General features: G+C 32.6%; 18 protein-coding genes and 1 non-coding gene across 24 annotated transcripts in view; 5 read left to right on the plus strand and 14 right to left on the minus strand.

The window, feature by feature from the left end:
* LOC112714568 (uncharacterized) overlaps positions 1-1,166 on the minus strand; it is a 1,476-nt gene extending 310 nt beyond the window's left edge. The window contains exons 1-2 of the mRNA XM_025766186.3: positions 962-1,166; positions 1-751 (exon numbers count right to left, since the gene is read on the minus strand). The exon at positions 1-751 is cut by the window's left edge and continues 310 nt beyond it. Of these exons, the coding sequence (XP_025621971.1) occupies positions 1-625 (625 nt within the window). The 5' untranslated portion in view covers positions 626-751; positions 962-1,166. The remainder of the gene's footprint in view (positions 752-961) is intronic.
* Positions 1,167-13,309: 12,143 nt separating this feature from the next.
* On the minus strand, positions 13,310-14,227 carry LOC112714570 (uncharacterized). The gene is made up of 2 exons (XR_011867035.1): positions 14,024-14,227; positions 13,310-13,934 (listed from the first exon to the last, which is right to left on the minus strand). It is a non-coding gene; the product is annotated as an uncharacterized protein (transcript).
* Positions 14,228-14,866: 639 nt separating this feature from the next.
* On the minus strand, positions 14,867-17,227 carry LOC112714569 (small ribosomal subunit protein eS6). Its single transcript, XM_025766187.3, has 6 exons — positions 17,050-17,227; positions 16,903-16,967; positions 16,715-16,772; positions 16,508-16,616; positions 15,481-15,753; positions 14,867-15,281 (listed from the first exon to the last, which is right to left on the minus strand). Exons 1-6 carry the CDS (start codon positions 17,053-17,055, stop codon positions 15,040-15,042), a joined length of 753 nt encoding a protein of 250 aa, XP_025621972.1. The 5' UTR covers positions 17,056-17,227; the 3' UTR covers positions 14,867-15,039.
* Positions 17,228-19,514: 2,287 nt separating this feature from the next.
* On the plus strand, positions 19,515-20,951 carry LOC112714573 (small ribosomal subunit protein uS5c). The gene is made up of 2 exons (XM_025766191.3): positions 19,515-20,349; positions 20,425-20,951. The coding sequence occupies exons 1-2, from the start codon at positions 19,682-19,684 to the stop codon at positions 20,672-20,674; spliced, it is 918 nt and encodes a 305-aa protein (XP_025621976.1). The 5' UTR covers positions 19,515-19,681; the 3' UTR covers positions 20,675-20,951.
* Positions 20,952-21,007: 56 nt separating this feature from the next.
* Positions 21,008-26,195, minus strand: LOC112714571 (transcriptional corepressor LEUNIG_HOMOLOG). 2 transcript variants are annotated; one of them, XM_025766190.3, is made up of 17 exons: positions 25,866-26,195; positions 25,669-25,766; positions 25,102-25,217; positions 24,784-25,013; positions 24,646-24,694; positions 24,489-24,561; positions 24,335-24,384; positions 23,992-24,198; positions 23,615-23,671; positions 23,449-23,502; positions 23,166-23,313; positions 22,805-22,914; positions 22,549-22,698; positions 22,273-22,428; positions 21,820-21,939; positions 21,518-21,715; positions 21,008-21,354 (listed from the first exon to the last, which is right to left on the minus strand). In XM_025766190.3, the coding sequence occupies exons 1-17, from the start codon at positions 25,892-25,894 to the stop codon at positions 21,208-21,210; spliced, it is 1,992 nt and encodes a 663-aa protein (XP_025621975.1). In that variant the 5' UTR covers positions 25,895-26,195; the 3' UTR covers positions 21,008-21,207. The 2 variants fall into 2 exon arrangements, with proteins under 2 accessions (XP_025621975.1, XP_025621974.1); XM_025766189.3 differs by having other exon boundaries at positions 23,449-23,523.
* A 1,786-nt stretch (positions 26,196-27,981) lies between these two features.
* On the minus strand, positions 27,982-30,157 carry LOC112714574 (uncharacterized). Of its 2 annotated transcripts, none has more exons than XM_025766193.3 (3): positions 29,898-30,157; positions 29,659-29,816; positions 27,982-28,688 (listed from the first exon to the last, which is right to left on the minus strand). In XM_025766193.3, exons 1-3 carry the CDS (start codon positions 29,994-29,996, stop codon positions 28,619-28,621), a joined length of 327 nt encoding a protein of 108 aa, XP_025621978.1. In that variant the 5' UTR covers positions 29,997-30,157; the 3' UTR covers positions 27,982-28,618. The 2 variants fall into 2 exon arrangements, with proteins under 2 accessions (XP_025621978.1, XP_025621977.1); XM_025766192.3 differs by having other exon boundaries at positions 27,982-28,413; positions 29,898-30,139.
* A 2,377-nt stretch (positions 30,158-32,534) lies between these two features.
* Positions 32,535-37,484, minus strand: LOC112714575 (nonsense-mediated mRNA decay factor SMG7-like). Of its 2 annotated transcripts, none has more exons than XM_025766194.3 (6): positions 37,038-37,484; positions 36,438-36,549; positions 35,746-36,336; positions 35,534-35,656; positions 35,211-35,419; positions 32,535-34,948 (listed from the first exon to the last, which is right to left on the minus strand). In XM_025766194.3, the coding sequence occupies exons 2-6, from the start codon at positions 36,495-36,497 to the stop codon at positions 32,875-32,877; spliced, it is 3,057 nt and encodes a 1,018-aa protein (XP_025621979.1). In that variant the 5' UTR covers positions 36,498-36,549; positions 37,038-37,484; the 3' UTR covers positions 32,535-32,874. The 2 variants fall into 2 exon arrangements, with proteins under 2 accessions (XP_025621979.1, XP_025621980.1); XM_025766195.3 differs by having other exon boundaries at positions 36,438-36,557; positions 37,038-37,255.
* Positions 37,485-43,252: 5,768 nt separating this feature from the next.
* Positions 43,253-43,585, plus strand: LOC112718439 (protein RALF-like 19). The gene has a single exon (XM_025770196.1). The coding sequence runs from the start codon at positions 43,253-43,255 to the stop codon at positions 43,583-43,585; it is 333 nt and encodes a 110-aa protein (XP_025625981.1).
* A 2,028-nt stretch (positions 43,586-45,613) lies between these two features.
* Positions 45,614-48,390, minus strand: LOC112714576 (VQ motif-containing protein 4). Of its 3 annotated transcripts, none has more exons than XM_029289530.2 (3): positions 47,404-48,390; positions 46,110-46,183; positions 45,614-45,935 (listed from the first exon to the last, which is right to left on the minus strand). In XM_029289530.2, the coding sequence occupies exons 1-2, from the start codon at positions 48,098-48,100 to the stop codon at positions 46,164-46,166; spliced, it is 717 nt and encodes a 238-aa protein (XP_029145363.1). In that variant the 5' UTR covers positions 48,101-48,390; the 3' UTR covers positions 45,614-45,935; positions 46,110-46,163. The 3 variants fall into 3 exon arrangements, with proteins under 3 accessions (XP_029145363.1, XP_072061761.1, XP_025621981.2); XM_072205660.1 differs by having other exon boundaries at positions 46,110-46,969; XM_025766196.3 differs by lacking the exon at positions 46,110-46,183.
* An 8,656-nt stretch (positions 48,391-57,046) lies between these two features.
* On the minus strand, positions 57,047-59,532 carry LOC112714578 (uncharacterized). The gene is made up of 4 exons (XM_025766197.3): positions 58,936-59,532; positions 58,769-58,841; positions 58,390-58,455; positions 57,047-57,868 (listed from the first exon to the last, which is right to left on the minus strand). Exons 1-4 carry the CDS (start codon positions 58,980-58,982, stop codon positions 57,722-57,724), a joined length of 333 nt encoding a protein of 110 aa, XP_025621982.1. The 5' UTR covers positions 58,983-59,532; the 3' UTR covers positions 57,047-57,721.
* A 534-nt stretch (positions 59,533-60,066) lies between these two features.
* Positions 60,067-63,246, minus strand: LOC112714579 (eukaryotic translation initiation factor 3 subunit D). The gene is made up of 2 exons (XM_025766198.3): positions 61,165-63,246; positions 60,067-60,296 (listed from the first exon to the last, which is right to left on the minus strand). Exon 1 carries the CDS (start codon positions 62,869-62,871, stop codon positions 61,168-61,170), a length of 1,704 nt encoding a protein of 567 aa, XP_025621983.1. The 5' UTR covers positions 62,872-63,246; the 3' UTR covers positions 60,067-60,296; positions 61,165-61,167.
* A 1,170-nt stretch (positions 63,247-64,416) lies between these two features.
* Positions 64,417-66,246, minus strand: LOC112714580 (transcription factor bHLH162). The gene is made up of 3 exons (XM_025766199.3): positions 65,779-66,246; positions 65,274-65,591; positions 64,417-64,679 (listed from the first exon to the last, which is right to left on the minus strand). The coding sequence occupies exons 1-3, from the start codon at positions 65,914-65,916 to the stop codon at positions 64,593-64,595; spliced, it is 543 nt and encodes a 180-aa protein (XP_025621984.1). The 5' UTR covers positions 65,917-66,246; the 3' UTR covers positions 64,417-64,592.
* An 8,805-nt stretch (positions 66,247-75,051) lies between these two features.
* Positions 75,052-78,259, minus strand: LOC112714581 (serine/threonine/tyrosine-protein kinase HT1). The gene is made up of 4 exons (XM_025766200.3): positions 77,970-78,259; positions 76,753-77,799; positions 76,074-76,529; positions 75,052-75,598 (listed from the first exon to the last, which is right to left on the minus strand). Exons 2-4 carry the CDS (start codon positions 77,416-77,418, stop codon positions 75,329-75,331), a joined length of 1,392 nt encoding a protein of 463 aa, XP_025621985.1. The 5' UTR covers positions 77,419-77,799; positions 77,970-78,259; the 3' UTR covers positions 75,052-75,328.
* A 1,359-nt stretch (positions 78,260-79,618) lies between these two features.
* On the minus strand, positions 79,619-82,419 carry LOC112714582 (uncharacterized). Its single transcript, XM_025766201.3, has 3 exons — positions 81,830-82,419; positions 81,434-81,665; positions 79,619-80,270 (listed from the first exon to the last, which is right to left on the minus strand). The coding sequence occupies exons 1-3, from the start codon at positions 82,124-82,126 to the stop codon at positions 79,816-79,818; spliced, it is 984 nt and encodes a 327-aa protein (XP_025621986.1). The 5' UTR covers positions 82,127-82,419; the 3' UTR covers positions 79,619-79,815.
* Positions 82,420-99,761: 17,342 nt separating this feature from the next.
* On the plus strand, positions 99,762-102,438 carry LOC112718118 (3-ketoacyl-CoA synthase 15). The gene is made up of 3 exons (XM_025770018.2): positions 99,762-100,124; positions 101,170-101,754; positions 101,843-102,438. The coding sequence occupies exons 1-3, from the start codon at positions 99,762-99,764 to the stop codon at positions 102,389-102,391; spliced, it is 1,497 nt and encodes a 498-aa protein (XP_025625803.1). The 3' UTR covers positions 102,392-102,438.
* Positions 102,439-103,659: 1,221 nt separating this feature from the next.
* On the minus strand, positions 103,660-106,067 carry LOC112714583 (L-type lectin-domain containing receptor kinase VII.1). The gene has a single exon (XM_025766202.2). The coding sequence runs from the start codon at positions 105,916-105,918 to the stop codon at positions 103,846-103,848; it is 2,073 nt and encodes a 690-aa protein (XP_025621987.1). The 5' UTR covers positions 105,919-106,067; the 3' UTR covers positions 103,660-103,845.
* A 17,861-nt stretch (positions 106,068-123,928) lies between these two features.
* On the plus strand, positions 123,929-128,853 carry LOC112714584 (probable hexosyltransferase MUCI70). The gene is made up of 9 exons (XM_025766203.3): positions 123,929-124,769; positions 125,138-125,371; positions 125,503-125,716; positions 125,883-125,992; positions 126,069-126,268; positions 126,679-126,782; positions 127,583-127,773; positions 127,859-128,058; positions 128,199-128,853. Exons 1-9 carry the CDS (start codon positions 124,523-124,525, stop codon positions 128,457-128,459), a joined length of 1,761 nt encoding a protein of 586 aa, XP_025621988.1. The 5' UTR covers positions 123,929-124,522; the 3' UTR covers positions 128,460-128,853.
* Positions 128,854-129,309: 456 nt separating this feature from the next.
* LOC112714586 (uncharacterized) lies at positions 129,310-130,175 on the plus strand. The gene has a single exon (XM_025766204.3). It carries the CDS (start codon positions 129,505-129,507, stop codon positions 129,940-129,942), a length of 438 nt encoding a protein of 145 aa, XP_025621989.1. The 5' UTR covers positions 129,310-129,504; the 3' UTR covers positions 129,943-130,175.
* A 1,159-nt stretch (positions 130,176-131,334) lies between these two features.
* LOC112714587 (lipoxygenase 3, chloroplastic) lies at positions 131,335-137,123 on the minus strand. The gene is made up of 9 exons (XM_025766205.3): positions 136,728-137,123; positions 135,699-135,979; positions 135,358-135,598; positions 134,301-134,630; positions 134,111-134,193; positions 133,179-133,286; positions 132,782-133,086; positions 132,344-132,610; positions 131,335-132,267 (listed from the first exon to the last, which is right to left on the minus strand). Exons 1-9 carry the CDS (start codon positions 137,098-137,100, stop codon positions 131,511-131,513), a joined length of 2,745 nt encoding a protein of 914 aa, XP_025621990.2. The 5' UTR covers positions 137,101-137,123; the 3' UTR covers positions 131,335-131,510.
* Between the last annotated feature and the right edge of the window lie 5,314 nt (positions 137,124-142,437).

The raw sequence follows: 142,437 nt of genomic DNA on the forward strand, positions 1-142,437 counted from the left end.
GCGTCAAAGCAGCAGCAGCATCAGAAGCAGAAGAAGCAAAAGATGAAGCACCACTTGAATTGTTATTGTTGATGTGAGTGGTGGTGGTCATCAAAGTACTCCACATAGATCCATCAGGGTTTATGAGAGGATGGGCCCTATTCTCATTCATCATGAATCTTTGTTGTTCATCTGCGCCGCCCATCATCATTTGATCAAAGAAATGATGGGAACCCACATTGTTAAAACCAGAACCACCAAGAGACGAAGAAGACAGAAACCCACCAACATCACCTTGGAAAAATGGAGTGACAGAAGAAACAGAAGAAGGAGCAGGAACCCCCACAACTGTAGCTTCTGAGGAAGGATTAGCAGCAAGCTTGGCACGCTTGGGCTTGCGAGAACCGCCACCAACGGGAACGTTCCTCAAGGCTCCACCATGTGTCCAGTACCTTTTGCAAGCTTTGCAGAAGTAGCGAGGCTGCGACAAGCTGTAGTTGTTGTAGTAACAGAATTTGGTGTTCATGGAATCACACCTTGGACACTTTACTGCCACTGCTACTTGTGCTGCTTTTGCATCTCCCACTAACTGCTTCTGCTTTTCCTTCTTGTTCGTGTCTTCTCCTCCTTCTCCTTCTTGTTCCATGCTTTGTTCTGCTCTCCGATGATCCTTTAGTGTGTGTGGTTATGTCTTTATATATATGTGAAGGATCGGATGGTTCAGAGTAAAACCGCGGCAATTGTTACCATGTTTGCATGCAATGGTATGACACTTTAATTACCCAGAAATACGCAGAAAGAACCAACAACAAATCTTAGAATAAATCTCCTACTATGTGATACAATTAATTCACTATATTCTGAAATCTCAATAGATTGGATTTTTCCGCTTAAAAGCTCACTCCTAATTAATTTCGTTTTGAATAAACTGAAATGGAACAAGGGAGCAAAGATGGAAATAAAAAACTTGTGTGGGGTTCACCTGAAATTTGGTTGAATGAGGTCAACATGGTCAACATGGGTGTAGAGGAAGGACCACAATACAGGAGGCGGCGGCTGCAGATAGAGGTGGCAGTGCAATGAAAAATGGTGGCTATGTCAGAACCCAATAACCTCCTTATTTCTCTCTCATGCTTCTGCTAAGTTCTTCACACTTTAAATTTATTTATTTATTTATTTAAATTTAATGTGAGATAGATCAAAGTTCTAAGTTGTTATTTCATGGGTGAATTTTATGATATAAAAATAATTTTTTTTCTACACATAAGAAAACTAACGTGGCATAAGTTTAGGAGTGACACCTATTTCTTCTTATTATTCCTTTGTTTAGAGTTGACAAAATAAATGCATAAAAGTTTATATTTTATCTTTTTCAATTAAATATTAATTCTAATCAAACTTTAATTACAGATATATTTTTATTGTATTGGATCAAAAAAATTTGGGCCAAAGAAAAACAATAATTTTTGGATCGTAATAGATTAATATTAAAAAATATATTTTATTGTATTTACTTTATCAATAAAATTAATTAGTTTTTATTAAATATTTAAGTATGCATAAATAATGTTAAATACTACAAATAATAAATATTTAAAAAAATAAACATTTAAATTCAAATTTTAGTCTTTAAATTATTGTGTATAATACTAAATTTTTCTTAAATTTTATATAAGAAATTGTCAAGTGTTATTTTTATTTTGTAAGAGTACTTTCAAAAAAAATTTGTCATTTGATTTATGAATTAATTAAAAAAAAATTTAGTCCATGAATTATTTAATTTTTAGTATTAATTTATAATATTTTGATTTATAAATATTTATAGTAAAAATGATAATTTATTTAGAATTACAAATATAATAACAAAGTTAAATTTAAAAAAATGAGAAAATATTCATATACAAAACTGGAACATAAGTAAATTAATATTCATACATATAAAATAATTTTAAATATTTAACATTTTAAAAAATATTCATACGTACTAAATCATTTTAGTTATGTTTTAGATTCTAATTTTGTTTTTTAAGTTTTTTTTCATCCTTTTAAATTTAACTTTGTAGTTATATTTGTAATTTTAAATAACATACTATAAATCAAAATATTATAAATTAATTTAAAAAATAAATAATTCATAGATTAAAGAATTTTTTTAACTAATTCATAAACACTTTTTAATTTTCATATTGAATTCATAACAGTATTTTTCAATAACGTATGAAATTTTTATATGGAGATCACAAATTTAACTTTTTAATTTGTGAAGTTTAACTTTTGGTTTTTTTTTTTTACACAAAACCGACCCTCTGATTTGTAAACTTACACAAATTTGATCTTTTCATTTGTGAGTTTTAATTTTTTAAAATTTTTAAAATACAAAACCGACCTTCCATTTTTGTGACACAAAATAGATTTTCCGATTTGTGAACTTACACAAATGACAAATTTGACCCTTTCGATCGATGAATTTTTTTTTTAATTTTTAAAATGCAAATAGGACTTTTTGATTTGTGATACATCTATACTAAATTAAAACGTACCACTTCTACATAAATCAAATGATAAAAAAATTTTAAAGTTACTCTCACAAAATAAAAATAACACTTATTATTTTCTTATACAAAATATAAAAAAAATTCAGTGTTATACATAATAATTTAGAGACTAAACTTTGAATTTGTATGTTTATTTTTTAAATATTTATTATTTATAGTATTAACATTATTTATTGCATACTTAGAATATTTAATAAAAATTAATTAATTTTATTGATAAAGTAAACACAATAAAATATGTTCCTTTAATAACAATTTATTATAGTCCAAAAATTATTATTTTTTCTTAGCCCAATACAACAAAAATATATCTATAATTAATGTTTTATTAGAATTAATGTATTTAATTGAAAAAGACAAAATCTGAACTTTTATGTATTTGTCTATTAAATCTAAACAAAGCAATAATAACAAAAGATAGGTATCTCTCTTAAATTCATGCCAAGTTGACTTCCTCATGAGTAGAAAAAATTTTATTTCTACACCATAAAATTCACCTATCTCATGATTAGGTATGTGTAACATATATAATATTAGAATAATAAGTCATATTGTAACATTTCAACTCTACTAAATAGACAATAAAAAATTTAAACAATAAGAACAAGAAGTTAGTTTTTTAGTCTATCGCAGATAAAAAAAATCACCCAAATCAAGTAACAAAAAATCTTTTTATCTTACCTTTTTAAATTTTAACCATCTGCCGCTATTGCCTCTCCTGAAAATTTTATCAGCGCCATTATTTTTCAACCAGCCTCCAGGGGTGTTGCTCTCTCCTCATCGGATATCATTGTCGGTCCCTGACTTATCAGTGCCGTCGTTGCTTTCGTAACCCAACCTTCACATAGACGTTGCTCTCTCCCCATCCGAACATCATCGTCGCCGCCGAGGTCGTGGGCGCCGTCACTGTTTCGCCAACCATCCCCCACCAACAAGAACAACCATCTATTTTGTATGTAAGATGAACATTCACATGCAAATAATCCTTCCGATAAATACTTTGTTGGAAATTTGCGCATCCAACATCACCAGATACCATTGTCGGTCCTGGCTATTTGGCGTCGTCGCTACTTCCGTAACCAGCCCCCGCACAGGCGTCGCTCTTTTCCCAGCCGAACATCATCGTCGCCGCCGAGGTTGTGGGCGTCGTCGTTGCTTCGCCAACCATCCCCACACCAATAAGAACAACCATCCCTTTTGTACGTAAAATGAACATCCGCTTGATAAGGTTGCTATCTGAAAGAGTAGAATTGTCAATGCTTAATGAGAATGGGGGATTAGAAATTCCACCATCCATAGAGGACTCCATCCATGACTATGTGAGGGAAAGGCATGGGTTTCTATTAAGGGCTGCGTTTGCACGGGCTGCAGAAGGACAACGGTGTGCGGTCTGGCTGCGGCTGTATCGGCGTGGGGTTGCGGCTGCATCGGCACGGGATGCGAGGGGACAGTGGTGAACGGTGAGGCTATGACGGTTAAAGGAAGGCTTTAAATAAAAGGAAGGCTCACAATTCACACACGTCTCTCTTGCCAATGTCACGCTCGATTAATAGGCACCAATTCTGTTAGTTGCATTTGTTGTAGCTTGAGTGTGTTATATGGTCATTCTTGTTACGATCCTCATTGTGCTCTGCTTGCGTTGCTCCTTTTGAGTGCAGCATGTTACTACCATTACTATCATTATCCTTACCTTTAAAGGGGACCTTGCCCTCAAGGTCAAAGGAAGGAAATTGCTGCTTCATCTGCTCATATAGTTTCCAAGTGGCTTCTTCTGCTGCCTATGAGTGCCACTGAATTAAAACCTCCTCCTACCATCTGTTGTCTTTTTTGATCATGCGGTGACCTAACACTTACTCAGGCTCCAGTATCATAGGATTGCCATCCATGAGCAAAAAAGTAGCCGCAACAGGATGTCCCACACACTTCTTGAGAATGGAAATGTGAAACACCAAATGAATCTGGGCGTGGCCGGAGATCTAACTTATAAGCCACCTTCCCCACACGTGCTAGCACCGTGAAAGGTCCTAAATACTTCATAGACAATTTCTGATTCGCCTATAAAGCAAAAGATTGCTATCGATAGTGTTGCAATTAAACAAATATAAAATCCCCAATTTGAAACTCTAGATCCCTTCGTTTTAGATCTACTTTGGCTTTTATTCTATTTCGGAACCTTTCCAGATTCAATTGAGCTCTGCCAGAACACTATCTCTTTGTTGCAACTAATCCTGTAGGGTTTGTGGGTCACTAGAATGGGGAGTGTATCGGAGAATAGCAGGGGGATCACCACCAAAAGAAGCCTTATAAGGGTACATACCGATTGAGGAGTGCCAAGACGTATTATAACTGAATGCAACCCAAGGAAGCAGAGAAAGCCAGTGCTGTGGGTTATGTTGGGTAAAGCACTGGAGATACAATTCCAAGCAATGATTAAACACCTCAGATTGGCCATCACTCTCTGGGTGGAAGGCTGTATTACGGGCCAATGCGCTGCCTTGTGTAGCACAAAAATGATCCCAAAATCTACCAATGAAGACTTTATCACGGTCAGGCACAATCCAGCTCGAAGGACCATGTAAACTCACAATTCGATTAATAAAAACATCAACCACTTTTGCAGCAGTGTAATTCGCCGGCAGAGTTACGAAATTTAAGAAATTTTGATAAATGGTCCATCACGACCATTATAATGGAATAACCTTGTACTTTAGGAAGCCTCGTGACAAAATTCATAGTGATATCTTGCCAAAATACGGAGGGAATTGGTAGCAGAACCAGTAACCTCGCTAGAGCCTGCGTCATGTTGACACACTTGGCACCTAGCCACATACTCTTTAACAGCTGCACGCATATACCTCCAAAAAATTGAGTCGAGATTCTCACTAGAGTCTTCTGAAATCCCGCATGACCGCCCAGTTCGAAATCATGGAATTCAACTAAAATGGTTGGGATAAGGGATGAATCTCTTGGCACCACCAGTCTGCCATCCCAATACCACAATCCATCCTGCTGCTGCAATCTGTCAGACTCCAGTTCAGCTGTCGAGAACTCAAAAGTCAGTGTAAATGATCGAAGAGAAGCCTTAAGTTGTAACACAAAAGAGGATTCCATGGTGGACAATATCATAAAGGCGCGAGACAACCCATCTGCCCCTTGATTGTCTTTGCCCTTTTTGTATTCAATGGTAAAGTCATACCCAAGCAATTTTGGAAGCCAAGTTTGCTGCTCCAGGGTTTTGATCACTTGGATGATTCGTTGGAATGACAAAATGATGGCCCAGTAAATAATTCTAGAATTTTAAAACTGCTGTGAGTATCGTCTACATTTCTCTGGCATAAGTGGACTATTTCTGCATAGTTAATGAAAGTTTCTTTGAGAAGTACGCAATCGAATGGTTATATTGACTCAAAATAGCTCAAAAACCATATCCTGACGCATTTGTTTCCAGGACAAATGGTTTAGAGAAATTTGGTAAAGTCAAGACAGGAGCATACATCAAAGCATTCTTCAACTTATTAAAAGCCTCCTCTGCCAAATCAGACCAACGAAAGCTTTCCTTCCACAACAAGTCAGTGAAAAGAGATGTCATCATAACAAAATTCTTGATAAATTTACGATAATAGCTTGCAAGGCCTAGAAAACCCCATTGTTGGCGCACTAATGTAGGAATAGGCCAATTCTTAATGGCCGAGACCTTGCATCATCCACTCAGACCCCTTTGCCGAAGACCATATGACCAATATAATCGATACTCCGCTGGCCGAAGGAGTACTTAGATAACTTTGCAACCAAATAATTATCTCTTAGAACCGATAGGACACTGCATAAGTGTGTTAGATGTGAAGACCAGTCAGGACTAGAAACCAAGATTTTGTCAAAAAATACCAGCACGAATTTGTGCAACATTTCAGCAAACATTGAGTTCATAAGGGATTGAAATGTGGCCGGTGCATTTGTAGCCCAAATGGCATTACTAGGCATTCATATAGACCGTGTTGAGTCTTAAATGCAGCCTTGAAGCAATCCTTAGGGGCGATCCATATTTGATGATATCTTGCTCTTAGATCTAGTTTAGAGAAAAATCGAGTGCCAAACAATTCATCCAATAATTTGTCCACTATTGGCATAGGGAAAGAGTCTTTGATCGTGGCCGCATTCAACGCCCTATAGTCGGTGCAAAAACGCCAACATTCGTCCTTCTTTTTTTACCAAACTCACCAGTTATGAGAAATGACTAGTACTCAAGCGAATGATTCCTTCATTTATCATTTCTGTCACTAGTTTCTCTATTTCTGTCTTCTGGCTATGAGCATACCTATAGGGTCAAACCTTCACAGGTGTAGTACCAGAAATTAGAGGAATATGATGATCATGTGCTCGCTTCGGTGGAAGACCTTTGGAAGGGTGAAAAACCTCAGAAAAACCATGTAGTAATTCTGTGAGATCAGGCACCAACTCAAGAGGGAAGGCCAATGCAGGAGAACCTTCCTCCATCGCAAGTTGTCTAACCTGCAATGTAAACAAAGCAGCTATACCATCTACTACTTGAAGCCGTTTAAACTGATGTAATGAAGTTGGCTCTGGAATTTTTTTTGCTCCCCTTTCAAGATAACCAAGTAATCACCAGCCAAGAACATGATAAACTTCTCCCTATAATTGACCAAGTGAGTATCCAAAGTCTTTAACCAACTATCACCAAGCACCAACTCCTCCGAGGCAATAGGCAAAAGATAGGCCAAAATGCATAGGCAGTGATTTTGGACAACAACCGGAACCTCTTTAATTTCACTCTTATAATGCAGCAAATCACCACTTCCAACCTCTACTGCAAATGGAGGGGCTTGGTGAATCACAAGTTTCAGTGCTTTCACCAAACGAGGATAGATAAAATTGTCCGAACTCCCTCCATCCATCAAAATATGAATATGGTGATTCTTAATAATGCCCGTGAAGCGAATGGAACGCCTCGAGGGGACCCATGACAACGCATTATATGACAAATGTGGTGTCTCAAGGGCTTCTACCCCTGATTCTTGGTCATTATCAGGCACTGGAATAGGCTTACCACCATTATGTGACTCAACTAGAATGTCTTCTAATGTTTGAATTATAAAATATTGCTTGGAGGCACAACAGTGAGAAGATGAAAATTTCTCATCACAAGTGAAACATAACCCATTCACTCGACGAAATTGAATTTCTGTAGGTGAAAGTTTTCGAAACTAAGGATGCTTCGTAGGGGTGGGTAATAATGGGGTGGATGTAGGGACTGGTGTTGCGAAGGTCGCCAATGGTTTAGGGGACTGCGTAGGTATTGGTGGCCGCTGAGCCAACGGAATGAAAGGTGGTTGTAGTGGTCGATTGCGAGGAGGCACCGGAAGAAAATTGTCCTCAAACAATTTCGCTAAAGCGACCGCCTGTAACAACGAAGGTGGGGAGCGAGATTTCACATCTCGGCGGAGTTCCGGGTGCAAACCACCCACAAAACAGTCTAGGAATAAGGCATTAACCATGCCATAAGTTCAAGCGGCCAAATTATTGAAAGCATCAAAGCAATTAGAAACAGAGTTAACCTGTTTGAGCTTTAGCAAATCTTCCCAAGGATTATCTAACTGTGAGGGACCGAATTGTAGCTGAATAGTTGTGGAAAGAAAAAACCAATATGTCACATGACCTGTCTTTTCCAGGAGCTGGAACCATGCTAGTGCCTTACCCTCTAAGTTCACCGTCACCAAGTCAATGTTCTGGTGTTCAGGCATATCGTAAATCTTAAAAAAATGATCTTCCCCATAAATCCATTGCATAACATCATCATCACTGACGAAACTCAAGAAATCAACTTTCGTTTGGCGCGGTGGAGCGAAGCCCGACCCCCAAGAGTCACGTCGATGGGCCGCTGCTTTTGTTAAAAGCATTGGGCCAATTTAACTTGAATGTTAGCTAGCATGCTATTGATAGTAGATAGTTGTTCATGGTGACTTGCTCAGTGAGCCTAGTAATGGCCGATTGTATCATTTGCAGCTACGTGTTGTCCGCCATGGCAGCTCAATGAGAGCACCAAAATGATAAGGTTGCTTACTCAAATTAAGCAAAAATCACTGGTATGTATTGATGAACGGATTTTTGACGGTATAGAATTTCACAATTGAATTCTCGTTGCAAGTATAGTTTCCAAACCAATCAAAAATCCTTTCATACAAAAAGTTGTTTGTCACAAGTAACAAACCCCTAAATTTATAAACCGAAGTATTCAAACCTCGGGTCGTTCTCCTTAGGAATTACAATAAAGTGTCTTGTTATTGGTTGTGAGTTATTTTGGGGTTTTTGAGATCTTAGACAAGAAATATAAATGGCAAAGAAAATAAACGAACAACTAACAAAGCTCTTGGCAAGATATGAGAACTAGAAGTCCTATCCTAGTTATCCTCCTCAATTGTGATGACAAATTGTCCATTGCTCCCATTTAGTTAACCTCTAATCATGGAGGAAAGTCAAGTGGATGAATCAATTTGATTCCTCAAGTCCTAATCAACTCCTAAAGAAAAGACTAGCTTTAGAGACATTCAAATCAATTAGCAACTTCTAATTATCAATCAACAAAGGAGTTAGATAACTCAAGAGTCACTAATCACTCTACCTAGGCCAAGAGGGACAAAACCTACACTAAAATCCAACCAAGTATTTCATCAAACACTTGGAAGGCATAAAAGGAAAGCATTGTAAATCAACAACAAGAATGAAAGCTAACAACAATTATTGAAAAGAATTAACAACAACAATTCAAGGAAACCACAATTATCATGAATTACCTCAAATTGCATTATTGAAAGAAAACAAAGGAACAACAATCTATCAAACAAAGTGAAGAATTACAATTATTAAAGCACATAACTAGAAAGAGGAAGAGGAGAAGATTAAGAATTGATAAAGGAAAAGTGAATTAAAGCATGAATTAAACCTAGATCTAAGAAGAGAGATTAACCTAAACCTAATCCTAATTCTAGAGAGAAGTGAGAGCTTCTCTCTCTAAAACTAACTAATCCTAATCCTAATGATGCTAAAAATGATTCCAAGATTTTTTCCCTTCAATCCTTGATCCTTTTATTCCTTTCTATCAGCAATTGGCGCCAAAATGGGTTCAGAAACCCTTCCAAATCGCTAGGCACGTGTTGCTTTAATGAAGTCATGTGCTGACGGCGACGCATGCGCGCACAGTACGCGTGCGCGCCCCTGGCCGATTCTGCAATGTGCGCGCGAGCGCCTTGTGCGCGTGCACGTGCTTGGCTGATTTCACTTCTTTGACTTTTCATGCTTCTCTCCACTTGTATGCTTCCTTCTTTGCTCCCTTTGATCCATGCCTAGCCTATTTCAATCCTGGAATTACTAGCAAACACATCAAGGCATCTTGTGGAATCAAAGAGGAATTAGAATTCATCAAAATAAGGCTTAAAAAGCATGTTTTTACACTTAAGCACAAATACGGGAGAGATTACAAAACCATGCTAATTCATAGGTTAAATGCGAGAAAAGGTCATCAAAATACTCTAAATTCAATACAAGATAAACCGTCAAATTGGGGTTTATCAACCTCCCCACACTTAAACCTTAGCATGTCCTCATGCTAAAATAAGAAGGAGCTAAGGGGTATGACATTTATTTGAATGCACTAAACTATATGAACCTACCTAAATGCAATTATCTAAAGCAAGTGGGAATGCTTAGTCCAAACATATCAATTTCCAAGAGACATGTATAAGCACAATAGCTAGGACAATAGGAATTAAGTCCAAACCACAATTGTATTGAAACTATCAAAAAAAAAGTTATAAACTTGCATGAATATGGATGATAAGATGAAAACACGTAATTGAGCATCGAACCCTCACCGGAAGTGTTTACACTCTATTCACTTGGTGTTTAAAGGTTGATTCACTCAATTCTCTTCTAATCATGCTTTCCAAAATTTGTGACTCTTCTAACAATCAACACCTATTCAATGCATGCATACATTCATCATGAGGTCTTTCATTTAGGTTGAAATGGGGTTAGGGTCAAGGTAGGATTATTTATGATTAAGTGGACTAAAGTTTAGACCTTTGATTAGCATAGACATTCCCACCTAACCTATATAATGACCTATACAATTAAATTCTAACCTAACTACCCATTTTTCACTTTTTCACATACTCATGGAATTCCTTTTCATTTCACAACACTTATGCATTGATCTTATTGAGCTTCGCTTTGAGGCATTTTGTCCCCTTTTTATTATTTTTCTTCTTTTTTCTTTCTTTTTCTCTTTTTTTCTTTTTCTTTTCCATATTATTTTTCTTTTCTTTTTCTTTTATTTTTCTCATTTTTTTCTTTCTATATACAAGAACCTCAATGCATAAGGTTTTACATTTGATCAATACATGAGTATGTACCCAATTTCCAATATTTTTAATAATAATACAAAACTACCATTTTATTCACCCAATGTCCCAAGGTTCCTACACTTGAATGTTAGACACACTAGTCTAAGCTAATCAAAGATCCAAATAAGGGACAATTATTATTTTTCGCTTTAGGCTTGTAATGTGCTAAAATAAGAACAAGTGGGTTAAGCGTAGGCTCAAATTTGACATATGTGTAAGTATAGAAAATTCACAAATGGAATCAATGTAAGTACAATATTGAGCATAATTATCATAACCGAACTAATGATCGAATTGGTCAGGTTACTGGGTCACTCAGTCATTAGTTCAATCGGTGGGTGACTAGTCGAGCCTGTTGACCTGGTATAATTAAATAATTATATAAAATTTAATTCTTTTTCTATTATAAGTACTTTTATTTTGTTTTTATAAAAATAATTCTCATTTTCAAATTTTAATACTTTATTAATTAGTTTATATTTATTTTATTATTATATTATTATAGGTGAAAATTCACATACAATTGTTTTCATATGAAGTTGATATTTAAGAACTGTTAGATGATTTGACAAATTTGATAAAATATTATCTAACGGTTTTCAACTATCAACTTCATATAAAGACAACTGTATGTGAGTCTTTATCTATTATTATATACTACAGATATTTATTGAAAAAATAATATTAATAAATATCATATAATCATGAAAAGAAAAAATAAACTGTGATTAATAAATTTTTTTTGCTTATCTTTTTAATTTATATATATTTAATAAAATTTATAATTAAATAAAATATAATTAATTTAAAAATGAGTGACTTTAAAATTAAAATAAATTGAATATATGTAAAATAAAAAATTATTATATATATTATAATTTGTATATATATTAGTAAGAAATATTGCAGTATGGTAGTATGATTATTCTTGTTGTATTCTTAGAGGAAGGGGTTCAAACCTCATTTCAGACATTGAGCACGATCATCCTTGTATTTTTGGAGGAAGTGAGACCGAGCAGTTTGGTCCGATCCAAAATTTACGGTTTTAATTTTAGACTAGACCGATATTAGATCCAGTTTATTAGTTTTTTAATTTTTAATCGAACTGGCCGATTTAGTCTTATTTTAATAACTATGATATTGAGGCCGAGAGAATTGGGAAAAAGAGAATCACAAGAAAAAAATTCAGAAAGAAATTTAAAAAAGAAGACTCACAGTTCACACACGTCTCTCTTGCCAATATCACTCTGGTTTATTAGGTATCATTGTTATCACAATCAATAATACTTTTAAAAAATAAAAAATCTAAAAATCAAATTTTTATTCTGTTTTTTCATATATTTTATAAATAATTATCTAAATATTCTTATAAAATTTTAAATAGAATACATAAATAATTTTTTAAATATAAAAATTATTTACTACTTATAAACAGAATAATATTCTTTTTAAACATCTGTATTGTATTTTTAAATCATTTGAAAATATTTTTATCGATAAAAAAATTAAAAATATGTTAAAATAATTTGGGAACGCCAAAATAATTCAGATGCAATTTTAGTGGTAATTTTATTAGATAGATAATAATTTTTATAAATAATATAAATAATTAACTCTAAAATTAACCTAATAAAATAAAAAATATTTTATCCTAAATTACCTCTTAAATTTTAACGTTAGAATATCCACTATACACTTAATAAATTAAACATTCTAAACATTCGGCTATTAACTGTACATAAATAAATCGAATAAAAAAATCATCAAATTAAAAATAATTAACATAATCATCTATATACTAATTAATTAAATTAATTAAACAACAGACATATCCATTGTTTTGTCTCCCTATACTTTTCTTCTCCCTGTACTTTTCTTTCTAGTCGTTTATTCTTCTCTTTCATTTGTGTTTCCTCAATTCAGTAGCATTATTAAAAGCTTTTTTTGTACTGCAACTATTCAAAGCTACTTTTGGGTTTCAGTCCAGCCATCCTACTGGCCCATTTTTTTTTTGGTTTCCCACGGTATCCCCTGACCCGGCAGGTCAAGGACTAATCCGTCGCGGTACTGAGCTCCATTTAAGGGTTTGCCGCTGGCCAATGGGTTGCTGCATGCACAAGGCGGGATTCGAACCCCCGACACTTGCTTAAGCGGACTAGTGAGCTAACCACTAGACCAACCCAACTTGGTTTCCTACTGGCCCATTGTTGGTTTAAATTAGTATATGGACTAGCTCTTCGGTTCTTGTTCAGTTGGTCCAATTTCAATTTACAACTTATGTCTCAAATTAAAGCAATTATTCAATTAAGCTGATGACAACTATACTAAGATAGTGATTTATTGTATATAGTGTCCGTATACATAAGACTATCTAAATTCTTATTCCAAGCGAAAGAGTTAAACAAACTTGATACATATATATCTTGCATGCTGTAAAATACTAATATTAAACTTATTAATTAATCTAAATTAATTGACAATTCTAGGTGTCACTATACCCCTTATTCTTACGATCTTCTTTTCTCTTCAAATCTGCAATATCATCACCCAACACACCACGCGCTTCTTCATCATCATCGTCGTCGTCATCATAATTCTTTCCAACGACAGTATCCTTGATCTTCTTGGTGGTGTCTTTGGTAGCCTCCCAAGCACCTTGCACAGTCTCCTTAGCCTTCTCACCAACATTCCTAAGAGTCTCGCCGCTCCGATCAGCTGCGTTCTTCGTCGTCTCCGCCATTCTTGCAGCTGCATCCTGGGCGTCCTCTGCGCCTTCTTTCGTCTTCTCCTTCGCCTCATGAGCATACTCTTTCGTTCTCTCCTTCATCTCTTGTGCTCCTTCTTTTGCTCTATCCACGCCTTCCTTCATCGTTTCTCTCGCTCTCTCTGCGCTCTCTTCTGCTTCGCGTCTTGCTTTCGTACCATCGTACGACCAATTATCACTTCTTGATCTCTCTCCAGGCCCTTCTGCTGCATTTCTCCACTGAAAATTAATCAAAAAAAAAAAAACGTGAGTGGACCTGAAAAAAGAACTAGTTAAGTTGAATTTGTGATGATGGAGTTTTCAGTTACGTCTGAGTAGTTATTGGAGGCAGAAGCAAAGACGATCCTGGAGGAGGGTCTGTGGGAGAATCTGAGGGAGAGTGATGATGATTTGGTGTAGCAGCGGAAGACGGTGGTTCTTGTTATGAACATTGCTGCCATTGCGTTTCTGGTTATGAATATTGATGCCATGTATGGTTATATTATTTCTCCAACTTTAGTTTGTTATGATATAAAAACAAACATTTTGATGAGTATAAAGCTTGACTAGTTTGCACCGTTTTCAGAAAGGCCGATAGGGTGGCAAAGAAATAGACTGCCACGTGTTCTACGTGTTGACACGTGTGCTTCCGAATTCGCCACGTACCTCATTCGTTGCTGACACTCTTTTGCTACTCAAATCTAGATCAAGTGATTAATTCAATCAAATTTAGTTATACCTTGAAATTGAGTTCCCAAAACATCATAATAAATTTTCTTTTCGATTTGTCTGATTGCATTCATGTTAAACATACTTACATAACCGTGTCATAGTTTAATTGAACAACAGCATGCACAAAATCCATAGGAATCGACTTTGTTTTCGCGAATTGTACAACTTCAAACGGTATTTGCATATCTATCTTTTAAGAAGTTTTGTTCTAACCAAGTTATTTGCCTTGCTTAATGAATCCACATCTAAGTAGGGATGGATTCCGTAGATAAATGAACAGACATGTGTAATTTCACTAATTTGTTCTTAAACAAAATTGTGCACTCAACTCAATTAATGATTCCCACGTGTATTAGTGAGGAAGTCAGGTTAATGCTTATCACAGCATGCACACAAGATCCGCGACAAAGGCAGGCACTAGTAGCCCTTTAATACTAAACTTAGGTAAGAACTTAAAATTCTATTAAGCTTTCAAACACAACATAAATAGTTGAGGTAAAAAAAGGAAACGATACATTTGAACTACAAAATCCAATAACAGAGGTATCATGAAAATAACACTGTAAAAAACTATGACCAAGATCAAGCTTCACCATAGTCGTATAAAAGCGATCTATGCAGAGGAAGCTTGTTTAACAGCAGCACTGGAGAGCTTTGATCTCCTCTTAGCCAAACTCTCACTACGGCGTTCCCTTTGCTCCTTCAACCTTGAGGCAAGGAGTTTCTGGTACTCTGCTGCCTCTGATTTTGCTTTGGCAATTCTCTTCTTCTTATCAGAAATTCTTGCCCTCTTCCTTTGAAGTGTCAGGGGAGTCACCAACCTTTGTATCTTTGGAGCTTTACTCACCTTTTTCCCTGCAGCAAAATCAAAAAAGAAAATATTACCAAGATGAGAAACAATAAATAATAATAAAATTAGAAATTATGCAAATCAAGGATATTCTCCCATCAGGCCCTTGTTTCTTTCACCTCCTTTAATATGAGGAGCAGCCTCTTCGTAGTGGCATGACCAAGCTAACTAGAATATTCACACTACATAAGCAAGAAACCATACCATTTTTGGTTGTGAATGTCCTCCTGTATGTGTTGACATACTTCCTCACATCATCTTCCTTGGAAAGGTTGAACAGCTTGCGGATTTTGGAGGCTCTCTTTGGACCCCTCATCCTTGGCTTTTCAATGTCTGTCAGGCCTGGTAAATCATTGTCACCCTTCTTCACAATTACCAAGTTCAGAACAGAGAGGTCTGGGCTGACAATGCACCCACGAACAGACTTCCTCCTACGCTCGCCATTGCGCCTTCCATATCCACGGAAACAAGGAGTTCCTGCTCAAGCAAGACAATATAACTCGAGAGCAATACATGGCATTGCAATAACCATAAGACAATGGAAATAGGGGTGGCAACGGGGCGATTTTTGCTCTACCCGACCCCGCCCCACCCTAATAACCCGCATAAAATCTGCCCTGCTTCTACATGCGGGTAGTAAAAGGTTGAACCTTAACCCACATCTGCCGGTACCCGCCCCGCCCCGCCCCTACCCACCCCTATAATTATTAAAATCTAATAAATAAAATTAAATTTCAAAAAAATTATATAACCATCATCACATATATAAAATAAATTAAAATAAAATTTTGAATATGATACAATATTATCAATCATTTTACTAATTATTTTACATATATTACACATATTATATATTAAAATGATATATTACATATATACCAAGGCGGGTAGCACCTAAACCCCGTCCCTCCCAAGAACCCGCCCCCCGCCCCCTAAAAACCCGCCCCCAGTGCGAGGCGGGTCATTACCCGCCCCAAGCGGGTAGGGGAGGGGTGGGTACCCGCGGGTTCAGATGGTGTTGCCATCCCTGAATGGAAATTGGAAAACAAATACGAAAGTCCTACTACTTAAATGGATTCATTAAAACATATCGAATGTAGAATTAAAACACAGAACACAAGACTTGAATGAATGCTCTATGCATTGTGCAGCCTATACTAATTTTCATTATAATCTTAATCTCAAAGCAAAATTAAGGAAGACATGTAACAGTGAAGTCGATAACTATTACCTCTATGGAGCAAGAGGCGAACGCGACCAGGTGTCAACACTCCCTGCTTCATTGGAAATCCCTGTTTATCACAACCTCCAGTAATCTTGAAAACATAGCCTTTAAATTCCTGTTGGTAGAACAGCATTGAAGGTGATTAATTCAATGTCAAAATTGCTTAACAAAAATTTCAGCATACGTTGAAGGCTTGCAACTAAAAGAGCATACCTCACCCAAAGCATCACCAAGAACCTCTTGTGAGATTCTCTTGTCCCAAAATGCTCGCCTGTAAATGCAAAGTCCACATTCAAATTACTTAATACACCGTGCATTTTTTTTTTTGGCTTTAATTAAATATTCCTATGAACTAAAGAATGGAAGCGAAAACCGAAGAATAAAAGTAGTGAAGAGATTACAGCTTCTGATCATCATCGATCTCGAGCTTCTTTTGGCATCCAGTGGTGGGATTTGCAATGTTGAACTGAAAAAGAGTTGCAATATTTAGTCACAAAGCAAGAAATTATACAACCACGGAAATAAGAATGAGAAATTCGGAGAAAAACCTTCATATTGGATCTCTGTTACTACTGTGTCTGTGCCTGTGCCTGTGTTTGCACTTCGAAACGGCTGAGCTCAAAACAGAGGAGAAAAATTAGGGTTTTCAAATCCGGCGGAGAGTAATTTTCTATTCATTATAATGGGCCAACCACCCGGCCTAGGCCCGTTTAACGAAATGATCTCAAGTCCAAAGTCCAACAAACCCATTTATTCTTTTCCAAAAATTCAAAAACCATTTTTCATTCTCATAAATAAATAAATAGCACCGTTTTTATTTTTTGACTACGGTGACAATTAAATCTTTTAAGATTTTGATTTTATATTAATTAGTTCTTGAAAAAAAAATATTAATTTGGTTTTTTACTATAACAAACGATTAATACGTTATGTCTTTTAATCAATTTATCACCTAAAATTTAACGTTGGTATTTATATATACCATTAATTACTGTAACGTGTCTATTTATAAATAATTGTCACGTAAATAACAACTTTAAAATAGAATTTTACTTGTTTTGGTAAAATTTGTATAAACAAAAAATAATTGATAAAAGTTATATAAAAATTAAAAGATAATGAATACTTTATTATCTAAAAATACATTATTTTTATGTTCATGTAATAATAATAAAACACACACTACTACAAATAACAAAACACATGAGTAATTTTATTTTATTTTTTTTTAAAGATAGACAATATTCATTTCATTATATAAAATGTATAATAAGAACATTGTTGTGGTTTGGTCCATATTTAGACAACAAATAATAAAAGAGGAATTTTTCAAAATGTCCTTGGATCAAACCATAATAACTTAATGGAGAAAAGAAAAAGTCAATGTAAAATTATATTGCTGAGTTAAAAAAAAATCTAATAAAAGAAATGGAAAGGTATAAATTAGATTACATGTCTAAACTGTCTGTGCGTTTGATATTTAGAATGGAGTTTGTTAGATTGAGCATATATTTGTTTTCTTTCTTTTGAAAACTTTACCGTTTCTTTTTCTCCAAATTGTCCAAGTTAGCATCGTCGCCAATACCAATTCCTTCTTTCGTTGCAATTGTCGTCCTGCAAGCTCGCTCAGATCCGACCACTATCGCTATGGTTCATGATTGTTATTAACTATTGGTGCCGCGTTGAGGTTAGATAATTACCAAGTCTAAATTGCAATTGGGCAGGGCACTAAGCAGTGAAGAGCCGTCTCTCCTTCTCCTCCACACTTAGGGCACACGTCTTGTACATTGTGGAATCTGATGTGAATGCGCTGCCGAACCAGAATTTCGTTGTGAAGTAGCCTCCAGATGAAGATCTTTACCTTCAGGGGCACTGCAGATCCCAAACCGAGTTTCAAATATTCTTTTAGTTTTAGACTTTAGGGAGCTGATCAATTAGAGGATGGAAGAAAAAGAAAGCTATTTGGTACCCCGATGCTACTAAGTAGTGGCCTGATTTCTTATTTGCTCAGATAATCCTATCCTCTCCTTCGTTAATTTCTGTTTGCAAAATGTTTGTTGCAATATCTGAACTAAAGATTGATTAAATTAATTATGTATCTCATGTTCTGTTTTGTTTGAGTAGCTGATTTAGCCATATAATATCTGAAGTTGTATTCTGTTGTTGGTAGACTAAGATAGGCCTAAAATTCCTAATCTAAGAGTTTTCAAAAATTTAATTGAACCTCTGCTCCTTATCTTTCACATTAAACCTTTTTCAATCACTTTCTTTCTCTCCAATAAACTTTTCCAAACCCAAGAGGGGCTTGATCCAGTGTGTGCTTTAAGAAAGGATGAATATTTAAAGTAGCGGTCTTTGTATATCTTGCTAATTAATGATTCTTGTTTAGTTGTTATTCTCCAACTTTGCTTGGCTAACATAACTAAGTTGAATACTTTAAGATCTTTGATGCCTAACCCTCCTTGCTTCTTGTCTCTGTAAATGATATCCTATTTAATCTACCACTGTTTTCGCTTAGTTTCCTCTGGCCCCACTAGAAATTTATAATTTTCTGTTGGATATCAACAATTAGGAAATCTGGTAGCTTGAAGCAACTTAAAGTATAGAGAGGAATAACTGTCGTAACTACTTTGATAAGAATCTTCTTTTTACTAATCGAGAGTAATGACTGTTTTCAGTTTTATACTCTGTGTTTTATTTTGTCTCTAATATAAATAATTTAATTTTAAAGTATTTATTGACAAAAAATATACATATTCATTATTTATTTATTTTTTTAAATTAATTAATCAGAAGTCAAAAACTTTAAAAATTTAATTGTCTTTGCTCTTATTTTTTTGTGAAAAAGTTTATCACACATTTTAGTATAAGATAAATGTTGAAGTAGTGCAATTTTTTTTCTTTTAGCTTGCTTTTGTGTTTGTAATCTGCGACTAATCTTTAATTCAAAATCTATTAACTCAACAAATTTTGTTAAGTATTATGAAGTTTATTTATTGAGAGTAAAAAAAAGTAGATATAGTATGTGAGTAAAAATAAAACTAAGAAAAAAAGAAAAAGAAAAAAAGAGCGAGTGAGGTGAATCCAGCCAAGTAGCGCTGGCTTTTTCTGGATAAGCCCTTTCACAACACTAACATCACTGATCCAACCCAATCTTCTTCTTCTTCTTCTTCTTCTTCAATGGCTTCTCTCACTTCTCCCCTCTCCTCTCTCTCCCTCCACTCTCACACATCTTCTACTGCTGCTTCTTCACGTTTCTCTCTCCTGCCCGCTTCCAAACTCACCTTCAACTTCGCCGCCGCACGCCCCCGCACACTCACCCTCGCCGCCGCAAAATCCAAGCCCTCCGATGACATCGACACCTCGTTCTTCGACAACGTGAACCCAGAAGAGGAGGTCCCCTTCAACCCCCCAGAGGCCCCGGAAGGGTTCGTGGCCCCACCTTCCTTCGACGAAGGGCCAATGGAAACGGAAGACGAAATAGCCGCCGCATACGAAGAATTGTACGGACCGGCGTACAGTGGCGTGAGCGTTCTGGGAAACGACATATACGTGATGGACTCGAAGATGAAGAAGGATACTGGGTTCGGGTCGAAGGCGAAGAAGGAGAAGGTGAAGGATGGGTTCGAGGAGAGGGTGGTTCAGGTAAGGAGGGTGACGAAGGTGGTTAAGGGAGGAAAGCAGCTGAGGTTCAGGGCGGTGGTGGTGGTCGGAGACAAGAAGGGGAATGTAGGTGTGGGTGTTGGAAAGGCCAAAGAGGTCATTGCTGCTGTTCAGAAGTCTGCTGTTAATGCAAGGAGGAACATCATCACTGTTCCTTTGACTAAGTACTTGACTTTTCCACACAGGTAATCAAATCATGCTTCTAACTAAGCTTTTCACTTCTCACATTATATTTATAGAATGTTGTCATTGTTCTTCAGAGCTGATGGAGATTATGGAGCAGCCAAGGTGATGCTGAGGCCTGCATCACCGGGTACCGGAGTGATTGCTGGTGGGGCGGTGAGGATTGTTCTCGAGATGGCCGGAGTTGAGAATGCTCTGGGAAAGCAACTAGGCAGCAACAATGCACTCAACAATGCCAGGGCAACTGTTGCTGCTGTTCAGAAAATGAAGCAGTTCCGTGAGGTTGCCCAAGAGCGTGGCATTCCAATGGAACAACTCTGGCAATGAGGCAATTCATCTTTCTCATATAGATTAGAACTCGTCATCTCTTTCTCAGAATGTCCAAAAGAGTGCTCCATTTTTTTTGTGTAGAAAATTAAAAATTTCTTCAAAGAGCTGCTTCCTCAACTTGTTTTGAAATTTAAGTTATTTTTTAAATCTCGATGTTTGTTTGATTCCTGGTTAGCTTTCAATAAATGTGTCGTCGTTTTAATTTGGAAATTCAAACATATAAACTGAATCGATGCTAAAGGATCAAGGCCCTTCAGGAAAAACGTTTCTGAAATGTGTGCATTTTATTTAGTTATGATTTTAACTTTTTAAGTCTATGATAGATGCAACTGTACAATAATTTGCGCAATCGTTTATTGTATCTTTGCCTATGTAAACTATCTACCAATTCCTGTCATATAATGTCGTATAGTACCCGTTTGCCTGTAAAACAACATAATCTGAAAGAAAAAAGAATTTCCAGAAAAGAAATATTATCAGAAAAAGGTCCTAAAAATTTAAACTACGGCAATGAACTATGCACCAAGTCCTTATTTCCAGAGTTTCACGCAATGATCATGGCTAGCTGAGGCAATCATTTCATCTTGTGGTGAATGTGCTAGTCCAGCAATTAGTCCCTTGTGTGCAGGAACTGTCAATGTTTTACTGCTCTCTGTTGTACACCACAATTCCAGGGACTGCAGTACATGCAAACAGAGATTGTAAGTTAGAAGCTGTCAATTTGAATAACGGCAGAAGCAAAGCCAGATTTTTGGGAGCTAAAGCTTAAATCAATAACTTCATTTTGCATGCCCAGAAGAAGCACTAGCTAAAATATCAATCTCATAATGGAGTTTTTACCTCATAGCCACCAATTACTAAGAGATTATGATATCCTGGATGAAATACACACGATTGGAACTTGTTCCCAGTGGAATTCAATTCACTTATACATTTTCCATCTGCAACAGACCAGACACGTGCGCAATCTTCACTGACGGAGGCAACATAGTTTCCACTCATGTCCCAACAAATGGAAAGAACATCTTTGACATGATCCTAGAAAGAAATGAAATTCAGTCATGTGCAAAATCCAAATTCCTACCAATAAGGTGAAAGCTAGAGTCGTGATAAAATAGGCATCACTCAACGATGAAGGTTACCTTTAGGTGGTACATAAATCTATTGCTCTCAAAATCAACTATCTTGATATTATTTCCGGACACAGCAGCCAGAAACTTCCCAATACGAGGCTGGAACCTGACTTGTTTACTAGCGCCTCCCTGTAGTACAATTATTATTATTTTCCTTATAATTGCTGCTTCTTTTCACAGTAAGTATCAGAAACATAATGTTCATGTCAATTCTGGGCAAAACAATATTACAATATTCTAATGGTGTATTCAGTCCAGTCTGATATTTTTATACCATAAACACATGAACTTAGTGAGTTGGTGCTATGAAAACAATATCATTTACTAACAAATTTATACACTGCGCAATTTGGCATTGCTCAACTTCAAAAACAAAATCCAACTCCATTTAGCACTGATCAGAACAATTGAACCTAATGACAAATACTATCGTCACAAAAGAAAAGGGTCTGGAAACCTAACCTTAGTAGTATGCAAGCAGGTACGCTGATTGATATCCCACAGACGAATTATGTCATTGCTATCACATGAACAAAGAATGGCAGGCTTCCTTGGATGGAAGTCCAATGACATTACTTGGTCGGCATGACCGTCGAGTTGGAACAATGACTTGCCGGGCTACATCATGAAAACGATAACTTAAATAGTCTGAGTGTCTGACATTAAACTATATCAATGTTGGGAAAATAAAATGAAGATATAACTACAAAAAAGAGAAAGTAGTGATTAACAACTCACTCTGGCTGCATCCCAAAGTTTTATAGATCGGTCAAAGGAAGATGTTGCAAATATAGTAGAACTTGGCCTAAACCGAACATCTGTAATGAGATGTGAATGTCCTTCTGTAGTAGTAACACAATTAAGGGTTTCCATGTTCCAAATGAAAACCTGTCATCATCATAAACTACAATAAGTTCTGAATCGAGGAAACACCCAGATGACTCGGAATGCATAAAGTAAATTATTAATATTTGGAAACTGATCACAAATCAACCTTCTTCTCATGTCCAGCACTTGCCAAAACCTTTCCATCGCATGAAAAATGGGTGGATAAAACTTTGTTTTTGCTTGAGTGAAGGCAACTGACTTCTTCAAATGAAAAACCTACCAAATGGTAAAATATCCTTGTGTCAGAAACTAGAATGAGAGTTTAATAATTGCTAGAATTACCTTTTAACCTTATGGAATTCATTATATTTTTAATTCTGTCTAATTTTCATTACCAAGGTTGCTGTTCATTTAGTATCAATCGCTACTAAGATTGTTATGGACATGGACATGGACAAAGGTCAGCACTGAATTATGATCGATGTGTAGATTACATTAAGGCATCATTTTCTTGTGGGATATATTACCTTTATTTTCATTTTTACCACGTGCAGCTGAAATACGAGTCAGATTGCTGAAAGGCACAACTCTATGATCAGCATGTTCATTTTCGAATGACAGGAAAGACTCCACACTTTCATCCATAGGCTTTCCATCTTCTGCATCTACACAATCCTATTTTGTGTTTCACAGATCAATGAAAAAAATTATGGAAACCAGATTGAAAAGTAGCATTAAACAAATTGAATAAATAACATTGCATTGAGTTTAAACATAGCCATTGTAAGAAGGAATAAAAAGACAACCTACCATGGCACTTTCTCCAGTCCTCAAGGGTATCGCTGCCTTTCTCTTTTTGCTCTTCTGATGAGGAACGGGTACAACCTTATTTCAGAAACATAAGCGCCAATTCTTTTTTCTTCTAACAATAATTTAAATTTCAACATTTGGAATTCGAAAATATCAAATGCCATACCTCAACATTCTGAGACTGCATCTGTGGTTGCTTATCCCTAATCATTGGGTCCATTGTCTGTGTCAACATGAAAACAATTTGTTAAGAAGAAATATGCAACAACTGGAGAAACAGAATTTCTTGTCTAACAGAAATCCTTTCATGCAATCATACTTCACTAAGGAATATCTTCTTGTCTTCTTCCTGTGTTTTTGTTTGTCAAATAATCATGTTGACTTCCCCTTGAATTTAACTCCCATTAACCCAAAAAGCTCATGACTAGGCTCCCCTTGCATGATACTTCATTTTTTCACAAGACCTACCTCTACTATCTCAGAATGAAACAAAGAAAATAAATGTCTTAACCACATCAACAGAAGGAGCATGCATTCACCAACCTGCCTATCTTTTATGCTTAATTCAGCCTCGGAAACCTTTGTGTGATGATTGTTGCACTCAACAGAGTTTCCAGGAACTGGGAAACTCTGACTTTTAGGACTACCTGCACGTACATGAGCAGGAATTGCTTCCGGATTTTGCATTGTCTGCGCTTGAAATTGCTGTTGAAAGTTTGGTGCTCGCAAAAATGAGGTTAATACTTGGTTCTGTAAATCCAGGAGATCTTGCTCAGTGTGAGAATATCAATAAGATATCAAATGTGACAATATCAATAGGATAAAAAAGAATTGAGATTGAAATTTTTTGGTTCAAGTGACTCAACAATCATACTCCAACACCTACATTTACTGGCCAGCCGTTAATTGGCATTCGATTGAAAGATTCACCAGTATCTGCAAAGAAAACTAACCATTAAAATCTCCAAACAGACATGAGCCAACAAGCTTAAGGGTAAAAAATTTTGATGTTGAGCTATGAAAATAGGTTAAAGACAAACTTGGTTTATGTTGCAATGTCCTTTGGGCTACATCTAGAGGGTCCCTAGATACGTCCCTTCCGATGCAAATATCCTGAAAATATTAAATTGAGATCCAATCATGCCATGGACCAAGTTTGCAGTTCTAATTAGTATATTTTGGTGAACTGGACTATACCTTAAAAGCTTCCCTGTGAGCATTATTCCCTACATCTTGCAGCGAATTACTGACAAAAATAAAGAAGGAATAACATGATTATGAAAGCAAAAATCACAAGACGACACATTAAAATTTATCAACCACAGCTGTCATTACCTTGAATTGGTCACAGCCAGCTTCAAATTGTTTGCTCTGGCGGCATCTACAGTCAGATATCCAGGATGCTCTTTTGCATTCAGTGTAGATGGTAGTACACATGCAGCTGGTTGTGCCATCATCCTGTTATATCTGGCGTTGACATGACATTGGTCAGGTCTCTGCTCACTCATGGATGATCGAGGGATTGGAGGGACACTAATTCCGGCATTACATGTATTTCCTGGGACCTGAAAACTCAAAAATGTATGACTAGGATGCACCATCTGACAAACAATACTAAGAAATATATTTGGTAAATTGGTATTGAGTGACCACCTTCCTAGAAGATTCTGCCCCAGTCGCCTGATCCTTCGCTAGTCTAGCCCTAGACATATATATCTCATAGAAAACAGACCACCATTCGAGCAAGAACCCATCATGAGAATCAAGTGCTGAACAATTAGTCAATGTGAAGCAAGATTTAGTAGATTGACTAAGCTGAGTGCATCAATGCTAAGTTCATCAATTTTCAATAAGTATATACCGATACCATTAACTAATTGAACCTCTAATTAAAACGGTTACCTACATCATTTTTCATTAGCAATAATGTAGACTCAATCGGAATTAATTTTGTAACCTAACAAGCATTCTTGGTAATGAAAAATGATCTAGGTAACAAAACCCTATTTAGTAGAAAACTTTTTTTAATGCATTGCAACTGCAAGTAATATGAGTTTTTCAACACAAACGGAAAAAAAAAACTCTGTGCAAGGTTTTAATTAAATTACGAAATCCAGTAATTAACGTTCTATTGTGAAGCCACATTCTTTGAAAACCATAGGTTTGTATAATGTGTATGACGGTAGAAAGGAAAACGACGTCGGAGGAACAGATACATACTAACAGCAGTGTCAGTCAGATTGCATTCCTTCCTGAAAATCTCAGCGGTTTTGTGCATTCCTCTTTTCACCATATAATCATGCAAATACAGTTGAAATCTACCCCCACACACAAAAAAAGAGGCTCAGAAAATCAAAATTGAGCATAAAAAAACCGACATATAAAATAAAAATAATCAAGAAAAAAAATAGACGAACATATGCTCAGCGTCCCAATTAAAATCCATGACGGTTTGATGATGATCGTCGATTGCGTAAAGAAATTAAGCTAAGTCAAGAGTAGCGAATTCCTAAATTTCTGGTTAGAGAAAAGAGAAGAGAAGAAAAAGACTATATGTAAAGATTTATATATAGGGTTGATGAGATGAAGAATATTAACGGAAAAAAAAAAGAAAGAAGAAAATTAAAGGGAGGAAAGAGAAGAGAAGAGAATGGAAGAGAAGAATGAAGGAAGAAGCGGCAAGTGACAGTGCCATGCAAAAAAAGAGGGGAACAAGAGAATGCAGGGTTTAGCGTGGGACCAACCCCTTTTGCGGGACCCTCTCTCCTTATATATACAGTGGGACCCACTCTCGTATGGGCCTACACTCAAATCACAAGAATAACACTTCGGGATTTGATCTTCTAGACTTCTAGTAATCCTCATTCGACTTAGTCATCACACTACTTTTATTTTTATATTCTTCTCATCTTATTCAACCAATATCAGTGATAAGCTTTATAATCTTATATTTTTTTAATCTTATTTTTGAAAAATTTAAGATTTAAAATTAAAAAATAATTTTAAAAATTAGTTAATATTGATTAAAAAATTAATTTTTTAATTAAAAAACTCTTTTTAAATTACTTTTTCTTTGGATTGATATTTATTTATGGATCGTTTTATATGCTAATTATTTGTTAAAAAGAGAATGGATTCGGAGATACTTGTAAACGCAGTACTTCGTTGGATTAAAACGAACGAACAAACAAACAAAAAAGTTGTTCCGCAAATAAATCTACGCAATTTAAAAATGTGACATCATGTGGCTGAGGCGGTGTACGAGTGACAAATCTAAACCACACCTCAGGATCGGTTCCCAGAATCCCAGTAATTGCTGAGGTTAGAATGTGTGAGTGGAGATGTCCAAACAAAAAATGTGGCATCATATATATCAATTATTAAAATGGTACTTAAAAATTTATATTACTCACAGAAATTTAAATATATTTATTATAGAAAAGTATAAAAAATTAATAGAATATTTGTACAATGTGTATAATAGAAGTTTAAGGAATATTAGAAATATAATTATTAGTGTTATCTTTTTTTATCAGCTGAAACTTTTAGGATGAGTGGTATCATGATATGATATTAGAGTTCTAGATCCAAAAGGTCAAGAGTTTGATTTTTGGTGAACTCTAAAATCAGTTTAAGTTTTTGGAAAGATATTTATTATCCCTAGTACTCGAATAGTTATTCTAAATAGTATAAGTGATGTTCATTTTATAACTCAATAATTCATTATATACACATTATACAAATAATTTATTAACTCTCTAACATGACTCATTTATTATTTATTATCTTTCCTCTATAGTGCAGCTTGAATCAATTGTTTGTGTTGTTAGATTGTATTTAGTATGCATTTTTTAATTTGGAAAATATATATTATATGTTAAATATATACTAACATCAATTATTAAAATTAATTATTAATATAAAATATATATTAAAATATAAAATATATTAAAAATAAGTTAAAGTATATATATAATTAATAGTTAATTTTTGTGTATACGTAATATTTTTGTATTTACTCTGATTTGAAAGAAAGAAAGAGAAAAGTAACTAAAAAAATTGAGAGAAATCCATACCGAAATTGTTTAGGAAGAGATACACATATTGCATGAAGTGATATGAACATATCATATGACAAGAAGTCAAGAACTAAGAATCATCATAGTTGAAATTGAACCCACTAATGATTGCCACATATGTTTGTCTGCTACTCTGCTTCTATCATTATTAAATTTCGCTTAACAGTCTCCATTTCTTAAAGACATTGAAGTTATTTCTAATGAACTGAAGAAACTAAGAGGCAATTTTCCACGGGTTATATCTTAAATCAACCTCTAAATCCTTAGGTACCAGACTAGTTTCAATCACTAACCAGTTCCTATCTCTTTACAGCATTAACTGATTTAAAAACCCAGGCACGTGTATAACATAGCATCAAAATCTTCTTGAACCAAAAAACCAAAATTCTTCTATGGCGTCAGCATGAACAAAATGTCTATTCATAAAACTGTACATGTAAGTAGCCAGCATCAATAACACACACAAAAATCTTATTATTAATAAATTAATTAATTAATTAATTTACACAACAAGGCTACAACATTATATAGGCTATGAGCTATGAAGTTCTTGTTGCACTTGCCTTGCTGTTCATGTTTTTGTTGCATTAAACCAAAGAATGAGAAACATAAGGATTAGTAAGCCAAGAGTCATTAACACAAGCTACATCTTCAGCCTCTATATTCCGGGCAAAATCTTTTGTAAGATTTAGGATGCTGTCCATTGAATTCATCCAAAACTATTCTATCAAGCATTTCCATGATAAAAGAAGAATCCACAGAACCTTCCCAACTTCTGTAAATTAGTTATTGGTTCTTTCTAGTTGTCTCTGAATGATCATTTTGCACTAACCCCATCTCGCGCATTTGATGTTCAACTGTCACTAGGCCAGTTTGTGCAAGAAACCTACAGCGAAAATGCAGTTCACATGCGAGACACACGATTATCTTACACGCACGCTTCTTTTACGACCTAATGCACTTACACAAGAACATCAGACTCATAGATAGTATGTTAATGCAAGATTTGAAACTTCAAATAAATGGCATGGCAGACTACAATATACTATTTCTATTAATGTGAGCTCCAGGCTCCAGCCATGATGGCATCATCAGTTCGTGATAGTTATGCCTACAATTGTTAGCCAGTATCCAAATTCTGTGGTCTTTGGCATAGTGCGACTGTGCAACACGTAAATGAAGAACAAGATCAGAGCATGCAATTGAACATTAGTATGCAAGTTTGTCATTATTTTTCTGTTAAGATGTTGCGACCATAGACATGAACCAAAATAACATTAATAGTCATGTACATATGCATAACTATGTTAACTTCAGTACAATTTGCTGGAGAAATGTTAGCTACAAGGTAAAGAAATCAATATAGGTCCCCAATTGAGTTTATCAGTTGAGCTTTGTGATTTAAGTTCATGTAAACTCATGTAAGCTCCACGAGTTTAGGTTGCAAATAGGTATTGAAAAACAAAAAATTCAGGTAAATACTTTATATCCAGTCCAAACTGTTAAAAACAAATGGAAATCTTTCTGTGCTATATTAATTCAGCAGCCACCAGACCAGAGTTTTTGGACAAATATATATGACCATGATGTTTGAATTTTGAACTGCATCTAAAATAGGCATAAATGATGGATCTTTTCAAATCCCCGGTGAAACTACCAGAAACAAGATTAACAAATTTGAGGGTTCACCTAAACTGGTGGGAGTTAGGATAAACTCAAATAATAAACCTCAACTCAGTAAAATTGATTTGGGCACATAAACTCGTAAGCTCTCATAGTAAACTCAAGAGTTTGATAACTATGGCCACAAAATTATTCAGGTATGCAAAAGGAGAAGTAAGTAACCTAACATGAGGCATTTAAAAACACATAAGCATAACTTTCAAGGTGATTGCTATGGTGCGTAAAAGTATTTGCCTAACTTACCAAAAAGGATTAAAAATCAATATTTAATTTTAAAAGTATAAAAGTAAATAATTATTAAATATTCAAAAATTGACATAAAAAGTAAGTTAGACATCAAGTTAGAATTCACCAACTTTCAATATGGAATGGATAGCAGATACATCAAAAGCAAAATCTAATAATGAACAAGTTAGGGGGTTTTAAGATGAGGAATTAGAAAGAGTACCAGCTAAGGAGCAAGAAGAGGGTAACACAAATAAGAACAAGGAAAGTAACATGAAGCAGCAAGGGTGAATCACTGGAAGAGAATGCTAATCCCAACATGACAGCAAGACACATACCCATCATCAAAAAAGTCAACTTTAAGGTAATCCAAGTAGGACCCTGAAATGGGAAAAAAGGAAAAATCAAAAACACAGAACAGATTCAAAATGAAGAAAGAGGTGAATCAGAGTGTGTACGGACATTCACACCAGGAGCTAAAGCTCCGAGCAGAACTGCTTGGGTTGATGATACACCTCCGCTAGTTTCAGTGGTTGATTCCATCTTCCAACCAAAGCGCATAAACGCTCCAAAATTTGCATTCACAATTTTATTTTTTGGGGTCTCAAAATGAAGAATGACGAGGAGAAGAAGAAAGAGGGGACTTGGACTTTGGCGCTGTTGAATTGGACCAGCCTTGCCCCGTTAAAAGCCCTCTTTTGGGAAAAAAAAAATTGCACCAAAATCAGTCTTTTATTTTTGTCGCGTATAAATAAATGTGTAGTTAGTTTATTTTTAACGTGTATTTTATATTTTAATGTATATTTTATACTATAAACTAATTTTGATAGCTAATTTTAGTACATATTTAATATGATTAAAAAAAATACCTGAAACTAATTCGTCTAAGACTTTTAATTCACAAAAAATTTTAATAATTAAATTAATTTTTTATTTTTTATTTTATTAGATAAATCAATCTTATCATCAAATTTTATATGGTAAAAATTCAAGTGCAGTGAAGTTGATATTTGAGAATCCTTAAATAATTTGAATTATTTGACTAAATTTTCATCTAACGACTCTTTCAGTCATAGACTCTCTGAGTTTCCACCATTTTATTTATATTCAACACGTTCTCAAATTCGAGCACTGCACGCATCTATTCTTAATATATAAAAGTAGATACATAAGCATGCACCACATTATTTTTGAGACATTTTTTTTCTCCTACTAATGTCATGTCAGCAATATTGCTTACTTGGCACAATTTTAGAATCAACCACTCAATTCTTGCCAAATCAACTATTATTTCTAAATCAGTAAAAAAATAAAATATATAAAAAAAAACTAAAAAATAGAATCTAATAAATTTGTAACCTCCAAATATATTGAATTCATATTCCTATATTTATTATATCTTACCGTTATAGACAATACAATAAATTTATAACCGCAACAATTAATTTATAAATTAAAAGTTTAAAAAATGAAAATTATATTTTATTACTATAATTATATTTATTATAATCATTTTAATTTTTGCCAATGAGTTATACCTCAAATGGCATAGTCTCCCATATTGGTCGCGAGTTCGAGTCTCTGTATCTTTGGTAAAAAAAAGTAATCATTTTAATTTTTAGAAGTAACACTGGTACAAAGAATTATTATTGTAGTTTTTACTTATTATTAAAAACAAATTCTATTTTATTTTACCAATATAAATTTTGAAAAGAATATTTGAAAACTAAAAAAAAACAAATTTATTAAAAGAGTATCAAAACGAAACCAAAAAATATATGATATTAGACATACATTTTCATATTAGATACAAATAAAAAACTAAAAAATAGAATCCAATAAATTTGTAACCTCCAAATACATTGAATTCGTATTCCTATATTTATTATATCTTACCCTTATAAACAATACAATAAATTTATAACCGCAACAATTAATTTATTAATTTTTATAAATAACTTACTAAAGGTAATAAACGTCCATATTACAAATGTCATAATAATATTATTAATCATAATAAATTTTACGTTATAAGTATTTAAATTTCATACCATTTAAACTACATATATAAGTCTCTTATCACTATTCCTTCACATAACATCAAATTTAGCACAAAAAATTTATTTCCGAACTGTAATGAGAATCTGATGATCAGGTATGACAAAAAAATCACAACATGCATCATACATTCATACTTACTTAAATACCATATACCTAATAATAACATAAATTGAATATTGGAATAGGAAAAGATCTTCACAATTTTAGCAACTATAAACAAAATTGATGACAAATTAGGATGGAACTATATTAAATGTAAAAAGGGTTAGAAGAAAGCATATAAAAAAAAGAAACAACTACATTTGTGGCACATGTAATCAAACACTACAATATCCAACAATAAGGTAACTCTATATACTTTTCATAATCTCATCTATCAAATTATTAGTTGCTAGCCCAATACTTATTTTAAGTTCAGAATTCAATTAAAAGTTTTAGATCAAAGTGTTACAACAACTTTTGTACTATTTGATGGCAACGCAAAAAACTTATTGGGCACAACTGCTTCAAATCTAATGACATTTCAGAAAAATAATGACATTAAAACACCATCCCATCAAGAGATTAAAGAGAAAGAAAACCATACAAATTCAAGACACGTCTTATAAAGAAGAACATACATACAAAGATAGAACCAAATAACACAATAGAAAGTGCATCAAACTTAACAATTCATAAAGAACATGTCTTCACAAGAACCTACGACAAAAAGAAGAAAGCACCAACTCTAACAACCAACAAACAAAAAAAGGAGGACGAGCGCCACATAAGATGACTAAGTCCATTAACTAAAACAAATGCAAAAATCAAACCACCAAATAAAAATGTCACTTTGTACAACTCCAACATCCAAATCTTTTGTACTACAAATTATTTAAAATAAAACACCTTTTAAATTTAGCTTCAATTTACACATATTTAATTTATTTCTACAAAACATGACAATTTTTAATATTATTATATACTATCATTAATTTACCGTCCGCGCATCGCGCGGGTCTCATTCTAGTTCACTACAATTCTTAGATGAATAGATGATTGTACATAACCTCACTATATATATTTTCACGAATCATACAACCACTTCTTGAGTGAGGATCTTTTCCACATGATGTAGCTTGAATTCTTACATAACACACTTTACATGCATGTTCTAGAATAGTGTGCAGCTATGAACATATATGATTATGAATCACTCTGGATTTCCAACATCATAAAATGCTTTGAATGCAGGATTTTCATCCACTTTCACCGGGATTCCTCACTGAGGGAAATGACCGAAACATCTATATCTATATACAATCTAATGTGCTCAACTAAAGTGTAAGATACAAGTTATGAAAAACGGTGAAACATATGTTTTTTTTTTTTTTTTTCCTCAGATGAAAGAGTTCTGATTTCCCATGAAAGTAGGTCCTCCGAGGTTAGGATCTCTCTGGAGTCTCAACTCCTTCTCCTTCAGGTACTCTAGCAGAGACTGTGGCTCATTTCTCATGTCTGTCACAGCACCACAACCATAAGGGCTTGGCCTTTGAAAATTGTTGAAGAGACTTGCCTTCTGTTCACTTGCACCATAAGCAGAAGTTAGAAAACCTGGCTGCAAAGGTGGTGGCCCCGGCGGTTCCATGTTTGTGTACTGGTTAGAAGGCAAAGGAATAGGATTACCCCATCTATCAAACTGATTAAACCTGTAATTCTCATGATAGAGCAAGTTTCCATGATTTCCAGGACCAGGAGTATTCATATGAGTAGGCTGCACATAATTGTTGGCCTTCTCAGGCTTGTAACTCTCTCGGTACCAACGAAGCCATTCAGAGGAAGTCATTCTTCCGGGTGGCGTGTATCCATTGGTAAAAGCTGGAAATCTAGGATCATATCCGGGTGGTCCATAAGCAGAACTCCAATCTTGATAGGCACTTGGTGGTGGTGGTGGTGATTGGTTGCTTGGATATACTTGAGAACCAGATTGTAGATTGGTGAACCAAGCAGCATTATCAGGCAACAATGGAGCAGAAGGCATTGGATTTGGAACAGAATATGTGGCAGAAGAGGGATGGAAATTTGAAGATTCATTGGCCAAAATGGTAGTAACAGGGTTCTCTGTTTTGTTATTGATGGAAATACTAGCCAAGGATGAAGTGGCTATTTCATCAATGGGTTGCAGCCTGTGTTGTGCAAGACAATTTGTTCCATTATTTCTGTTGATGCTGAAGCTTCCTCTATCGAGGACCCAAGCGCTGAGCGAAGGAGGGCCGGCCGATATTGGAGCTTCAGAAGAAGTATATGCATTTGATTCCTTTGTTGAAGGTTCTTGCTGCTTGAATGATTTGTCACTCCTGAAGTTTGAAAGGGTAGCATGGAATTCCCATGGATCATTTTGAGCTGGGTTTTGTGCCATAAGCAGAGAAGTAGCACGGCGCAAACAATCATCAGAGGAGGTGTTTTGTTCATCCTTGTCTTTTGGTGATGTCTGCTCATCAGTTGAGATAGAAGGGTATGATGGTGCTGAGTTGTACCTTGTGAGAGGCCTAAAGAGAATAACCTCCTCTTCTTCCACTGCAGAGGATTTTCCATTGCTACCAGAGCTACTTAAACTATCCTTTGCTATCAGTTTGCCTTGTTCGGCCGCGGCGTCTTTGTTGATTTGCTGATTAAGATGTTTATCACTTGTACTATTGCTGCCGGTCTCCACCTTTTCTGTTCCTTTCTTGCTGTGATCTTCATCTGAACTAGCCACATAAAACTTGTTTCCTGATTCATCACATGTTATCCACTTTTGCAAATTATTTGATCTTCTTGCAATCTTCATTCCTGCTACTCTGATGCGCTCAGTGCGCAATTCAATTCCACTTTCAAAATTGTCAATGTGTTCCCAGTTACCACTGAAATCTAATGAGAAATGTGAAGGGGAAACAGGTACAAAGCCCCTTAACTCATAATCCTCCCATAGAGGGGTATTATCAAGAAGCTTCTTGGTTTTCTTTCTATTCACATTTAGTTGATTCAGAAGTTGGACAAACACATGAAAAAAATATGAAATAGCTCTTTTACTTGTCTGATCCGTAGCACATGCTTCAGCCGAATCAAGCGTGCTTGAACACCACTCCACAAAAACAAGAACAGATGGCAATAAGGGGCAGTGATTTAAAGAACTAGCCTTTAAGCATCTTTCAGTAAAACGTCCCATGAAGCTGAATGCAGCAGCTAAAGCCAGCTGCATCAAATGCTTATCATTTTTGTCTTCTGATTCATTCTTTTCAAGCTTATCAAGTAGATTCTTCAGGGAAAAGATGAGCATAGAAACTACTTGCAAGGCACGGAAAGGACCTCTTCTGGCTAAATCCATTTGACGATACGACTCCAACATGTTCTTCAGTTCAATATCTTCTAGCTCCATCAGTTTATCCAACTCAACAACAGTAGATGCTAATGCAATAGGGAACTCCTCCAAACTGATTCAGGAGACAAGAAAAGTTGGATTAGAAGGCATGTAGAAGAATATGGAAATAAGTACAAAGCATTATTGAAGAATTGCTTCTGTCTAACAATTCAGCATGGCATGTCCAATTCTTGCATAATATGTAATTCAATGTCCATTTATTGAAGAATTGCTTCTGTCTAACACATGCACAGACATTAAAACATACATAGCACCTAAACAGAACAAAATGCCTAGAAAATTCTAGAGCAAAATAAACTGATTCCAAGACATACCTTGATGTTATGAAGAGGAAACTTATAGTCCTGACCATAAGAGACCATAACTTTGTATCTGCAAAGTGATTACTTTCACCTTCAAATTTACTGTAATTCGGGCTATCGCCTTTGTATTGTTCTTTCGTCTCTTCACTTATTCTCCCTAATGATCTTAAAAAGTCAAAGCAGACTTCACTTGATGTATATTGCATATGTGATGACCTGTTCTGCAAGATCATAAGTGACACTTGAGAACATGGCAACATAAGAAGCTTAGAAGCATGGAGCATATGGATAGGGAAAAAGAAAATGTATACTCAAGATACTGAATATCATATTACCTTTTCAAATAGCAAGATAAGATTGTTCCAAGCATCAGGAAATGGTTCTTTAACAGCTAAACTTCTTATACTATGATACATGGCAAGAAATTCATCACCAATATATGTTGCCAGTACAGCCAACTGCAAATGAACAAGGTTACTGTCTTAGGAACAAATTTGAGTAAAAAATGTTTTTCTTTGTGCATTAAATTCTTAAAATATATCTTTACCTGATTTTGGGGGTTACCACTATCTGGCCAAATCCTTGTTGCTACCAAATAGTGAGTGGCAGCAACTGACCAGTTATGATTTTGACTATCAGGGTTTTCACATTGTTGTTTATACCTTGAGAGGTCACCCATACAAACCAAGCAACGATGACATAAATATTGACATTTCAGCATGACATCTGGTTCAACAGAAGTAGAGGTCCAACCCTTCTTGTAAAACAAAGCCTCTTCTGGCACTGCATAGTGTTTTCTGAGTTTCACAATCAAAGTTTGGTAAAACTCAATAGCTTCTGACAGAAATGACTTAAATGACTGCAAATGATTCTCTGCAGCAGCATCTTGTGATGTGCCTGATTTCTTTCCGGCAGCATTACCGGAACCTTTCTTTTGTATTTTGCGAAATTCATCAATGTGCTTATAGTGGAGCTTCCACAAAGAGTATTCAAGATCTTGAAGTTCTGACTGTGTGTGATTGTTCAAGAGTATTCTCTCATAACTAGACCGGACCTTGCGGTACAAGTCTTGAGCTTCGGCGTTTAATAGGCCTTTAGAATGAATCAATGTCCATAGCTGCTTTTCAGAATTCCCTATCTGAACATGCCACAAAGTTGAAAGCTAAGTAAATGAAGTAAATAGTTTCCTTAAAAATAAAGCCTAACAACAACAAGGAATGGTAGTTTTAGAAAATCCACCTCAAGGAGAACCTTTTCTTCTTTATGATCTACAGGTTGAAGATGTAAATTAGGTGTCATGCTTGAAACTGAAGACCTTCTTTTAAGGGTAATGCATCAGTTAGGCACAATCCTGATCAACTCCAATGATAACATTTCAATTTTCAATGGCCAAAATGCAAGAGAGAGAAAAAGAAGACAATTAATTAAGCTCATGATACCAGTACCCTAACATTTCAGGGAAAACAGTGTCAACACAAGCAAAATCTGAGATCTAACCAAACAATTGAACAATCAGTTGACCATGGTGGATAAGCAAAAGATGAATTCATTCAAGGCAGGATGCAAGCAAGCACAGAATTTATGTTTGTGAAAAATAAAATAAAACAGAATAAGAAATAGTCTTAGAATAATATCATACCAGGTTTACACTCAAAATAGAATAAGCAAAGTTTGGAAGCTAGTTGCAAGTTTCATTACTAGACTCATATCAGAGCTCAATTTCTTAAATTTCCACCATCACCAACACAAAAAGGAAAGATATTTGATTACCCTTTAAGGTCAAGAGTCAAGACAGAGAAGCATACTCAAAATAATTCAGCAGAGGAAAAAGAAAGTTACCTAATAATGAAGAAGATATGAAGCTTGAGTGCAGAATTCAAAGTGCAGTTAGAGATAGAGATACCAGTGTGTTGAAAGAGAAGAAGAGAAGAAACAAGAAGAATCAGTGTGTGTTTCAGTTGTGAAACAGACAAAGTAAAAGGTGGGATTATGAATTATGATGAGATGACACTCAAAATGAAATTCAAGACAAAACTAGTTACAACTGTTAACCCCCCTTCTTTTTTTCTTTTGGCTTTTCTTATTGAATGTCTTTCTTTCTTTACCTTGTCACCATTTAATATTATTCCATCAAAAACAACTTATTATAAGATAAAAATTCACATGCAGTTGATTTCAGTCGTTGATGAAAATTTAGTCAAATCAATTAAATTATCTAACGACTCTCAATTATCAACTTCACCTTTATTATAATTAATTAATCATAATAAAGAAATAAATAAAAGTGCCTTATCATCGTCCATTTCTCTGCCTAATAAATATATTCAGCAAGATCACTTGTAAATCAAGACAACGACTATCTCCGTGCCACTTCCTTCAACTTATCCTCTCATTTCTTATGTACCATCATCTAGTATTCTCTTAACAAAAACTAAGATATTTTTAGCTTATAAAGTGGTGGTTACTCGTTAGAAATATTATAGTGGGTCAATTAATTATCTAAAATTGATAGTTAGTTCCATAACTATATCTTATAAGTGTTAAATTTAACTAAAACACACCACATCATACATGCATTTACTTCCATATCCTTTTTCTTTCTTCTTCTTTATGGGACCCCAAAGAAGATTCCCTTAGCTTGACCCCAAAAAATACACAGTGAGTATGTAGAATTATTGCACCTATTAATTAATTTTCTAATTATAGCGGCTTTTTTCATATCCTTAAAAATATTTGGTTTAACTTTCGTAATTTATATACGGTAAAAACTTAAGTGCAGTCAATTTCACATGAAATTAATATCCGAAAATTGTTAGATAAAAATTCAGTCAAATAAATCAAATCATGTAACAGACTCTTAAATATCAACTTCACTTAAAATACACTCCAGTTAAGTTTTCACCTTTATATATTTACAGAGATAGATATATCGATCTACAATTTATTACATTAAAGAATAATATAGGCCTTTTGTTATTATAATATATTTTGATAGCATCTAGTTTTTTGCCACATAGACACACACATATATATATGTATATATGACCATACATGTGTGCATGGTGGAGTGGCTGCTGAAAATGAAAGTGTTGGTTGGGATGTCATGTTATGTTCTCATCCAATTTCCAAATAATGCTTCAATTTTGAAAATCTGAAAAATGTCTTTTTCTCGTTAGCTGAGTCATTGCTCACAAATCATTTTCAATTATTTTACTACTATATTATAATATGTTAATTAATGACCACATTTGCATGATTTTTCACGGTATTGAATGTTTATTAGCGCTCATGCGAAAGGAGTATTTGCTAATATATGTTTTTGTGAGATTCTTTTCCTTTACACTAATATCACAAAAGTGCTATTTATTTATTTATTTTCCATCGTTTTTAGAATAAACACTTTTGGTGAAGTTAAAGCTTGCACGCTGTGTATAGGAGCAAGCTTTTTCAAAGTAATACGGAAAGCAAACCATAAATTAAACAACGATTATTATGAGTATTAGTTAGTACTTAGTACATGAATTATGGAAATTAAGGGGGTCCCACAAGACAACCATCATCATCATGGGATAATAATTAGATTATCTCACCAATTTTGTATTATTTAGAGATAAAGATAATATCCCAAATTTGAAGTCACATGAGTTCCGTTAAGATGAATAGAGACATGAGAGATTATAAATTAATTTGAGTCATAATAAGACACCATATAAATCATATCCATTTTCATGCCAAAATTCATTTTTTCATTTTTCATGTAACATGCTAATGTGGGACCCACTTGTCTCATCTCCATCCTACAGTTACTGTTGATTATGGAGCCAATGATTTCTTCTCAAGAAGCACGACAAAACGCAGAAAATTTGCGAATGAAATTGCTTATGACATGGATAAATGTAAGTATAAATGCAATTTCCACATTAAACTTATACAAACAGTTACCTCAACTGAAAGGTTGAGTTTGAAATTTTGTTGCATAAAAAAATTAGATAAAAATAAACTAATTTATTAGGAGTGTGATTATTATTGGTATATATATGTAAAAAATTCCTGGAAAACAAAACTTTTAAATGTGATTGTGATTTAATTTTGCGTGGATATATTGTAATACAAATGTTTAATTATGGATGTGACACCTGGATAAATTTGATGATATCTCATTTGGAGTCTACCCATTTAATAATTGCACTGAAAATGATGGAAATAATAATAATAATAATAATAATAATAATAATAATAATAAGGAAGCACTTAAATTTTAGAAGGTTACCCATAATGAGAAGCATGATGATGTGATCTAAAATAACCTAAGCCATCACTTTGTTGACATTGTATATTTAATATGATTAAACTTGACTATTAGCAGAAATTAAACTCCACAAAGATGAACAAATAACAATAATGATATATGTTTTCCACACGCACTACAACATGCAGTCGCCAAAGTTGACATTTTGTGTCCCAAGTTGATGAAATTGGAGACTCAACTAATTCTTCCTTAGCCGTTTCGGAGCGTTAAATAAGCAAAAATATTTAATTAAAAAAATTAGTTAAAACTTATTTAATATTAATAATATTTTTTTGGAAAATGTTACTATAAAGACGCAGAAAATGTATTTTTTTAAGATATTTTTTAATAATTAAAATTTAACATATATTATGTTATTTTTGTTAAAATTAGGTCAGACAAATTAATTTGACCGAAAAATAGTGAATCAAATTTTGAATTCATTTAAATTAATATTATTTTTTATAAAAAATGACTACAATACTCTTATTATATAAAATTAGTAAAATACTCTTATTATATATATTAATTTTAAAATTCTAAATTCTAGCCATTTTCTTCTCTATTATTATAGGGTTAGAATTTAAATTTTTCAAAATTTATATATATATATATGATAAGAATATTTTAGTTGTGTTTTATAATAGAAATATTGTAGTAATTTTTTATAAAAAATATTAATTTATACCGGTTAAAAAATTTAATTTATTAATTTTTTTTGTTAAACTGATTTATCCAGTTTAATTTTAATAAAAATAATACAATTTAATTGATTATATATATTAAATTTTAATTTTTAAAAAATATCTTAAAAAAAAATATTTTTGACATTTTTATTTAAGTGACTCTCTATTTTTTTTTTTTTTGGTCATCTTAACATTAAATATTTACGAACGGCTTTGGTTTCGTTATTGGTCATCTCAGTGGAAGAAAGAAATGCTAATATGCTAAGCTAAGCTTAGATGCCTATAATGAAATATATACTTTTGACCTTTGCATCCTTCACATTTAGTAAGGTTTAATTTTCCGCTACTGTTGGGGAATCCTAGGTTTCATTATAGCTAACTAATGCAACATAAGAGAACAGGAAAAAGGGGAAACAAATAAAGAGTTGAATAAAAGCATTGTTATTTCAGAATTTCCAAGAGGCAAATTTGCCCAAAAAATATGCTGCAAAGGTTTCCTTAACCCCTTTATAAATACATCAATTCGGGTTATTTCTGAGATTTTAGTTTTATTTACTATTACTATAAGAATATTTATTATTGAATACGATGACTGATCCTTCACTTGCTTATAAATACTTTGACGGATCCAACAATTGATAGAATAGTTTTTTAATAACTTTACTGCCTTTATTATCTTGAAAACTTTGAAATCACGTCATTATATGAGGTGCTAAGACCAAATACCATTTGTTCTATGCGTGAAGATCTAGCCAAGTTATAACTACTTTTTAGAACAGTGTGTTATTTTGTTGGAAGAGTTATATATCGATTTAATTAGAATACTACGAGCAAAAATATTTGTAAAGATAATCCAACGTTCAAGTAAATAAGGATAAGAGATAATTATAATATTGTTTAGAATGACCAACATATCTTGACGTAGTTAAAATTTTGTATTTATAGAGTTATTATGTTATATATAGGCGGTTACTCAATAGACTTAGTATTGCAGAGTTGTTGAAGATATGTTAGCCTAATTTTGTGGTAACTATTCCTGAGTGTATTCGTATAGTTCTATTATAGTCGAGATTCTCTCTAAGTGAAGATAAGTTATCTCTATTATTTCACATGGATTCTGATTTATAGGTATAATTGGGTCGAGCTATAATTAACGGATCAATAGATATAATTGAGCCGAGCTATGACTAACAGATCAATATATAAATTTAGGTCGAACTATAGCTACCGGATCACCATTAATTTGTCTGAACAAATATGTACAAATAACAAGTCTATGCAAAATATGCTTTTTTTTGTGTCGTAAAAAACTCGGGGTGTACATGCCCGACCCGGCTCCGAACACTTTAGGGGTTACTTTGGTGTGATTTCATCGGGTTTAGGATCAGGTAAGGGTCTCAATAATAGACTCGGTCATTATTTCGGGTCGGTTCCGAGCCATAACTCGAGTCACCCGAACTCGATCCGGTGGCCCGGTTATCATAAATAATTAATATTTTGTGTTATTAATGATGGATGATGGTTATTTTTATGTGAAATTTAAGTATTGTAAACTTTAATATTTTGTGTTATTAGTCATTATAAGACTATAAGTTAATGTTTTATGTTTAAAATACATAAGATTTTAGACTAATGGCATAATATTATGTTATTTGTATTGATTTAAAAATTTGGTGTTATTAGACAATATTAGTATTGATTATGGTTATGCTTTAATTTTAGAGGGGATTGGTTCTTGTTATATTTTTCTAAGTGAATTTTATCATATTAAATAATGGTTGGAGTCTTGAAAATTTGGATATTTTCATGTGCTAGCTTACAAGAAAGTATCAAGGTAATATAACGTTAACGACCCGATTTTTACCCGATTTTTATCTGTGGCTCAAAAATATATAGATTTCATTGGGTTTAGGGCCGGGTTCGAGTCTAACAAATAAACCCGACATATATTTCGAGTCGGGTATGAGTCACATCAAATTCGATTTCACCCGACCCATGAACACCTCTATAAAATATTATGGCCGTTTGACCACAGATATATATTTTATTATATTTTTTAATTAAATAACATAAAATGGATAAAGTACATAGATAAATAAATTAAAAATCAGTATTATATAGATATCTTAAATTAAATTGTGTTACATATGTATCTCGTTTATAACTCTATATAAATTAAATCAGTTAAATTTGATTTACACTAAAAATCTGTATTTATTCGATTTATTATTTGTGCAGATTTAATTTATATGTATTTTAATTCGATTTATATATATAGAATTGCAAACAAAATAAGTATGTAATACAATTCAGTTTAAGACATGTAGGTAATATTAATTCCCAGTCTATATATATATCTCCATGTAATTTATCACATAAATCTGTCTTTCGTGGGTAATTTTTCCAGCACACGTGTAAGATTTTAATTTGGACAAGGACACAAGGCCATGAGAATATATAGCAGCCATGCTGGAAAATCAATAGGCCCATGGATGAAAGCCCAATTGATCACAGGCCACATGGACTCCTTAAGGAGTAAGAACATTGAAAAAATATTAAAAGTTAGTGAGAACCTATATTGGTGCAATCTAATTAGAATCAGAAGTATAACTTAACGAGTAATTACAAATTAGAAACAAAAATTGATATATTAAGAGTTTAGCACAAATATAGCAACCCGGGAGCTTTGGAGGCAATACTAAATTTAGTAACTGTTGCAAAATCCGTTAAGATTGTTAGAAGAAACAAAGCAACCTTCAATTTTGACCAAATTCATGCATGCCACTCATTTTATCTCAAAAACCTTTACACAAAAATGATTACATCAGCTAATTTAGCAAATACACCACACTAATTCTATTTCTAAACTCTCCTTTCTTTTCTATCCAAAACATAAACCAATTCTCATCCCTATTTTTTCACCTATATCCACCCTTTCTCCAACCCAACCAAGTTGGGCAAGAATAATAATAATAATTAAAAAAAAAAGAAGCATTTTAAAAGGCTTTTTTTCCTAATTTTTTTCCTTGTTGCATTCCAACCCAGAACCAAACCAAAATCCTTGCCCCATTTGAATCAAAATGGAGTCAAAGGCATTGCTTGTTATCTTCGTCCTGGCCACCTTAGCTTTCGCCATGGTGGCCGAGGCAACGAAAATCCACGAATTCTCAAGGCTTACTTCCCCTGGTGACTATGATCTGCTCGTCGATGACAACGAGTTCTTGATGAACTCGGAGTCAACTCGTCGGACACTGGCACAGGCACGGTACATAAGTTATGCTGCTCTTAGGGCTAACCAAATCCCATGCGGTCAACGTGGACGTTCTTACTATGATTGCAATAAAAGACAAAGGGCCAACCCCTACCGTCGCGGTTGCAGTCGCATCACAAAATGCCAAAGAACCATGGATTGATTCAATTCAAGACTCTACAAATTTGGGATGATCCTTTGCATAACATTATAATATTAATTACTAGATTTTCTCCCATGCATTCAGACACAATTTACATATATATGGTGTTAATGTAACATGTATGTGCCTCTTTCTCTTCTTTTTTTATTGTATTTTGTTATTATCGTTATTATCAAATGCAAAGGAAATATATATATATATAAATAAAATATTTATTAAGTGATTTTAAGTGTTACATGAACCTTCACGTGCAACTAACTATTCTTTCTTTAATTTCTTCCCCAATATGTATAGACATACATTTTTCCTCGTTCTTTTTCTATTAAGCGAACCATGTTTGTGTGTCTTTCATGCATTAAAGTAGAAAGTTTGGTAATACCAAACAGGAATATTTAGAATGTTATTGGTGTGCATAATCAGGTTTATGCTAGTGTTAATCATATCCAAAGCATGGGTGACAATTTTGCTCCTCGTGCGGTGTTGAAAGTTCCTCTATTAGTCTATTACATTAATATATGTTTTTTTTTTTAAATTTGTTTAATAGACCATCCAACTGGTTAACCTTCAACTAATAATGCTACTTTTAATTGCGTTATTCAACGTCATGTTAGCCATAATACCAAGTTTAATTTATTGATAGCGGAGGAGCCTAGAGATTGATATAAACCAAATTACAAAACCACACGTACGCTTGATTTTGTGATTTTGGTTGAATCAAGATGATTTACTAAATATATTTTGAGACACTCTACTATACAGATTGAGTGATATAGAGAGAAAAAATAAATTCTTTTTATAGTTATTTTTTATTATTTTATTGTTATTCAAAGTATAGGTCTTACTTTTTTCAATCTTTCTTTCATCCCATAAAAAAAAGATCTATAAACTTACATCTTTACCATATAATTCACCATATGTTTTTCACCCCTAATATGAATTTAGTATATATCGTAAGACGCAAGTCTATACCATCCATGGACCTAGTCACTTCCGTTATTTATTATTTATTTATTCTTCTGCTCAAGTAAATTTAAGTCTCTAAAAACACATAATAAGCTTATTAATAATATGAATTTAGTATATATCGTAAGACGCAAGTCTATACCATCCATGGACCTAGTCACTTCCGTTATTTATTATTTATTTATTCTTCTGCTCAAGTAAATTTAAGTCTCTAAAAACACATAATAAGCTTATTAATAATAAAAAATATTAAATATTTTTATTTACTAAACATAAAATTTTTAATAAAAATTTTCTCAATTTATAAATTGTTCTTTTTTTTTTTACTATATTTTTTAAGGACTAATTCGCTATATATCTTTTAAGGACTAATTCGCTACGATAATTTTTCTGCTCAAGTAACTTTAAGTACTGATTATTAAAAGAGTTTAGCTAACATGAACTCTCAAAATATATAATAAGCTTATTATTAATAAAAAATATTAAATATTTTTACTTAATAAATGTAAAATTTTTAATAATTTCTTTTAATTTATATATTTAACATGTGTTCTTTTTTTTATGGTATCTTTTAAGAATTAATTTGACCTCTCAACACTTATTTTAAATAAATTGATAAACTAACTACTAGACCAACTTAGCTTGGTTGACTCATTCTTTTTTTTGTTCTAAATAATCAATAACTAAAATTTATTGGAACCCAACTAATCTAAGCTTAAGCCCCAGAAATTATGTGCTCTACGTACAATTTTAACGTTTTGTGGAGTATTACTAAAAAAGGTAAAAGTATCTCCTAACCCCCTTTTTCCACTTGAAATGATTAATTGACTTGATTGATACATAGAAATGAGAAAGTGAATTAATCTAAATTATGTGAGTAAAATAAATAAATATAAGGCTAAGTTTGTGGAAGCGGTGTGGGTTCTACCAAGTTGAAGGTAGCGAAGACATGGTCAAAGATGTCATGGTTGAAGTTTCCTCATCACAAAGACTTGAATGGATAGGACATCAAATCAAAAGATGCCACATGTGAAATGTTTTATAATTTTCAGAAAACATGAAAGCGAAGGAAAATAATAGAAGGTGACATTGATAAATGAAAATGGGTCAGCAAAGGCAACAGGGGATTTTCATAGCAGTGCACATGTCAAGTTTCAAATTACCAATAAATGCACCACCAACCATGAGTTGCAAAGTCCACAAAAATAATGTAACACCACACAAACAAACAAAGGAACAAACAATCATCCAACACACAAAACAAAACCCATTCCTTCCTTTGCTTTCTTCCCTCCCCATCTTTTCTTTACCTTTCATCATCACAAGTCCCACTTCCCCCTCTTCCCTTCATTTTCTCATGTCCCCATTCACTACAGTTTTGGTCTCCCTTCAGTCAAAAAGAAAAAATAAAATATCCTATCAAATACTCTTTTAAAATACATGAAAAAAAAATATTAAAGGCTTAAAAAATTTTTACTTGTTTATTTAAAAAAAAAACTCTTTTTTGAATGTACTAGTTAGCAAATCCCTTTTATAATTGAATTGAAGAAAGAAGGACTACCTTTGCATGATTGCTTTTTACGGCTGTTCAAAGCTTTATATTCAAGACCCTGACTCAAAAGAAACCAAGGGTCCCTACCATAAGGAGGAAAAGAACAAAACAAAACAGAAATAAGAAAAGAAAAAGAAAAAAATACTTATACTTTAATGGATATGGATTGTGATTTTCTTGTTCACACCATGAATGGCTCAAGCTTAGTCTGACTTCTCCTTATCACATTACTGCACAATTTTTTTTCAAAGTACATGTGCAGAGCAGATGAACTATCACATTACATAATCTAAAGTTTTCATTAACAAGAATTGGCCTACCACCTAACAAGTTAAGAATCAAACTTAATAGTTAACAGCAATTACTCAACAAGGGTGGACTTTCTTTTTATCCCACCATAAATCCATTTTGCAGACATGCTTAGATCAATGCATGTGGTTGTTTGGGACAAAAAGCACAAAGTAGTTTTTTTTTTTTTTAATAAAAATGGATGGTTAATGCTTAGAATTAATACACGAGGTGATAAACACATGGATCATCAATGGCATCCTTCCCTGACACAGAAAGCCAACAAAAAGGGTCAAGATTCCTTGCCCATTCTTCTACTCTTTGTTTGACAGCTAGCCCCAAAGCTGCTTTTGCAATTTGATCCTCAAACCCCAACACTCTTTCCTTCTTTTATTTATTTTATTTTATTTTGAGGGGGTTCCTTTCACATGCCAGGTTTCTTCTCAGTTCCTAACACCTTATTACTGTAATGTAATATTATAGTGCCACACCAACCAATCAACCATGAATGCCCTCAACCCCAAGCAACTCAATTGGGATCACATAATTCAATTTCGGCATTCAATGCTGCCTTTCTGACACTGCATCATTTTGACGATAAAATCATCTGAATAATTTTTTTAAAAAAAATCATCCAAATACCCCCACATAATTGACCAAATCTAAGCCGTCAAAAGTAGTAAAATTCAGATTCACATTCTCAAATTACTTGAAGCTTTTCTAATCTATAAGCTCAAACTACTAGAGAAAAACAGAGAACCGAAGTAGTAATAAAATTAAATTCCAAAAAAAAAAGAGGAAACACGACGATTCTACATACAATTGAAGCAAGATTCTTCCATTCTCTCTCCATAAACCCGTTACAAATTCATCGCTATTTCTCCCCCTCATCATGATCATGAATGCCAATATTACATATAAGAATCTTCCACAAAATCCAAATTGAAATTAAATTAACAAAAGAAGAAGAATATAACTCAAGATGCAGCAGCAGAAGCAGAAGCAGAAGAAGAACCTGAAGGAGAAGCTCTAGGAGAAGTTGTTGGGAAGAGAGGGAGCAAGCGAGGTTCAGAATCCCGAGGAGTGGAAGCAGGTGAAGGGTGCAGGAAGAACCCTTTCTCCTTTATGGCTTTGTCTTCAGCCTCCGAATCCAAACCGGGGGAGCTGCTGAACCCGGTTTGTTGTTGAGAGGGGGCGGATCGGTCGAACGGGTCGGGTATAAGTGGGGTCACGGGGCTGAGGACAAGAGCGGGAAAATCAAGGATGCTAGGGGAAAGGATTTCGGGTTTTCGGGGCGAGAAACCCGACCCGATTTGTGAGAAAACGGGCATCAAAGGGTTGATGTTGAGGTTCTTTAGGGAGTTCCTTCGCTCGTAGAGCTTGAAGCCTGACTGCTGCTGTTGCTTCTTGTTAGCGTTGGGCTTTATGGGCGGGATGCTGTGGTTGTGGTGGTGTGGGCTTGCGGGCTTCGAAGCCTGCTTGGCTGTCTCTGATGAGCCCGTCAGCATTTGGACCACCTGCTTGAAGGAAGACGTGTCTGCCTGAACGAATGTTGTCGGGTACGGGTTTGCGGGTTCGGATCTCGTGATGGGCTTTTGAGCCTGAGGTGACAGTAGTAGCCCATTGCTGCTGCAGCTGCTGCTGCTTGCGGCGGTTGTAAATGGTGCTTTGTGGTTGTTGTCTTGGTACCTTGGGGACATGGTGGACTCCATTGGTGACTCTCTCTCTCTCTCTCTATTTCTCTCTTTCTCTCACACACACTGATTTCTAGAGAGAGAAAATAATAACAACGGAAGAGAGAGAGAGAGGAGGAAGTGGAGGGGACTTTAGTAAGAGTAGAGAGAGATGGAGGTGAGACTTTGGTTACTTTGGTTTTGTATTTGCTGAGGGACATTAAAGTCTTTTCTCACTCTTCTTCATTCTGCATATGCCATATTCTAATCCATCCCTACGCGCACTCTAAGCTGTGTATCCCACTCAACTATATAGTTACATACATAATTACATATTACTCCCTCCTCCTCTAAAATATTCATGTCCTTTACATTTTAGTATATTAATAATTTGACGTATTTTAGTAAAACATTATTAGATTTTTAGTTTAATGATACAATTGACATACCAAATTCTTTCGTAAAAAAAAAAAAAAAAAAGGCGTTTACTTATACAATTCTAGCAAAGGCAATAATTTTTCAGTGTTGGATTAAACTAATAAGAATCTAACGTTAGTCTCCTTTAGCTTCAGGCTTCAGCAAGTTAACCTACGCGCATGTTGGCAGGTGATTCCAATATAACAATTGAGGTATCCGGTCCTTGTCCATTTTCACGAAGGACAAAGCGATCCCTGTCCAAAAAAAGGGACACTTCGACTCTCGATCTTTTTATTTTGGGACAATACGGTCCTTCTGTTAAAAAATTCATTAAATAATAATAAAAATTAGTTTTGTGGAGGGTTTTATTTGTATTTTGTGGGGGTTTTAAACCCCCACAAAAATCTTTTCAACAATATAACCAATTACTATCACTACTACCATTATCTTTTTCATCCTCATTATTATCACTCTTACTTCTATTATTTTTATTGTGTAACCATATTTTATCATCATCATTATCTCTTCTACCGTCATCATCACCAATACCAATATTATCAACATTAAAGTTTTCTTCTTTTATTTCTTATTCCATGTTATTTTTTTTCTTTAAAAGGTATTATACTATAATTACTTTTATTTTGTGGCATCATTTTTATCAATGGTTTTTCTTTATTTAACCACCATTGATGAAGGAATTTTTTAAAAACAAAATTATTAATAGTTTGTGGAGGTTTAAAACTCCCACAAAATTAATTTTTATTATTATTTAATAAATTTTTTAACAGATGGACCGTATTGTTCCATAATAAAAAGGTTGAGGGTCGAAGTGTCCCTTTTTTTTGGACAGGGATCGCTTTGTCCTTCGTGAAAATGGACGAGGACCGAATTGAGTGTTTACTCCTAATTTATGCATGGCAATATTAGTTTAAATTATATATTAGATTTTGTCAAAATGACAATTAATTATGAATATAAAGTATATATATATATTTATATATATACGCATATGTAATGGAAATACTGAAATAGACACACTTAGGGAAATATATTTATATTAAAATCCAACTCTGGATTTGGATTTGTTTGATTTCCTTTTTTTTTTTGTAATGTCTATTTGGGGGATTTAATAAGGTATGAAGTTTAATGTCTATTTTTTTTAGACTTTATATTCCGATGTATATTAAAAAAATTTGAGGGATTTAATAAGATATGAGGTTTTCATGATACATTATTATTTGATTTATTAGTTAATATAATAATAATGTTAAAAAAATAATAATTTAAAGTTATTTTATTTAATTTAATATTTATAATTTTATGTATATAATATTTAAAATTATATATTTATTTTAAAAATAATTAATAAATATAATATAAGATAAAATTAGACTGATTTAGATTGATTTTTTATTATTTATCAAATATTTTTGTTAATATAATTAAGCCTTATTAAGATTCTAGCTTTGACTGCAATTTTTTATTAATAATTTTTCCATAAATATAAAATTATTTCTAAAACAAATTTTTGCCAATGATATTTTCATGACAGCTATATATACTACCGTTAAGATGGAAAATGAATATTTGTAAAATAAAAATATGCATTTTTTTATGCAAATATGGAATAAGATAAAATTTAAAACTTATTATCAACTTTTTTTGGATTTTTTATTTATATAAATAAAATAAATGTAATAATTATCGAAGTAAATAATTTAAAAAATATTTAGTGATTTAAATTTTTCGATCTTATCTCGTTTACAGTGTAAATGATATGACATTTTATATATCTCGTTTACATTATAAACGATATATGACACATCAGCTGCAAGTAAATGATATATATATATATATATATATATATATATATATATATATATATATATATATATATATATATATATATATATATATCAAGGATATAATATAAAACGGCGCATGCACTAACAAATGCGTAATATATTTTATTTCATGACTTATCTCTTCGAATCATAACCGGTCAATCGAAACCTCCAATGCAGGATTTTGGCTTCATGTTGATTCCTATTCTACTGCTGCAATCCAACCAACTTGACACATCCCAATAAAGTATATACAGTATCATAAGTAACATTCTAAATGAGTTGAGAACAACATTCAAAGTAAATACATAAATATACATTTTTTACCTCGCAGCCAGTGGATACTGGTAGATTCCTCTATCTAGTGGACACTATTGAGAAAATTTCTGATAGATCCAGCTCATCAAAAGTGGAGTGCAACCGGCGATGTCCCTGATGCCCCACTGTGCCGCCGAACAAAGTGACTGGTACGTCCAGGCCAGCACAGCCGAGCCCCAGGAAAGCGTCCTACACTCTCCAAAGTCCCGGAGAAACAGTAGCCAACGTATGTGCACCATGTTGTTGGACTTGTCAGTCATCAGATACCTTCCGATAAGTAACATAATATAGCACCTGGAGTACTGTCAGAGGGTCTCCAGATTGTCTGTCGGGGGCATCTGGCGGACACGATCCCACAGCCACACAAGCTTGAGCGTGAAGGACTCCTTCTTCTGCGCAGCCTGCTGTGCCGCCATCGAATGCCTGGCACCAAGCAGCTACTCCACTATATCCCACGTCTCCATACCGTACCACCTACCGAAGTCACGGAAACACCCCCAACGGGGTTACCGTGTGCGCGTAGACCTAGGTGGTACGCCACGTCTTGCAGGGTGATAGTGACCTCACCCCAAGGGAGATGAAACGTGTGCGTCTCCGGACGTCATCGCTCCACACGTGCCGAAATAAGGAAATTGTTAAAAGTGAAGTCCCTAAGGGGCACCATGTCACCGAATCCAGCCTCAACCAGATACGGGACGATAGCATCGAGCGGAGGAAGGGTATGACTCACTCGTCGAGACAGTAAAAGGCGAGAAGAATAAAAAAAATGATTCAACCTTATAAAGAGATTATTATAAATTTTTGTTTTACTTAATTCTTACTCTTTTTTTTGGTTTAGTAATTAGATCAGTTTAACATGATACACAACACATTAGACGTTAAGCAAATATTTCTATCTAACCTATGGCTACTTCTAGTTAAGAACATACTTCCATGTTTCTAGCCTACACATTCATCTAAATTACATATGTTATTAAGCAAATCCTAATTATGACGTTATAACTACTAACAACCTAGCACAAGAAAAATAGAATTTCAAACCAATAACTAAGTCATAACAACTTTGCACAAGCAAATAGAGTTCTAAATTCCACCTAGATATATACCTATCTATAAACCATTTAACTACGTTCTTGTCACTTCAGGATTTCTCTAACAATGGTCATATACTTAGATTACACAAACAGAACACTACTAACCTCGAAGTCGGCCGCCCCGACGTAATGCGACGTCTCGTTCAGCCGGTTAATTTTTCCGTCATTCTCCGCCTGCCGCGTCATTACTGTATTAGTCTAAAATAGGGTCGGAAAGGGTTAAAGAGGAGAGAAAGAGGTTGACTAAATCAAAATGGGGTCCGGAAGACCACTGTAAACGATTTCTACTTATAGGTGCGAACAGAACTTATCTCGTTTACAGTATAAACGAGATATACACGTGACATCTGACGTGTCTTATCTCGTTTACACTGCAAACAATATACATGAATTCACTGAACTGCATTGTCATATTATTAAAAATGTTTGAATTCACTGAACTGCAACACATAAGGACACAAACATCTTTTGTTTTTTTTTTTTTTTTTTTTTTGGTACATGTATCTTTGCTTTTCAACCGCGTTAGATTATCTTTGACCGTCAAAACTGAGATCAATTACGACATTTACTAATAATGCTTCTTACCGTTAGATTATATCATTGACCATCAAATTAAAACCATTTATTTCTTCCTTCAACGAAATATTTAATTAAAATTTTGACTAAATTAATTATCAGAATAAAAAATGAATCAATATAGATTGAGTTTTACTCGTTGATATCAATATAAAAAGAATAAAGAACTTCAGTTTTTTATTTATTTATTACTCAAAATTTTTTTAAATATTTTTCTACCAAACATTTTTGGGTATTGATTTAGATTACCTTTACTAAAAAATTTTAATAAATATATTTTAGATACATTGAAATTTTAATTATTTAAATTTTCTACAAAAATTATATCAAGTGCCTTAATTAAAGTCCTTAAAATATTAATAGTATATTAATTATTAAAAATTATAATTCATCTTTTTACTTATTTTTTTAATATTTAAAAATATAAAAAATCAAATATATTATTTTTAAAAATATAAAAATTTAAAAATTTAAAAAATAATTAGAAATGTTAAGATTTTTAATATAAAAAATATTATATATATTAAAATTAATTATTAAAAATAATTACTATACATATATAATTTAAATTATTTTAAATATATATTTTATATTTTAATATATTTTTTATACTGATAATTATTTTTAGTATTCTTCTAACTAGGATTATTTTAATATTTTCCATACTTTTTATGTAGAATAATAACCTTTAGAAAGTAGCAGAGGCATATAAATGATTGAAGATGAAAGAGCACGCGCCTAAAGCGCGGTGTGAAGAGAAAGAAGAGAAGGGTGAGAAGTCTGAAATGGTAAGGTTCAATTGGTGAAATTTGGAATTTTAGAGAAACACGTGAGTGGGGATATGGTAATGGCAATAGAAAGATGTGGGGTTTGATGCAGTCATACACAGAAAGCGTCAAAATGTGTTTAATATTTGCCATTGACTCTCTCACACCCTCACTAACCTCTACTAACCTTATCTCTACCTACACTCATTTTTCTTTCTAATTCAATTCTTTTCTAAATATTCTCTTAAGTATTAGTAAATAAATTTAGACATATGAATTACTTTTAAGATTTTGAAACATTGGATGGTTTGAGTTACATAGGAAAAAAAGGACTTGTAAAGTAATTCTTTAAAAATTTAGAATCCGTTTGAAAACTAGCAGAAGCTACTTTATCTGATTTTTGAATTATGAAAAGTTATTGTATACATGTTTGGTACTATTTAAAAATAAAATTTTTAATTTTTTGAAAAGTTAATTCAAAACTTTTGAAAAAATAGAAATATATGACTTTTCCTCTTTGAGAAGTTATTCTATTATTTCCGTAAAAAAAAATCACCTCAAAACAAAAAAATACTTTTATTCTTGACTTTGTAAAAAAATATTGAAAATTTTGGCTCCCATTACCATTGACTCTCCATCATCATTTTCACTCATCTGCCATCATTTTCACGTAATGATTTATCTATTGAAAATATTGACCCTCCACCACCATTTTAAAACAATGTTCGATCTGAATCACCTATTGCATATATTTCTTTTTGTTTTTTTTATCGTTTTACCACTCTATTTTTATTATTAAATTTGTATTTAACATTGTGTGTGGTATAAAATCTCAGTTTTAATTTTATTTTTTTTCATGTGATTTTATTTTTATATAGCTGCTATTATTATTGTGCTATTATAAAGAATTAATTGCCCAAACAATGGTAATTTTAGTGATTAAGTTATAGAAAATCAACATTCAATATTGAAAAGTATTTGTTATTATCGTTGTTTTAATATTCATTTTTTATGAAAAAATGTGTTTTTTGAGTTATTTATCCAAACGCTATAACTTTAAAATAAGTACTTTTATAACTAAAAATCAAAACACAAAATAACTTATTTATAAGCTGCTATTAATAAAAATCCTTATCCTTTAAGCTTTTTTTCTGAAAGAGCTTATTTAAATCGTTTATCCAAATTGGGCCTTAATTTTATTTTGTATTTTGTATAGCACTTACTTGATTATTTGTAAGTCTTTAGAAAAAAAATATAGACGTTAACTTTTAAATAATTAATATTAATTAATTTTTTATTATAAAATTATTTTGTTAACTTTTATTTTTGAAAATTTTAAAATTTAAGATTAAAAAAATAAGTTGAGATTGCCTAAAGACTTTTTGGTTGAACTTAGAAATAGTTCATACTATAATATCCAAACTCTTACTTTTTTTTAACCTTTAAGAAAAAAAATGAGTATTTAACTATTTATAAACATCTTACTTTTATATATAGAAATAGCTAACAGCCTAACACACACATATTTGATTAATGCTAACAACTCCTGTGTTACATTTTTGGTGTATCCTATTCCTATGAACAAACCTCATTAATAATTTTTAGAACAAACCACTACATTACTCTTATAGCTACTTCCAATCTATGTCCCACAGGGTCATGCAAAAAAAATTTACGTATAGGTGGTGTTTCTATCTACTATAAATTTATTTGGTACATGCCAGTTACAGATTCTTAGGGATTTAATCTTACTAAATATTGTAAACCCTGTGATATCTAGTTTTGTTTGGTAGACATCAAAGTAGTGGTTAATTGGTATAAAAATTTATTATGTTTCTAAATTAAGATTCATAAAGAATATGCATGTTGTACAAATGTTTTAGACTTTTAGTTTATCCTTCCATGTTAAGACTCTTCTAGTGGAGGTAGTTATAATTTGTCTTTACATGTTAAAACGTTAATAACTCCTAATTACAATCTCATACAGGATTACATGTATTAATGGGTCAAATTGCATGAGTAGCACAAGACAATGTTATTTAAAAACAATAATAAGATACGAGTCCTTAAAAAAATGTTATTTTTGATGAATTTGGAGTTGTTCAATTAGGTAGTGTTTATTTTTAGAGACTAGAATTGAGATTAAAGAACTAAAATTGAGTATTACACTTGGTACTCCAAAAATAAAATTAAAATGTTAATCTCTTTAATACTTCTAAAAAGTGAAGATAAAGAGACTGTAATTTCTGAAAATTAATAATTTAATATCTTAAATCAAACATGATAATTATATATAACTCTCAATTCAGTATATTTTACATAAAACATAATTCAGACTGTTAATTTCAGTATCTTTTTCACATGCAATTTTAATTTTTAAGGAAGGAATGAATAGTTTTTTTAATTTTTTTCCGTGCAATAATGTATATCAATGATTAAAAAAATGATTTGACTATAGGAAAGGATTACGTGTAACTGAAGTTGAAAAAAATGATTAATAATAAGGACATTAGAGAAAAGAGAGAACAATCTTATGAAACACATACTCTTGCTTTTTCACAAGTCAGAGCCTATTGATGCCCACTTTGAAGTTTATACTTAAGGAAGTAATTCCCAATTCCAGGATCCTAAGCTACCAAACAAGAGTAGGAGAAAAAGCAAAAGTGATTGCAGAATCCAATTCCATTCCCATTTTAATTTATACAAGCCAGGGGATAAAACAATACCGAAAATGCTGTAAAAATAGTAGGATATTGGAAAAAGAAGGGACCACAATAAAATCTATAAGTGCAACAAGCATACCAGAGTATATTAATTGAAGTGCTGTAATCTTTTCTTCTTCTTTTTTTTTTAATAAAAAAAGAGTCCATTTATGTATAGGATAGTGCCAGATGCATGCAACCACTCAACACGTTTGAAACAATTTTGATTCCAAATTTCCATTGAATTGACAAGCTTGCACCATGAAAACGAAAAGCTCTTTCATTTCTGCACAAGGTCGGTTCATATTACTACTACTGTTATAAACTGCTATTTCCACTTTAAGCAATATGAAGTCATGTATAAAATCTAGCTGTACTTGATTTTTTAAAATCATCTTTGACTTTGTGGTGTATTATAAGTGACGCATCTTTTAAAAATATGATTTTTAGAAAATTTGAGATATTTTTCATTTGGTGAGTTAATTTTTGGGAATAAATTAAAAATTAATTTAATTGTTAATATGACATTAAAATCTATATGATTTACCACTCACATATGTGAAAAATGTGTATTATAAATTTTATAGTAGTTGGCCGAATATTGTTAGCAATAAATTTCATAGCTTAAGTCCTTTGGGCTCATCATCCAGCATGGTGATTTGCTACCTTTCTTACATTATTTATTGTTTTGGGGGACAGGGGAAGAAATATTTGAATGCTTTGTACTGATATAGAATTTCACACATTATTATTTGCCTACGCTATATCTCGTATATATTGATTATTACATGCTCTAACTCAACTCCAAGCCTTTACTTTGCATCTTGGGATGATAAGTCTTGCATCTCTAGAGGCATTGAAATTCTATTAGTAAAGAGTGTGGAAATTTGATTTGATCAACATAACACAGACTGGTATTGACAGAATTCTATTTGCCTGTGCCACGTGCTTAATCTCCTTTACAACCTATGATGTAAAATGATGTAATATCTTTTATAGTTTTATTAACATATAAGGACATCTTTACCCTCACACAAATTGAAACAAATAATCTATTTAATTAACAAACTCGAAACTGAGTGCAATTTCAACATCATCAAGCTAAGAGTAGTATCATAGTTTCATCGATCTATAGCTAAAAAGGCAAAGATCATTTTGTCCTGCACATTGTAGTGAAAATTTTTTCATAACTTTTGCACTGCCAAGAAAATGCATTCATTTACAAAGAGTAAGCTGTGAAAAAAAACACAAAACAAAACAAAGGATATAGAGTAAAGAAAGATCTATTTCATTTCCCCTACAACTAATTTGTTCCAAATTTATGAGTGAATGAATCTAAACTATGTCCTCACTGTTTGTCATGAGCTTCTATAAGATCTCCTGTACAAAGGATAGAAGAATTGAGCTAAAGATGAATTAGAACTAGAAGTAGAAAGAAAGAAGGCTGATGCAACTGACCAACCTGACCCGAAACCAAGCTAACAACTAGTAGGAGGATGAGAAAAGCCCCATTTTGGGTGAGGGACTACTATATGAGAAAATAGAGTGAGAGTAGAGTAGAGAACAGTCAGAACACTGAGTGAGGGGACCGTACAGTTAGTTAGAGTACTGGAAAATATATTACAAGGGGAGTGAGAGAATGGGGTCAGAAGAATTAGTTGATGCTCAAAGAGTCACATTCCGAGACTCGAAAGGGAAATAGGGTGCTGTTATTGCATTTTGTTGCTGCATTTTTCTTCAATACAATCCATATTCATCTTCCACTTATGTTCACTTAATTGTTGCTTGTAATTCAAGTGTGAAGCTAACGAAGTTACTAGTGCAGGAGATTTTAGTATGAGATTCTCCAGACCAGTGAAATATATATTGAAGTAAGAGAATGAATAAATCCAATTCTCTCCACAATTCTACCAGCTTCTCTCACTCATTCTGTTATTTTCTGTTATCTCCTCCTATAAGTGTATCGAAAAGGAGTGACTTCCCTTTGTTGCCCTCGAGTTTCTATACTGCTGGGGTGTGTAACAGCTTCGTTATTGTTAGTTTCAGTTAAAGCTCCAACATTATCAGCAGCATTGGAATTGGCATCACTCTACACACAAGAATACATAAATAAATAAAACATATTTGAAGCTAAATATATAATACATATGGAATGCACCTCCAATGAAACAGGAGGGGAAATTCTAGATTACAACTACTATAATCTGTATGTTAATTCATGTTCATTCATTTTATGGGACACAAATAAAACAGAAAAATGTATCTTTTAGTGAGATTATCCATTGAAAAATGTACAATTACTAATTAAATCTTTTGGACAAACTCAGTAATCGGAAAAAAAAAAAAGAATAAAGCTGTGTCCATCCAAACAAAACAACTATGCAGGATTTATTTCTTGATATTAAAAGATTTAGATAGATATGACACCAATCATCCTACCAGAATTAGAGCATTACAGAAATACAAGTGTTTTATGTACTTATAGATAATCTATTAAAATGGTTTTTTTGGAAGCGGTGAGAATCAAAGTTAGGTCCTTATGGGATTCAAATGATCAAACCCTAAACCTAAACTGTAAAAGAGATGAGATGAGATGAGTGATCAAGATACCTTTTTAGTTAGACCATGAGCTGACATAACTTCATAGAGCTTGTGCATAAGCATTTCTTCTTCGACCTATTAATTAGAACTCCATAACTTAGTGATGAATTAATGTCGATGAATTAATATAAACATGTCACACAAAAAGTAAATCATTATTCGGAAATTCATTGATACATGCCACCAGAAATCAGTATCACAGTCCCAATATAAACCAGAAAGTATTTTCTCTCTTACAAACATCACATTTGTTATTGAAAAATGCATCAAACTAGGACTATCTAAATGAAGAATGTAATTTCTATTTCAAAGAGAATAGCTAAAATAGTAAAAAAGCACAAATTAAATTAGAGACAGGAAAATTCAGGGGTAGTGCCAAGCAAAGAACCTGAAGTTTTTGCGATTCATGGAGCATTGATCTGTAGGCTTCCATAAGGATCTCATTCTGCTTATCCATATGCCTATTTCAACATAAAAATCAGAATCAAACTAGGTTTCCAAAAAAAAAAAAATTGAAGAAAAAAAGAAGCACGGCGCAGGTTGAAGGGAAAGTACTTCAATAACTCTGAGGAGTAAGTTGGATCAAATCTTCCAGGTTCCATAGTCAAAGAAAGAAATTGGGATTTCGAACTGGAATAATTTCTGGGGAAGAAGAAGCAATCAAATGGGAATGGCTAAATTCCAATTTCAATTCGAGCAAGAGAAGGAAACTTGGGTGTTTCTCTTTTTTGGTCATGGACCCGGCCCAATACCTGGCCCAGACCCAATACATAAGCTCCAAGTCCCCAACCCGACCCGGGGAAAAAACTGCGTTTCCCTCATCAATGGATGCGGTAGCCATCTTCCTCTTATCACCCGATCGTGTTCATCCTCGCCGTGACAGCTCCCGCCCCTTCCAGCTTCTCATCACGCAGCGAAGCCCTCTCCTCTCATTCCCCGGTTTCGTTTTCAACCCAAACTTGCGAGTCCGGTTGACACCAACACCTGGGACATCATCTTTTGGGTTGCCATCCATATACTGTGTGGCTTTGGCCCAAAAATTTAAATATATCCCCAAAAAGAGTGAAATTCCACAGAATGGCCCAATAAAGAAATATAGCTGATTCCTAATTGAACTTGAGATTTTATTTAACAATGAGTTAACCCCTGTTCAGTATTCACAATTCTTAATTGCCAAATTTTATACGTGATACACTAATTGATCGAAGACTCTACGTGGTTCTAATTGGCATTTGTTAGATAATTATTGATTAATAACAAATACAATAGTGGTTTGGATCATCAATCATCGATGATTGAGTGGTTCAAATTGCATTTTGACATATAAATTACAATTTGAGTTGCCTAATTGTCTTTGCCGGCACTTTAGATCATCAATCACCAATGATTATGTGGTCGAAGTCGAACCCCAAATTTTTAATAATGAAATCACCGTTTAATTTGTTTCGTGTGGCATTTTGTTCTATTACCACCTAAATTTGATGCATTTCACAAATCCTAGAAAGTGTATTTCTGGGATTAACATGTAAATTCAAGTCATTTCACCAAAGTTGTGAAAATAATTGGAGACCACCGAATAATTCCAAAATGAGTTGTTATTGTTTACCTGAACATCTAAGTTTTTGTTTAGTAAAGAAAGGAGGGGGTGAATAACAAAGCCGAAGTAATACACAAGGTACAACCATATAAATGTCAAAACATAACATAAATATAAATAAACATCTCATGCTCTATGAATTTTGGTTCCATAGACCGTATCCGTAACAGCAAAAACCTGCCACCCAATTGGGCACTGGTAAAGGACATAGAGGGAAAAATAAACTCTAAACCGGCACTTGGAAAGGTGAAAAAGAAAATAGAAAACAATTGAAAGCGCAGAACCACTCCAGTGCTCCTAGTTGAAGAGCCGTTAACCTCTGAAAAGTGAAAACACAATCAAATATTACAATTAGCAAAAATTAGGTTCTGATCGTGACTTGTGTACATCAAACGGCATTAATGTTCGCATAGGTCACTTATAAATACTCATTGTATGTCCAAACACAAGATAGAACAAAAAAGTGACCAATGCCCAAACAATGAATATACTACAAGAGTTAAATTCATAATACAAAGTTTAATTTCAAGGCATTATCAGCATAAAAATCTAGTTGTTGTCCTCAATCAAGTGCTTTCACGTAAATGAAGATGATATTTGACATACCAGGATTAAATAACCTCATATAAAACTTAAACCCATGTAAATCAGAAATCATTCGTCCCAAGCGCAACACAGGTTTTACAAATAAACGGTGTCCACTTGAATATTTTATTTATTGGGTACAGCCCTTCTCCATACCATGTGTTAACGCATGATGCTTAGGTACCAGGCTGCCCTTTTTATGGGAAAAGGTTGGTAAACAAAGCAAAGGCATTGAAGTGGTGCACCACAGGCGTTGAAAAGCTTAATTTTATCTTAGTTACACAAGTATTGATAGAGAAGCCTGAAAGAATAGGATATGCATATATAGAGAAGCCTAAAAGACATCTACCACGGATTATAAGAATGTTCACATAAATTCTACTACCATAAAGTCATAATCTCACATACTTAAAATAGGCATCACCAGCTTTTTCCAAATTATCAATCTATTTGTTCATTCACTCAAACTAAGCAACTATAAGGGGCCAATCCTCGCAATAGAGTCACAAAGCATTGAAAAACGCAAACAGTTTCCCAAATGAAAAAAAACATGAACAGAGCACGAAACAAATCAGAGCATGAACCTGAGTTCATTCAATTACCTTCTAAGCTTGATCATCTATCTCCTTAGCCTCAGCCTCGTTTGCAGTAACATTTGTATCTACACCATCAGCACCCTCTGCTGGAGGTTGAACTTGTTCCTCCTCAGGAAGTGGCTCCTCCACATAGTCGTTTTCAAATGCATCAGGCGGGACCTCATAGATCCTAACCTGCGGCTTAGACGGGTCCTTCACAAGAACATACTTACCCTCATTGAGCTTCATGCACAAGTCCACAATAGACTTAACAATTCCCCACATATTAGACGTGTTCAAATTGATTTGCGCCGCAAAGTCCCTAGGCTTGTACCCAACCACAGCCAAAATCACATGATTGAAATGGTCACGGGGATGGATTCTAGACACATATCCCAGCTTCATCATATCGGCGCCGGCCAACAGCGCCTGCGCAGTCCATTTAGCCAACTTATTAGCATTGTTCTTGAGCTCAGTGGCCAACACAGCTCCCCTTTGAGTCTCCAACTTCTGCCTCCAATCGACACCGGAATACTTGGGATCAAACTCATTCAAAGCATTCAAAGTAAGGAAAGACTTGTTCTTATTCAGCTCAAGAACACTATGCACCTCACATCTCGCCACGAGATACATATCATTATCGAGCTTCCACCTCCTATACCTATAGGCCACAGAAGCAACTTCCTCGCCCTCGTTAGCAAAAGGATTAGGTTCATCAAAACTCACCTTGTTTCCGTCCCTAACAAGAACCTGTTGAGAGAAATTCTGGTTAATATAAGCAGCTTCAACACTCAACGAATGTGCAGAGTTGATATCATCCTTAGCCTCGGGAAGAGGCTCTTGGGAAGTTTCATGAACAGAGAGCAAATCAAGCTGGGAGCCATCACGTTTATCGAAGAACAACTTGTTCCCAACGCGCTGCACAACGATGTCCCATGAATAAACCGACCTAGGGGCGCACATGAGTGTGGAGAGGATAGTGTCGGTTGCAAAAACCGTCGCCTTGTCCTCGTTGGCGAGCCTGCGAATAACGGGATCATCAGTGGTGGTGACTTTGAAGAAGTTGCGATTCTTGAATCGCTCCAGGCGGCGCTCGTTCTTCGGTGTGATGCGGTCATAGGTGCGGTCGTAGTACTCAAGAGCACCGCATAGGAGGAGATCTTCGGGGTCAGGGACGGAGAACGAGAGCTTTGAGAAGGTGGAGAAGGGGATCTGGTCATGCATGTTCCATTCCGGTTGGATATCGACGGACGATTTGAACACGGCGGCTTCGCGGCGGTTGGCGTTGGCGTTTGAGCGGTTGAGGTGGTAGAGGCGATCGCGGCGGGCACGTTCCTTCTCGGCCTCGCGCTTTCGGGCCTCGACTTCCTCGTCCCGGCGCTGGGGGAGCTGGCGCTGCTGCTGGAAGCGCCACTTTGGGCCGAATTTGGGCCTTGGAGGGGGCTTACCGTCAACGAGGCGGAAGGAGGAGTCGTCATCAGCGGAGGCAGGGAAGGAATCGTCGTTGGAGAAGTCGAATACGGAATCGGCCGGGTTCTTAGGGCGGGAGGGGTTGTTGAAGTTGCGGGTCCAGTCGGCAATCCGGCCAAGCTTGTCAGAGCGAGAGAAGGGAGCGAATGGTACGTTCAGTGGCAGGTTGCTGTTGGTAGTGGCGGCGGCTGCAGCGGCGGATTCCGGAGGGCCCCAGCCGTCCGGGTTGAATGGGACGGGGCCGACTTCGAAAGCTCCAACCATTGGTGGAATCAAGGATTCAATCTCCGGAGAAGAGTGGTTCTTCAGTGTGTTGCTATGGCAGCAGAATCTGACTACCAAAACCCTAGATTAGGATTCAGGGTTGCCAATTTTGTTATAATCTCTTGGGCCTGGGCTCTCTCTGCTTCTAATGGACCCAAACAGTTACAGAATATTATAAGAAACTCCGACCCAAACATCAACAATTAATTTGAGATGAATTTTTTTGGGGGGTACTGATTTCAGATAATGAGATAATACTATCATGATATATTATACTAAAATAATTTATTAGATTTGTTCTAATTTAATTTTGGCGGATCATATCATATTTAATGTGGTTTAATTTTGATTTGAATAATATTATGTGTTTTCTTATTTTTTTAATAATTAACCTATTTCACTCGGTTACTTCTCACATTTACCTATAAATAAATAAAATAAATACTATCTTTTTTATTTTTTTAGATATTTCTAATCTTTATATTTCGTTTCTTATCTTAATTTAAACTGAAGATAAAAAAATACTCATAAATTTTATTTTGCAATGATTACTTATCTCGTGTATAAATGAGATATGTTAAAAAATATCTTTTAAATAATCTTTTATTTAAAATTTAAATTTTAAAATTGATACAGTTAATAATAAATATTTGATTTTTGCATAGATATTTTTTTAAATAAATTTATTTGTTGTATGCTATTTTTTATTTTTGGGTTCACCAAAGATAAATTTTAAACTTTTCAGATATAGGGGTCTCATATCAGTATGTTATAAAACTACTCATTCCAAAAACTTAAACTGATAAACGGAGAAGACAATATTAATAATTATATCTCTAACACAACAATTACTAATAAATTAAATTATTTTCATTTTATTAAATATATATAAAAAAATATGGAATTCGTTAAAATAACAAATATATCAAATATTACATGATCAATAATTCTGTAGTTGATAAAAAATATCAACTAATTAAGTATATTCTCTCTTTTTATAAAAATGATTGATTACATAGTATTAGATAATAAATTATTGGTAATTTTTTTTATAACAAACCATATCGTAACTATTATTTGGGTTCTTTTGTATGTCCACTACTTGGTATGGAGGTTATCTTGCATGCATTCGGACAAATGCAGTGATCATCAGTCAATATAATACATATCATTTGGCTGATACTTATTAATTACCAAAAGTATATCTTAGAATATCATCATTTAATTATACCAAGGAGCATAGAAATATTTGTCCAAATTTTATATATATTATTCTAAAAGCATTTTCAAGAAATAATCACAAGTTTAGTTTTTGAAGTAATAATATAGCAGCAAAAAGTCAAATATAACAACCTCTACAGTACATATTCCAGCTTCCAATACAATCAAAGAACACCATTATAATTGGCTGGGAAATAACCATAACTAATTTAGGGAACAGAAGAAAAACATTGAAAAACACAGCAATTCATGAATCTTGTCCATAATTGAATCACGAACGAAGCAAGAAAGCATGCCCTAATAACTATATATTAAGACTATTAGTATATAAAACACCAAGCTTTATATATTTATGTAGGCAATTAATTGACCAATCTCATCACATACATATGTGTGGCTTAAATTAATAACGGGTCATCTTTTCGTTTTATCCAACAAACAAACATTACCAAAATCAGAACATTCAAAACTCGCTAACTAGCTAGATTGCCATGAAATTACTAAAAAGGACAATAGGTAGAATCATTCACAAACTTCTTCAGTCTCTCTGATATCCTTGCAGCAGCTCCATTGCCATACTCCCCTACCTGCGCATCACCAATAGAGACTAATCTTTTAGAAATGAATCCCGTATGGAGTATTTGTACAATGTGTATAATGAACTATTTATTTGGCTTAATATGAGTTAAAAAATGAACATTCAGAATAAAATATTATTAATTTATCAAACACGATACACCAATACTATTCAGGTACCAAGGATAATAAACATCTGATATCCTACTGAATCGAACGTGCAATTTAAAATACTTGAAACTAATCATACAAATACATCTTTACTATTCTAAAATAAGTATATGTGAACAGCTTTAAATAAACATCCGATACTTTAATATTAATTTGAAATTAACCCCATTATATATATTGTACAACACAGCACATGTATTAGCTCCATATACTTCCTCTTTAGAAATTATTCTGAGTCTCGTATTTTTTTAACTATACTACTTATAAAAAAATTCACCAAATCAATTACAAATATAAAACATTATGTTAAAATATAAAATACAAACTAAAAATTTACAAAAAAAAATACAGATATAAATTTAAAAATTGATTTTTTTAAGTATACATAGTATTTAAAAAATACTATAGAACCATCAGAATTTATTGTTTTTTACCTGGCAGTGCATTGTATGGAAAACAGCATGTTGAACAACCTTGTAACTGGCGCTAACAACATCTGCACCTTCTTCATGAAGAACACGAATGGCCTCAATGAACATGAAATAATGAGAATCCAAGGCAGTTATGAGAACAACCATTAAGGTGAATCCCATTTGTTGGATCTCAATTTGTGGAGATCTATTATTTGGTATTTGATGAATTGTTCCTAATAATGTGTTCTTCTTTTCCTTCATTTTCTCCAGCTTCACCTGTAACTTCTTTATGTAGTTTGTGGCTTCCTCTAGCTGATCCGGCAGTGAAGAAATTCCCTCCTGCCAAAAATATTTATTATATATATTAATATATATATAGTTAACTCAAAATAAATGATGAAAGGCCAATAAGTAATAACTCAAATGGTATAGGCTCTCCATACTCAATTAAGAGATTGCGGGTTCGAGTCTCCTATCTTTCGTAAAAAAATAAATAAATAAATAAATGATGAAAGCATATACATACCCTTGAGGTTTGAGGAGGGAGAAGAGAATTGAGGTTGGAATAGAGTGCCTTCATTTGGCTTCTTCTTTCTCTCTCAATGAACTTTCTCTCAGTTCTGGTGGAGCAAGTAGAACCACCAGGGTGGTGCTTCTTCTCCATCAATCAATCAATGTTTTGTAGGCACCTCTAACTCTCTAAGTCCCTCACTGCTTCATAATCATTTCAACTTCAAATTGAAATTCAAAAGGGAAATGCTAGCTACCTTACTTATATAATCACTTTACAAGATTAACATACAGTAAAAATGTCTTATGATGAGTTTAATTAATCTTTTGTGACGTAATGTCGTATGGCGTAAATTATTTTGTAGTTTAACTAGTGAGTCCGTATTTTTTACTCAAATTACTCTATTTTTAATTTTTTATTCGTTCTAAATTTTAAATTATAATTCTTAAAATTAAATTTTATAATAATAAATAAATGTTGACTTCTTAGACGTTAGTTTCTTGTTTCTTGTATAAAGAGAAAAGCTTAACCACTTAATTTATATTAGCCAACTTTTGTAGTCAGTAGTATAATATTCTTAATCTAATAGTCTAATACTTTATTTTTAATTAATATTTTTAAATATTATTGTCTAACTGTTAACTAAAACAAAATAAATTGTATTATTTCTGTAATCTTACTCATTAATGCACATATAATTTGAGATAATTTTAACTATATATTAATCTATCAATAATAATAATTTTTTATTTTTTACAGTATTTTTAATTCGACAAATTAAAAATAAATTAATCATAATTTTAAACTCTATTTAAAAATTTGTTCATCAATAAATTATTACAAGTATAAAACGAAAATCGAATTTCCAGCACTTAAATAAATTAGTAAATTAATCACATACAATTACTACAAGAAAAAAGAGCTATTTTAAGTTTTTAATACTATAATTAAATGTCAAAATTAATATATATTTTTGACAAATATCATAAATGTCAAATTTTCTATGTTTTTTGATGAATAATTTGACAGTAGAAAATTACTTCTCAATTTTGACACTCATTTGTTTTCAATTTACTCCACTATTTCTCTTCTTCTTTGGGCTCTGTCAATTTTGACATCACACTGCTCTCAGTTTGGGATCATACTACTCATTCTTTATCTTCAAAATCTTAATTTATTCTTCAGTTTCAAGATCTCATCTTATTATTTGTTAAAAATTTCTGTTGAGAATATTTTATGGTCAATAAGTATCACAATAAATAGTATTTTTGACAGTTAATAAGTATCACAGAAAATATATTCTCAAATTTTTTTAACAAATTATTTTTGACAGTTAATATTTATTAAAATAAGATTTAAACTTTTTTCATAATTACTTATATGTTAAAAATACTATTTTTGACAAAATTTTTATTAACATATTTTCATAGTTAAAATAATGTCAAAATTTTTTTTTGACAAATTTTAATTCTTTTTTTACATATATAACCCTAAAAAATAATCCATATTGTTGTAGTAATACCAACTAGATAATGAATCAATTTAGCTTGATTCGATTGTCAGTTCACTTATCAGCTTAAAAAAGTGTTGAGATTCAAATTTTGTTTTGTACATAAAATAATTTATAACTAATAACAAATTTTTAAATAAAATTCAAATCCATAATAAATTTATTTTTGACTAATAAAAATTTTTTAAATAAAACTCAAATCTGTGATGAATTAATTTTTATCAGTCAAATCAGTAATCAGAATAGCATGAAAACACAGAAAAAACTACCAAGTTTATTCTGAAAATAGTAAGAGCGTTGTCAATTACTGAAAATAAATGGGATCGGAATCGGTGGTTTGTGTTTCTTCTTTTACAAAAGCAGTATAGTGCAGCGTTTTGCTGCTAACCAAAGTTAATTCGGTGATTGAGATTCAAACCCCACATGGGGCTCCACCTTCCATCTTCTGTGGTCCTAACTCCTAACTAGCAGGTTTATACACGGCAATATCATCATCATATCTACAATATATGTTCAAAACTGTACCTCAATATTTTCAAACGTGTCTACTTATTTAGTGGGTCCAAATGTTACAAAGGGTTTATAACATAATAAAATGTTAGTAGATTTTTTTTTACCAATTATTTATTCAAAAAATAAAACAATTTTTTATAATTTATAAATCTTTATCCGATTTTGTAAAATTTTTACAATATTCTTATTATTCTTTTCTCCAAATCTAACCCTAATTTCAAAATTTACTCACACTCTCAACTCTCACCTCACACGTTACACACATACACACACAGGAGAAGCATAGAGAGTGAGGATCGAAAAGAAGAAGAGAAGGGAGGAAGGGACGGTGCCGGCGGGATTGGGAGCCGTCGTCGTCGTGGATCAAGAAGAGAGAGGCAGAAGGAGCTCGAAAAAGAAAATGGGAGGAGAAAGGAAGAAGCATGAGGTGGTGCTGTCCCGCCGTCGCCCTTGGAGACCGTCCCTGCCGCAGCCGGAGCTTTCACTGCCGTCGAGGACTCCATCGCCGCTACAAAAAGCCACCGCATGTGAAAGAGAAAGACACGACACAGAACAGAGGGAGGGAATCACATCTCGTCGAAGCCACGCCTTGTTGCTGCCACTGGAAGAGGAGCTTCGTCGTCGCCGTCATCGCTGCGGTTATAGGGCTTCGAAGAGAGAGAGAGAGGAGCTCGCTGAGGAGAGAGAAAGGCAATGGTCAGAGAGAGGAGAGTCTCGCAAGGAGGGGGAGTTGGTACGCCTCCATTGTTGCTACAGGCTGTGCCAACGCGCCTCTGGTCACCGGGAACAGTGCTGATGTCGTCGGAAGCCGCTGTTGGAAACTCTGCAAGTTTGCCTTAGCTCAGCTTTGCTTATGCCTGTTCTGTCTTTGCCGGTGGGGGGTCACCGGAGCTGTTGATGCTCCATCATCTTATTTCTTTTGGTAAGACTAATGTTCTAAAAATCAAATCGGACCGGCCGGTTCAACTGGATTAACCGAAAATCGGTCCCTTAGTCAGTTTGGTTGAAGTGAAAAATCGTCTGGTAAAAAATTGGTGAAAAAATCGGTCAAACCGGCGATTAACCAGTGAATCGCTCGAACTGGACGGGTTTTTACCGGTTTTTAGTTAAAAAAATAAACATATATATATATAACCCCCTCCCTTCTCTCTCGCACACACGCACAACCCATTAACTCAGTCACCACCCAGCCCCTCTTTCTCTGTCTCTGATCTCCACACGAAACCATAGCCGCTCTCTTTCTCCCAGACCGCCAGCAGCAGCAGCCAGCGACCAGCACTGCCGTCACCGAGAACTATTCTCCTCAGCCAGCGTCAAGCCACGTCGTCGTGATTCTCTTCTCCTGGATCGCTTCACTTCGCGTTTTTCTAAAAATATTTTTCAGGAATAAATATTTGATTATGTGAGTCTTTCTATTCAAGAGTAATAATCTGCAATGGGTATCTATTCGTCGTTGAGTTCTTAGACGTCATCTGCTCTATATGTCACAAGCAGGATTCACCTATGTTTATTTTATTTTTTGTTTGTTAAAAATATGTAATTATTCATTTTAGACATTGTAAACTTGTTTAAAATATTTGTAATTTTTTATTCAACTTATATTTGAGTTGGTTAGACTTGCTTGGGGATTATTTTTCTGAACATCGATCATGATTCATTTTAGGTCGTGACAGATCTTTAATTATATAAGTAATTAGTTTAAATAGTTTCTATTTTCTACTATATTAATAGGTCATTATTTACATAAATTGTTTAGACTAATTATTTAAATAATTAAAGATCAATTAAATAATTACTTAAATGATTGAAAATCGATTAGGAATTTTCAAATTATAAAAAATCATTTTATCTTTTGATTATATATGATGAGAGACCAAAAAAATATTTACTGGAATGTTTATTATTTTAAAAAGGATTCAAAGGAATTAACATTAAACATAACATTATAAGTTTTTTTTGGTGACTATAACATTATAAATTTATAACACGTAACGGTGGTTTACTAATAATATAGTTATTTTCATCTGAACAAAAAGAAATAATAATGGTAATCAATTATTTTAAATTCAAAATAGAAAGTTAAACTTTAAAAATATGTGTTTAAAACATGCGCACAAACAAATAAAATTAAGATATAATTATAATTAATAAATAATAATAGATGATAACTTTTTACTTGTCACATAAATTTTCTTGATCTTATTTAGAAAATGTATCACAAAAAATTCACATTTTGATATTATCAATTAAAAATTGAAATTACCATTTCACATCATTTTTTAGAATTATTTACTATATATTAATTCACTTATAACAACCTATCAATATGAAATTATCGTATAAGTAGTATATCTCTTATTATAATCTAATAAAATAATGATAGAATAATGAGAGGGGCCTAAATAAAGTGATACATCCCTTTTTCTTTTTCTTTATCAAATTCAAACACAAAAACCTATTGTCTAGTGAAAACAAATTTAATTTCCTAATTATTTTTGTCATTTAATTTGAGAGTCAATGACATTATATAATGTATGGAACGTAATAACATTTTAATTTTATAAGATTTATTTTACGGTATTTATCATGATAACTCAATGATTAATTCATCATGAACCTGAGATTCATTTAAAAAATTTGTATTAATAAATTGTTGTATGTATAAGACAGAATTTAAATTTTTAACATTTACTTAAACAGAATAATGAGTTAATTACTAAATTAATCCAACTTAATTTTAATTTTATAAAATTTATGTATAAATAAATCCAAATTTATGTTTGAGATTGTCTATATATATAAACTGAAACATCTAAATTTTAAATAAAAGATATATGCAGTGATCTATTAATTAGCATCTCAACGATAAATCGTTAAATAAAATTCAGATTTAGAATGGATTAATTTCTGTCCAAATATAGATGCTATACAAAAAAAAATTACAAAAAAACATATTAAAAACTTAAATCATTCTAATAATTTTCTAAGAATAATTATTAGCCCAATAAAAAGTTTCTAACATATCTCGCACAATATAACTGTTAAAAAGTTTCTTCCATCATCACTATTTCCTCTAAAATTAAAATTTTTTATGAAATTTGTTAGGTGTTAATTAAGGTGAAAATAGGTCAGGTCAGATCAGACTTTATTTTTAATAGGCCTGACCTGTTATGTAATTGATTGGCATGGGTTTGGCCTGCAACCTACTCTAGGTTTTTTTTAAAATACTAAATATGACATGTTACTTCTTCTGACCTGAAGCCTATTAAAAGGCCTGTTAATTTTTTTTCACAAAAATAAAAATATTATTTAAATTTTTTTTAATAAACATATTTATATGTAAAATGTCATATTTAATATTTATAAGAATTTTTAAATTTTAAAGTATTTAAAATATATAAAACTATTTATAATTAAATATAATAAATTTAAAATATCTCATAATTTTGTTAATAATAAAAAATTATTTATATATATAATTATGTATTAAAAGGTCCAGACAGCTCAATAAAATTAATTAATGAACTTAGACCTAATCTATTAACATAATAAAACTTTTATAAAAACATGAATCTCTCCCAATTTTATAACGGACCATACTAGATCAAATACAAGTAGCCTTTTTCTATCTCTAGTGTGAATAGATAAAAAAATCTCCTTAGACTTAGACACAAAAAAAAAAAAAAATCTCCTCAAAGAAAAAGGGACAAACTAAACGTGATGTCATGTAGCTGACTTCAGCATTATAGGTCATCCCGTAGTTAGTGATTTAGTCTCACTTCCCCAATCAAACTACCAATATGACATGGGAAACCTAAAACAATAAGAATAGTTTGAGAAACCCTAACTATATTTTATTTTTAGTTTTTACAATTTTGCAAAGGGTGTATGTTACGGTATTTATATATATTTATCTAATTTATTAAAAAAAATAAAAGTTAATATTTAAATTAAAAAATATAAAAATAAATCATTTTTTAATATTTAAAATTCACTATAAAAAGTAAGTTGGCAATTTCGACACAAAAGTTAAATATATAAGAAATTCGCCTTTGCAAAAACAGTGAAGAAAAAAAAATATATAACAATACAGTAGTACCTTTACACATTAAATACATAATGATTGAACTCTTTTTTTTGTACTTATCTCAAGAATCACTGTCCGAGTAGTTTATTGGTTGGCATATTATTATTAAGAAAAAATAAAAAATAAAAGAAAAGAAACTCGTTGTCAATACATTAGCCACACAAGTGTTACAAGTAAAAGCACATAATGTTATAAAATATCATGGTTCACCAACATTCCCGTCAAAATAGTTCAATCCACAAGCAAACCAACTAAAAGGTGCTTTAACGTAATTATTGACTTGCTCCTTTAATTTGATAAATGATATCTTTCTCATAATCATTATTTTTGTTCATGAACTTACACTCAAATTGCTTATAATTCATAACTGATATTTCTACACAAAATATGTTTATTTAAGCTACTAAATAGTAGTTGTAATTAAAGAAAAAGAATTTATTCAATTATAACTTTTTAAATACTTATACACAAATACAATTTTTCATATTATTATAGAAACAGCTAGATGTTTAGAGAAGAACGTAAATCACTACTGGCAGTCGCAATTTACGTAGATTAGTGACACTAATAAAAATCGCTATAGACAGTAGCGGATGCCAATAACGATTTATGTTCTCCCCTAAATTATTACTGCTGATTTCTATAATATGAAAAATTGCATTTGCGTGTAGATATTTAAAAAATTGTAATTGAATAAATTCTTTCTTCAAATAATTTATTTAAGTAAATTGCCCATAAATTTTTAAACGAAATTTAAATTTGCGACAAATTAATTTTTTAACTTTTGACACAAAAATACTTCACGGAATCTAAAAAATGGTATTCATGTCGGATGAAGATTCCTTTTCTCTCGTGGCTGAAAAGTATAACCATTGTTAAAGGAAGAAGAAAGAGAAAAGGAGAATCCGAGAACCCAGTTGTAAGTAGTAACCTCATTCTTCCCCTGCCTTAGTGCCTTTAATCAAAGCTGCAGGAAATGGGGTAGTGCCATTGGTTTCATGGGCATATGTAAGATTTGATTTGATATCATTTTTATCACTTGTCTTTTTCTTTCTTCATAAATATGTATTGATATGCTATACATACCAGATTAAAGAGTTGCACTACTCACATACACATCACTATATATGAATGAATCTTATCTAAAATCTCGTCGATGGGCATAAAGCCAAAACTTCATCCACCCCTTTATCAGAGGGACCCCACTAGTTCACTCTTTTCATGATAATATCTATCTTCCCAAATCTGGAAATCCCACATCAAAAACAAAATTTTTGTATAAATTTTGTGAATCCATCTTCTTCTACCAGCTAAGATCATTCATAGCCAGCTATAAAGGAGAGTGGGAGACAAGGTCTCACAAAAGCATATTCATCATGTGTTATACACGTCGTGTAGGGTTATTTAGGCCATTTTTCTTCTTCTAGGTAGTTACATACTTAACTTATCATCACAGAAAAATAGATTTTCTCAATTGTTAAAAAAATTGAAAGTGTAAAGTATAATCTTTAACATTTTATTATTTACTCTCATATTTATTTTTGGTCATACTTTATCCCCCAATTATTAAAAAAAAAATTTAAAAAGATCCATTCCCCATCACAGCTATTTACTGTCACAAATAAAAAATAAAAACTATTGGACATATTTCCTCCCTAACAAATTGTTTATCAATGACTGCTCATATTAAATTATCTTTCGTGTGAAGATAATAATTAAAAATCACTAAATTGTTATCTTTATACGAAGACAATTTCATAAGAATAATTACCTTATTTGTCACTTGAAATAAGTCTGCTACGTTTGTAATTCAACATATTTAAATGTAAATTATGTCCAAATGTATTGATTTATGAAGGGAGTCAATTTTCATAACAACATAATATAGTGGTTCTTGTGAAGTTTATACCATAGTGACTACAATAGTGGGTGGTGGCTTATTTTGTTGTTAAATTCAGTGATTAATATCTTAAGTTCAAATTTTACAAGTCAAACAAAACTCAACAGTTATTGATTAATCAAACTTAAAATTGACTATACAGCAACAGGCATAATAGCATATGGGAAGAACAACGACGACTACGTGACACTTTCCAGTTTACAAAATTGTTTTGATTAAAACAAAGTTCGCAGTCTTCAATTCACTCATCCAGCTACAACTACAAGGCTTCCTAATTTGGCAACTTGGGTTAAACCAATGTGGTCTAGGTCCACCGTCCATCGACACTTTGACCACGGCACTAGAGGCAAGGCTAGCACCAAAGGAGGGACCAACTAGCAAGGTTAAGATGGTGAAGATGGTGAAACTGGCGAAAGCGTGGCTCCCGGAGCTGGGGAGTCGTAATGGGTGGGGATGGGAGGAAAGGGGGTCTCCTAGTAAACAAAGTGTAACCTTGAAATCGATATATAGATACTATATGCCTTATGCCTGTGTCTAGAGCTGGAAGTGAGCCGAGCTGAGTTGAGCTGGACCAAGTTTAAGCTCGGCTCACAAAAACTGAGTTTAGCTCACGGTTCAACTCGTTAACAATTGAGCCTGTTTCTTAAGCTCAAGCTCGACTCACTGAAAGCTCATGAGCTAGCTCAAACAACAGGAACATAATCTATAATTCTATATCAATAAATTATACCTTATATATTTTAAAAAATATTTAAAAAGATCAATTTTATATATTATTTATCTATCAATAAATTATAAATTTTTTATTTGTCTTATATCAAAATTATATATAAAAAATAAATATAAATTTTTAAATAATTAAAATCATTAATAAATATATATAATTATATATTACCATTTCATATGTATATATATAATATTAAAAATATAGATTAAATGCTTATAAGATGTGTATTAAAAATTATATATATATATATAATCGAGTTAGCTCACGAGCTAATGAGTTGAGTTTATCTAAACTCAAACTCGGCTCATTTAATTTATGAACTCAATTCCAGGCTCAAACTTGGCTCACCAGCTCACAAATTTAGCTTATCGAGCTATTAACGAATCGAACTCGAACTAGCTCATGAGTTGACTTGACTCATTTCTAGCCCTACGGCTGTGTCATATTGACCAAGTCCATCACAATCTTCTCGAGATTGTAATGCATCATGCAAAGGGACCAAAAGACAGTTTTTTCCAGAAATCTATTAAAGAACTAATAAATCAAATCCATTTACCCTCATATAATTTATATTTATACGAATTATAAGTGCATATGCAGCTGACACAAGTTGATAAAAAATTAGTGTGGATGCAATGCACGGCACACACAACCAAAAGAAGAAGAAGAAGAAGAAAAAGAAGCTTTCAACTATGTGTTTGGCCTAAAAATCAATTCCCTGTCACATGAATGTCACAACTAAAACCAGAGAACGTCAAAAACAAACCTTCCAGTTTTTAATACAATGGACCTGGTGGAGTACTACCAAATCCAGGGCACTGCAATGATTCATGTGAATTTGGGTTTAGGCACATGGCCATTTGGATACACAGGACTAAGCTTTTGAATCCAATGCCGAAGACCTTTCTTATGATCATGGGAAAGAGGGTTTTGTACCAGAGTCAGGGTCCCGTCTTGGGCAAGCGAGGATTCGAATTGCTCTAATACCTTAACAATCTGCCAGAAATCCGGCCTCTTATCGGGTTGCGAGGACCAACATTGCTCAATTAAAGCTCGCATAGCAGGTTGGCAGTCAGAAGGAATAACTGGTCTTGAGTTCTGAAAAAATAAATAAATAATAACACGTCACAGAATTACTAGAGACAAGAACTAATAAGCTGCTAAAAAGAAACAAAACTGTTTACCAGAAAACCACAATTACCCCCACATTGGTTGATCCTATGAACTAAATATGCTCCATTTGACTAACCTATCATCTTAAATGGGATATCATTCAAGAAGACATCAGAACTTGTAACCATTTAAGATATATATATATATATATATATATATATATATCAATGTTTTAGCCTTATAAATCAACCTGCATAAATTCAATTTAATTTTCTCTTGGAACTGTTCGCCACACATGCCAAGATACATTGATGGTAGCCGCTTTTAGATTTTTCTAAAAATTTGAAAACTAATGTATCTGAACACAGTATTAAAGAACACGATATCACATCACGAAAACCTTGCCTACATGATATTCTTATGAATCAAAGCCTGTACAATTTAATTACAGAGGACATACCTTATTTACTACAGCAAAAGCAGCCTGGATTGGAGTCATTTCCTCATATGGTATTGTTCCAGTCAACATTTCCCATAACATAAGCCCAAAACTGTAGACATCAACCTTTCTCCCATAGGATTTACGTTTGATCATCTCAGGCGCCATCCATCGGTAGGTTCCCGGGTCATCAGCCAATAAATCACAGACTACCTCCTCACAAGCAATTCCAAAATCCGCAATTTTGAGGTGGGAGTCTTCATCAATGAGAACATTCTCTGGTTTAAGGTCTCGATGAATGACACCTTGAGAGTGTATATATTCCATCCCGCGAGCAATATCTAGAGCAAAAGTTATTAGCTTTTCTAGAGACATAGGTTTGTGCTGCAACTTATGCAAGTATGCCCTCAAAGAACCTTCTGATAGATACTCTGTGATGATACAGTAAACCGGTGGCTTTCTGCATGCTGCTACTAACTGGAATCAGATTAAAATATTTGAGAAAAAATATATAAATATTAACCGCATCATTATTACACTAAATTATGTCAACATGATATTAACTGGCAAATCAGACCAAAAAAATAGCTATACCAATCTTATTCAACTAAGGCATGAGAGACAGTGTTTGTAATAGGCATATACTCTTCACAATAGCATACATAGCCATATACGAAAAAAAGGGAAAATATCATTTTACCTTTATAACATTCGGATGGTGAAGATGAGATAAAAGGGTGGCTTCTCTAGCGAACTGATTCTCTAACCGAGAAGCCAAGGTTCCATTTTCATCATCATCAGGTACTCTAATAATTTTAACTGCAACAGACTCTTCCTTATATACACCATGATAAAGCCGACTATGAGCGCCATGAGCAAACTTAAGGCCAAGAAACAACTTAGAGAGGTCAACATTCCATCGTTCGTCTGTTTCGGTAACCTTTCCTCCTCCACTGTTGTCTAAACACTTGGTCCAGGCTAAATCCTTTTGGTGGTTTGAGTTATTATCTGGTTTCATTTGCCCATTTGGACTATTGGAACGCGATTTCAACCTCAAAACCTTACTTTCCCCAAGCTCCTTGCTCCGCAACTTATCCATGTTTCCCTCATTGCTGGGCTTCCCCCTAGGACCTGGTGTTGAGAACCTCTTTTGATCATGCCGTGCTTCCCTAAAGGTATCAGAAAGCGAAGTTTTGGGCAAGGGTGAAGAAGATCTCTGCGGGTAAGAAGGTCTTGATTTCAGACCTGAATTGTGCTCTGTCTCAATGCTGAGAGGAATAGAAGCAAGTGTCGAAGGATTCAAGCGGTGGCACACAGTATGAGAGAATTTTGTCCTCCTTAACCAAGAATTGTGATCTTCACCCATTTTATTCCCAACTTTCCCCCCTTCAAAACCTAATTAAAGGTCTCGTAACAAAATTTCAAACTTCTCTAGGACCCAGCTTGAAAATTGCATTAAAAAACTAGCTCAAAAACCTATATTTCTTTCTTCAGACCCTTCAACAACAACTAGTGCAAGAATCTAAGCAAAAACATCTGATTCTTATCTAGAAAATGACCAACTGATTCAAAACCCCGAAAAAAAAAAAACGGAAGGATTGGTTCAAATTAAGAGCTGCAGAGTTACACAAAGGTAATTAAGAGGAACACTAATGAGCAATGAATCAAACAGTTGGTGACCTTACAGAAACTCTACAGCCAAACACCCCTTATAGGATCAAAGTCAGATCCCACCTTCCGTAAAAGCCTGGCATAAAGAAGAAACAAAACAAAACAAAACAAAACAAGTATATTATCTAACAGAAAAGGAAAAGAACAAACAATGCATAATAAACAAAGTGAACAGAAAAAAGATGACGACTTTATTTCATAATTGTTGCATGAAAGAAATGAGGAAGAGGTGCATTTAGGTGTTACCTCAAAGGGGATTATAAGGCTTTTAGGAAGATGGAAAGATCAAATCGCCATGGAAGAAAGGGTGTTCCTGGGTGGCTTAATACACATGACGAGGAAGTAGTAATTATAATGCGATGTTGTTGTTGTTAGGAATGAGAATAAGGGTGCAGCAGCGAATCCCATGTTTTGGTGAACGAAAGAGAATCCTTGTTTTGCTCCTCCTCTTTCCTTCTATCAGACCGTAGATTACGATTGAAATTGAATTGAATTGAATTGAATGGGATGAGAGATGGCAATGCATGATGCATGATGATGATGTGTCAGTGTGTGGAATATCACTCATCATGGACGTGCTGGTGGAATGTGGGGTCCACCCTTGTGGATCCCACGTGTCAAAATCACAGAGAATGTAGTACGGTTGGACTTTCTCATAGTGCGATATATATATATGCTTTTTTAGGTGAACACGCATTATTATGGAATATAATAACATTCTAAATTTCTAATCACGAGACCCGAATCTATATTCTAGGGTTTACGCCTCTCGATGGATCTAATAAATTAATCCAGTCCAATACGAAAACAAACTTTAGCACTCTGTACGGCTTGCACGGATTCAACTCTAGTCTCGTTAATTTTGTTTTCCTTGTTCCGCGAACTAGTTATCGGCAATTGGGATTATTTACTAGCCTAGGTTTTTAATTTTTAATTCCTTAATTGGATCTGGGATTAATCAAATTTGTAAGATTTGGGCCTATCTCTGATAAAAACTATCCCCTTCTTTTCTTCAAGCCTCAATATTTGGACTGGTTATTGGGCCGTTCATTAGAAATTGGAGTTTAAAATAGTTATGGGTATTATTCAACTATGGGCTGAAATAGAAAGGCCGAGAGATCAATCATCAAAGATGGTCCTTAAATGAAACTACAAATTCATGGTTTTAAGGTAAACCGAAAAATTATTTTTTATGGTTTTAAGAACAAAAGAAGGTGATAATCACCCAAAAAACAAAAAAAAAGAACAAAAGAAGGAGTACCAAGAATCAAAGCATTTAGATGAAAAGCAGTGCTAAATTATATAAACTAATAATATTAAAGAAATTTACAAATTTAAGAATGTGTAATGATGCATATATATAGCATTCATATTTTCATTAAGCACTATTGCAGGCAAAAAACCATCAAGCTAACCCTTCAAGTTTACCCATTAAAAAAGATAGGGATTGTCAGTTAGGTAAGGCTAACTTTTCCACCTTAATTCATACCAATAGTAAAAAAATCTCGTGATCCACAAATTCAACCTAACAAAATACATAAATTCAGTTACAATTTTAGTTTTTATTATTTTATCTTAGCTTATCTTTAATTATTCTTATCTTATCTTTATTCGCAGCAAAGAAAATTGAAAGCGGAAACTAGGAAGAATGGCAACGCCGTTTAAAAAAATTTTCTGTTTAACTTGGATGTTTTTTTCATTTAATTTGGTCTTCACGTTGATAAAACCGTTACAAGTTTAAAATTTTATTTTTAACAATTTAATTTTTTTTAAAAACGATTACAAATTTAAAATTCTATTTTTAAAAATAAAAAATTTTATTTTTTAATAATTTTAAAAATTTGTTCAAATTGGCTAATACCGAATTGGTTTGGTTAACTAAGGGGATTGGCTAGTTAATTAAGTGACAATAACATTTCAGCGCAACCGTAATTAGAACTGCGCATATATATTATTTTTTACATAAAACATGCATGTGCATGGGACATTTCACATTTGTGAAGCACTCGGAAAGGGTTAACAAATAAGAAAAAGAAAAAAGTGGGGTAAAAATGCAAACTCTTCATCTCCCCCTTAATAATAAGATACAACGTTACAAAACCTCAACCGCTGTACAATGCATAGTGGATAGCTTGTCCAACAAATCAACCGTTAACATGGAAGCTCTTGGCTTTGGCTTTGGAATAATCCTGTGAGATTGAGAATATCCCATTGATGATGATGATAATAAAGGGGTTGTTGAAGTGTTCCTTTCACATGGACCTAACCACTTAGCTTGCATGTACCTATGCTTTCTCCATGGCCCCATGTGCATTTTCTTTTCTTTCATGCACCTTTTTGCAGCCATGCATAAGATCTTGATCAAGTTCGTTAGTCTCTCCACCTTCCCCACAAACACTTCCGGGAGCCGCCGCACCAGGCGGTTATAGTCCTCGCTTCCCCTCGCCATCTCGAACTCCGCCCGGAAGTTTAATTCTATCATCACTCTTATTACCTCCCCTTTCTTTGAGCTTGTAGTGTCTATCACATCCAAAAACTTATGTTCACCTGCACACACAGTTATTTTAATATTAAAATTTAGATAAACAATTTAAAAGTGTAATATATTTTTATTTGATTAGTAATTATTCATATCGTTTAAAATTGTCATTATTTATCTAGCACTCCCGTAGTTTAATTAAAAGTGATCAATATTTTTTATGAAGGGGTTAGTGACAACAACCAATATCTAATTCAAATGACAAGACGTTCTTATCCAGATCAATTTTCTAAGTAACTTTTTTATCCCTAACTCACTTTTCAATTGTGCACCTACCATTCAATATTCTTATGATTTATACTTTAATACTCCCACTAGCTAGGTGTAATCTTATGAAAATAACCCTACAGCTAAAGTGTAGAGTTAATTAATAATATAGTGAGGATTTTGAAAAGGGTAATTTAACACTTTTCATGTGAAAACAAAATACATGGAATAAAATAATTTAATAATTTAACATAATACTTATCAATATTTTAATTATTATTTTCATATCAGTACCTTAATATATAATTTATCGGTTTCTTTAATAATATCCGTCTTCGATAAAAATAAAAATATTTAAAAAAAAAACTGATTTATATAGTTGTGTTATCGCTGTATTTTTAGTTTTAAAATACTTGGCAAAGAAACAAAGTAATATCAATTATCTGTATTTGTGACTGTAAGGTTTGCATATGTCTTTGTATCAATGATGTATTTGATGCATTATTCTTGAAATTAATCTATTCAACTAGTTAATACATGCATCACAAAACGAAAATAATCAAAGGAAAAAAAAAAACAAGACAAAAAGAAGAATATTTGCCTATTTGGTTTCAATCTAATCTTAGACCCACCCTAAAGATTTTTTTCTATTAAGAGAGGCGAACAAGTCAAAGAAAATATAATAAGAAAACAACTCCACTAAAAAACTAATAAGAGGTGTAATCAATTAAAACCAACTAGTAATTAATTTAATTTTTTAAATATTTAAAAAATATATAAAAAAATTAACAAAAATATCTAATCCTAATTCCTAATAATAACAAACATCCAAATTTATTGTTGGACTATTTTAGAAATTAAATTAAAATGAAGTTAACTTATCTTGACTTATGACCTACTTGGTTTCCATTCTTTTTCATAAGGAAAAAAGAATGAGCAAGTTGGAAGACAAAATTGTACAAACCTGAAGGAATGTCTGGTGAGCTTCTCCATTTGGTTTTACAGATGGCACTATCAAAACCTGCTTTCTGAAGCCGCCTTGAAACTTCCCTCATCAAGCAGCTCCGGCACGAGGTGGCCGCCGCCATCTCTCTCCCGCAGCAGCAGACGCTCTCTTCGCTTTGTATTTCTTGAAGCGCTTCTTTGGTTGCATGCCTAATCCTTGACTCCAAAGAACTTGTTCTGCATACATTTGCCTACAACAAAAAATTCTACCTCACTTAATCGCCGTCGTAAATCACTCATTTCAAAAACTTAAAGCTGATAGAAAAAAAAAACATGAATAATTATATTTATAACGGTTACAACAGATAATGAGAACCACACTTTTTCAGATAGACTAATTTAATTGGTTAATTACCTGCAAAATCTGCTGTTGGTTGTCCCAAAAAGTTCTGTTATCCTCAAGGTTACAAGTATCATCATCATTATCTTGATCATCATCATGATGTTGATCCAACTCGATTTCATTAGAGTCATCACTACTGCAAGCACTATAGATGTTTGCATCATCAAGAAACTCGAATTCAACGTCACCAACAACACAACTTGTCTCATGTTGAGGTTGTTCAACCACGTAGCTGAACTCGAGGGTTTTTACCCTGCGACGACTCGACAGGAACCTCGTTACTCTACCACCCATGGTTGTTCCACCCATGCTGAGTCACTCACTAACTCACCCCCTATTTTTTCTCTCTTTAAGCTTGGTTTGGATGATGTTGTAATTTCCAAATGCATTTTATACCGAAATTGTGGCTCGATTGGGCCCACCACAGGCCCAACTATTGGGCACTAATCGCCGCGCACATGTGGGTAAATTCTGGATGCCTACGTGGCGTTATTTAAGTGGTTGGTTCAGATCTGACCAGTCGTGTGACTCGAGTGGAAGTTGGGCCAGACAGCGAGGATCCACGTAGGTGAGGTCCAATAATTTCTCTTCAACCCAACCATATGGATATACTCGAATATTCATCGGGTATTTTATAGGAAAACAATTATAATCGTATTATATAGTATGTAGTAACCAAAAATGAAAAACGAAATAATTATCAAGCGAGATTTGAAGAAGAAAAATATCTATTATATATATTCGTATAATCAATCTCAAGTATTAGATTCTGTATTCGTATAAGCATGATTCTAATACGCGAATATATTTTTTTAATAAACACGTCTGAATTTAGGGTATTAAAATTATGTATTCTACCATCAAACCCCAACCATCCGAATATGCTCAAATATCTTAATTTCTTGACAAATTAAAGTTAATTATCAAACAATATATACAGGAATCGAATAAGTGTTCAAAATATATTTCTAGTCAGAAATCAGTTTTGCATTATATTTGGAATTGTCCAAAAGTTTATTTTTTCTGACATAGGTTGGATATTTTTTGTCATCCATTAAATTTGAAAAACTGGTTCTTGTATCATAGCATAGAGCATCCGTTCAAGTTCTTTTTGGGACTTTGGTGGATATGACAAACAAAGAATAATGACATCTTTAATCTTCATGAAACTTGGCCTCCAAAAAAAATAATTTGTCTGGCATTAACTTTAGAAAAGGAGTTTAGGAATATTTTTGAATTATAACGTATGTCCTTTCCCTCTACTCTAAATGGTTTTTGGAATTCTCCATCAATTGGTACTTTTAAGATTAATTGTGATGCTAGTTATTTTGGTTCAGGTGATAGTGTTGGTTTTATTTGTGTTATTAGAGATTGTAATGAGAGTTGGCAAATGAAGTGTTTGAGAATGATTGAGAGTAATAGTATTCTTTAAGGAGAATTATTTGCTATTTGGAGAGGATATCTCTTAGATTGGAATGTAGGTCAACGAGATGTTATTTGTTAGACGGATTGTGTGAAAGCATTTAATCTTGTTACTCAAAATGGTTTTAGATTTATTGATCCATTGGTACTCAAAATAAGAGATATTATGAATTGAAATTAACGTGTTGACTTTCGTTTGATTATGAGAGATGCAAACACAGTGTCAGATATCATGACAAAGATGACGATAAAATTACAATTTTTACATATGGAGATTTTTTCACATTAAAAAGAGTTTAAGAATAATCTTAACAGAACTGTCCTTAATTTAAATAATTCCTTATTTTATTTTTTTTTATTTAATTTATTTCGATCATATAAAAAATAATATATACAGAAATAATGTTAAGAAGAAATGTTGATGTCCTGAAGCAAATACATAATAACCCGGGGTGAGAAATTTAAATAATAATTAATTAATTATATGAAGTTTTGTTGATTGGAAATTAGAATGAGTGAGTCGAAGCAATGATGAGATGCAACGTTGCAAGATCAAGGGCGTTGAATAATGAAGCTTATCCGATAGGGAGGTAGGTGGGGCCAGCGTGTCCGCTACCAAAATTAGATTTTGGAAGAAAGTGAATTGAAATGAATTACGCGGCTTATTGTGGGTGGTTTTGTTTCCAATGATTCCCCCACCCATTGGAATTCATCTTCATTATTATGAACTTCATGGCCCAAATTTAGGGGCTTCTTTGTAATTTACCCCCTTCAATAATTTTGGTGTTCCCCGGCCGCGTCATAAAAGAGCATAATTGGATGAATATGCCTTCTAAAAAATAATCATTTTAAATTTCTTTTTTTATTCTAAGCATGTTGTTGGCTGATGTTTTTACGTGACGGGTAAAAAACTAAAAATATTTATAATTCTATTAACCAAGGTGGCAAGGTCCCACTATCTCCCACACCAACAAATAATAACGAATGTCTATAATTACAAACTGAATATGAATAGAAACAATGAGAAAATATGTGCATTCATTAGCACATGTTCATGCAGCTCATCAACATTAATAAGTTTGGAAACCATAAAGGAATGGGATTTAGCTTAAAAACTTGTACCCCACTAAGGAAAAAAAAAGACATTTTCCCACAAAAGAAAAATACCCAAAAAGGGAAATGAGACCAAATGGGGCTACCAAATTAATGAGAAAAAAAAAAAGAGAAGAAGGAGTATAACAAGCAGAAAGAATATTTTTTTGATACACAGTATAATTTTAAATAATTACTTTCATTATATTATTAAATTTGAACTTGTTGCTCTGTCTTTCTCATTTTACTTCTTGTTATTATACTTTATTTTTACAGTCAATTTTTTTAATTCATCACTAATTATAAATTTCACATTTTTCAAAAATATAGTATCTAAATGAAATCAGTATCCTTTATTTAATTTATTTTACCTTTTTGTCCTTTTTGTATTTGATATAAATTTAAAATGATTTTATTAATTAGAACTAAATCTAGAGGTGCATGCATTTATCTTTTGGGAAGAAGGAAATGGGCACAAATGGGAGTGTCATCTTCATTGAATGGTGCTGAAAGTGAACAGCTGAAGGCTGACGCGGCAAGTTTTGATGAAGAGAACGTGCCTGATAGGGTCGGGGCCTGGACATGAAGAGTGGTGGTTGTGGAGAGACATCACACTTAGGTGTAATTCATATCATGATTTATGACATGATCCATGTCATTTGAAAATGGTGGAAACTCAGGTGTGCAGTTAACTTCACGTGAAGTTGATATGTAAATATCATTAGATGTTTAATTAATTTGACTAAATTTTTATCTAACGTCTCAGCTATCAACTTCACGGAAGTCGACTGTACTAAGTTTCCACCTTTGAAAATATATTTTAATTTTAATACAAAATTATTTTACACGTGTATTCATAAAATTACAAAAGAATAAGAAAAAAAATGAAAAATGCATTTTGTATTTTTTGATTGATTATTGATTGATTAAATTAAATTATATTGTAAATTATGAAAATAAAACTAAATATATACAGAGTATTGGTCTATGAAAAATAAAAACAAATAAAGATAAGATAAAATAAGAAGATAATATAAAGATAAGATAAAATAAGATAATAAAATTGAATTTATGTATTTTGTTGGGATGAATTTGTGGACAACAAAACTTTTTAATATATTCAATTATATAATGTGATATTAATAAAAATAATTATATTTTATATTAATTGCATAAATAATTATTTAAAAAAGTATTTATAATTATACAATTATATAAAATATTTTACATTTTTAATACATTAACTTTTTTTACATATTAACAATTAAAAGAAAAAAAAGGGAAGAAAAAAGGGGCCGGAAAAAGTTAAGAGTAAACTTAAGTGAAAGAAAGTTAGCTTTTAATTATTTTATAATAAAAAAAGATCTCATTATTTTATTTAAACCTAAGCAAAGTAAGAGAGGCTTTATATAAGATTACATCTCCATCTAAAATTTTCCCCACAAATTGTTAGCTAAAAAAAGAATAGCAGTGTAGGCGAGCTAGCTTAATCCATTCTTTTAGTGTTTTATTGGAATTGGGAGTATGATTAGGTTTGAAGAATTGAAGTCTAAATTAAATTAAAAAATGGTGCGTGTGTATACTTTAGCAAAATATTATTGGCCACACATTGCTATCTTTTTTGAGTTTCCACTTAGGCTTCTAACTAGCCTTTAATTTAAGACATGTTAAATTGAATTTAGTTCTCCAAATAAAAAATTAATAAAGTGATAAAACTTTTATCATATATAAATTTTATTGTTTTAATTTAAAAATAATTAATATCTTGCTTTATTATTTTATTTTTTTATTTTAAAGATCTTGATCTTATTTAATTAGCACAATGTATATGAACTTGAAATGTCTTTTAAAAGTTGGTGATGATGTTAAAATAGGCACTTCACTTATTTCAGAAATTAAGGCATGAGTCCATTATTGATTTGGAAATTTTATTTTCAATTCAATCGTTACAAAATTTATTTCAAAATGTCATGCATATAAGTAATTTATTTTTATAGTATATCCGATAATTTAATTTTGGTAACCATCTCAATATTATGTTCATTGAAAATAAACTTTCACAAAAGAATGGACACACTTATTACATTTTAAAATATGTTAGATGCTTTTTTGTCATTAAGAATTTTTATATTTATTGTTATCAGTGTGTGAATTTTTTAGACATTAAATTAGTAGTTAATATATTAAATATACCCAGAGTTTTTGTTTTATTTTTTACGGTAATCTCTAACTCAATAGATCAATAATTAATGTAATATAAATTTAAATTTTATTTAAAATTTTGTCATTAATCAATAAATTATTATATAAATAAAGTAAAATTCAAAATTTCAATATTTATTTAAAAGAATTAGTAAAATTTGCGTAGAATTTTTAATTCAAAATTTCAACATTTATTTAAAAGAATTAGTGAGATTTACGTAGAATTTCTAATAGAACTATCCATCTATCTTTTGGTATATTATACAGAATTACGCAAGTCAATTGGTTAAGTGAGTTCCTAAATTGCATAACGATTTTAAAATAATAATTACAAGATTTGAGTTTCTAATTCATTGTAAAGTTGGACCCATCCAGATATTCCATTATTTATAATTTATGCATAAAAAACACATTTTAATCCAAAGAGAAAAGAATTTAATTTCCTGTTGTGAACAATGGCTAGTTTTGGGGCCGCATACATTCATGATTTTCCATCAATCAATAATCATCCATTGATGTTTTTTTTCTCTCTCCTCCTTCCGATTGCATGTGTTAAAATAAAGAGAGTAAAGTCCACATAAATTAACTAAAGAACAAAAAGAAGAAAAAACGTATAAAAATTGATTGACGAAGACTTACCAATTGTTTGCAACTGTAGCAGCACTATGAGATTGGACACGTTGGTCACCCTATTTGTTTTCTCTAATCCAAATCACCAAATGCGACAACAATAATAATAACAACGACCAAAAACGAGGGGAATATATATATACGGGGACCAGAGTTAGAAGTTGTTATTAATCATGTCCTATTTTTTTATAATAAATTTTAAATATTTCATAATTATTTTTAGATAAGAAAAGTATATAGAACCAAAAAATTATTAGTCAAAAAATAAATAAAATCATATTAATTTATATTTTATTTTTAATTAATTTATTTTTTTAATTTACAATATTTGTTATTAATTACTATTTAATTAAAATTAACTTTTGAGTAATATTTTTTTAAAATTGTTCCTAGGATCACAGCGCAGAATTAAATCCGTTTTTTCACATCTCACACTCCAAGTCTTTTGAATGTTACGCTAATATAAAAAAATATTCTAATATTTAGTATAAACATCATCTACATATAAGTTTTGAATTTATCTAAAAATATTTAGCTGGTTTTTAATTGATATCTTCTTAATTCTCTAGCATTGTTGAGAGAGATAAGTTAAACAAAAAATTTTAGACACTATATATAGTAATTATTACCAAATTGTATATCCATCAGTATATGGTATTTCGCATCGCCATGAATAGGTCTTGGAAAGTTGAGATAAACTTATAATGTCAAAATATATAAAATTATACATGTAAATAAAAAATATATATTATAACTAATTTTTGCTAAAGTACTTATTTTAATAGTAATTAGTCTGTGATGCGGACGTGCGTGACAATGTAACTTGGAAGTCAAATGTAATAGTGTGAGTATTATTGGAATAAATTAAAGGTGAATGAATAGTGAAAAAGTGGAGTAGAGGTGCATGATTATCCCATGTATTATTGCAATTAAGATCAACATCAACATTATCAACACCTCCATGGATTTTTACTGTGTTTTCATGGTGTTATTATTGTGACAGGAAATGACAGAGATATTTTTCTTGTGTTGTTGTATTTGTACTTCATTTTTTTGTTTGCTGTGTTTGACTGTTACTATATGCTTCACTCTAGTGTGTCAAACTCTGTTTTAAAATTTTTTTATATGAACCAATGAAACAATAAATTAAAATTATTGTTACCAGATCTAGCAAGTGAATTAGGTCTATGTCCTTAATTAGGTAATGCAATTAAGGCTATACGCACGGTTGCTTCATGAATCAAATTAAAGAGACTATTTTGGGAAGTTTGGTAAAATATATATAGCCTCCTAATTTACGATATACCTAGCCTTACTTTTTTTGCAAAATCTTTCCAATGTTAATGAGATAATAATAAAAAAAGGGCACAAATCCTAATCATTCATCATTAACATATTGTATATATGTTGAGGAAAATTAGGTAATATAATTAAAAACTTTTCCCTTTTAACATATATATATATTTTTTTTGGTGACTATATATATATGTATCGCTGTCAATTCCTTATCACTTATATCAGCATTCATCAACTAACATGGGATTATAATTGTAACGGTATCATTTTTTTCAAAAGTTTAAGTTAATAAAAAAAATAATATAAATATAATATTTTTAATATTTTTTTTCAAATAATTTTTTTTGAGTTTGTTTAATTTTTATATAGACATTTTTTATTTATCTTATATTATTTTTTTTTAGCTTTTGAGATTTACAAAAATCAAATTTTAAATCAACGAAGAATTCAAAAAATTTTGACAATAAAAATAAAATATATATAACATCATAATAATTTAGATTTAACTAATATGTGTCTTAAAGACACATGACAAACTTAATATTAGTGAAAGGTTTTAAATTTTTTTATTTAATAACTGGAAAATAAATATATTAAAAACTTAAGTTTTTTGTATTTACAATAAAAATATTCTCAATTTGTATTCTTAATATGTATCTTTAGGACACAAGATAAATAAAATCTAATAATTTTTATAATAAAAATATTATATTGCATAAAAATCAGTTATAAAATTATTCATTACTATTATGTATTTGTGTCTAAATATATTTATTGTTTAATTTATTTTCAATATGTATTATATACGAATAGTTATTTTTTATGTACATATAGCATAATTATTGTTATAATTATATTTTGTTATTGTAAAATATGATTAGTCTTCAAAATATATAATTTACAAATTAAAACACCAAAATAATAATTTATAATTTACAATTCTATTTTTTAGGTTCATATTTTAAAAAAAAGTTGAGTAATTTTTTTTAATAATACAATTAAAATGTCTCTTATATATATATAATATGACTAAACAGTTATTTAAAAATTTATTTCTCATACAATTATAAGCCAACTCTCAATGACATTCATAGTTAAAAAAATTCTTTTAATTAATATAGTTGTTACATGAAAAACTAAAACTAATTTTAAAAAAAGATAAATACTATATTTTGAGTTCATTTTTAAGAAAGAATACTAATCTTATTTAAATTGAGAATTGATCATTCTAATAAATATTTAATATAAAATTTTTAAATTAATTATTTAATATCAAAAGTTAAATAAAAAAAATCATTGTAAAATTAAATTTAATAATTTAATAAAATTAAATAAATATTATTATCATATATTACTCAAAAAAATTTTAAATTATAATAAGAATATGATCTATCTCTACTCTAAATCATTTGAATATAAAATTCTGATAATATGTCATAAAATAATTTTATAATAGTGAACAGCTGTAAACTTTGTATGGCTATATGTATACATGGAAGATCCAAATCCAAAGATTTATACATCAATTTTGTATACTATATAGACGTGGAACATGTGTTTCTGCATGTGCCTATATCTATCTTATCCCATCATATATATATCAAGCTCAATTGAATATGTATATATGTGACGAATACATGTTTTATATACAGTTAACTTTGGTACTCTTTAAAAATTAGAGAGTAAATTATTTATTTTTAATTAAGTAATTTATCCTCTTTATATTAACAAAATTTTCAGTGAGGTACATAACGGACCAAAATCAAAATGATTCATAAAGGCATATATAAACCTTTAAAAAGATATTTATCGACCACTAATTAATTAATCAAATAATTTCTGATAGCTAGTATAATTAATGGAGGATTTATATCCATATACTTTGTAAGATATATTCTAATTATTTCACATTAGTGTGTCAGATCAATCTTTTTTTTACACATTATAAATGAGATATATATACCACATACATTGAAGCTGTTCAATTATTTTCAGCATCGTCGATGATTTAAATTTTGACCCATATAACAACAATATGGCAACGTGTTAATAAGATCTTTACTAATTAAGGTGGATTTTTTTTCTACAATAATATGATAATTAGTTTTCATTGAAAAGATGTTTGTATTGATCATTATCATTTAATTAATAGGTTATTAATATACAATAGAGGCATATATATAAGAAAATTAATTCAATCCAAGAAATTAGTTTACGCGAAGCATCCCTTTGAGATAAATTAACGTGAAAATTATATCATCACAAGCAATAAAAATATACTTGATTATCCATTAATTTATTAGATTAATATGGTGTTATCCATGGCAATGAGTAATTGAGTAGTGGTTTGTTCAACGTTAACATCAATCACCATAATGCCACCCTACATGCATCATTGAGTATGGAATAAAATTTATTATGATTAATAATATTATAGAAAAATCTAGAGGTTCAGCAATAATTTTATTAAAATTTAGTCAGTATTTAATCAGTAAAAATAAAGTGAATAATTTTATACTTTTAGATGAAGTCTCATACCATTAAAATTATTAATGATGACTAATTGATGATTACAAATTACAAAATTTGTTGGCCATTAGCACTCCTCTAATATTATTATGACATTTGTAATATGGATGTTTATTATATTTAATGAGTTATTTATAGAAATTAATAAATTAATTATTGGAGTTATAAATTTATTATATTGTTTATAATGGTAAGATATAATAAATACTCGATATAGATTCAATATCTTTGTAAGTTACAAATTTAGTTAGATACTATTAATTTCTAATTATTATCATTGTTAATTTTGCATCCTAGTTTTTTAAAATTTTGCCAAGTAAACGATATTACTGATATAACATTAGTAGGAGAAGAAAAATATCTTAAAAATAATATGGATAAACTTCTGCATCTACTTTTATATATTAAGAATGAATTTATATATTAAGAATAGATTGTTAACCACAAAACTCAAAAGGATGAGTCGCCCTCCTAATCGTTGCATTCATTTAAACAAAAAAAGTTTATAATTAGGAGATGATACTCCTAGATCTTCATTTTCTCAAACCTCAGTAGTTAAATAAATTAAACTCTCCCAATTTCAGAAACTAATACAAGATTATTATTATTATTATTAGAGAAATATTAGAGAATTAGTAAAATTTATTATTTTTGAACAATAATTAGTTAATAATATTAAAAATATAAACTAAAAGTATATTATTGAATTATTAGATTAAAAGAATTAGACTAATAATTAAAAATACGGGTTAAAAACAATTAACTCTCCTAATCATATAGAGATATTTTAAAAATTTTCTTATTATTATTATTATTATTATTATAAAAAAATATTATAAAATTAATAAAATTTATTATTCTTGGTCAACAGTTAATTAATAATTTAAAAAATATAAATTAAAAATATATTATTAGACCTAAAATAAAAAAGTTGGAGCGATGGCTAAAAATACGGGTTAAAAATAATCAACCCTATTGTTTATAGAGTTTATCTTATTATTATTATTATTATTACATCACTAACAATTTTTCTGCATTAAAATTAAAAAGATATGTTAAAGTTATTAATTAAAAATGTATATAAAAAATTAAAAAATAATTATTTTTAAATATATTTATTAAAAAATAGAAAACGTTTTCTAATAATAATAATTAACGGCACAAACTGCCAAATAATAATTCAATCAATAATTAACGTGCAATAATTCCAAGTGATAACAATAATAATATTATATGTGAGGAGCTCAAGAAAAAACTTAAGAGTACTAGATATGTTGTTTCATGTGATAATAATATGAAGATTCAAATAGCTTTCCTAATAATCAGTCACCTGTTTATAACATTAGCTAGCATGTAATCTTGGAAATGAAAAAGTACGAGGAATCAATGAAATATTTATATAATGTGTACGATAGAAATTTATAGAGTATTAAAAATATAATTATTAATGTTATATTTTTTCATCAGCTGAAACTTTTAAAATGAGTGGTATCATGACATAGTATTAAAGTACTTGATCATTAGAGCTTAGCTTGCATAAATGGCACACATCCCTATCAATACTTGATCATATATATATGCAAAAGAATTTAGAAGTGCACTCTTCATCCTTCCCTCTTTATTCTAACATTCTTTCTTTATGGCGTAAAAGTTACATATTATCTCAGATTTTTTCGGCATGTACCAATCTCTATAAAAGAAGGAAAAATATATGGAACCAATTAATAATCAGCTAAAAATAGAACAATATAATTAATTATAATTAGTTTTATTAATTTATAATTTAATTTATTTGTTAAATTATTGTTAACCACGTTAGTGTTAGAAGATAATCACAGAACAGATGCTTTGATCATTCATTAGTTGATTCTATATAATTAATTATGTTTTATTAATGCGTAACACATGAAACATAGAAATCATATCTAAAACCATCCAATTTACAAGAAAAAGAAACATCTGTGTGCCTATTAGTAACAACATCCAGTTACCAGTTGGCTGATTCTTAGCTTATATAGAGTTGGTTCCCTAACATTGTTGATAAAAGAAAGGTTCGTATCACACATGTATAGCTAATTCGTTAAGAGTTACTTAATTCGGTGCACACGATTTCATTTTGGAGAGAAATGAAAACAAAACCGGGTTTAATCGGTTCGAATTTATGAATTTTTGTTGAGCGGATCTGATTAAACTTGGATTAGATGGATTCGGATAATTATGTATTCGATTGAAAATAAAATTCAAATAAACTTAAAAGAAAAAATTTAAAAAATTAATCTAAATACTATAAATATAGAATATTAATATTAAAAAAAATAATATATAATGAATTCCAACTTAAACAACTATTATAAATTAAAAGACTTTAAGATTATGAAATAAATTTATATATATATATATATATATTATTAAATTTTATTTATTTATATATTTAATATTAAACTAATCAAATACTCGAGTGGTTTGTGATCTCAAAATTAATATCTAAACTAATTAAAGTTGGGTTTGATAAAGTCTAACCCGATTGTACCTGATTATCTATTAAGTCCAAAACTAATATAATTAATTAGATCGAATTGATTTTAGACGATAAGGGTGGCGAATGGGATGAAATTCGTCGGTCTGACCTGCGTATCCTACCAAAAAAAGCGGGACGGATAAGAAATTTAAAACCGACAAACTTAAAAGCCCATCTAACCTACACCGCCTAATATGTGGACTTTAGCAGGAACGGGGCGGGCTTTTCCAGCAAGTCAGACGTTTTTTTTTAGAGCCGTTTTTTAATAAATTTTTATGATGTTTTTAATATACAAAATGACGAAGATGATAATTAAAGATGTACTAAGTTATATTTTGAATTATGTTTTATGTTTGATTGATTATAAATTTAAAGATGTTTAATTAGATATTTTGGACAATATTTATTTTATTTTAGATAATATTGATTATATTATTTTGTTCCAAAAAATATAGTTTATGATTATATTTATTATGTATTTATAATTATAAAGACTTTAATGTTTGTAAATTTAAAAATTATAATTTTTTATGTTTTTTGAAATTATAAATTTATTTAAATAATTATAAAATTATATATATTATTTAATATTTAATAATTTATAAAAAAAATTAACGGACCACATACCATTAAATAGGATAGGAGAAAAATTTAAGACCATATCACTAGATAAAATAGAATAACTCAACTCACTAAAATGACAGATTTTTGGCAGAACGAGATAGACTTATTATTTTATCGCTCTTAATAATTCAACTGGCTATACCTATAGACAGTTAGACACTCCTAATTATATCTATTACCCTCTAAGGCTCTAAACAGATAGGCCTTTTTTTTTCGGTTTTTTACTTTTTTGTTTTTTTGTTTTATGTTTTTTTTTTTTAAACTTGTTTCATTGCATTTGTTTCCACTTAACATAGTTAGGCCTTGCTTATACATCGACAAAATGCTCAAGGATTATTGCTTCAACATTTACCTAACAGTTTTTTGTTTTTTTCCTTAAGGACGGGGATTCTTAGCTTGTCGCTATCTGTTTGTGAAAATCATCCAATCAAAGGAATCCACATAAATAAAACGAAAAAAGAAAGCCGAAACTGAAATAATTGATATTATTTATTTATTTAAAGAAAATATTGACGAGCTACACAACAAGCTAGTAAAGTCTAGTTTTTATTTCGACTCGATGGGCTGACATAAAATCGTAATTCGTAGAATTGTAAAACAAAATGTAAATATAATTCGTAAATTATACAAATATATATATAAAAAATTATACCATAAAATTAATTTAAGATTAATTCAATATAGTATATATATGAACATATCATAATATGTTTATCAGGATATGAATATGGCCAATTTATCATAAAGCATTGTATGCAGAAACAGAATTAATCATCGAAAACAAAGTTTGAGTATATATGTCATGTACATCGTGTATAACATCAAATGCATTATTAAATCATCTGTCAATATATATGGACATGAATACAAGAATATAATTTCAATATATCAACCAAAAGAGAATTTAATATAATATATTTTTAGAACATTAGAGTAGTAATGCAGAAGAACAATCATGAGGTATGACCTCCTGAGTAACTAAGAACACCACATATAAAAATAGAGCATAAAAGTGAAAAACAACACAACAACAGAATTAGCAAAGCGGTGATTCGACGAGGCTTAGTGGGGACTAGAAAGACAGAAGCATTCATTGGAACAACATTGACGGTGACAAGCAGCAAGCTTTGGCAAAAGCATAAGAGAAGGAAGAGATTGAGTCATCGAGAGATTGAACGAAAACAAAAAAAAAACCTCCCACGATTAAAATTTCAGGAGTCTAAAAGGGACAGAAATAGCACCTAGGGTTTTATCATTCTTCACCACTAATTGAGCTAAAAAACAATGCTTCTCCTCAGTCTGCTTCCTTAGATGCTATACGACAAGAAATCTACGATTCTAGCAAGTCGGCGTTTTTGCTCGGCGATTCTACATAAACGACTACTTTCCAGAACGAAGACTAGAATCGAGACGAGAGAAAGAGATAAACTCGCAAAATCGTGCGATTCAGCGAGTTAAATCACGATTTTGTCTACCTTACTACACAAAACTCTTCCTAGACATGCTCCCTTCAAGAACATATTTTCTCAAAATCAAAATATTTTGAGAAAAATTCTAAACAGTTATGCTAATTACTTTAAAAAACAACAAAATTTTTAATTATATATATATATATATATATATATATATATATTATCTTCATAAAATTGATTAATTTTTATGTTTAATATTTTTATGGTGAATTAATAGAACATACTTATATAACATATTAAATTATTAATTTATTCATTAAGTATGTAGTAATTATAATTGATAGATTTTTTGTTAAAAATCTTATTGTCTTTAAAATAATTATCGGAAATCGTTTAATTTTTTTATATAATTGACTAAATTTATTGTGTAAAAATAGAAAAATATTAATGATTTTTTAATTTATTCTTATTTATAAAAATTAAACGGAAGGTATATATTTTTTAATTTTTTATTATTATTTAAAAAAATTATTAAAATATTATATTATTAGAATTATGTTAAGTTTTATGTGCAATCAATTTAAATTAACTATCATAATTCATATTTTATTATTAATAAAAGAAGTGTATATTTTGTTTTATAATAGATAATAAAAAAGTTATCACAATATTTTATCTAAAATAGATAAAATAAAGGTTTAATTACTCTACTGGTTCTATAATTTTGCAAAATTTTTAATTAGGTCCTTATAATTTTTTTAATTGAGTCCTTGCACCAAATTCTTTTTTTTAATTGGTCCCTACACTTTTTTTCCCTTTTATTTGGGTCTCTATACTATTTTTTTTAGTTAGGTCCCTATAAAATTAAGCCAATTAGGCAATTACTACTAAGAGGGATCTAATTTAGAAAAAAAATTAGTGTAAGAACCCAATTAAAAGAAAAAAAAATATAAGGATCTAATTGAAAATTTCGTGAAACTATAGGGATCATGATAGTAATTAAATCTAAAACAAATACAAATGTTTATATCAACTAACCATGTAGATATAACATCAAAAATTCAAATTTTAACATTTTGGAATAACTAATAATAAATAGATAAGACTGATAATAACAATTAGCGATGTCATTCTTATTAATATGTATCTCTTTTATTTAATTTCTATAAGTAAAATCAATTTAAAAATTACTAATATTTCTCAATTCTTACACAATAAATTTAGCTAATGTATATGAAAAGGTAACAAAAATAGAAAAAAAAATCATAAACTGTATTTGACAATTATTCCGAAAGATGACGAAGCCCCTAATGAAAAATCTGTCAATCCTAGTTGTCATTTAATGGACATATCCGCTGATTAATGTGTCATGTAAGTAAGCATGTTTTGTTAACTTAAGAGAGATAATTAATGAAAGAGCTAACAAATCTCACAAAGTTACAGATTAAAAACTAAAAAAAATTTTTCGCAGACAGTTTTTGATTATTAAAAAATATTTTTAAGTTCCTGTCGTTCTTAAAAGTTGGATGGATCAGTTCCTCTGTCCAAATGCCTCCGTTAGATCTAACGGAAAAGGCGGATGTGGCTCCCGTAATGCTTGTCACTCGTACGCGTTGCCTGGCAAACTTCCCTCTCATACGTACGCGCGCCACGCGTCGCCATGAATTATCCACTTTGCATACTTTTTTCCATTTCTTTCAAGTCATTCTTTTTTTCAAAACTTTAAATCACTCAAACAAATATATCAAGGCATTGAATAGGAGAAAAGTAAATTAAATTTAGCAATTTAGGATGCTTAGCGTTTGAAGCATCAAACATAAGTTTAATTTTTTTGAAAGTTTCACTTTTTTAGTTTGGCTATTTTTTATTCTTCTGAATGTAAACGTGATTCTGCTCTTCAACCCAAATTTAGCCAAAGGTAAAAATGATAGCTTTTACATTTAAATTTTCACGTTAGATTGAAATTTATTTTCTATTTCCCAATTTTGTCCTTCATTGTTTATATGATTAATTTTGTTACTTTTTTATAATATTTTTTCTTTAGTACTCTCTCATGGATATTATTATTCTTTACAGAATTCTTATTTTTTTTGTTTATATATATTTTTTACCTATTATTTTTTTTATAGAATAATAATAGTAAAATTATAGCATACTAAAAAAGAATACTAAAGAATACTAAAAATATCTATATAAAAATATCATAAAAAATTTAGATTTATTTCCATCACTATCAAAATAACTATTTAATTTTTATTATTTTTAGTATTTTCTTTTATAATTATAATTCTCGTATACTATATTTTAGTGTAATTTTTTTATAATATAAATTATGATCTCATTAAAAAAGATAAATTAAATAAAAAAATTAATCATAAGTAATAATATAATCATAAACATTGGATTCTAAAATTATATTAAGAATAAGATTATTGAGAGTATTGAAATAAGAATACGATGTAAAAGAATACTAAATTAACATTTTGATGTCAAAACTCGCAATGTAAGGTTATGATGATGCAAAAAATAATAAAGAAAAAAAAGTCGACAAAAAATGTTACTGACAGTAACTTTTAACTTTGAGAGCGGTTTCATCATTGTAACTTTCCTTAATCATGTAGAGGCTGTATCATTCTTACTTTTCTCCTATTTGATATCTTGATATGTTTGTCTGAGTGATTTAAAGTTTTGAAGGTAAAAATGACTTGAAAGAAATGAAAAAAAATATGCAAAGTAGAGAATTCATAAAAAAAAGGATTTACTGAATTCATGGCGACGGGTATGGGTGATAAGCATTACGGGAGCCACGTCAAATTTTTTGGATGGGCCTGACGGAGGCATTTGAATGGAAGGACTGATCCGTCTAACTTTAAAAGACGTCACTAACTTAAAAGTATTTTTCAATGGTCAGAAACAAAAATGTCCGCAGAAAAAAATGTCAAAGACCTATTTGTCCTTTACTAAAAGAAGAAATTGTTGAAACCTCGTGGTCCTTAGGAAAAATTGTCATGGTTTTTTTTTTTTGGTCATGAAAAATTGTCATGGTTGGAATAAGTATTCACTCAAATATTTTTCTTTTGGTCCAAATTAATAGAAAGTTGCAATGGGCTACTGCATGCTTCACTCACAAGTCCAAAGGGCAGTCCTAGATTTTATTGGGCTAATTTTTCTTAACATATTTTGCTTCCAAAAAGCTTCAAAAAAATATCCTAAAACCTTCACGAAAATACAAAAGAAGGATTGATACCACCTAGTGGGAAGAAAAAAACCCAAGCGTTCAGAAGGAACAGTTAGTTGATAAAAAATAAAAGTGTTTTAAAAATATATATAATAATGGATTTAGTAGTTAACTTTTGTATATACTAAATACTTTTCAATGATTAATAAGAGAGAATGACATGAAAGACGATAGCTAAACATCAAATAAAAAAATACATAATAAAAATAGATAATAGGCCAGATAATAATAAATCATAGATTATAATTTTGGTTAAATCTTATTTGATTATTTATTTAAGTTACTCAAATTTCTTTTTCTAAAAATACTAGTTTAACATATCATATTTAGACATATACATACAAAATTTAGTGAGATTCATAAATAATTGAGGAGTGTTAGGAGTCAGTAACTTTTGTGATTTATAACCATTAAGTAGTTATTAATGATGTTTTTAATGGTGTGAAATTTCTTCCAAATAGTGTGGAGTTACTCACTTTTCTTTTGCTGGCCATACTGGCCAGAATTTAATAAAGTTGTTGGCCCTATACTTTTTCTTATTGAAATTAGTACAAGCATGCATGCATAGTGTAGTACAGAGCAATAATGATTTGTGTTATAATAAACTTATAATACCATATTTTAATTGAATAATAATGGAATTATAATTGTTAAACATAGTATGTTAATTAATAATTAGTCTTACCATAATTGCATACAAATTCAATGGTGCTGCAAATCTGCTTGTCTTACGCATTCATGCACAATTGATGTATGTCCCTATTCTATTTGCATGCTCCGTAAAATCCTTATCATAACTTATTATACCATCTACCATCTATAAATATGTATATCAAATCAACCTTTTTTTCCGTCCAATATTTTTCACATGTTGCTTATGTATTTCTTACTTATTAATTATTCTTCACTCTCAAGTCTCAACAATACTCATTATCATCAACTTGTTGCATTAAAACTATAATAACTTGTTTTCAAGTCCCTATGTCAAAAGAAAATGAGGAGTTTTCGACAGAGATTGTGCAGAATGGTGGATCTCTGTCATTCTCAGTGAGAGTGAGGCCTAGAATGCCAGATTTTCTAAGTTCAGTGAACCTAAAATATGTGAAATTGGGTTATGGATACCTCATTACTCATCGTCTCTACTTGTTAATGATGGTGGCACCACCACTCCTTGCTGCTTTCGTTGCTCATCTTGGAAACTTCTTCACTTGGCAACATCTCTCTCATCAGGCTCTATTCATCTCACCACTCTTCTTCTTCCTCCTCTATCTATATATTGACTTCACTCCTCGCTCTACCTATTTGCTTGATTTCGCATGTTTTCGCCCTCCAAATCAATACAAGGTACTCAATGTCAACTCCCCTTTAGATTTTCAATAAATTTTTTTTGAAAAAGTATAGGTAGACAATAAAAATATTAAACAATGTAAACAATAAATTTATCAGATGTTCATTTACGAATGGTTATTTTAATATTAAAATTTAGATGATTAATTTAGAGATATAGTGTGTTTTTATTTAATTGATGATTGTTTATGTTATTCAAAATAGTAGTTGTTTAGTTAACACTTCTCAACTTTTTTTTATATAATGTGACTAGAAATCTATGAAACACTGACAGGTGACACAGACACATATATGACACCATACAAGATAGACAAATATATTAATTTTATTTTTTTTAAGACATAGAAACACAATATATATATTAATATAAAATAAATTTTTAATATTTTATAGATATTGAAATACAAACTAATATTAAAATAAATAAGAGTATATTTGTTTTTTTATAAAAAAATATTTATTTATTTTAAATGTTATAAAAATTAATTTTTGTAATAATTTTTTTAACAATTCTTTAGAATAATTTTTTATTATTAAATATTTTTTTTATTTTTTTGAATTGTATAAAGTATTTTAAATAATTTTTTGTTTTAATAAATAATAATATATATTATTATTTCAAAACTCGTTTTAAGAATATAAATTAATAATAAAATTGGGGTGAAAATTCAGCTGCAATCGACTTCACGTAAAGTTGATATGATTTGACTAAATTTTCATCTAACAACTCTTAAATATCAATTTCACATAAAGTCGACTTCGTCTGAGTTTTCACCTAAAATTGGACATGCGTGATATAAGATGGTATTTGAGTGTCTTCGAATTTTTTTAATTTTTGATTAAAATACGGTTGAATATAAAAAATATACATGTACAACCAATGTCGAATAAATATCATGTTTAAAATATATCGTATTTCAAACATACGAACAAGACAATTCAACAAAGTGTCCGTGATTTTGATAGCTTGTAACAAGTAACAAACTTGAAGCTAGTAACATATCATTATTGATAGTTTGTTTGGTTTTGACATTGTTTGCAGGTGTCAAAGGCAGAGTTCATTGAATTAGCTAGAAAATCTGGGAATTTCAATGATACTACCATTGAGTTTAAAGAACGAGTTCTTAAGAAATCCGGCATAGGCGACGAGACCTACATGCCAAAGGGAGTTTTCCGGCCCGGTTATAGAACCTCGTTGAAGGATGGGCGAGAAGAGGCATCCATGGTGATGTTTGGAGCAGTTAAGGAAGTTCTTTGTGCCACAAAAGTAAGACCAAATGATATCAAAATCCTTGTAGTAAACTGTGGAATACTAAATACCACCCCATCTCTCTCATCAATGATCATAAACCATTTCAAGCTTAGACATGATATACACAGCTTTAACCTCGGCGGCATGGGCTGCGCCGCCGGTGTCACAGCCATTGATCTAGCTAGAGACCTTCTTGATGCATATCCAAGCAGTTATGCCCTTGTAGTTAGCACTGAAGTTGTGAGCTCTTCATGGTACACTGGCAATGACATTGACATGCTTATTCCCAATTGCTTCTTTAGAATGGGGGCTGCAGCCGTTATGCTATCCAATTTTCGTCTTCATAGATGGCGCGCCAAGTATGAACTCAAACAGGTAAATATTTTACACAGTCGTGCAATCAGATTTCGCTGTATTACTTTTAGAATATCTTAAATAATGATATTATGGAGATTGTATGTAGTTGGTGAGAACTCACAAGGGAATGGACAATAGAAGCCACAAAAGTATACACCAAAGGGAAGATAGTGAAGGAAGGAAGGGCATTTCGGTAAGCAAAGATGTAACTGAAATTGGAGGGCATGCATTGAAGGCTAACATAACCACATTAGGCCCTCTGGTGTTACCGGTTTCAGAGCAGCTTCATTTCTTCACTAACTTGCTCTTCAAGAAAAGGAAAACAAAGCCGTACATACCGGATTACAAGCTCGCATTCGAGCACATGTGCATCCAGGCCACAAGCAAGAAAGTTCTGGACGAGATTCAGAAGAATTTGGAGCTGACTGAGGAGTACATGGAAGCGTCGAGGAAGACGTTGGAGCGATTTGGAAACACTTCTAGCAGCAGCATTTGGTATGAACTGGCATACCTTGAGTTTAATTCAAGGGTGAAAAGGGGTGATCGTGTTTGCCAGATTGCATTTGGATCTGGATTCAAGTGTAATAGTGTTGTTTGGAAGGCTCTAAGGAATGTTAAAACACCAAAATGTTCTCCTTGGTTTAAGGATGAATGACTGAGGAATCATCCCACAAATACATGCAAAGATTTAATAGAGATTTGATTTGGAGTTTTAGTTTGTTGGTAAAATAAGATCATCCAAATGATTTTAATATGTTATCAAGTTATCTTCTAACAATTTTCTAGGTTAAACATGCTATCACTGTAAGAATTATGAGATAGAAAATATTTGATACCAATTTTCAGACTAAACTTTAGACTGCACCTAGTTTTATGTATCAATACATCAAGTTTAATCCATCATTAGATTGCCAATTGCATCATACATTAAGAGGAACATGATATTTTAGGGACATATTCCCCACCATTTTATGTGTCAGAATATATTAGGATTAATTAGGATTTATTAGAATTATTTAGTTTTATTTGAATATTTATTATAGAATATTACGTTTTTATTATTACAATTCTCTTAATATCTATAAATACTTTTTTATATTATATCATCTTAGATAACTTGAATATACTCAATAACACACAAATCTTTTTTCTATTGTTCTCTCTTACCGTTATAATATGGTATCAAAGTCATGGTATCCTCCTTGAAGAGGATAGTTTTTTTAAAAAAAAAAAAGTTTGTGTGTCTATTCAAGTTGTGTAGAATAATACAATATAAAAATATATTTATAGGTGCTAAGAGAATCATAATAATAAAAACGTAATATTATATAATAAATATTTAGATATATTAAATAATTCTATCGAATGTTAATTCATCTTAATATATTCTCGACATTATGAATGAATAGTACATGGTTTTGACCACCCTAGGATACCCAAAACCTGAGGCAGAGGAAGGATGAAAAGAAAAATGAAAAGGCATAAAGCACATGGTTACCAAACACAAGATCTTAGATTAGATCTAACACACAAGAATAACTAACAATTAATAATTGTAATAGTGGGTAGTGTTAATCACTTAATCCTATATTGCTCCAATATAAATAAATAATCAATGTAAACAAAAGTTTTATTTAGAATGAAATCAGAAACAGTTTTCTGGTACAGGAGCATTCACCATTGGGGGTGGTAGAATTTGGTCATCCAACACAAAACTTAAAAGTATGCTGCACTAATGCTCTATGGATGGAAAGACAGAAATTATAGGTGCAGACTAAGCAAAAATTTTCACCTAACAGCAATCTTAAGACAGCATAAAAATAAATAAATAAAACATTGTGCTTATTTTGCTTCTTTACGTTAACCAAAGAAAGGCTAAACATTCCTCATCATCATGTAATATGAAAAAAATTGACAGCCGGATTTCTAAAGTGTCCTCAATAATATAATCAAGGAGTTTAAAAAGAATTACTAGATCACAATCATATGTTCATCAATTCATTTATGCTCTGATACATTATTTACATCAATCATATAATGTGATAAAATGGATCAAAAAATTCATCACCTAAACACATCATCTCCATAATTGCATTGATGGGAAAAGATTCATCTACCCTCAACTACAGATTTAGACCAAGTAAGAGACATTGAAGAAGTATTAGACTGGCGAATATCTTGAAATGTTGGGTGTGTTGAATAGCTAAAATAATTAGAATACTCAGCAAAAATATCCCCAGATTTCAACTTTAGAAGCAAACAAGTATCCACATTCTCATTCTCTGATTCTTCTCCTCCCTCATTGTTGTTCCCTTCTAAAATACTCACAACTTGTCTCATGTTTGGTCTTGATTTTGGTTCAGGGTATGCACACAACAATCCCAACTGAAGAACCTTCTCAACTTGTTGCAGATTGAAGTCTCCTTTAGCTCTTAACCTCTCATCAAGTGCATTCATTAGTTCCCCTTTAACCATTAGTCCCCACACAAACTCCACAAGAGGTGCCTTACCTTCTTCCATAGGCCTCCTTCCACACATGATCTCTAAAATCAAGATTCCAAACATGTACACATCCGTTCGAGTCGAGGCTTGTCCGGTTTTGATCACTTCTGGAGCCATGTAACCAACTGTTCCAACCAACTTTGTTGTGCTAGCAACTTGGCCATGGCTATGCATTCTTGCTAATCCAAAGTCTCCAAGCTTTCCATTCATATCCTTATCAAGTAACACATTGCTGGCTTTGATGTCCCTATGCAGAACTTGTTCTTCCCAACCTTCATGCAAATACAACACAGCAAAGGCCACATCTTTGATGATTCTTATTCTCTCTTCACAGTTTAGCATCATGCTCTCATCACAAAACACTCTCTTATCCAAACTCCCATTATCCATGTATTCATAAACTAACAAGAAATTTCCCATGTCTTTCTTGCACCATCCTCTCAGAGCAACCAAGTTTCTCTGCTTCAATCTGCCAAGGCTTGAAATTTCTGCTAGGAACTCTCTCACGCCGTCGTTCTCTTGTGATATTCGCTTCACGGCCACCTCTGCGCCGCCTCTTAGAACACCCTTGTAGACCTTACCATTGCCACCAACTCCAATCACATTTTCCTCACAGAATCCCTTTGTTGCTGACTCAATTTCTTCATATGTCATTCTGTGTGGCCAATACTCTAACTCCCAATCTTCCATTTCCATTCTCTTCCTTTCAAGCCTTCTCTTTCTCCGAATCAAAAACATTGCAAGCAAAACAAAGACACAAACAACAGAGAAGATACCTACTGTGAACCCTGCAACAAACCCCTTTGACTTGAAAATTGAATCCTTTGGAAGAACAAAAGAGGGCAAACCAGTAGTAATTAGTTCTTCACTTAATGAAAAATTAGTGTTGCTAAAACTCCAAGCAAGAATCTTGTGACTCTCAACTAATTGCCCTGTGGAACTGGTAAATCCAACAAACATCTCATCTACAAAAACTTGAGACAAGTTAAGAGAAACATTGAACAAAGGTTTCATAGGCCTTTTCATACCAACCTTTGCCATGGTAACATTGAGCAAAGAATCCTCATATTCAATCCAAACTTGGTAGTTCTCACCATTGTTGAGCTTCAATTCCTTGAAAGAATCATGATCTTCATCTGGCCAATACCCTGCATCATGAGATGCAACAGAGGTGAGAGAGTTTATGTCAACTCCAACATGGTTGGCGCTTATGTCATCAAACTCCTGGTTCTTGAACACATCAAACTCAACACCAAACACATGGTTGCTTGAATTTCCATTGTTGGTGAAGTTGAAGAGCCCTAGATTCTGAGAAGCAGTGCTTGTACCATGGAATATGCCAGTGACTGGTGTGAAGATGAAGACAAATCCATGGCCAGGAAGAGTGTCCTTAAAAGGTGCCATGGAGAATATAAAGGAAGTGGAAAAAGGGTAGACATAGGAAGAAGAATTTGACTTCTTGGTTTGGATCTTCTTATGGTAAAGTGCACGACCAACTGAGAAAGTTTGGTGATGTGTGAGGGTTAGGATTCTTGAGTCAATGGTTGCATTCCCATACAGCAACACATCAGAGGAGTTGAAGCCATTGAAGACAAAATCAGTGGCAGATATTGAGCTCAAAAGAACAATAACTGATACAAGAAATGGTGGAAGAAGCTGTGAGTTCATGTGCTTCATCATCTTGGTTCAGAACAAGAGAAGAAAATTGAAGAAAATCATGTGTGAGAATAGAAAGGAGCCTTTTGGATTTGAAGTTTCCTCAGTCAAATAATGAAATAGTGTTGGGTTGTAAGTTGTAACCATGGATTAATTAATGGATTTTTTTTTAATATAAATTATGAAAAATATTTATTTTTTAAAAATTTATTTTTGAATTTTATTTATTAAAATATATATTTATTTTTTTATTTGGACAAATTCGTCACACTTTATAGCGAATTCTATAAAAGTTAGTAACTAAATATAAAAAATGTACATTTCGATAAAATAAAACTGGAAACTAAATTTAGTAAAATAAATATTTTTTATAATTTATTAAGGAAAAAAAATTCATTAATTAACCTTTGTATAATGACGTTTTGTGAGTTGACAATTGACAAAGGAGAATTAAATGCTAAACAAGATTTGTGTGAATGAGTATCCCATACTAGAACCAAATTTTAGTTCACCAGTGGAATTTAACCTCGTTGACTTTTACAATAATAATAATTTTTATTATAATTTATTTTCTTTTAATATATTTTTCATTCATATCAAATAACACGCATGTTATAGTCACCAAAAAAAAAAAAATAACACGCATGTTATAATGTTTCTTTTTCGTTTGATTTTCATTAAACTATTAATAAACCGTTGATTTCTTAAAATTAAAAAAGATTCAACGATAGATAATATAAACTAAAATTAAATAATGTTCCCAATGGCGGTAACGCTATTTTAATAAACATAACCGTGAGGTGACAGCTAAGAATTTATGAGTGGGGTACATCGGGGCAGGTAGCTTAGCTAAGTTTACGTCAATGGCTTAACTCACTCGTCTTTATTTTTTATTTTTTTATTTATTTACTCTTTAATAGTTTTTTTTCGTTATTTTTGCGTGAAGTTATCGTAATTTTTGTATTTTTTTTATTCTCTCGTGGTAGTTTCATCTACATTTTTTTTCATATTAGTTTTATCTGTATTTTTTATGTTAGTTTCGTCTGCATTTTTTTCAGATAGCGGCAGTTCTATAAGTGGCAGTTTTATTCTGCACTTTCTTCAGACAAGCGGCAGTTCCGTTTGCGCTTACTTCATACAAGCAGCAATTCTGTCTGCGCTTCAGATAAGCTGCAGTTCCATTTGCGCTTTCTTTCCTCAGTTCCGTCTGCACCCGTTTTATCAATTTATGCAAAAAAAAATTCTCCTTATTTCATTGCACTTGAGTTTGAGGAGAATGTTAGAATATAATTAGGATAAATTAATATTATTTAGTATATTTGAATATTTATTATAAGAGATTACGTATTTATTATTACGATTCTATTAGTACCTATAAATACCTTTTTATGTTGTATCTTTTTAGACAACTTGATTACATTCAATAACACACAAATCATTTTTCTAATTTAATCTCTTGTTTCTAACCATTATAATGGTTAAATAGTTAAATTTACAAATAATTAATAATTCAATATAATTTAATCTTAATGAGATAACTAATATCAAGTTTACATAAATGTTTTTTTTATCAAAGATAAAAAATTTAAACTCTTAACTTCTTAATTGAGTATAAAAAAATTATATCATTTAAACTATAATCTATTAACAGTTATGATAAACGTTTACTCATGAAAATAAAGAAGAATTTTATTGACTTTAAAAAATGACTACTTCTAGTATTCTACATTCACCGATACACTTTTTAAAATAAATTTTAACAATTAACAAAAATATTAACACCAGGTATTAACTATTTTTCACCTATAAAAATAGTAAGAGAGTATTGACTTCTTATTAACAAATTTAAAAATAAATCGTATACCAAATAAAAGATTTTGTTAACAAAATGCTTGTTAAAAATACAAGAATATTAATTATTTATAAATAAAAAATTATATTATTGTATTCTTAACAAATGCACCTAGCTAAAACATAAATAAAATCTAAAATCTTTAAATTAAATAATTTTTTCTTTGCTATACCCTATTGAAGAATGGGCCTAGAATTATAATGGGAACTGCACAAGGTTGAAGGTTTTGACTAGAAGAAAACGGAGACAAAGAAAACACGGCATCCATAGTCCATATTCAATGCAAACTTTCACTCTCCAAACTCCATGACTCCTCCTTGTACGGAAGGATTACGACACGTTTTGTGGATTTTTTAAATTTTTGTGCATTAACAATATAAAATAATTTTATAGGTATATTTAATTATATAATGTAAAAATAATTATTTTTTATATTAATTATATAAATAATTATTTAAAAAATAAATGTGATTATCCAATACTCTACTATTAAATGTAAAGAAAAAATTAGAATAACTATTAAAAATATTACTAAAAATAATTTAAAAAAATTAATTATTGTCTCAAATATTGTATATACATAAAAAACACAAATAATTTAAAACAAAAGGAATAATAAATAAACCGCCACATTGTTTTCCCAATTTACTATAAATGTCTGACTTTTTTCTATATGTCTGCGCCGTAATAGAAATTTTTTGTCGATGGTTGATTTCTTTTGCCAGATCATGATTCATGAATGAATTGTCAATAATAAAATATAGTTGATGCTTTTCCCACCTCAGTTTATGAATATGATTTACAAGTTGCAATTAGAGCTGTCAAATTAAATCCTAATCTTATAAGGGATGGTCTTAAGTCTTAATTTTTTCAGCCCAATGTTCGAAATATATAAAAAAAAATCTGATAAGTCCTAATTTTAATCAGATTCTAAAAATAATTATAGTTCAATTAAATATATTAAATCATTTAATTCTTTTATTAAATATCGAAATTACATATGAATATGAAGTATCTTAATATAAAAGATGACATTTTATTTTATTTATTTATTTTTTATTTCAGACTTAAAAGACAGCATTTAATCAGAACTGATTGTCAAGGCTTTGTTGATGTTCATATCTTCAAAAAGTTTTGACAAATAATCTTCAAAAGAAAGAAATAATATTTTGGCTCTTCAAAAGTAAATTTAATTTAATGAAATATAACAAATATAACTAAAAATCCTTTTGGACTTGAAAAAAAAAAATCCTTTTGGAGAAAATCCTTTCCTTTTTTTGGTCAGCGGAAAAAAATCCTTTTTTTTTTGTTTTTCACGGTATCCCCCAGCTCGGCAGGCCAAGGAACTAATCCGCCACGGTACTGAGCTCCATTTAAGGGTTTTGCCGCTGGCCAATAGGTTGGAAAAAAAAAATCCTTTTATGTTGTTCTTTTTTCTCTTCTCTTGTTGGGCCTAAACTTTTTCTTTTGTTATTTTAATTTTTATCTTGGGTCTACCAAAAAGCCCAAAACATAGCTAGAGCCCAAAAATTTTACCCACTGGGCAAATGGCTAATAAATTTCAAGCCCTATTGACCAAAAATAACAAAATCCCCACCGTCCCGCCCAAAAACAAAAATGAAGCAATGAACAAGCACGTGAGGAGTGTTATATTAGGGAGACATTAATGATTAATCATTGATATAAGTTCCTTAATTAAGTTTGGTCTATAATAAACTTAACTTAGTGGCTCCTATTAATTAGGCACACTTTAAAATTGCTGCATCAATAAATCATTGAGTTGGGTATGGTGATACATTATACTGATACCGGAACATGATGAGCTGTATGATGCAAATGCGTTCAGAAATGAAGTTGCTTAATTGCTTCAAAAGATATAGTCGGTGGTGTCATAAAGATTAAAGAGAGAAATTAATCTCATAATATCATATACATTGGTACTACTCCATAAATAGAAATAGAAGGATAACACTTTTCTGGGGAGGAAGGTTTTCTCATACATATATTTCTTTTTACTTCTAAGTTCTGATACCAAATAGTCACCAAAAAAAAAAAAAAAATTCTGATACCAAATTAAATAATGGATTACTTCTAATTTTTATATTAAATTAAATAACTCTATATTCAGGCAAATTAAAATACATAAAATAATTAATTTGCAGCTAATCCATCCGATAAAAAAAACAAAAAAAAATGATTTGTCTTCAAATAAATATATTAATTTGCAGAGTTTGTTTAAATGATTAATTATTTATAATCAGATGGAATAATGGAATTTTTGGACACTAAAGTATATTTTGCTTCTCAATGATCCATGATTCGGTTCCTTATGAATCATGGCAAATAAAAATTTGAACTAATGACTAAGAATTAAATTTTTTATTAGTTAAATAATAATTATATTTATATTTAAATATTTTTAAAATATTCTTTTTTGAAAGTTTATTTTTGTCCTTTTTGTTTCTTTTTTGTGTATGAAAAAAATGTGTACTGATTTTTCTTATCATTGTTAACTTGGAAATAATTGAATTTCATCATCTAGTCAAAGTTGCATGAGCCTGAATTAAAATAAGAATAACCATCCATGCATGCATGCATTAAATAAACAAATAAATTAAGAGAGTATAAAACCTTTAATTTCCCTTCCCTAAATATTTGGTTAGCAATACCCTTAAAATAATTTTGTAATCAAGTCCAAGTTTAAAACTGTAGATTAGTTATCCCCATGATGTTTTTTAGATAGTTTATTTTCTATGCTGAATTCATCTAAATTATTTTATATATAATTCTTTTTATAGTTCTGTTACAATTTGTTTTACACTTGTTTAAAACTAAAATATATCATTCTTTTATGCTGAATTCATCTAAATTTTTATATAAAAACCTATTAACCATAAAATTTTATCTTATTGATTAATTTCATACGTTAGATATTATTTCGAGATGTTACCTAAAACAAAATATAAAAAATGGACCTTTAAATTAGATTCAGACCACTTGAAAATTGCTCATTCATTTATATTTTTTTCAGTGATACAGTTTTTTACACAAAATTTCAATCTCTAAGTCAATAAAATTTTTTGTAGAATATAATTAAAAATGGATTGCATAATACCTAAAGTGTAGAGGTATTTATAGTAGAGACAAGTAAGTTAATTTTGGAGATAACCTCTATATATAGTAGGCAATTTTTTTTACTCATTAATTAAAGAGGAATGTTAGGGGTAGTAACTTTTTTTATTTGTAGTTATCAAGTAATCATTAATGATATTTTTAATGGTGTGAGATTTTATCCAATAGTGTGAGATTACATGCAACCAGAATTTAATAAAGTTGCTGGACCTTAGACTTTTTCTTAATTAAATTTAGATTATAACATAAATAAAAAGACTTTGTTAGGTAAACAATAACTTTTATGAACAATGAGCTTTAAAATTGGCCCAACAAAATAAAAATACACTACACCTCCAAATTACCCACCTAAATCTTAATATTAGAATAATCATCTACACATCTAATAAATTGAACATTAAATATATCCATTGTTCACATTATTTAATATTTTCATTATCTACCTATACTTTTTCTAAATAAAATAGCAAATAAACAATCATATTCACGGGTATTAACTTTTTTCTTTTCCCATTTTCATAAATTTAAAATGTAGAGAGATGAATAATACGAGATCTTAGAGAAATTGACCTATTATTCAAAACGAAATTAAAGATGGTTTGGTGTCATAATAATTATGAGAATGGCATGGTTTTCAACTTATTCACATGCCACACATTCAGACGAGTTATGGAAGGTAACTTCCTTAGAGATGCATGGTTCAGGAACATATGTAATTAATGATCATAAATATATGACAAATTCATATCACAATCCAGGGTTTAATTGCGGGGGGTCTCTTCCTACAATTGACATCCTATTCTTCAATTTATTGTTGGTAGTGAAATTAAAAGTTTTAAAGTTGGACACTCATTATTATGAAAGTCCTATGCTCTGAAAAGGTTATAAATTTAAAATATTTGATAATAAAAAAAATTAATAAAAAATAGTTAATTTTTTTATTTAAATAATAATAAAAGTTAAATAAAACAAATTTTAACTTTTTTTTCCTCCTTAGTATTATCCGTTGAAAAATTATTCTTCACTCAAATTTAATTTAACGAGAAATTAAATAATTTTAAGGGTGAACACAGGTCGATTTGGTTCAAATTTATGGTAAAATTAAAATCGAACCGATCAAGATATAATTGGTTCAGTTTGATTCGGATTTATATTTTTTGTACATGTATGCAAACTGATACGTCATCCTTATCCTCGGTCGCCTGAAAAGCTCGCCACGTGAGCAAATAAGCTCGGCCCCGCATTAGCTGCCCGATAATCTCGACACGAAAGCAGGCAGGAACGGCCTCACCCATTTGAAAATAAGAGACGTGCTCAACAAACCTAATCACCAAAAACAAAATATCAAACCTAACCTACAAGCTAGGACCTATCCACAGTAAACGGTCAAACAACTCATATAAAGCCGAGATAATATCTTCGGCTAAGACTCAGGTTCTATTCTCAGTTTTCATATTCATTTAACTACTCTCACTCACTATCACTAACTTGAGCATCGGAGTATCTTTTGCAGGTATTCCTGCCGCGGTGTTTGGTCCTGGCCGACGAACAGCTCTTCCACTTTGCTGTCAGCTTGCTCGGAAGTGCTCAAGCTCGGCCACCCCAGTAATCGGACAAATCACTTGGCGCCCACCGTGGGGCAGAATACATCTAACCCCACTTTTTCCTTCGTTCAGTCTTCTACTCTATTTTGCAGGATTCCTAATCCTCGAACATGGCTGACAAGGAAAGTCCGCAACTCACACAGGATGAGCTCCTGGCCCGAATCGCCGAGCTTCAGGCGGAAGTACGAAGGATAGCCGAGCTATCAACACAGAATAATGGAAAAAGCTCCAAAGGCTCGGCCCAAGGCACCACAGATCCCTTAAACATCATCCCACCGAAGGAGAAGCTTACCCTCGACAACCCCTTCTCCGAGGAGATCACAAATTACCAGATGCCAAAGAACTTTACGTTACCCACCGCACTTGAACCGTATAAGGGGTTCGGAGATCCCCGAGCCCACGTGAAGAAGTTCCAATCAATGATGTTCTTCAACGGTCCTAATAATGAACCCGTTCTCTGCCGAGCATTCCCCACTTATCTCGATGGTGCTGCATTACTCTGGTTTTCTAAACGTTCTGCAGGTTCAATTTCCTCCTTTGAAGATCTAGACAGGTCATTTATTGATTACTTTGCCGCATCAAGGATATATGTGCACGAATCAGATTATCTCGGCACCATCAAACAAGGTCAGCACGAGAGCTTGAAGGACTACATGACCAGGTTCGCGGACGCCACTATGGAGATCTAAGATCTGGACCCTGCCGTCCACCTGCATGCCCTCAAGGCTAGCCTTAGGCCCGGCAAATTCCGGGAGACCATTGCTATAACAAAACCAAATACGCTAGAAGAGTTATGGGAAAGGGCAGCAGGTCAAATGGAGATCGAAGAACTCTGCGAGGCCCAAAAATCTGACAAACAACCACATCGGAGAGATGAAGAAAGAGCTTTCAGATCACCAGGCAACAGAGATACTAAGAAGCCTTCCAAACTCACACCGAAATACAACACATATACCAGATTCAATACCAAGAGAGAAAACATCATCAGAGAAATTCTCAACGCCAAAATCATAAAGCCACCAGCTCGAGCAGGGAACTACTAGGATCAAAGGTTCGTAGATAGGACAAAGCATTGTGCCTTCCACCAGAAGTTCGGCCACACCACGGACGATTGCATTGTCGCAAAGGACCTCCTAGAAAGGCTGGGGCGCCAAGGTATTTTGGACAAATATGTCGAAAGCCGGAAGGTCAGAAGAGGAAACTCAAACAGGGAGGAGAACAAACAAGCAGTGGCGGACAATAACAAAAAAGAGCGGACAACTCCTGATCCACCAAGAGGAATCATTAGCCACATATCGGGAGGATTCGCAGGCAGAGGTGAAACAAGCTCGGCTAGAAAACGAAGTTATAGGGCGATGCTGGCAATCGAGGGAACTCTGCAGCCAAAGAAGGAGGAGGACCCAGATGTCACAATATCCTTCAGTCAATCAGACTTCAGATCGGCAAGCCTTAACCTTGACGACCCAGTGGTGATTTCCATCCAGGTTGGAGAACTGTTGGTAAGAAAAACACTACTGGACCCAGGTAGTAGTATTGATGTTTTATTTTATTCAACATTTAAAAAGATGAAGCTATCAGAAAAACTAATACAACCCTCATCGGGAGAGCTAATCGGGTTCTCCGGAGAAAGGGTCCCCATCATGGGGCACATATGGCTGACGACCACAATGGGAGAGATCCCTATGTCGAAATCCATCGATATTCAATACCTAATAGTAGACTGTTATAGCCCTTATAATATTATAATTGGGAGACCCGCCTTGAATATATTCAAAGCAGTAGTGTCCACATTACACCTGTGCGTTAAGTTTCCAGTGCAGGAAAACAGAATAGCAACATTATACGCTGATCACCAAGAAGCTCGGCAGTGCTACAATGCTAGCCTAAAGCAAACCCAAACAAAACAAGAAGCTCGGCCCCAGGTTCAAGCAATCCACAATTCTGCCGACACAGCGACACTAGCTAACTTCGACCCGAGAGAAGACATCGGCGAAAGACCTCGGCCAATGGACAACCTTCAACAAATAACACTAATGGCAGATGACAAACATTACACATACATTGGAGAAGCATTAGAAGGGGAAGGCCGAGCAAGACTCATGCACATACTGTGCTAGAACGCCGACCTATTCGCATGGACACTAGATGACATGCCCGAAATAAGTCCGGAGGTCATCTACCACAAGCTAGCAATCGACAAAACAGTCTGACCAGTGGCACAGGAAAAAAGGAACCTCGGAGAGGAGAAAAAACAAGCAGCACTCGAAGAAACCAAGAAGCTCCTCAACGCAGGTTTCATCAGAGAAATTCGCTTCACCACATGGTTGTCCAACGTGGTAATAGTAAGAAAGAACTCAGGTAAATGGCGCATGTGCGTCGACTTTACAAACTTAAACAAAGCTTGCCTTAAAGATGCATATCCATTACCTTGCATTAATAAATTAGTTGATAACGCTTCTGGTTTCAAAGCCTTGAGTTTTATGGATGCATACTCTGGTTATAACCAGATTCTGATGCACCTAGAGGACCAAAGCAAAACAGCTTTTATAACAGAACATGGAAATTTTTGTTACAAGGTAATGCCTTTTGGCTTAAAGAATGCATGTGCGACATATCAAAGGCTAATAGACAAAGTATTCCAACAGCAGATAGGCCGCAATATGGAGGTTTATGTAGACGATATGGTAGCAAAAACACCTATGCAAGGGTCACACTGTGATGACTTGGTAGAAATTTTTAAACAAATCCGAGCATATAACATGAGACTCAATCCGAACAAATGCGCTTTTGGAGTCCAAGGAGGGAAGTTCCTTGGGTTCATGCTAATATCGCGAGGTATCAAAGCCAACCCAGAGAAATGCAATGCAGTGCTGAACATGACAAGCCCAAAGACAGTAAACGAAGTCCAACAACTAGCAGGGAGCATAGCCACCCTGTCACGTTTTCTACCCGCCGTGGCAAACCGATCTTATCATTTTTTCCAGACATTCTCCAAAGGCAAAAAATTCACATGGACAGACGAATGTGAAAGCTTATTTATAGAACTCAAATAGCTATTAACATCACCACGAATCCTCCAGAGACCTGAGGCAGGTAAACCGTTGTGTTTATATTTATTAGTATCTAACCATGCTATAAGTTCAGTATTAGTAACAGAAACAGGAAGGAAGCAAAACCCAGTATACTTCATCAGTAGGGTACTGCAACCAACAGAAACAAGGTACCCGAAGATAGAATAGCTGGCACTAGCATTAATCACCACAGCAAGAAGACTGCAGCATTACTTCCAGAGCCACACAATAATAGTACGAACAGACCAACCATTGAGGCAGATATTAACCAGACCCGAGCTTGCCGGACGATTAATAAAGTGGTCAATCGAACTGTCTAAGTTCGACATTCAATACGAATCGAGAAAGGCTCTGAAGTCAAAAATACTCGCCGACTTCGTGTTGGAGATGACTAATGAGACCCAACACACAACAGCCAGTTGGAGCATGCATGTGGACGGAGCATCAAACAAAGAAGGAAGCGGAGCCGGGGTATTGCTAAAAGAAGGGGAGAAAGTGATAGCCGAGCAATCACTTCAATTCCGCTTCAATGCAAGCAATAACCAAGTGGAATATGAAGCCCTGCTAGCAGAACTAAAGCTCGCCCAACAACTCAGGATACCTCGGATAACAGTCTACTGCGACTCATCACTTGTAGTACATCAAATCAAAGGCGAATACCAGGTAAAAGACCCTTTGTTAGAGAAATATTGGCTCATAACGAAGGATCTAATCTCAAAGTTCAGTAAATTTGATATTATCCATGTAAACCGAGAACGAAATACCAGAGCCGATGTGTTATCCAAGTTAGCCACAACAAGGCAGGCGAAGAACACACCGGCCCTGTGCCAACTAAAACTTGACAAGCCGAGCTTTGAGCAGGACACAATATTAAGCATCATGTAGGTACCAGATTGGAGAACACCTTTCCTCAACTACATCAACACAGGAGCTATATCAGATGATGAGCCGAACCTGCCGCTTTTTCGAAGAAGAGCAAGCTTCTACACCATAGTCAGAAACACACTGTACAGGTGAGGACACTCCCAACCACTCCTCAAATGCATCAGCAATGAGGAAGCCAAAGATGTCATGGCAGAAACACATGAGGGGTGTGCGGTAACCACATCGGCGGCCGAGCATTGGCGGCAAAGATACTGCGAACAGGATATTATTGGCCGACGATAAAAAAAGGACTGCATCTCGAAAGTCAAGGCATGTGATAACTGTCAAAAACACGCCACCCTCTTAGATACCCCGGCTGAGGAGCTCCACACCATAGAGGTAAGCTGGCCTTTCGATAGGTGGGGATTAGATATCCTCAGACCTTTTCCGAAAGCGCCAGGTCAGGTAAAGTTCCTCTTAGTATCAATAGACTATTTCTCTAAGTGGATAGAAGCACAACCACTGGCACATATAACGGCAGCAAAAGTGCAATCTTTTTTATGGAAAAACATTATATGCAGATACGGTATCCCAAGAGAGACAATCTCGGATAACGGGAGACAATTTATAGATCATAAGCTCGCTGCCTTTCTAACAAATTTTAACATCAAACATCACTTCAGCTCAGTAGAGCACCCGCAAACTAACGGACAAGTTGAATCTGCTAACAGAATTATCTTGCAGGGATTAAAGAAAAAGCTCGGCGAGGCTAAAGGAGAGTGGGCCGACCTGATTCCAGAAATCCTATGGAGTTACAATACCAGCATTCAATCTGCCATAGAAGAAACTCATTTCAAGCTGGTATATGGCGCAGAAGCACTTATCCCAGTAAAGGTCAGCATCCCAACATTAAGGACTGAGCTTTATGATCAATCGAATAATTTGCAAGCTCGGGCAGCCGAGTTGGATCTTATGGAAGAAGAAAGAAACATTTCAGCCATAAGGCAGCAAGCCAGAAAATAATACATAGAGCGAAGACATAACAAAAGAGTAGTTCATAGGTCTTTCAACAACGGAGACCTCGTACTCAAACAAACAGAAAAAGCCCGAAAACCTCCGGCACATGGCAAGTTAGCAGCAAATTGGGAGGGACCTTTCTGAGTTCTTCAAAATCACGGAAAGGGGGCTTACAAGCTAGAAACCCTTAAAGGAGATCAACTTCCGGGAACATGGAATGTCTCCTCACTAAGGGAATACCAATCATGACACATGCTTCAAATACGCGAATGATGGTCCTCTTTTTCCCCTTCGAAGGTTTTTTTCCAAAAGTACATGGGTTTTACTCGGAGAGGGTTTTAACGAGGCCGGACGCCACAAATCATCATACCAGCGTACCTTACATTACAAATCAAAACATTTTTTATCTTGACAATCAGTAAACGTTCAAAATAATCTGAGCTTCATACTCGGAAGTCAAAATGCGCATACCGAGAATATTACTCGGAAAAAATACAAACAAATAAAACAAACATCAAGTTATCCAAGCGAATCCTAAGGGATCACTCCACCATAACCCTTATATTAGAGCAACTGCTCTCCTTATTAACAATCTGACCAAATGAGAAATGGCTGCGGCCATCGTCAATACATACACACAATTGTTATCACAACACAACATATCATTCTCATAACTTTGCGAAAATATCATATTTTATAAAACTAAAACAGTCATTGTCAAGCCGAGCTACATACTTGGAAACCAAAATATCACCACCGAGGATAATACTCGGAATTGTTCAACAAAGCCAAAACAGTCACAAGTCTAAAACCCAATACACCATGTACAAAGCATACAAAATAAAAAGGAGTAAACTACCAAGTCCTAATCTGCCTTATCACCCATATTGGATCCCTCGCTCTCACTCCCAGCAATGGCCTCGTCGTCCACAAGCTCACCATTCACAACCACCTTCATAACGTCAAGTTTTGTGGGATCACCTTCCGGGTATAACACCTTAACCTGGGAGACAGCGCGGTCAAAACCTTGAGCAAAAGCCTCATAAATCCCGCTTTCCAATTCTTTGATCCGAGCAGAGAGCTGATCATTCTCGGACCCGATAACCTTCAATTTCTCAGATGACGTCTTCTGCAGTTCTCTCTCATCAGCCAACTCCAGCTCTTTCTTCTCCATGGAAGCAGAGAGCTCAGCAATTTTTTTATCCTTCTCTTGGATGATTCCAGACAGCTCCTCTACACGAGAAGCCTCCTTCTCCTCCCGATCCAAGGTAAGCTCCTGTGCCCGACCAATGGCAACGATCTGAGCACCAATCACCTACGAAAAAGAAAATAAGAAAATAAGTGACATCAACAAAAACCTACAGACACCACAACAAAACCTATACCTGAAGAAATCGACTAACACCAACTCGGCCAACTTCGTCAATCATCTTCATATCATCCGAAAAACAGCAAAGCTCGTCAGCCATGGTACCAAAAGGATACAACTTCGCCCACAAAGATCTAGCATGCATATTCTGATCATACCCATAGAGCCTCTTCTGTGATTCATATGCAGACTCAACCATCTGCAGAATCATAAATGACTCCCCCTTACCCTCTAAGACCTTGGCAAGGATACCTTGACCTTGCCCTCTCTTCCTCTTATGCTTCTGCCCAAGGCCATACTGAACCAGAGTAGCAGGACCTTTCCCGACATTAGACAAAACCTCCTTCTCACCCTTCTTTCGTTGATTAAAGTAAGATTTCAAGCCTGCAGTAGTAATCGCAGGAGCTTTCTCGGCTGAAAATTACAAACAACCAAATCAAAATTAACATATCAAAGCACAAACAGGGAACAAGCATAGCAACACAGATTACCTATGTGATCATATACAGCCTGCCTATCAGTATCCCATTTCAACATCTCGGCAACTGATAATAAACCTTTAGGACCCAAGGACTTAAACAAAAAATACATCACAACATCAGCCTATCATCTACATCCAGTGCTTGATACGGCTCGGCACACCAAAACAAAGGAAATCTCTCGACTAAGTGCTCGTTCAAATAAAAAGGGAAATCTTCGGGTCTACTCCTAACCCTTACAAACAAGGATATAAAGTCCTTAAACGAAGATTTATACAGACCAAACACAGCACAACGGGGATAGCTACTAAGGTTTACCCACAAGCCCCTATTCACCCCTTTCGCTTGAAATAAAGAGAAAAATAGCCTCAAAGACGGCGGACGCTCCAACAGTTCCATCAAAACTTCAAATGCCCGGACAAAATCCCAAGAGTTAGGGTGAAGCTAGGTTGGGGCACAATTCACCCAATACAACACCCCACACTCGAATTCGGTAAAGGAAAGCCTCACACCCAACTCAGTAAACAAACAACTATACATGAAAAAAAAAGACCAATCGTCAAGACGGTGGCACACCCGATCACCCCTTTCACAAGGTAATAACTCTATTCTAATACCACTACCCTCCCTGACCTGGGAATTCGAACCCAGCAACCTCACTGATTGCTCATCATCAAACTGGGAGACATACTCTTTCACCCTAGGATCCACCCAGTCATACAGGTCACCCACATTACAGTTCTCCATCACAAGGAACGAAACAAAAAGGCAGAAAAGCAAAAAAGAAAATAGAGGAGGAGTTAACACTGACCTTTCTTACTCATTCTCAGTCAAGAAGAAAACACAAACTTTTTTCCTTTTTCGAAACAGAGAAACATGAGGGAAAGAAGCAATGAAAACCACAAATAACTCCCTACCAAGCACAAACGATTACAACACTAGAGCATTTAAACCAAAATTGTTAAAAACGAGAAGCATTAAACCCACTACAAAAACCAATGGACAAGGGTGCCTAGAAAAATGGAGCAGTTTCACATCAATCATGTCACAGTGGTGCGTAATACGAGGGAACCAAAAACGTTTTGTATTCTGGGACAGAACCAAGCCGAGCTTGGGGGCTGCAAGGAGCATACGCGACAACAACTCAGCGACCGAGGATTGCGGTACTCCTGGTCCAAAAGCTCGCCTTAGTCCTGTCCAAACCAAGGCAAACTTGGGGGCTATGATACGTCACCCTTATCCTCGGTTGTCCGAAAAGCTCGACACGTAAGCAAATAAGCTCGGCCCCGCATCAGCTGCTCGATAAACTCGGCACGAAAGTAGGCAGAAACGGCCTCACCCATTTGAAAATAAGAGACGTGCTCAGCAAACTTAATAACCAAAAACAGAATATCAAACCTAACCTACAAGCTATGACCTATCCACAGTAAACGGTCAAACAACTCCTATAAAGTCGAGATAATATCTTCGGCTAAGACTCAGGTTCTATTCTCAATTTTCATATTCATTTAACTACTCTCACTCACTATCACTAACTTGAGCGTCGGAGTATCTTTTACAGGTATTCCCGTTGCGGTGTTTGGTCCTGGCCGACGAACAGCTCTTCCACTCTACTGTCAGCTTGCTCGGAAGTGCTCAAACTCGGCCACCCCAGTAATCTGACGAATCACAAACCAAACCAAACTGATTAAAAATAAATTGATTCAATTCGGGTAATTGAGTATCCGATGACTTTGAAATTTATAAAAAAAATCAAATTTTTATCTTAAAAATTCAACAAGTACAATAAACATGTAACATCAATAGAAATAATCCAAACATGGTAAACACCAAATACATTAAAAACTAAATTCATTAAAATCCAAATATATTAATAGTGAATAATCATTGTCTAATAGAAAAGTCATATATATATATTTTATTTTTTTTATTTAATTAATATATGATCGGGTTCGTGGGTTGGTTCGGATTCCGCACCTCCAGAACTGATATCCGATCCAATCACTAACAAAAATTATCGGTTTGATTTGGGTTGAATCCGATTACCTGTTAGTTCGAGAACCAATTTAATTGGTTCAGTTCAGGTTCGGATGGGTAACTGGGTACCGGGAGTGGATCCTCTTCAGTGAAGAAAAAATTGGATGGTATCAATTGTGATCTCTCATCCTTCATTGTTCTCTCTCTCATATTTATTTTTTGTCCCACTTATAAAGTTAATGGTGAAAAATCACACTTCATTTTTTTAAGTGTTAACAAAACTGGAGATGATACATTTCTCCGAATACCCGCTATCCGTGCTCTCCCCTAAATAATTCATTTTCTCAATAGTTTTTGTAAACATTACATAATTTTTGAGTGGGTGTAGTGTGTCTTAAATTAAGCATTTCAGCTTATAAAATATTTTTAAAAAATAATTGCAACAATATAATCGGGGATCAAATTAATTATACTCGCATTTGTCATATATTATTTTTTTTTGTCTACATACATAAAATAAGAGAAGAAATTGAGGTGTGATATTGTAATTTGTGTCAGAATTTTGTTGTATTTTTCTCATGATGTATATTGTATAGCCTGTTAATTTTTGATGTTTTGAAGGAAAAGGAAAGGTATCGAAGCAATTCTTAAAAAGGAAAAAGAATATTATTATCCCGGTTCCTATAAATAAATAGGTATACTCAAATTGGAAAAGGGATAACTGGCTTAAAAAGATCGAACTATTTTCTTTTTATTTTGTTTATATTTTTGGCATATATGTTGAAAACAAAGTTTATAAATTACAGCCGATCTAAATAATTTTACATGCTAAAGATCTTAAAAACCAAACCAAATATAATTTTCCATTTCTCTCCATTAAAAGCAAAATGTGAAACATTCCTATCTCATTCTTGGTGCTTTAGTAACACAATCCAAAAGAGCAATCATGAAATAATTAGGGGTAACAATAGAATAGGTTAGTTTGAATTTTTGTTCTATCCTACTTCATCTTGTCTAATAATAATTTGTATAGAATTTATTTTGTTTTTATTCATAAATAATAAAAAATTAAACTTTAATCTACTTTTGTGGATATTTGCTCTATCTCTATAATTATTAAAATTTAAGTTTTATATAACTATCATTATATACATAACATAAATTAAAATAAATTTTAATAATAATATAATATTATTAATTATTTTACTAATTATTTTATATATATACCAAGATGTGTAAGGTGAATATTATCTAAATTCAATCTCGTTTTGTTCGCCCAAAATTTTATCTCGCTAAAAATCTATCTTAATGCAGATAATTATCTGTACCGAACAATTAGAGACAGAATAAATACCTACAAATTTAGATAGTATTATAATTTCTAAAAATAATTCAATCTGTCTCTAAATATAAAAACTTTTAAAATTTGATAGGAAAAAAGAATGAGTTAATAATTCAAGTCAAGTGGCACATTTTTGTTATTCTTCTTCTTAAGACTTGGTTTTAGGTTAAACTATTTTAAAAGTTGCTTTACATAGCCTTCAACTTGGTCTCTCAAGTCTCAACAATAACATTCCTCTTAATTAAGTGTTGTGTAATGCCATGTTTAAAAGTAGAAAACAATAATCAACGTTAAGACAAAACGTTATGCGGCAAATCGTTAAGTCCATTATAACAAACTCTAATTTTTTTTTTTTTAATTTTGGTATTCACAAACTGTGATTTGTTTAGTAAGTAAAATCATCAGTCATCACCCAGGTCTAGGTTTTAAAATCCAGTTAGGTTTAGTTAAAATATGTACTAAAAAATATATAAGAATTTATTTATTGAAAATAATTATTTTTTACATTTTTAATCCACTTTTTAAATGATTAGATGTATAAAAACACAAAAAAATTACTTTTAGTTTTTTAATAAACTTTCTAAAGATACATATTAACTAATTCCTAAAATATTTACCAAATTACTAATTACTCTTCAATTCTATGCTATTAAAAATTATTTGTAATTACTAATGACTAATAATTCAAGAATATATATTAGGCCAATTTTATGGTATTTATGAATTTTTGCCTAAATTTAGTCTAATTTATTTTTTGTAGTGAGTTTTAATTTTTTAAAAATTATTTATTCTCAAATCTTTTAAATTAAATAATAATTTTAACCTTTTTTAGTAAATAGGCACCTTATAAGCACCATAACCTTTACCTATATATTATTACTTTTAAATCGATGATAATATTTTCAATACAAAATACATGTATACCAAAATCTAATCAGAGAATGGTAATATTTGTTTTTTAATTGCCAACGAGCTATACCTCAAATGACATAGTTTTTTCATACTCACTTAGAGATTACGGATTCGAGTCTCATTCTTAATTTAAAAAAAATATATTTATTTTTCAATATTTATTATTTGTTCTTTCTAAAATATGTATCTTTTATTTTTAAATTTAAAATTTAATTTAAAAAAATAGTTGTTTTGGGAATGAGGGATCAAGCATTTAGTAGTAGCATAGTAAATATAGTAAATCATTGTTCCAAGAATCCAAGGTGATTTGTGGTTAATTAAAGAGAGTTAGTTCCACAATTTTATAATAATAAATACTGAAAGAGAAACAATGACTTTGAGTATGAATATGACATGGCATATCAGTGTCTGAACCTGCAAACTTTGGGCATATGCGCACATTAACCTATCAAAACTTTTCTATTTTCTTTTTTTTTTATCCAACAAAATAAAATAAAACAAAACAATTCTCACCCCCTAAATTCCCTCCTATAAATATCCCGTGAAAATTTCTTCTCTCAGATCATCACTTTTCTGATTTCTTTTTTCCTTTTTTTCTTTTAAAAAAATATATAATAATAATACTAGTACTTGAACTCGAAGAAGATCCTTTGGTTTCTTCAAAGTCTCTCAGATTTCCAAAAGAATTTTCTCGTTAAAATCCCTGCAGAGTCAATCAGATTTTTTAAAAGGAAAACCCTAGATTCATTCGCTGATTGAAAATAAAAGGAAAAAACCGGGGAATTTTGTTTCACTGGGAGCTAGTTTCGGTGGCACGTAATTGTGAACTCAAAAACTCAGCTCGATTGAATTTTTTCTCTGATTCAAAATTGACGAAAACTAATTTTCTTAGCTGAGTTGAAAAAGTGAGTGCGGCATTGGTAATAAACTGCATTGAGTGCTGCTCCGAGAAGTTGGGGCAAGTTGATGAAGTGTTGTTGTTGATGTTGAAGAGGTGAAGGATGAGAAAATGAGTAACGGTTCATTGGAGTTTCGTTCTGCGAGTTATGGTTCTTTGGAGAAGCAGCTGCAACTGCAACAGAACGGAGTTGTTGTTTCAGCTATTCAATCAGCGCGTAAGCCTTCCAAGATGCTCAAAGAAAAAGAGAGACTCTTCCTTTGGATCTGCAAGCTCGCCGGCAGGAGGAAGGTCGGAATGCTCATCCTCTCTCTCATCTCCGCCGCCGTTTTCGTCTGGGTTCTCTACGTTGGAAAAGGTGACCTTCCTTAATTCCCTCACCTCTTTTGGTATTGTTTCGAATTTCAATTCTGCATATTCTTCAGTGGATTGTAATGACGTTAGAGGAACATACATAGTTTAATTAGCTTGTTTGATTTTTATTTTCATAAGTTGATTGTTTTTAGGATTCATCTCATCTGATTAACCATTGATCAAGGTGGTAGGTATCTTGGTCTCATAGCACAGGTTCTAGAATCTGATTAACCATTATTGTTAGGGATGCATTCCAATTGCTGTATTCAAGGAAGAAAACTTGTTTTTTCATTTACATGCGGATAATGATTTTTTTTTATTTTTAGCTTTTGAACGAGGCATTATCTTTGTGGTATGGCTTGCTTCTTTCAGGTGATTCGCCAGAAGGGAATGGGGCAAGTGACATCAGTGTTAAGGGAAGTATTTCTATAAGTGATTCACCATCTACGATCTCTACGGCGAATATCATGGGCTTCGCCACGAATTTGGTGTTACCCCCTCCTCCCCCTAGCCATTTTCTGGGTTACACTCTTCCTCCTGGCCATCCATGTAATAGTTTCACTCTTCCTCCACCACCAGCAGATCCAAAGCGTAGTGGGCCGCGGCGTAAGTCCTACTTGAACTATTTGGTTCCTTCATCTCTTATGTTAGGTTACTATATACTTAGTAATTTGCAATGGAGTCAATTGCCCGTGAAGATATCAATTGATTGCTCAAAATATCTGTTTATGTTTCAGCATGCCCTGTATGTTACCTTCCCGTTGAAGAAGCCATTGCACTTATGCCGAAGTTTCCCTCACCTTCTCCAATAATTCAGAATCTAACATATATCTGGGAGGAAAATCTAAGCAGAGATGGGGAGTTTGGTGGTTCAGACTTTGGTGGATACCCCACTTTGAAACAGAGAAGTGATTCTTTTGATATACGAGAGTCAATGAGTGTGCACTGTGGGTAAGTTTTCATTTTTGTTGGATATTTACCTTTTGTTAGCTATTAAGCACTGAAGAGTTTTTTTGTGGGCATAAAGTTTTCTCTGCCGGTTATAAAGGATATACGTCCAACCCTTTTACTCACATCTGTCGATTCTTGCATCTTCAATGATGTTGTGATCATTCAGATTTGTAAAAGGACCTAAACCTGGCCGCAACACAGGATTTGACATGGATGAAGACGACCTCTATCATATGGAGCAGTGCCGTGGTGTAGTTGTTGCATCAGCCATATTTGGTGTGTATCATGTTGTTCTAACTTTACTTGGTTGTTTAGGCTGATGTTTTGCTGATCCATTGAATATGTTTTTCAGGAAATTTTGATGCGATAAATGAGCCATCAAACGTTAGTAACTATTCAAAGAAGACAGTATGCTTCCTTATGTTTATAGATGAAGAAACAGAAAAAGCTTGGAGGGCATCTGGCCTCCTGGGGATCAACAAAAGGATTGGATTATGGAGAATTATTGTTGCTCGTAATATTCCTTACACAGATGCAAGACGCACAGGAAAGGTCAGTATTATAAGTTCACAAGCACCAGTGCGACTGTAATATAGAAACTTACACAGGGGTTACTAATCATATTTGTTGCTTAAGCTTTAAATCATTATGCTTTTCTTTACGATATGGTCATTGGTATAGAAAGCTAAAATTGTTGGCTGTCGTTATATAATAGATGTTGATGGACTTAAATGCAATATTGACCATCCCTTAACACACATAAATGGAGGAGAAACACAAAGCTATTGGCTTGATCTCCTTGTCTGAGCATTATGATGTTTTTTTTTTCATTCAGAATATATTTATAGGCTTTTGATATGAATTAAGATTAAGATGACCAAAAATCAAATCCAGACCCTTATATTTTATTGTGCATAAGTAGTATTCTTATTTACTTGTAACTTTAACTACCATTCCCACAGATTCCAAAGCTTCTGATTCATAGGATGACTCCAAATGCCCGGTACTCTATATGGCTTGATGGGAAGCTTGAGCTTGTTGTTGATCCATATCAAATACTTGAAAGGTATACTTCAGGATCTCTTTTTTATTTCAGAGTGAATGTTGTTACCACAATGTCAGATCACTATAACTTTATGTCCCTTGGTTTTACCAAGAATGTTTTATTTGTGTACTTCTCATTCAATGTCATTGTTGCAGTTGTTGCTCCTAATATCTCTTCTGGGTTCTTTTTGTCATGGCATTGAAATTTTTGAAAGTATAATATTTATTTCTTTACCACAATGAATGACTAGCCTCTTAAATCATTCTAGATCACAAAAATGGCTACGCATTTATTATGGATAAGTTGTTGATTATGGATATAAGTTTTAAGGATGAAAACGAATGACTGGTCTTGACATACACTTTCTGGCCTTAAGATGGTTGCCAGAACTGATTGAAGTCCCTCCTATTGTATCTTTCTGAGTTAGTTATCCATAGGCATGGTTTGCATCAGGCATAGGCATTGTTTAATCCATGAGCTGTTCCCAACTAGTGGAGAAAGACTTGGTTGTTGTTCCTGTATTTTATAAGTGGGTTACAAACTGAAATATTGTGCTTTTGGGAGCTTGGCAACGGAAAACGTGGATAAATGTGAAACTTAAATGAATGCCACTGTGGTTCTGGTTTCTGTTTATGCTGGAGATCGAGAGAATTCACCTTCCAAGGCCTTCTAGTTCATTTGCATTCAGGACTATACATTTTAGTTGGGAGTGTATTTTTATGTGTAGTGTATACTCACGGCGAACTAGCTTTATTATTGTTTGTCTTGCTACAGTACATGCTTCAGCACCTAAGTTAGTCTTATCTCTCATCCTTTTACAGGTTTTTGTGGAGGAGGAATGCAACTTTTGCAATATCTAGACATTATAAACGCTTTGATGTATTTGTTGAGGCAGAGGCAAACAAAGCTGCTGGAAAGTATGATAATGCCTCTATTGACTTTCAGATAGACTTTTACAAGAAAGAGGGACTGACTCCATACACAGAAGCAAAACTTCCTCGTATAATAAGCGGTAGGCTAAACTAGCTCTTCCATTGTGGGATTGAGGATTCAGATTGGACTTACATCTTCTCCAAACCTTGATGGTTGAATTGCAGATGTTCCTGAAGGATGTGTAATTGTACGAGAGCTCGTTCCTATTAGCAACCTCTTTACCTGTCTTTGGCACAATGAAGTTGACCGATTTACTTCAAGGGACCAGATTAGTTTTGCAATTGTCAGAGACAAACTCCTGTCCAGGGTTGATTTTCATTTTGCCATGTTCCTGGATTGTGAAAGGCGCAACTTTGTAGTTCAGGCAATTATTTTACCTTGTTTTCATAACGCTAAGGCCTCTGTTATAAGTTATAACTATTATTGTTATTCAATGTTCCCTTGCAACATTATTTAACACTCAACCTTACTGTGATTCAAATTATCTTCCTTTTGTGATTACAGAAATACCACATGGATCTACTACTAGAGCGCCAGTCTCCACCAGACTCTGCTGCAGTGAGTCCTCCCCCACCACTTACACCATCTCTGCCACCTCCATTGCCGGTTCTTGAAACTCATCCTCGAAGGGTTGTGATTCCAACAGTTAGGGGAGGTCCTTGGCGAGGACCCTGGAAAGGCCCTTGGCGAGGCCCTGTAAGGCGTGTAAGAAGGCGCCGTCCCAGAGTTGTGTATGGAAATAGATACATTGCAGGAACTCAATAGCCATTGTTTTTTGGGTGATTGGTTATACCATTTTTTTTTCCTTTTTCTTTTTGGCATACACACCTACAAAGATCAAAATCATTCGTTGGCAGAGCTGGAAGGGAAAAACATGCAAGATGAGCGTTCTTACTTTCACTTTGTGCAACTGTTCCATTGTTATTGATAATTTTTGTTGTATATAGAGTAAAAAGAAAAAAGTTGAATAATTATCTTATCAGGTGGGTTACCACTTACCACCTACCCCCCAAATCCCTCAAATGTGGTAACCCATTTTGTTGTTCCATTACCCATAGGAGAAAGTGTACTTGCACTCTCAAATACCCCATTACAGATAAATTCATCGTCTTTCTTTCTATTAAATAAAAGGTTACGAAAATTTACCAAGGATCCTATACATTCCGTTGTACGGTTCTGTTTCCGTTGTTTTATCTTATTACTAACATGAGTTTATGTATGTTCTTAAAGTTTTTATTAATAATAATTAATAATTAATTTTTAAAAAAAAATCATTTGGCGAATTTGTAAAAATTAAATTACCATCGTTGCATTTATAACTTGAGGATAGACTTCTGTAAATGGAAAAATTTGCCCAATGTAGATTATCCCGAAATTAATGGCATTTAAACCGCCGCAGTGTAGAGAATTTGCCGTAATATTTGAAAACAAAAGGGCACAAACTCCAATTTCCACCGAGTCAGTAGATCAGATCAGAATCTCCTCTGTCGGCACTACAAGAACTCTGCCACGTGGCACCCTGTAGGACAATCTAGTCATCAGTGTTACGTTAGGTAGGCCCCACCAGATCCTTATCCTAGAATCTCTCGCTTACGTCACACTACCCTTCGAATCTTTTGCGTTAAACTCATCAATTTAAATAAAATAAAATAAAATAAACAAACTTTTATAAACATCATTCGACCTGCAATCATCTTCTTCCCCAAAACGTGAGCTGAGAGGGTTAGGGTTTTGCAGAACCAGCCATGTCAAAATCCAAATCAACCACCACCTGATAAACCGCAATCGCCGCTGCTCCACCTTCGAACCGATGGGATCGTCGTCGGCGTTCTTCGTGATCTGCATCCTTCATTCGCTGATCGCCATAACCTGCGGTGCACTGATGATGTTCTACATGAAGGAAGTATACACCTTCGGGCACGGCGTGCAGACCGCGACGAAGCTCCTCGGCTCTACGCCGCACGATCAGCTCCTCATCAAGACCTCCGATTCTTTCTCTGGATTGCTTCTCGTTGCCATAGGGTTCCTCCTCTTCATGGTTTCCTTCGTCAAAGACCGTGACTTTCAGTCTTTCTTCGCCAAAGGTTGCATGATCCTGCACGTGTTCATGGCCATATGGAGGATCTACTTCGAGCGCAAGGTGGAGGATCTCGCCTGGGATTGGCTCCGGCAAACCGTCGGTGACATTGTCTTGGCCCTTTCTTGGGTTTTCTTCCTCGTTTACTCTTGGAGGGAGAAGTATGATTGATTAATTTGATTTAACATCCACCTTTTTTGGTTTTTCCTCCCCTTCGATTTGAATGAATTACTCTGTAAAAAATCGGATCTTACATTTTTTTCCCCTTGTGTTTCTTCTTTCGATCGAATTGAGTAATTTAGACATAGATTATAAGTTGTGAATTGCATTCCTGTGTGTTTTGTTACGGTGGGGAAAAAAAAGGAAAAATTCAAATCAGAAATGATACCTGATGTTATTTCTCAGTCTTCTGCAGTGCAGCTCATTGAAACTTTCATCAATTTTCCTTTTTCTCGTTTTTATTCTGATTGCTGTTGATTTGTGCTGGTTTTGTTTCTTAATTGTAGAAGTTTACCTGATTCTTTAATCAAATTGATGGTCGTACTTGTTGCTATGTTTTGAAGATTTGTTTAATGGAAAAAATTATTGGTGAGAAACTGTCTGAATTTTACAGATGTTCTCATGCCTTTACTTCGAAAGAGCAATTTGATGGGTTGTCCTGATCAAGCCATTTGTGTATTATTAAGTTCTGTTTAAATCATACAAACTGTGAAATCGGATCCTTAAAGGTCCCCAGATGGATAAAATCTTTAGCTTGTATTTACTTACAATGGATATCGTCTTTGTTTCTTACTTATCCTCACATTTTTCGTCATCCGCATTGCATTCAAGACATTTTTTAAGTTAGGATTAGCTAGTGATCTCCAATGTGATGTTGATGTATAAGAGTCCTTGATGAAAAAGAAAAACAAAGTCACGTTACCTCTTGTGTGTTAATATGTAAACTATCCGTGTGACATATTTGGGATTGTTTTTCTGGTTCTGTTGAGTGTAGATGTTTATTTATCTAAGGTGGTGCAAAGAAGGTATAAATTTGCTGTGACCATTTCCCAGCGAGACCGGAGTTGATCTGAAACTGAGTAATTATCGTAGGGCAGTTACTGTTGAATAGTGCACAAATGTGGAGTAACTGTGTGTAAGTGTATATCTAAGGTGATGTGTTATATTTCCATACTTCTAGTGCTTCTGATGCTCCTTGTTCTGGTCATCATAAGATTATACTGTTCTCCCTTTGAGCTATTGTTTGTTCTAAAGCAGAGGGTTTCATTCATGTAGCTGATATTCACTTCCGCAGACATTCGTCAGTTTCTAGTACCAGTTAGAAGCAATTGAGTACATTAGCATTGGATCTTCTTGGACGGCTCTGACTAGGTATGATTACATATTGTTGTAGATGGCATTTCTTCATTCTGGAAATGAAGATATGTTGGCAGATAGCTATTGAAGATACAAAAGCTAACTTTGCTCCGTTGAAAGGCTTTACATTCTATATTCTGTGAAAAGCATGGTTCCCTTAAGATCTATGTTTAACACAATGCCATATACTAACATCATTAGGCACCCTTTTAAGAGTTACAGTGGAAAAATAAATAAATTGCTCGAGTGGTTTTCAGCTTTGTTCATCGAAATTCCTCTGCTACATAATTACATAATTTTTGTATCTTGGCACTATTTCTATCCAATATACACTACCTAGTTTCATAACAATGGGTAAATCCTACGCCACAATTGTGCGATATCTATGTACTTATGCTATTAGGGACCCCTCTACAAGTTACTCCAGGACCAGAGCTAGCTATAAGCAATTCATATGGTGGAATCCCAGCACCACATCTGTTTCTAAGATTGTGGTCTTTATTCCTCTTCTCAATCTCCTTCTCTATTCTCTTTAGCTCTATGGAGAAATCATAGAATGCCTCTATGATTTTAGGGTCACCAATCCAATCTGACAAGTCCCGTCTCTGCCCTATGTATTCTTCATCCTCCGGATGCTGAGAGAGTATGTTAAGCACTGCAAGAAACTTGGTGGTTTGAAACATATCTGGCAGGGAAGAACACAAGAAACCTTCGGGATCCTCCAAGAACTCCTTGTACTCTGGATCTCCTTCCTTGGGTAGCAGCTTCTTCACCAGCGGCGGGCGCATCGGGACGTACCCGCCAAGAGGGTACTGCCCAAAATTCACTGCTGAATGCTGAACTGAAGCAATCCAAATGAGTGTGGTGAGGACTGAGATAAGATCTCTGGGAGTGGCAAGTGTTGGCCACCAAGTAGCATGTGCATGATCACCATGGCCTACGTTGATGGCCTCATTGTACCACCCCTGGAGTTCATTGTCCGACCGTACCATTAGGCCATTATGGTAGTAGTAGTTCACATAAGTTCTAACCATCCTCTCCAAAGCAAACCAAATAAGAAGCCCATCATTTGCATAAGGGTAATCTTCAATTGTAAGTTTTATCCCATGAGGTTGTGTTCTGTCTGGTTCTGCTAGTCCCCTGCATAATGTTCAGGACAATGATCATGAGATTATGTTTAAAGGTTCCTAAATAAGAATCGTTAATGTACACGTACCTTCTAATAAGGTCAGCTGGGAGGGCTTCCATGTCAAAACGCCACCAATCTTTGTAGGCGGCCGATACGATCTCAGTGCTGTATCTGCCGGAAGAGAAGTCAGATTCAATGATGCCTCCACCATTGATAAGAGCCTCGCGAGCCAATGCATTTATCTGCAGTGTGCATTTCATATGAGGCTTTAGGAGCTTGAAGATAGGGTGCGTGACACTCATCTGGCGATGTGCTGCTATGATGAATGGCTCCATGCACGCGTGGGTCCTCAACCTGTTAAACAAAACAGAAAAAAGAATTGCCTATTCTCATAAGAAATTCATTAATAATTTTTCTTTTGACTTCAACATAGGTTTCTTTCAATATTACATGACCACATGATGATTGATGAATATTACAAGATGGAGAGTATAAAAAAGGAAAGGATTTAATTGAGTTGCATACCAGTGATGAACAAGTTGGTGAACTCCAGCATCATTGGAGCAAACATGTGCTTTGGCAAGTTGCCACAACCAATAAGAAGTGGCATCCAATGGAGGTGTTAGAACCTGTTTGGATTGTTGTTGTTGGTGCTCCCCCTCAGGAAGACTCAACTCTATGGCAATAGGTTTCAAAGTTCCCATTCTAGTCAAGTACAATATGGTACGAGTTGCATAAGCTTTTCGGTCCTCTTGTGCATTGATCCCTTTTAGAAATGGCATATAAGCATCATGGTAATCCAAAATGAATAGCTTCTTTTCCTCTATAGCCTATTCAAAAAAGAAATAATTTTGTGTTATATAAATTGTAGAAGGATTCATAGAAGGCCATGTATATGTGTATTTAAACTATGTATGTATACCTGTTGTACGGACATGCCGTCCAAGTGGCTAATTATGTGCTCTTCTTTTAGAGCGGACTCTTGTGGACCATACATGGAGGGGTCCAAATCACTCACCGGTGGAAAAGTCTACAAAATTTTAGAACAACCGTGTCAAATAATCAGAATAAAAGTTTTAGAACGAACGTGACAAAACATAATTATTAATTAACTACTTGACATGTTCTAATAATTGGCTGAGAAAGGTTGCTTGTTGTAGTTAGAATATATAATGTGAAAAAAATATCAGTTAAATAACTAACTATAAGATGCCTAACTAACTAACTAATAACCACCATATATCTGGATCTCCTACTTGCCAGCTGTAACTTTCTATAGTTTTTTTTATTATCATTTTTATAAGTAACACAATTTTATTTAGGGTTGACAATGGGTAGGGTAGGGTTTAGACTCTACCCTAACTCTACCCGCAGGTTGAAAATTTTATTAAAATTTTATCCTATTTTACCCACGGGTTGATAATCTTTCAACTCTAACCTTATCCGCATCTTAAAATTCTAAACCCTACCCTATTCTATCCTACCCGCAAAAATATCAAATTTTTTTAAAGTAAATATAAAATTCAATCATTCCGAATTTCATACATATTAATAAAATAAAAAAAATACTAATGCTCTAAACTACTAAATTAACTAACTAGTTTAGTAGTTGCTCATTTATTAAAAGTTATTACTTGAGAGAGGTCGTGGATTCAACTTTTACCTCTTTTATTATATACCTAATTTTTATAAAATATGTGTTATATATGAGGTGCGGTTAAGATATACCCTAAACCCGTATCTTACCCTACCCGCAGGCATACACCCTACCCTAAACCCGTACCCTACTCTACCTGCAAGCATACCCGGACCAGTTGGACCGGGTCTCAAAATTGATTCAAATATTAAATATACCTGAAGCCTTTTTATGCTTAAAGGGTTGACGCCAGCCAAGGCCTGACGCCCAAGTTCTTCATCTCTTATGCAGCAACCATTCCCTATAAAATTTTAAACAAATTTTCTTCATTATGATATTCAATTTGAAACTACTTAATTGTCATTTAACACGTTGAGTCATTGAAGTTATTATTATTAGCTGACATACCACTTATAATGTATGGAGTGCTAAATTTGAAGTACTCTTCGAAGGAATCTTGGAATAACTTGTTAACATCAATAGAAAGTGTTCCATTCTCCTCATTAGTATGATTCATTGCATCCACTTGATGCTTTCTTTTGTATATGTTCTTAATCTCTGATAGCTCCTTAAAGACCCCACACTTAGTTATATGAGTTCTTATGAAGGGAATCAAATTTCTTGTTATACCTTTCACTCTCTCCACATCAAGTGCCTCCTTTCTAACTCCTTCAAACACTTCATCTCTTGGCACGTATGTTTCCATGAATGCATTCACACACGACTCATATTTCTCGTCTGTCACATGCATATATATGGCTATAAATTATGTAAAATGTGTTTAATCATATTAATTAATAGTAGGAGGATACTCCTATAAATACGTGTAAAATATCTTTTTGTAAAGACACTTATGTGTCACATTATTATTGGACGTATTAATAAACCAGTTATTTTGAATTTCTTAACAAACTAGAATAAAATCTATTTTTTTTATAACAATAACAATAAATCCAATTGTTATCTGATCCAATCAAACTGACCAATTTACATAACCTATTGAATTATGGGTTTTTTTGTTTTTTTTAAACAAAAGTCAAGGATATATTGTCTTTTTATCAAAAAATTTAAACATAATTTGTTTAGATTGTATAAATCGATTTGATCAAATCGAGTCTAATAATTATGGTGCGAATAATTAGATTTATTATTATTGCTATGATAAACCGATTTTATTCTGGTTTATTAAAAAATAAATTATTAACCGATTTAATAAAGATATCTAATAATATTATAAAATATATAAATTTTCTTAAAAAAAGATATTTATAATATCGTTATCGAAGTAGTCTCCTTAATAATAATGCACATATTAAATATTTTAACAGCATAGATTACTTATACAAAAATTTTCGCGTGAAAATGATAACTAAAATATTGATATATATTATACTTTAGTAATTTAGTCAAACATACTAAATACATCGTGTGGTTAAAGAGCAATTAAGATGAATATGAAACTCACCGGTTATGACAGGTGGACGGCCAGTTCGACATCGCCTAGGATTAGGGTAGTGTTCGGTTCCCAAAATTGGCCTAACATGTTGAATGCCCTTGTCTGGATTTCCCAAGTCATTGTAGACATCATAGTCATAAACCCTATCACTCATCACCTTCCTCATTCCATTTCCATCTCCCCTCTTTTGTCTCAGCTCTTCTTTTCGCAGTTCCTTCACACCCTCTGCTGTGTCACATGGTAAGCATGCCTAATAATAATAAACAATGCACCATTTTAATTTTTAAATTTATTTGTAGTGGAATATAATAATCAAATTAAAATATAATAATATATAATCAAATGGCTACCTTGTTGGTGAAAAAAATTCTCTTGTCTGGGTTAACCTTTTCAGGTTGAACCCAAGAACTGCAAGAAAATTCCACAAAGCCTCCTTCAATGGAGATGGTTTCCAAGAAGATCTCTTTGTTATATTTGTTTGTGATTGTAATGGCTCCCGGAAATCCAAAATTAGAGTCAATCTCAAAGTCAACTTTGTGAGTGGACCTCTCACTATCCCCACCTCCATTAAATAATAATTCTCTTGTCCAATCCAGTACGGCTCTCTTGCTCAGCTTTCCCTCCATTGTTGCTTCAATCAATTAGGGCAAATCACACAACTCAGGTCAACACAAATAATGATCATTCATATTGGTTTAGCTTCATGTTTTTATGAGAAAATGTTGGCTAATTTTTTTAATTATGAAAGCAGAAGTGGTGATATACTTTAATATTGTAATTTTTTGTATTTTTTAAAATTGTAGAAATTACATAAATAAGAGAATTTGATTTCTGTACATCAAATTTTTTGATTTGTGTTAATTTATGTACTTCAAATTTTTTAATTTTTTTAACACAAATCAGACGGTTCGATTTGTGTACTTCTATAAACCGGACGGTTTGATTTGTATACTTCTAGAAATCGGACGGTCCGATTTCTGTACCTCTAATAAATCGGACGGTCCGATTTCTACTTCTCTAATTAAACGATTTCACGTTTGAGTATAATACCCTAACAATCCACATTTTAAAAAAATACCATTACCATGTTTTTTGTATTTTTTAGATTTTTTTTCAACTCAACTAATACTGTAGTTGGTTAATATCCTAGTTGATTATCTAAAAATATTTGATAATTAAAAAAAATTAGTTAAACATAGTCATAATTTGTTTAACAAAATTATTTTTTAAATTTTAAAAAAATGTAAGTATTTTATTATTTTATTAATCTTTAATTGGATGGTGTTGAAAAACAAAAATAAGAGATAATATAAAAACACATAAATAATTATCAAAAAATAATATTTTCTAGAATTATGTAACAAAGTGTGCATGCTTACTTGGATCAATTTGAGTGCTAACTAGTTGCATGACGATTCCTCTATCCCCATTTGTATTATGACTGAAACTATCAAAGTAATGAAGCATCATTGCCATGAACTCCTTACTATTCTTTATAGTTACACTTGCACTTATCGTCAATGTTACACCACCACCATCATGGAGACTCTTATTATTACTACTACTATTCAAATCATCAACGGTGGTTCTCCTCTTCATAATGGGCAACAGAATTGATGAGCAAGAGAAACTCGGAAACATTGAAATTTTGTGTTTCTTATTATTTTGATGAGTGTAACATCTTCTAGAAACTTCAAAACAAAATGCTTCAGCCACTACACTCTGTCCCAAAATTTCCTTAACCATCGTCATTTCAATTCTCAATTTCAACTCTAACAAACCCTAAAGTGTGTATTTGTTACTATTCCTTTGTATGTATGTATGTATGTATGTATGTATGTAGATGTACACAATGCTAGTGCTATAGTTATAGAGTAGTAGCTTATTGACTTAAGATGTACCAAAATGAATAATGAAACGTATTTATAGTAACAGAATTGTACAAACTTCCAAATTGAAAGAAGTTTCGTGTACATATATATACAAGTTTGAGGTTTGTGTGGTACACAAAATAATTTGTCTGTAAAACTTGAATCATATGAAGATTGTGAATCACATGTGAATAAATATTATCGGATATTACTTTTATTTCTCTGAAAAAAAATAGAGACTCACCTACGCATTTTTTGTTTTTAATATTGGAATGGTAATAATGGTGTTTTTGAAATGTGGACTGTTGGATTGTTATTTTTAAATGTGAAATCGTTTAATTAGAAAAGTAGAAATCAAACCGTCCGATTTGTTAGAAGTACAGAAATCGGACTGTCCGATTTTTGTTAAAAAAATTAAAAAATTTGAGGTATAAAAATCAGACGATCCAATTTGTGTATCTAATTTTTTTTAATTTTTTAAACACAAATCTGATGGTTCAATTTGTGTACCTATTACAGTTTTAAAAAATACCAAAAATTACCATGTTAAGATATATCACTTATATCACTTTTATATCTAAATTTTATTTTTATACGAAGTTAATAGTTAAAAATTATTAGATAATTTAATATGTGTTACATTATTTGAAAATTTCTTCAATTTTTAAATTCTATTCAACAACATCCACAATCTTAACTAATCTTACACCCGCATTCATCATCAACAAAACGATTTTATGATTAATTGATAGACAACTGAATTTGAAATATTATATACATGCACATGCATGTCTTGCGTGCATAACTAACAAAATGATAACCCTTTAATTTAATTATTTAACCCCTACTGTTTATCATGGAAACAATGCATGCACCATGGAATATAAAGATTTATATTTGGTTTGATTATGTGTATATATATATACACGCCAAATTTTATTTCCTTATCCACCCATCCTCGTCTTTTTGCGAGGGATGCTATCTAGAGTAGTAAAATATGGTTGAAATGTTGAATTTTTGTTCAAAACTTCAAATTCTCTTATACTAATATATAATACATAATTAAAATAAATCTCTAATTAATGTGACTAATGTGTTTAATTAGGATATATGATTATATATGCAAGGGACGGAACTTAATTATTAGAAGAACCAAGGCTTTATATATAATAATTGTGAAATAATTTTTTTTAATTATAGTAGATGTACACTAAACATTAATTAACTATCAAATTAGTTACTAATATAAAATATATATTAAAAATAAATTAAATAATATATATATTTGTTCGGTAGCTCGGATACTGAACGTTTGGGAAGATCCTTCGGATGGTAAGGTGGAGTTCCTGCTTGGTTCGGGGTTGTGGAGATGGAGTTGGAGCAGCTGACTTCCCGAGTACTTGGTGTGGAGAGAGGGTATCACCTGCAAAGACACTCCGACGCCCAAGTCAGCTGAGTGTACAGGCGAAAAAAGGGGAATAAAGTAATGTGTGACGTACCTCGGAGAGGAGTAGGACCCTCCCCTATATACCGTGTCAGAGGTGGGTTCCACAAGAGCAGACCTACCTTCCCCGAAATTTCTCCATACAGCTGTGGCAGAGTTGACAGGGACGCGTGTCCGGGTCGGTGGTCGAGCGCCTCGCACCCGACCGTTCGAGTCGGGTGGCCTATGAATCGGACGGGCCCACATGAGGTTTGGAACGGACCGTAACAATATTTATACATAATACATAATAACTAATTTAATGATATTTTTATATCTCTATAGTTTTTTATAATGTATTTTGTTTTGTCGTTGTTTATTAATGTGATATGATATGATGCTGAGTCATCACATTTAAAAAAAAAATATTTACTAAATGATAAAATTCAGTCTAAAATAATTTAGTTTTTTTATTTTATAATTATTAATTATTATTAAAATAAATAGATTATTTTAAATATAATAAATATATAATTATAAATATTAAATTAAATAAATAATTTTGTATTATTATTTCCCAAACATTATTTTTTAAAAGATAGCTTGGAATAAATAATATTTTTCCTGTAATGCAGCCAATGGAGAGTTTGTTAAGAATGTTCATCAGATTTGTGTTCGAAAATTCAAGCAATCAGCTGCAACTTGGCCTCGGTTAGCTATATTATGAGAAAATATTATTATTTTCGGTTAGTATTTGGTCAATAATAATTTATATTTATATTTTATATACTTAAATTAATATAATTTATATTTATATTTTTTAAAATTTGTATATATAAATTAATAAAATTTATTTATTAAAAATAATTTAATATTTATACTAATTAATAACAAAAAAGACTAAAAATTATTGATTTTAAAATTTTTTTCTCATATTATATATATATATATATATTCTATTTCGTTGCATCCACATGCAATAGATCAGTGGCTATATTAAATCTAAGAATTTCTTGGGACTGTGACAACATTGTGACTGGTCCATCTCCAATGGTATACTGATGAATATATCCCAGCTCCAACTAGAGTATGTTATACCGTATTTACTAGGTATTTGTTGTGGTACACAATTGTTGGAATCTTCTCTAAGCTTGATAATTTGTATCTATCGTTAACGTTAGATAATGTGGTTAATGAGCAGTAGAAGAATATATAACATGCAAAACTCCTTTTTTTTTCCTCATTATTGTCGGCAGGTACGCCATGTACATTTATTTTTTCATGTTTACAATAAATTTAATTTTTCTCACACACACATATATATTCATTCACAGTCTAAAGCGTTTTACACAGTCGTACAATTACATGATTCTTTTGAATAGTCATTCACGCAATAAAATAATTATTTATATGCATTATATAATTAGATAGACGAATAAAATTATTTTACAGACAGTGTATCAAAATTAAATATTATATATATATATATATATATATATATATATATATATACAAAATTAACTAGAATTTAATAATTTTAAAAATTATTTTAAAGTATCGAATCTTTTAAGAACTATTTTTATCGTTCTAAAAAACATTCTCTTGCATGTCCCGGTTGAAATATTTCTGTACAGTGTGCTTAAACAAAAAGATTCTATGCCCAAACGATGTAACCCATTATATCATTGGGCTAACTGGAGGATGGCCCAACAATTATTAAATGCTTTTATTGGATTTAATTTTGTTAGTAACCAAAAAAGGTTTTGTCTACGATATTTAGCAAAGTTGCAACGCCTTTAATTTGGAAGTGTGGATAAGAACAGAACGTAAAAAGAGTAGTGACAAAGAAACATCCACTGGCTCTTTTATGAATTTGAGAGGGTGTTAATGTTTTATTCGTGAGTCTTATAAAATCTCTTTATTTGATGGCTACGTGCGTATGCAAATTAATCAAAAATTTAGAAGGGTGTTTGATATATATGAGTGTCTAAAAGAACGTTAAATCAAAGGAAAAAATTCAAGTGCAGTCGACTTCACGTGAACTTGATAGTTAAGAGTCGTTAGATGAAAATTTAGTCAAATTAATCAAATTATCTAACGGCTCTCAATTATCAACTTCATGTGAAGTTCACTACACTTGAATTTTCACCTAAATCAAAATAGTTGTGTCTCCCTCATATTTCTATATATTATGTCAAATTGTAACTCCACACACGAAAATGTTTTTACATAAAAAGTTAAAATAATATACTGGGTAAAAATATATTATGTTAAGTTATTTAGTTAAATATACTAAAAAGTAATATTACAGGACCAATTAAATTTATTATTTTTTTATTAAAATTTAATTAAAAAATAAAATATTAATTTAAAATATTACTTAATATATATAAATAAAATTATTGCCTCTCTATCATTTCTCTATATTAAATACTAAACACGTTACGATTTCATGATACACGTTAATACGTATGCAAACTTTGGGATTACTAGGAAATAGAATTTACATATATATGGATAGTCATATAGAGATTATTATTGAACTTTATACTTCCACAAAAATCTGTTATTGGCAGCATTAGGATCCAGTCCTATCCACTGCTGCCACATGATCTTATATTCCTTGTTATTATTATACTTGACTTGATTTTTAGAGAGTAGTAGTGCAAAATAAACATGTGTCACCGTATATATAGAGAGTTGACTTTTGACTTGATTAGGATGAACTTGAGAGTGCCATAACACCATGCATCTTTTTGGCTCTTTTCTTCCCCACCACTATCTATCTATCACTCCACAATTCTCAACACATTCTGCTTTATACATCTTAAACATGGAATCCTATTCATGACTCTCTCATCATGGTCCCCCTCTCTCACCATAACTATTTTTTTTTGAAGCTATCATCTTTAATTTCAAAGACGATATATGTGTAATTTTCAAACCAACTTGGGTTGGTTGAGTGGTCACCTTGCTCATCCGCTTAAGTAAGTGTCGGAGTTCGAATCTCACCTTATGCATACAATAATTTATTGACCAACGGCAGACTCTTAAATAGAGTTCAAATCCGTGACAAAATAGAGTTCAAATCCGCGACAAATTAGTCCTTGACCTGTCGAATTGGAGGATACCATGGACAACAAAAAATATGTGTAATTTTCGATTATAATAAAAGTATGTTTGTCATTAAAAATGTACACATTCATGTTAAATAAGGTGATTATTTATTATGTGAAGATGACTTTATATGAAAATAATAGATAAAATATTGATATATATTATATTAAGTAATTTAGTCAAATATATTAAATTATTTAAATACGGTTAATTATTCTTTATATAATTTTTTTATATAAATAACCACTGTTAAATACATAATAAGTGGCTAAAAGAACATTATCTACATTTTGCTTAATCATTAATTTTTCTAATAACTCAGACAAGATTTTTAGTTCAAGGCTTACCAATTGGACCAATGGACACACTGTACCAGTTTCAAGTAGTATTGTAAATATAAATACTCTAAATTTGTGAAAAATAGTTAGTAATAACACGTTTTCTTGTGTTCCAGGGTAACCTTTTTCTGTAATGGAAGATAATATCTTGTTTCTTAGCTTGTTGAAAATAAATTATTAAGTGGTAGTAGTATATATATATATATATATATATACGAAGCACATACATTTTCTGATATATGTGTTTTTTATGTTTAGCTGTGTTTTAATAAAAAATAAAAAATATTTTTTAAATATATTTAAATACATCTAAATATTATTACATGTTAATTATGTCTAA

Source organism: Arachis hypogaea, chromosome 10 (assembly GCF_003086295.3).
Source record: "Arachis hypogaea cultivar Tifrunner chromosome 10, arahy.Tifrunner.gnm2.J5K5, whole genome shotgun sequence".
Classification (NCBI taxonomy): domain Eukaryota; kingdom Viridiplantae; phylum Streptophyta; class Magnoliopsida; order Fabales; family Fabaceae; genus Arachis; species Arachis hypogaea.

What these genes read in the sequence shown, in the direction of transcription:
- LOC112714569 (XM_025766187.3), bottom strand. An exon ending in TTGGTGATGCTTTGGGTGAG is followed by an intron (nt 16,617 to 16,714) that starts GTATGCTCTTTT and finishes TTCTACCAACAG; the next exon opens with GAATTTAAAGGCTATGTTTT. An exon ending in GACATTCACAACCAAAAATG is followed by an intron (nt 15,282 to 15,480) that starts GTATGGTTTCTT and finishes ATTTTGCTGCAG; the next exon opens with GGAAAAAGGTGAGTAAAGCT.
- LOC112714579 (XM_025766198.3), bottom strand. Translation starts at nt 62,871, where the DNA reads ATGGTTGGAGCTTTCGAAGTCGGCCCCGTCCCATTCAACCCGGACGGC.
- LOC112714587 (XM_025766205.3), bottom strand. Translation starts at nt 137,100, where the DNA reads ATGACGATGGTTAAGGAAATTTTGGGACAGAGTGTAGTGGCTGAAGCA. An exon ending in GAATTTTTTTCACCAACAAG is followed by an intron (nt 135,599 to 135,698) that starts GTAGCCATTTGA and finishes TATTATTATTAG; the next exon opens with GCATGCTTACCATGTGACAC. An exon ending in CCGTCCACCTGTCATAACCG is followed by an intron (nt 134,631 to 135,357) that starts GTGAGTTTCATA and finishes TGCATGTGACAG; the next exon opens with ACGAGAAATATGAGTCGTGT.
- LOC112714581 (XM_025766200.3), bottom strand. Translation starts at nt 77,418, where the DNA reads ATGGGTGAAGATCACAATTCTTGGTTAAGGAGGACAAAATTCTCTCAT. An exon ending in ACCATCCGAATGTTATAAAG is followed by an intron (nt 76,530 to 76,752) that starts GTAAAATGATAT and finishes ATCTGATTCCAG; the next exon opens with TTAGTAGCAGCATGCAGAAA. An exon ending in CTTTTGCTGTAGTAAATAAG is followed by an intron (nt 75,599 to 76,073) that starts GTATGTCCTCTG and finishes TTATTTTTTCAG; the next exon opens with AACTCAAGACCAGTTATTCC.
- LOC112714576 (XM_029289530.2), bottom strand. Translation starts at nt 48,100, where the DNA reads ATGGAGTCCACCATGTCCCCAAGGTACCAAGACAACAACCACAAAGCA. An exon ending in TCCTAGAGCTTCTCCTTCAG is followed by an intron (nt 46,184 to 47,403) that starts GTTCTTCTTCTG and finishes TCCTTATGGTAG; the next exon opens with GGACCCTTGGTTTCTTTTGA.
- LOC112718118 (XM_025770018.2), top strand. Translation starts at nt 99,762, where the DNA reads ATGTCAAAAGAAAATGAGGAGTTTTCGACAGAGATTGTGCAGAATGGT. An exon ending in GCCCTCCAAATCAATACAAG is followed by an intron (nt 100,125 to 101,169) that starts GTACTCAATGTC and finishes CATTGTTTGCAG; the next exon opens with GTGTCAAAGGCAGAGTTCAT. An exon ending in CCAAGTATGAACTCAAACAG is followed by an intron (nt 101,755 to 101,842) that starts GTAAATATTTTA and finishes GATTGTATGTAG; the next exon opens with TTGGTGAGAACTCACAAGGG.
- LOC112718439 (XM_025770196.1), top strand. Translation starts at nt 43,253, where the DNA reads ATGGAGTCAAAGGCATTGCTTGTTATCTTCGTCCTGGCCACCTTAGCT.
- LOC112714578 (XM_025766197.3), bottom strand. Translation starts at nt 58,982, where the DNA reads ATGGAACCTGGAAGATTTGATCCAACTTACTCCTCAGAGTTATTGAA. An exon ending in TACTCCTCAGAGTTATTGAA is followed by an intron (nt 58,842 to 58,935) that starts GTACTTTCCCTT and finishes ATGTTGAAATAG; the next exon opens with GCATATGGATAAGCAGAATG. An exon ending in CTCATGGTCTAACTAAAAAG is followed by an intron (nt 57,869 to 58,389) that starts GTATCTTGATCA and finishes TCTTGTGTGTAG; the next exon opens with AGTGATGCCAATTCCAATGC.
- LOC112714573 (XM_025766191.3), top strand. Translation starts at nt 19,682, where the DNA reads ATGGCTTCTCTCACTTCTCCCCTCTCCTCTCTCTCCCTCCACTCTCAC. An exon ending in TACTTGACTTTTCCACACAG is followed by an intron (nt 20,350 to 20,424) that starts GTAATCAAATCA and finishes ATTGTTCTTCAG; the next exon opens with AGCTGATGGAGATTATGGAG.
- LOC112714571 (XM_025766189.3), bottom strand. Translation starts at nt 25,894, where the DNA reads ATGGATTTTAATTGGGACGCTGAGCATAT. An exon ending in CTGGCTGTGACCAATTCAAG is followed by an intron (nt 24,695 to 24,783) that starts GTAATGACAGCT and finishes TATTTTTGTCAG; the next exon opens with TAATTCGCTGCAAGATGTAG. An exon ending in TGCAGTCTCAGAATGTTGAG is followed by an intron (nt 23,524 to 23,614) that starts GTATGGCATTTG and finishes TTCTGAAATAAG; the next exon opens with GTTGTACCCGTTCCTCATCA.
- LOC112714575 (XM_025766194.3), bottom strand. Translation starts at nt 36,497, where the DNA reads ATGACACCTAATTTACATCTTCAACCTGTAGATCATAAAGAAGAAAAG. An exon ending in GTGGTAACCCCCAAAATCAG is followed by an intron (nt 35,657 to 35,745) that starts GTAAAGATATAT and finishes GTTCATTTGCAG; the next exon opens with TTGGCTGTACTGGCAACATA. An exon ending in TTATCTTGCTATTTGAAAAG is followed by an intron (nt 35,420 to 35,533) that starts GTAATATGATAT and finishes ATGATCTTGCAG; the next exon opens with AACAGGTCATCACATATGCA.
- LOC112714580 (XM_025766199.3), bottom strand. Translation starts at nt 65,916, where the DNA reads ATGGAGAAGAAGCACCACCCTGGTGGTTCTACTTGCTCCACCAGAACT. An exon ending in TCCCTCCTCAAACCTCAAGG is followed by an intron (nt 65,592 to 65,778) that starts GTATGTATATGC and finishes TATTTTTGGCAG; the next exon opens with GAGGGAATTTCTTCACTGCC. An exon ending in TCCATACAATGCACTGCCAG is followed by an intron (nt 64,680 to 65,273) that starts GTAAAAAACAAT and finishes GGTGATGCGCAG; the next exon opens with GTAGGGGAGTATGGCAATGG.
- LOC112714574 (XM_025766192.3), bottom strand. Translation starts at nt 29,996, where the DNA reads ATGCGCTTTGGTTGGAAGATGGAATCAACCACTGAAACTAGCGGAGGT. An exon ending in CTTTAGCTCCTGGTGTGAAT is followed by an intron (nt 29,817 to 29,897) that starts GTCCGTACACAC and finishes TTCCCATTTCAG; the next exon opens with GGTCCTACTTGGATTACCTT. An exon ending in CTCTTCTTGCTCCTTAGCTG is followed by an intron (nt 28,414 to 29,658) that starts GTACTCTTTCTA and finishes TTTTCGCTGTAG; the next exon opens with GTTTCTTGCACAAACTGGCC.
- LOC112714583 (XM_025766202.2), bottom strand. Translation starts at nt 105,918, where the DNA reads ATGATGAAGCACATGAACTCACAGCTTCTTCCACCATTTCTTGTATCA.
- LOC112714582 (XM_025766201.3), bottom strand. Translation starts at nt 82,126, where the DNA reads ATGGGTGGAACAACCATGGGTGGTAGAGTAACGAGGTTCCTGTCGAGT. An exon ending in ACCAACAGCAGATTTTGCAG is followed by an intron (nt 81,666 to 81,829) that starts GTAATTAACCAA and finishes TTTTTGTTGTAG; the next exon opens with GCAAATGTATGCAGAACAAG. An exon ending in CTCACCAGACATTCCTTCAG is followed by an intron (nt 80,271 to 81,433) that starts GTTTGTACAATT and finishes CTGTGTGTGCAG; the next exon opens with GTGAACATAAGTTTTTGGAT.
- LOC112714584 (XM_025766203.3), top strand. Translation starts at nt 124,523, where the DNA reads ATGAGTAACGGTTCATTGGAGTTTCGTTCTGCGAGTTATGGTTCTTTG. An exon ending in AAAGCGTAGTGGGCCGCGGC is followed by an intron (nt 125,372 to 125,502) that starts GTAAGTCCTACT and finishes TTTATGTTTCAG; the next exon opens with CATGCCCTGTATGTTACCTT. An exon ending in CCATATCAAATACTTGAAAG is followed by an intron (nt 126,783 to 127,582) that starts GTATACTTCAGG and finishes ATCCTTTTACAG; the next exon opens with GTTTTTGTGGAGGAGGAATG.
- LOC112714586 (XM_025766204.3), top strand. Translation starts at nt 129,505, where the DNA reads ATGGGATCGTCGTCGGCGTTCTTCGTGATCTGCATCCTTCATTCGCTG.